At 47.4% G+C, this 144,179-nt stretch overlaps 1 protein-coding gene across 2 annotated transcripts; it reads right to left on the minus strand.

Moving 5' to 3' along the window:
• Positions 1-15,556: 15,556 nt before the first annotated feature.
• Positions 15,557-97,091, minus strand: RELL1 (RELT like 1). Of its 2 annotated transcripts, XR_010177690.1 has the most exons (9): positions 96,843-97,091; positions 55,672-55,887; positions 51,847-51,921; positions 49,957-50,032; positions 46,444-46,689; positions 21,672-21,810; positions 19,312-19,344; positions 18,384-18,437; positions 15,557-17,462 (listed from the first exon to the last, which is right to left on the minus strand). XR_010177690.1 is itself a non-coding variant. In XM_063922389.1 (8 exons), exons 1-7 carry the CDS (start codon positions 96,904-96,906, stop codon positions 19,321-19,323), a joined length of 840 nt encoding a protein of 279 aa, XP_063778459.1. In that variant the 5' UTR covers positions 96,907-97,089; the 3' UTR covers positions 15,557-17,462; positions 19,312-19,320. The 2 variants fall into 2 exon arrangements, 1 of the variants encoding a protein (XP_063778459.1); XM_063922389.1 differs by lacking the exon at positions 18,384-18,437 and having other exon boundaries at positions 96,843-97,089.
• Positions 97,092-144,179: the final 47,088 nt, after the last annotated feature.

The following is a 144,179-nucleotide window of genomic DNA, read 5'->3' on the forward strand; positions in this document are numbered from 1 at the left end:
TTACCTGAAGGATCCAGGGGTCTACTTGCGAGTGAGCCCACTGCGCACTGAAATTCATTGAGAACGGGCCCCCACCGTGCCTGAGCTTGTAAAGCCCTAGCATCATACTGAGGGCTTGGCAGAGGCGGGAAAGGGTTTCTGTTCCTGGGAACTGGCTCATCTCTGTAGCCTTTTTCCTCTCCCTCTGTCACGAGCAGAAAAGAGGAACCTTTTGTCCGCTTGCCAACAAAGGACTGCGCCTGATAATACTGCGTCTTATTTTGAGAGGCGACCTGGGGTACAAACGTGGATATCCCAGCTGTTGCCGTGGCCACCAGGTCTGAAAGACCGACCCCAAATGTCCCCTTTTTTAAGACAATACTTCCAAATGCCGTTTGGAATCCGCCTCACCTGACCACTTTACTGGTAGAATTGGACAACGCACTTATACTTGATGCCAGTCGGCAATATTCCGCTGTGCATCTCGCATATATTTTAAATGCTCTATAGGCAATAATATACTGTCCTTATCTAGGATATCAATATTTCCAGTCAGGGAATCCGACCACGCCAACCCAGCACTGCACATCCAGGCTGAGGCGATTGCTGGTCGCAGTATAACACCAGTATGTGTGTAAATACATTTTAGGATACCCTCCTGCTTTCTATCAGCAGGATCCTTAAGGGCGGCCATCTCAGGAGAGGGTAGAGCCCTTGTTCTTACAAGCGTGTGAGCGCCTTATCCCCCCTAGGGGGTGTTTCCCAACGCACCCTAACCTCTGGCGGGAAAAGGTATACTGCCAATAACTTTTTAGAAATTATCGGGGGAAAACCCACGCATCATCACACACCTCATTTTATTTCTCAGATTCAGGAAAACTACAGGTAGTTTTTCCTCACCAAACATAATACCCCTTTTTGGTGGTACTCATATTATCAGAAATGTGTAAACATTTTCCCTTGCCTCAATCATGTAACGTGTGGCCCTATTGGAAATCACGGTTGTCTCTTCACCGTCGACACAGGAGTCAGTATCCGTGTCGGCGTCTGTATCTGCCATCTGAGGTAACGTAGAGCCCCTGACGGCCTATGAGACGTTTGGACAGGCACAAGCTGAGTAGCCGGCTGTCTCAGGTCAACCACTGTCTTTGACACGGTCACGTAATTTTCAACAGTACATCCACTCAGGTGTCGACCCCCTAGGGGGTGACATCACTATTACAGACAATCTGCTCCGTCTCCACATAATTTTTCTCCTCATACATGTCGACACAAACGTACCGACACACAGCACACACACAGGGAATGCTCTGATAGAGGACAGGACCCCACTAGCCCTTTGGGGAGACAGAGGGAGAGTTTGCCAGCACACACCAAAGCGCTATAAACTGTATAGGGACAACCTTATAATAAGTGTCTATCCCTTATAGCTGCTTATATATATTTTTAGCCAAATAAGTGCCCCCCCCCCTCTCTGTTGTACCCTGTTTCTGTAGTGCAGTGCAGGGGAGAGTCTGGGAGCCTTCCTACCAGCGGAGCTGTGTGGGAAAATGGCGCCGTGTGCTGAGGAGATAGGCCCCGCCTCCTTCTCGGCGGGCTCTTCTCCCGCTTTTATCTGGAAAACTGGCAGGGGTTAAATACATCCATATAGCCCAGGGGCTATATGTGATGTATTTTTTTGCCATAGGAGGTATTTACATTGCTGCCCAGGGCGCCCCCCCCCCAGCGCCCTGCACCCTCAGTGACCGCAGTGTGAAGTGTGCTGGGAGCAATGGCGCACAGCTGCAGTGCTGTGCGCTACCTTAATGAAGACAGGAACGTCTTCTGCCGCCGATTTCTGGACCTCTTCACTCTTCAGCATCTGTAAGGGGGCCGGCGGCGCGGCTCCGGGACCCATCCAGGCTGTACCTGTGATCGTCCCTCTGGAGCTAATGTCCAGTAGCCAAGAAGCCCAATCCACTCTGCACGCAGGTGAGTTCGCTTCTTCTCCCCTTAGTCCCTCGATGCAGTGAGCCTGTTGCCAGCAGGTCTCACTGAAAATAAAAAACCTATTTTCTCTATCGTCCTAAGTGGATGCTGGGGTTCCTGAAAGGACCATGGGGAATAGCGGCTCCGCAGGAGACAGGGCACAAAAGTAAAGCTTTTACAGGTCAGGTGGTGTGTACTGGCTCCTCCCCCTATGACCCTCCTCCAGACTCCAGTTAGATTTTTGTGCCCGGCCGAGAAGGGTGCAATTCTAGGTGGCTCTCATAAAGAGCTGCTTAGAGAGTTTAGCTTAGGTTTTTTATTTTACAGTGATTCCTGCTGGCAACAGGATCACTGCAACGAGGGACAGAGGGGAGAAGAAGTGAACTCACCTGCGTGCAGGATGGATTGGCTTCTTGGCTACTGGACATGAAGCTCCAGAGGGACGATCACAGGTACAGCCTGGATGGTCACCGGAGCCACGCCGCCGGCCCCCTCACAGATGCTGAAGCAAGAAGAGGTCCAGAATCGGCGGCTGAAGACTCCTGCAGTCTTCTTAAGGTAGCGCACAGCACTGCAGCTGTGCGCCATTTTCCTCTCAGCACACTTCACACGGCAGTCACTGAGGGTGCAGGGCGCTGGGGGGGGGCGCCCTGGGAGGCAAATGTAAACCTTTAAAAAGGCTAAAAATACCTCACATATAGCCCCAGAGGCTATATGGAGATATTTACCCCTGCCTAAATGTACTAAATAGCGGGAGACGAGCCCGCCGGAAAAGGGGCGGGGCCTATCTCCTCAGCACACGGCGCCATTTTCTGTCACAGCTCCGCTGGTCAGGAAGGCTCCCAGGTCTCTCCCCTGCACTGCACTACAGAAACAGGGTATAACAGAGAGGGGGGGCAAAATAAATGGCAATATATTACTATAAAAGCAGCTATAAGGGAGCACTTAATCATAAGGCTATCCCTGTCATATATAGCGCTTTTTGGTGTGTGCTGGCAGACTCTCCCTCTGTCTCCCCAAAGGGCTAGTGGGTCCTGTCTTCGTATAGAGCATTCCCTGTGTGTCTGCTGTGTGTCGGTACGTGTGTGTCGACATGTATGAGGACGTTATTGGTGTGGAGGCGGAGCAATTGCCAAATATGAGGATGTCACCTTCTAGGGGGTCGACACCAGAATGGATGCCTTTATTTGTGGAATTACGGGATAGCGTCAACTCGCTTAAGCAGTCGTTTGCCGACATGAGGCGGCCGGACACTCACTTAGTGCCTGTCCAGGCGCCTCAAACACCGTCAGGGGCTGTAAAACGCCCCTTGCCTCAGTCGGTCGACACAGACCCAGACACAGGCACTGATTCCGGTAGTGAAGGTGACGAATCAACCGTATTTTCCAAAAGGGCCACACGTTATATGATTTTGGCAATAAAGGAGATGTTACATTTAGCTGATACTACAGGTACCACTAAACAGGGTATTATGTGGGGTGTGAAAAAACTACCAGTAGTTTTTACCGAATCAGAAGAATTAAATGACGTGTGTGATGAAGCGTGGGGTGCCCCGATAAAAAACTGCTAATTTCAAAGAAGTTATTGGCTTTATACCCTTTCCCGCCAGAGGTTAGGGAGCGCTGGGAAACACCTCCTAGGGTGGACAAAGCGCTAACACGCTTATCAAAACAAGTGGCGTTACCCTCTCCTGAGACGGCCGCACTTAAAGATCCATCAGATAGGAGGATGGAAAATATCCAAAAAGGTATATACACACATGCAGGTGTTATACTACGACCAGCTATTGCGACTGCCTGGATGTGCAGTGCTGGGGTAGTTTGGTCAGAGTCCCTGATCGAAAATATTGATACCCTGGACAGGGACAATATTTTACTGTCGTTAGAACAAATAAAGGATGCATTTCTTTATATGCGTGATGCACAGAGAGATATCTGCACACTGGCATCACGGGTAAGTGCTATGTCCATTTCGGCCAGAAGAGCTTTATGGACACGACAGTGGACAGGCGATGCGTAGAGGAGTTATTTGGGGTCGGTCTATCGGATTTGGTGGCCACGGCTACGGCCGGGAAATCCACCTTTCTACCTCAAGTCACTCCCCAACAGAAAAAGGCACCGACCTTTCAACCGCAGCCTTTTCGTTCCTTTAAAAATAAGAGAGCAAAGGGCTATTCATATCTGCCACGAGGCAGAGGACGAGGGAAGAGACAGCAACAGGCAGCTCCTTCCCAGGAACAGAAGCCCTCCCCGGCTTCTACAAAAGCCTCAGCATGACGCTGGGGCTTCGCAAGCGGACTCGGGGGCGGTAGGCGGTCGTCTCAAGAATTACAGCGCGCAGTGGGCTCACTCGCAGGTAAATCCCTGGATCCTGCAGATAATATCTCAGGGGTACAGGTTGAAATTAGAGACAGAGCCACCTCGCCGTTTCCTGAAGTCTGCTTTACCAACGTCCCCCTCAGAAAGGGAGACGGTTTTGGAAGCCATTCACAAGCTGTATTCTCAGCAGGTGATAGTCAAGGTACCTCTTCAACAACAAGGGAAGGGGTATTATTCCACTCTTTTTGTGGTACCGAAGCCGGATGGCTCGGTAAGGCCTATTCTAAATCTGAAGTCCTTGAACCTGTACATAAAGAAGTTCAAGTTCAAGATGGAGTCACTCAGAGCAGTGATAGCGAACCTGGAAGAAGGGGACTTTATGGTATCCTTGGACATCAAGGATGCGTATCTCCACGTTCCAATTACCCCTCACACCAGGGGTACCTCAGGTTCGTTGTACAAAACTGTCACTATCAGTTTCAGACGCTGCCGTTTGGTTTGTCCACGGCACCTCGGGTCTTTACAAAGGTAATGGCCGAGATAATATTTCTTCTTCGAAGAAAAGGCGTATTAATTATCCCATACTTGGACGATCTCCTAATAAGGGCAAGGTCCAGAGAACAGCTAGAGATGGGTTTAGCACTATCTCGAGAGGTGCTAAAGCAGCACGGATGGATTCTGAATATTCCAAAATCCCAATTAATGCCGACAACTCGTCTGCTGTTCCTGGGGATGATTCTGGACACAGTTCAGAAAAGGTTTTTCTTCCCGAAGAAAAAGCCAAGGAGTTATCTGACCTGGTCAGGAACCTCCTAAAACCAGGAAAGGTGTCTGTACATCAATGCACAAGAGTCCTGGGAAAAAATGGTAGCTTCTTACGAAGCAATCCCTTTCGGCAGATTCCATGCAAAGGGATCTGTTGGACAAATGGTCAGGGTCGCATCTTCAGATGCACCTGCGGATAACCCTGTCGCCGAGGACAAGGGTATCCCTTCTGTGGTGGTTGCAGGAGGCTCATCTATTGGAGGGCCGCAGATTCGGCATGCAGGATTGGATCCTGGTGACCACGGGTGCCAGCCAGAGAGGCTGGGGAGCAGTCACACAGGGAAGAAATTTCCAGGGAGTGTGGTCGAGCCTGAAAAAGTCTCTTCACATAAGCATTCTGGAACTAAGAGCAATCTACAATGCTCTAAGCCAGGCGGAACCTCTGCTTCAAGGAAGACCGGTGTTGATCCAGTCGGACAACATCACGGCAGTCGCCCATGTAAACAGACAGGGCGGCACAAGAAGCAGGAGGGCAATGGCAGAAGCTGCCAGGATCCTTCGCTGGGCGGAGAATCACGTGATAGCACTGTCAGCAGTATTCATCCCGGGCGTGGACAACTGGGAAGCAGACTTCCTCAGCAGACACGACCTTCACCCGGGAGAGTGGAGACTTCATCCAGAAGTTTTCCACATGCTATTAAACCGTTGGGTAAAACCAATGGTGGACATGATGGCGTCTCGCCTCAACAAAACACTGGACAGGTATTGCGCCAGGTCAAGAGATCCGCAGGCAATAGCTGTGGACGCGCTGGTAACACCTTGGGTGTACCAGTCGGTATATGTGTTTCCTCCTCTGCCTCTCATACCAAAGGTATTGAGGATTATACGGCAAAGTGGAGTAAGACTAGTGGCTCCGGATTGGCCAAGAAGGACTTGGTACCCGGAACTTCAAGAGATGGTCACGGACGATCCGTGGCCTCTACTTCTGAGAAGGGACCTGCTTCAGCAGGGTACTTGTCTTTTTCAAGACTTACCGCGGCTGCGTTTGACGGCATGGCGTTTGAATGCCAGATCCTAAAAGGAAAAGGCATTCCAGAAGAAGTCATTCCTACCTTGATAAAGGCAAGGAAGGAAGTCACCGCGAAGCATTATCGCCATATTTGGCGAAAATGTTGCGTGGTGCGAGCAGCGGAGTGCTCCGATGGAGGAATTTCAACTGGGTCGTTTTCCTACATTTCCTGCAATCAGGATTGTCTATGGGTCTCAAATTGGGATCTATTAAGGTTCAAATTTCGGCCCTATCAATATTCTTCCAAAAAGAATTGGCCTCAGTCCCTGAGGTCCAGATTTTTATCAAAGGAGTACTGCATATACAGCCTCCTGTGGTGCCTAAGGTGGCACCGTGGGATCTAAATGTAGTTTTAGATTTCCTCAAATCAAATTGGTTTGAACCACTAAAGAAGGTGGATTTGAAATATCTCACATGGAAAGTGACTATGTTACTGGCCCTGGCTTCGGCCGGGAGAGTATCTGAACTGGCGGCTTTGTTTTATAAAAGCCCTTATTTAATTTTCCATTCGACATAGGGCAGAGCTGCGGACGCGTCCGCATTTTCTCCCTAAGGTGGTATCAGCGTTTCACCTGAACCAGCCTATTGTAGTGCCTGCGGCTACAGACGACTTGAAGGACTCCAAGTTGTTGGACGTTGTCAGAGCCTTAAAAATATACATTTAAAGGACGGCTGGAGTCAGAAAATCTGACTCGCTGTTTATACTGTATGCACCCAACAAGTTGGGTGCACCTGCTTCTAAGCAGTCGATTGCTCGTTGGATTTGTAACAAAATTCAACTTGTACATTCTGTGGCAGGCCTGCCACAGCCTAAATCTGTTAAGGCCCATTCCGCAAGGAAGGTGGGCTCATCTTGGGCGGCTGCCCGAGGGGTCTCGGCATTACTACTCTGCCGAGCAGCTACGTGGTCAGGGGAGAACACGTTTGTAAATTTTTACAAATTTGATACCCTGGCAAAGGAGGACCTGGAGTTCTCTCATTCGGTGCTGCAGAGTCATCCGCACTCTCCCGCCCGTTTGGGAGCTTTGGTATAATCCCCATGGTCCTTTCAGGAACCCCAGCATCCACTTAGGACGATAGAGAAAATAAGAATTTACTTACCGATAATTCTATTTCTCGGAGTCCGTAGTGGATGCTGGGCGCCCATCCCAAGTGCGGATTATCTGCAATACTTGTACATAGTTATTGTTAACTAATTCGGGTTATTGTTTAGGAAGCCATCTTTCAGAGGCTCCTCTGTTATCATACTGTTAACTGGGTTTAGATCACAAGTTGTACGGTGTGATTGGTGTGGCTGGTATGAGTCTTACCCGGGATTCAAAATCCTCCCTTATTGTGTACGCTCGTCCGGGCACAGTACCTAACTGGAGTCTGGAGGAGGGTCATAGGGGGAGGAGCCAGTACACACCACCTGACCTGTAAAAGCTTTACTTTTGTGCCCTGTCTCCTGCGGAGCCGCTATTCCCCATGGTCCTTTCAGGAACCCCAGCATCCACTACGGACTCCGAGAAATAGAATTATCGGTAAGTAAATTCTTATTTAAACTTTACTTCTAAGCAGCTCAGGAGAGCCACCTAGCCTGCACCCTTCTCGTTCGGGCACAAAAATCTAACTGAGGCTTGGAGGAGGGTCATAGGGGGAGGAGCCAGTGCACACCACCTGATCCTAAAGCTTTACTTTTGTGCCCTGTCTCCTGCGGAGCCGCTATTCCCCATGGTCCTTACGGAGTCCCAGCATCCACTTAGGACGTCAGAGAAATAATAAATGTATTTGCGCCTCTTGCATTGCAAAATGGTTTGTCCAAGTGCAAAGTTACTAGCTCTTTTTTGCTTTACTTCCATCTCAGTATCAGGATCTCTGTGTTATAAACAGTCCGCTGAAATGTGATAAAATAAGTGACCAAATAATGGCATCCAATTTGATAGAACACAGCAGAATACATGCTACACTTAAATCTGTGACTACCTATCCCCCCCCCCAGCCCCCTCAACGTTATAACCTTGCACGAACACTAAGGGTGTAATTCAATTAGGTGTCGATCCCATTCTGCGACTTGATTCCGCATTACACCTACATTGAGGATTATTGTTCATCCCCATAGAGGTGTGCACAAAGCTCTGCAAATATATATGGTTAAATACAAATGCAGCCCCACATTAGCGCCCTCTGATACCCATTTCACACAGAAACTGAAATTACTGGGTGAAGCAGTTCTACCCAGTAATTTCATGAAAAACACGGGTCCTTTTTCTGTGTGAAAGGGTCAATTCAGGTTGAAATCCTGACCCGGTAATTTGCTTGTCTGTGTGAAAGGGGGGGGGAGGTCAGACAGAGCCCAGCAACACGACCTGGCACTGAAATGCTGGGTAGTTGCTGGGTTTTCTGTCTGAAAGTGGTATAACTGAATTGACCCCTTAGCCTTGCAGATAATTGCTCATTATATTACAATGATGTGTTATAATTTTACTACTTCTGCACTAACGTTTCCTATAGCATAGTTGATTTTTTTAAATTCTAAATTGTGTCCTTTTTCCTTGATGGTGCAAAGTATAATTGCTGCACCAGTCTAAAGAGATTTGGGCATTTAGCAAACGCTGTATAATGATGTCACAGTTACACTTGAAGCACCAAATGTGCCGTTAGCTGAAATCTGGTGAGAATAAAAACTGAAACAAAAAATAAAGAGAAAACAATTCATCCATAAATACTGAGAGTGTTTGAAAAGGATTCCTCTTGTGCAAAATCCCCTAAAGTCATGTCACAAGGCTGTCTTTCTCCCCATGCATATGTTGGCAGTGATGTCTATTGCTGATCACACTGCACCTTGAAGTGAAATTTCTTGACGTGCAAATACCTAGTTATAAAATGTTTTCAATGGAAATTATGCTATCTAAATAAAATAAATTACAAACTTTGTATACAGATGTTTACAACCTTTGTATAAAACTACAATATGACCAAAAATAAATTCATTCACAAACATTAATGTAAAAAGTTCCCAAAGAAATGAAGATGTTTGGCATCATACCATTTGCCATGCGGCCGAGGGGAAGCTATTTGTCTCTGTTATCAGGCCGACTTCAGTGCACTTCAATAACCCTAAACCCAACACGTCTTTAGTGATCCTCTCAGTGTCACCTATTTATATCTCAGAACATCTTGGGGGAAATGTAATAGGATCAGAGTTTGCGGAAGTCCGGGATTTCGGACAAGATTGCCGGTATTTTTAAAGCGGCAATTATTTAGAAGGCAAAACCAACCTGGTATTGCCTTGTAAACGATTGCTGCTTTAAAAATACCAGCAATCTCGACCAAAAAACCCAGAGCTCCGCATACTCAGACCCTATTAAATTTTTCCCCCTTATGTTCAAACTCACTGCTAAAGCTATCACGCCTGTGATTGTTGTTCATAGATCTTAGATTTACTTGTAATTTAGGAGTGCTGGGTCACAGATTTCTTTTTCTTTAACAGACCTTAAGAATACAAGGACACAAGAACACAGGCCCAGATTTATCAAGCCTTGGAGAGTGATAAATTGCATGGTGATAAAGTACCAGCCAATCAGCTCCCAACTTCCATGTTACAGGCAGTGTTTGAAAAAATAAGAATTTACTCACCGGTAATTCTATTTCTCGTAGTCCGTAGTGGATGCTGGGAACTCCGTAAGGACCATGGGGGGAATAGCGGGCTCCGAAGGAGGCTGGGCACTCTAGAAAGATCTTAGACTACCTGGTGTGCACTGGCTCCTCCCACTATGACCCTCCTCCAAGCCTCAGTTAGGATACTGTGCCCGGACGAGCGTACACAATAAGGAAGGATTTTGAATCCCGGGTAAGACTCATACCAGCCACACCAATCACACCGTACAACTCGTGATATGAAACCCAGTTAACAGTATGAAACAACAGAGCCTCTCAACAGATGGCTCAACAATAACCCGATTTAGTTAACAGTAACTATGTACAAGTATTGCAGATAAACCGCACTTGGGATGGGCGCCCAGCATCCACTACGGACTACGAGAAATAGAATTGCCGGTGAATAAATTCTTATTTTCTCTGACGTCCTAGTGGATGCTGGGAACTCCGTAAGGACCATGGGGATTATACCAAAGCTCCCAAACGGGCGGGAGAGTGCGGATGACTCTGCAACACCGAATGAGAGAACTCCAGGTCCTCCTCAGCCAGGGTATCAAATTTATATAATTTTGCAAATGTGTTTGCCCCTGACCAAGTAGCAGCTCGGCAAAGTTGTAAAGCCGAGACCCCTCGGGCAGCCGCCCAAGATGAGCCCACCTTCCTTGTGGAATGGGCATTGACAGATTTTGGCTGTGGCAGGCCTGCCACAGAATGTGCAAGCTGATTTGTATTACAAATCCAACGAGCAATAGTCTGCTTAGAAGCAGGAGCACCCAGCTTGTTGGGTGCATATAGGATAAACAGCGAGTCAGATTTTCTGACTCTAGCCGTTCTGGAAACATATATTTTCAGTGCCCTGACAACGTCTAGCAACTTGGAGTCCTCCAAGTCCCTAGTAGCCGCAGGCACCACAATAGGCTGGTTCAGGTGAAACGCTGACACCACCTTTGGGAGAAACTGGGGACGAGTCCTCAATTCTGCCCTATCCATATGGAAAATCAGATAAGGGCTTTTACAGGACAAAGCCGCCAATTCTGATACTCGCCTGGCAGAAGCCAAGGCCAATAACATAACCACCTTCCACGTGAGATATTTCCGATCCACGGTTTTTAGTGGTTCAAACCAATGTGATTTTACGAAACTCAACACCACGTTGAGATCCCAAGGTGCCACAGGGGGCACAAACGAGGGCTGAATATGCAGCACTCCTTTAACAAATGTCTGAACTTCAGGTACTGAAGCTAGTTCTTTTTGAAAGAAAATCGACAGAGCCGAGATCTGTACCTTAATGGAGCCCAGTTTTAGGCCCATATTTACTCCTGCTTGCAGGAAATGCAGAAATCGACCTAGTATTCCTCCGTTGGGGCCTTTTCGGCCTCACACCATGCAACATACTTCCGCCAAATGCGGTGATAATGAGTTGCTGTGACCTCTTTCCCTGCTTTAATAAGCGTAGGAATGACTTCCTCCGGAATGCCCTTTTCCTTCAGGATCCGGCGTTCAACCGCCATGCCGTCAAACGCAGCCGCGGTAAGTCTTGGAACAGACAGGGCCCCTGCTGTAGCAGGTCTTGTCTGAGCGGCAGAGACCACGGGTCCTCTGAGATCATCTCTTGAAGTTCCGGGTACCACGCTCTTCTTGGCCAATCCGGAACCACGAGAATTGTGTTTACTCCTCGCTTTCTTATTATTCTCAATACCTTTGGTATGAGAGGTAGAGGAGGGAACACAAACTGACCGGTACACCCCCGGTGTCACTAGAGCGTCCACAGCTATCGCCTGAGGGTCTCTTGACCTGGCGCAATACCTCTCTAGTTTTTTGTTTAGGCGGGACGCCATCATGTCCACCTGTGGACGACCCCATTGATTTACAATCATTTGGAAGACTTCTGGATGAAGTCCCCACTCTCCCGGGTGGAGGTCGTGCCTGCTGAGAAAGTCTGCTTCCCAGTTGTCCACTCCCGGGATGAACACTGCTGACAGTGCTAGTACATGATTCTCCGCCCATCGGAGAATTCTTGTGGCTTCTGCCATTGCCATCCTGCTTCTTGTGCCGCCCTGTCGATTCACATGGGCGACTGCCGTGATGTTGTCTGACTGGATCAGCACCGGCTGGTGTAGGAGCAGGGATTTTGCTTGACTTAGGGCATTGTAAATGGCCCTTAGTTCCAGAATATTTATGTGAAGGGCAGTCTCCTGACTTGACCATAGTCCTTGGAAGTTTCTTCCTTTTGTGACTGCCCCCCAGCCTCGTAGGCTGGCATCCGTGGTCACCAGGACCCAGTCCTGTATGCCGAATCTGCGGCCCTCCAGAAGATGAGCACTCTGCAGCCACCACAGAAGAGACACCCTGGTTCTTGGGGACAGGGTTATCAAGCGATGCATCTGAAGATGCGATCCGGACCACTTGTCCAACAGGTCCCTCTGAAAAATTTTGGCATGGAACCTGCCGAATGGAATTGCTTCGTAAGAAGCTACCATCTTTCCCAGGACCCGCGTGCAGTGATGCACCGATACCTGTTTTGGTTTTAGGAGGTCTCTGACTAGAGAAGACAACTCCCTGGCTTTCTCCTCCGGGAGAAACACTTTTTTCTGGACTGTGTCCAGAATCATTCCCAGGAACATTAGACGTGTCGTGGGGACCAGCTATGACTTTGGGATATTCAGAATCCAGCCGTGCTGGCGCAGCACTTCCTGAGATAGTGCTACTCCCACTAACAACTGTTCCTTGGATCGTGCCTTTATTAGGAGATCGTCCAAGTATGGGATAATTAAAACTCCCTTTATTCGAAGGAGTATCATCATTTCCGCCATAACCTTGGTAAATACCCTCGGTGCCGTGGAGAGTCCAAACGGCAGCGTCTGGAATTGGTAATGGCAATCCTGTACCACAAATCTGAGGTACTCCTGGTGAGGATGGTAAATGGGGACATGCAGGTAAGCATCCTTGATGTCCAGGGATACCATGTAATCCCCCTCGTCCAGGCTTGCAATAACCGCCCTGAGCGATTCCATCTTGAACTTGAATTTTTTTATGTATGTGTTCAAGGATTTCAAATTTAAAATGGGTCTCACCGAACCGTCCGGTTTCGGCACCACAAATAGTGTGGAATAGTAACCCCGGCCTTGTTGAAGTAGGAGTACCCTGATTATCACCTGCTGGGAATACAGCTTGTGAATCGCTGCTAGCACCGCCTCCCTGTCTGAGGGAGCAATCGGCAAGGCAGATTTTAGGAACCGGTGGAGTGGAGCCGCCTCGAATTCCAGCTTGTATCCCTGAGATACTATTTGGAGGATCCAGGGATCCACCTGTGAGCGAGCCCACTGATCGCTGAAATTCATGAGGCGGGCCCCCACCGTACCTGGCTCCGCCTGTGGAGCCCCACCGTCATGCGGCGGACTTGGAAGAGGAAGCGGGGGAGGACTTTTGTTCCTGGGAACCTGCTGTTTGCTGCAGCCTTTTTCCCCTACCTCTGCCTCTAGACAGAAAAGACCCTCCTTTTCCCCGCTTGTTTTTCTGGGTCCGACAGGACTGAACCTGATAAAATGGCGCCTTCTTAGGCTGTGAGGGGACATGGGGTAAAAATGCTGACTTCCCAGACGTTGCTGTGGAAACTAGGTCGGAGAGACCATCCCCAAATAATTCCTCCCCTTTATAAGGCAAAACTTCCATGTGCCTTTTGGAATCTGCATCTCCAGTCCACTGGCGAGTCCATAAGCATCTCCTAGCAGAGATGGATAATGCACTTACTTTAGATGCCAGCCGGCAGATTTCCCTCTGTGCATCTCTCATGTATAAGACTGAGTCTTTGATATGGTCAATTGTTAGCAGAATCGTGTCTCTGTCTAATGTGTCAATATTTTCTGACAGTTTATCTGACCATATCCATGCTGACGCAATAGCTGGTCTAAGTATAATGCCTGAGTGTGTATATACAGACTTCAGGATCGCCTCCTGCTTTCTATCAGCAGGTTCCTTAAGGGCGGCCGTATCCTGGGACGGTAGTGCCACCTTTTTAGACAAACGTGTGAGCGCTTTATCCACCCTAGGGGTGAGCGCTTTATCCACCCTAGGGGGTGTTTCCCAACGTAACCTATCCTCTGGCGGGAAAGGGAACGCCATTAGTATCTTCTTAGGAATTACCAATTTCTTATCAGGGGAAGCCCACGCTTCTTCACACACTTCATTTAATTCATCTGACGGGGGAAAAACTACAGGTAGTTTTTTCTCCCCAAACATAATACCCTTTTTTGTGGTACCTGGATGTAAATCAGAAATATTTAACACCTCTTTCATTGCCTCAATCATGCAGTGAATGGCCTTAACGGGCATTAAATTTGACTCATCGTCGTCGACACTGGTGTCAGTATCCGTGTCGACATCTACTTGTGCCATCTGAGATAGCGGGCGTTTCAGAGCCCTGATGACTTTTGAGACACCTGGACAGGCACGAGCTGAAGACTCGGCTGTCCCACAGTCGTCATGTCGTCAAATTTTTTATGTAAGGAGTCTATACGTGCACTCATTTCCTGCCATAAACTCATCCACTCAGGTGTCTGCCCCCCAGGGGGTGACATCCCTGCTAAAGGCATCTGCTCCCCCTCCACATCATTATCCTCCTCAAACATGTCGACACAGCCGTACCGACACACTCCACACACACAGGAAATGCTCAAACAGAGGACAGGACCCACAAAAAGCCCTTTGGGGGGACAGAGTAAGAGTATGCCAGCACACACCAGAGCGCTATATATATATATATACAGGGACTAACTGGGTTATGTCCCTAATAGCTGCTTTTCAATAAAATATATATATACTGCCAAATTTAATGCCCCCCCTCTCTTTTCCCTCTTACTGGTACTGTAGATTGCAGGGAAGAGCCAGGGAGCTTCCTTCCAGCGAAGCTGTGAGGGAAAAATGGCGCCAGTGTGCTGAGGAGATAGGCTCCGCCCCTTTTTCGCGGCCTATTCTCCCGCTTTTTATGGAATTCTGGCAGGGGTATTTACCTCATATATAGCCCCTGGGGCTATATATTGAGGTATTTTAGCCAGCCAAGGTGTTTTTATTGCTGCCTCAGGGCGCCCCCCCCCCAGCGCCCTGCACCCTCAGTGATCGGAGTGTGAAGTGTGTGAGAGGAGCAATGGCGCACAGCTGCAGTGCTGTGCGCTACCTTGGTGAAGACAGAGTCTTCATGCCGCCGATTTTCCGGACCATCTTCTTGCTTCTGGCTCTGTAAGGGGGACGGCGGCGCGGCTCCGGGACCGAACATCAAGGCTGGGCCTGCGGTCGATCCCTCTGGAGCTAATGGTGTCCAGTAGCCTAAGAAGCCCAATCCGGCTGCAAGCAGGCGAGTTCGCTTCTTCTCCCCTTAGTCCCTCGCTGCAGTGAGCCTGTTGCCAGCAGGTCTCACTGAAAATAAAAAAAATCTAAGACTATTACTTTCTAAGAGCTCAGGAGAGCCCCTAGTGTGCATCCAACCTCGGCCGGGCACGAAATCTAACTGAGGCTTGGAGGAGGGTCATAGTGGGAGGAGCCAGTGCACACCAGGTAGTCTAAGATCTTTCTAGAGTGCCCAGCCTCCTTCGGAGCCCGCTATTCCCCACATGGTCCTTACGGAGTTCCCAGCATCCACTAGGACGTCAGAGAAATTACAGTTAGGAGCGGATTGGCTGGTGCAGTTTATTACTCTCAAAGGCTTGATAATTCTGGGCCTTAGTGAGATATTTGCAAGACGGACCAAGGGAGCTGATATTTTGAAGAAATGTTTGTCAGCTGCTGGGCAGAGGACGAGAACAGCATTGGCCATACAGGAGACTAATAAAAAAGTCCATTTAATGACACGGTGTACAAACAACCAAATATTCACTGATAAAAATAAAATCTTAACGGATGATATGAGTAAAAGGAGAAAAAATACTAGCGACATATTTACTAAAATGAGGGTTTACAAAAGTAGATATGTTGCCCATAGCAACCAATCAAATGCTACTTATTTATCTTGCACCTTCTAGAAGATAGTAGCTATAATCTGATTGGTTGCTATGGCCAACATATCCACTACTATAAACCAGCACTTTAGTAAATATACCCCTTAGATAACACAAATGCTATCAAACAAAAGGTATCGTGGGCCAGATGCAACTGCTATCGATTTGGCAAAAGTGCAGATTTTTCAGCAATTTTGCAGCAGAAAGTAAAGCTGCAATGACTAACCCAACCTGGGGTTATCTTTAAAGAAATTGCCGCTTCTGACCGCGCTGCAACACCACCAAAATATCTGCATCTTTGCCAAATCAGGACCGGTTAGATTTGGCTCATCATAACGCTGGACATGTATATGAAGCAAGCAAAAAAACAAACCTCCATGTGAATATATTTTAAAGGAACTCAATAAACTATTGCACATGAGTAATAAAACACAAACAAGTGTCAGACACATGTCACATCCTGTATTTGCCCATCACCTACCCTGAATTATAAATACTGGTCCCATGGATATTTGTCATATAATTTGACATTAAAAAAGGTTCCTATTTCACATCACATAACTAAAGACTACCGGCCAAGTAAGGCCAGCAATGTAGAACAATGCAGCCAGGTCACAATGAGAAGTCTGGAGGCCGAGACATCTACTTCTAAAAATAACATATTAGTCTAGAAACTTAACACACACTAAACAAGGTGACAACTGCCTTCCTGTACTCAAATAGTGTTCTAAATATGGGTTAAGTTCAAGATCCCGGCTGTCGTCATTCCTGCAGCCGAAATCCCGACGCCAGAATCCCGACACCAGTCAGAACACAGACGCCGAAACTCAGAAATTGTCAGGATCCCGACGCCGGAATCCAGACATCCCGGAAACCCAAAGACAAATATAGCTGGGAGGGTTAGTGTTAGGCCGCAGGGGAAGGGGGTGGGGGGAGTTTGCTTTAGCTGCCACCAGTGGGGATGGGGGGTTAGGGTTAAAGGGTCAGGCTGCAAGGAGGGGGGAGGGGGGGGAGCTTAAGCTTTAAGACTGCGGGGTGTGGGTTGTTAGGTTTAGGAACTACAGGCAGGTTAGGGTCAGCCACTAACGCAGATGGTTAGGGTTAAGGGGGTGGAGAGTTACAATGCTTTAGCTGCCACCCAGGGGGGGTTAGGGTAAGGCTACGGGGGTAGGGAGGTTAGGGTTAGGCTGCTGGGAGGAAGGGGGGGAGGAATAGAGTTAACCACCACCAGGGGGGGTTAGACTGCGGGGTGTGGGGGGTTAGGTTTAGGCACTGACTGGGGAGGTTATGCTTAGGCACTAATGCAGGAGGATAGGGTTATGGGGGTGAGTTACAATACTTAACTCACCCCTGTCGGGATCTTCAGCATTGGGATACCAGCGTCGGTATTTTGACCACCAGCATCTCATACCCAACCCCTAAATATACCATGACACTAATAGCATACATAAATCCATTTGTCACCTTGTATGTTATTAGTAACATCTCTATTTTGTGTAGTAAGTCACTCAGACTTTTCTCTATTTATTATAAAAATAGTTTCCTCTACAGATGCACACTGCTAAAAATGTAACAAAATGACTTTGTTTTATCTTATTTCTGTACTACTAAAATGAGAAGACCCATGCTTCCTGTATGCAGCTCATACACCCGGACATCTCCGCTTATATAGGCGTTCTAAAATCTTCTCAAGGCCCAAAGGAATGAGGCACCATCTCTGCTGGCACTGAGAGACTGCAAGGAGAGACAAGCACAGGGTTAGACTGCATTCAACCCGCATCATTCACATAAAGCCTCCCACTGTATTATGTGCATTTGTCCCCCAAGCACCATACACATCTGTAATATGCTACAACAGAGCATTTCTCTTATTATCGCAGAGAGTGTTCTACGAGACCACTGACATTATCTGCTGGATGTGAAACAGCTGCAAGAAGTGGCACAGAGCAGCACCATGTGCGGGGAATACACGGCTTTATTGGATTGTAGTCCTGGGCACTCTGCTGTCCCATTAAAATGCTGTAAACGGTTAGACTTGTTAGTAGGGATGTGCAAGCAGGGCCAACTACTGTGGGCCTGGGGAGCAGTTGGATTAAACAGAGCAGAGGAAAAGCATGTCTGTTCATTTCACAGATGAAGGGCTCAGGCGTTCTACTTACACCATACAAAAAAAAATAAACAAGGAAAAATACAAGGATAAAACACATTTAGGGAATAATAAGGACGGAGGGGATTCCAGAGAAAATAGCTTCTACAATTACCCACCCAGCTAAGAAATGTGCAGCGTAACAGAGTACGCTCAATGGCGCAGCGGTGTTGGTAGGATGAAGAAAAGGTTAGAATGGTGAATACTGACTGTAATTTGCACTTATAGTCCTCTCTAAACTGGGAGGATCATTATTGGGCAAAGAGGAAACCGCGGACAGGTGAGGAAAGGTGTCGGCCTTTGTGCAGACATACCCCAATACCATCAGGCTGCAATGACCCAAGAAGTGATTTGGGAGATTTACCCAGAGTGGCTACATTTCAGCCAACTGGGAACCCTCTGAAGTATTAGGAGCAGGAGAGTCCACTATATGCAATGAGAGAGCGACATATGGGCCAACAGATAACCTTTAAGTAGAAATGTCAGAACAGAATGGTAAATAGCCATACTTGGTGGATGAAGGGCTTTACTTGGTAAATGGCTGGCAAAGCATGAGAGCACACCTGGTCGGTGAAAAGAAGAGAGAGAAACATTAGAGCAGACTTAGAAAAGAAACGTGTGTCAGTACGCTACCAATGAGGCATGATAGATTAGGATCTCGTTAACTTCAGAAATGTTTAAGAAGTCAAGTTTGAGTGCCTAGGCCACAGGTTCACAAACTCAGCCCTCAAGGCACCGCAACAGTCCAGGTTTAAAAGTATATCCATGGCTCAACACAGATGGTTAAATCAAATTGACAAAGGTAATATTTAAGTCGCCTGTGGTCAAGCATGGATTTACTTAAAACCTGGACCGTTAGGGTTTCTTGAGGAGTGAGTTTGGGAATCTCTGGCCTAGGCAACAGCGGATTCAGTATGATATGCCGTGGCTGGGGATCCCGGCGGATAGAAGACCAATGCCGGGATTCCGAAGTTTGGAATGCAGACCGGGGTGAGTTGTGGCTGATTCTGGTGTCGGTATTCCGTCAGCCGGTAAATTAACCGCTTCCCGCAACAGCAGGCATAAAGTAAATAATGGATACATTCTTCAACCATCACCAGTCCAGTGACTGCTAAATGCTTTTACTTATTATCAATTATTCTTGTTATACTTTATTTATATAGCGTCACAAGGGTTCCGCATTGTCTTACAAAGTACATGATAAACAAGTGATCAAAACAAGAACCCCATCATTTGCAGTACAAGACAATGCAGGGCAAGGACATGGTTTATAACCATTGCTGAATCAGTGATTATACCCACTCATACAAGCAGCAATGCAGCAGCAGCAGCAGCCAAGGGTTAGGTGCTGATGTAGGAGTATTGGGTAGATGATAATAAAAGTTCTGTAATTGCACAGTAAGACAGCACAAAATGATGGCATAACACAACACATACCCTCACACTTCAGGTCTCCACCGTGCTATGATTCTGAAATTCAAGCAGAAACACAAAGTATTACACCATTTCAATCTTTTTACTTGTATGAACAGCAACAATATTACCATTAAACTGCAACATAGTGTAACCATGTCTCGTGGATGAAAAGGATTTAGTCCAGACAATATGCATGGGCATAGGAATCACAAATACAGATGGTGCCCTCCTCATCTTTGCCTTTAATAGGATTCACTGAGCCAGGGCAGTTGGACTTAATCCCCTGCTGTAATGATTTAGGGGGTCATTCCGACCTGATCGCACGTTAAGATTTTTCGCTGCGCTGCGTTCAGGTCACTACTGCGCATGCACCTCAATGCACAGGCGCGTCTTACGGGTACAAAGCGGATCGTTGCTGTGCAATGGATTTAACGAAGAATCCATCCGCACAGCCGATCGCAAGGAGACTGATAGGAAGAGGGCGTTCGTGGGTGTCAACTGACCGTTTTCTGGAAGTGTTTGGAAGAATGCAGGCGTGTCCAAGCGTTCGCAGGGCGGGTGTCTGACGTCAATTTCGGACAAGAACAGGCTGAAGTGATCGCAGCGGCTGAGTAAGCTCTGAGCTACTCAGAAACTGCACAAAACCTTTTCGTACTGCTCAGCTGCACATACATTCGCACACTTGCAAAGCGAAAATACACTCCCTAGAGACGGTGACTATCTGACCACCTGACCACCATGATCCACTGCTGTATTGTTCTCTCTGTATTGTATTGCAGCTGAGAACAATAGATAAAAAGCTTATGCTAATACACCTTGGTGCACCTAGGTGCAGCAGAGAAGCCAAGATGAGCGTGGCTCCCTCTGTATCTTGCGTCATTACTGGTGTCCTCTGGTGCACTGTATGCCTATTTTGAAAATAAGAATGCTCTGAATGTCACTCATAGGTTTTGACATTTTGCATTGTAGGCTGCCAAGGACAATAGTAAAGTATGCATGTATGTATGCATGTAGTTATGTGGCCAGCGGTCGGGAGACCGCCGGTCACATCACCGGCACCTACATACTGCACCCCCCTAATCCCGACAGTCGGCATGCCGATTAGCAGGGACTATTCCCAGTGCGGCAAGGGGACTCGTTGCGCTCTATTGTACGGCCGATATATAGCGGGGCCGCCGGCCAGTGTGTACGGCCGATATGTCTGTGAACTCAGTCGTTCACAGACATACCGCGTCGGCCCCGCAGAACAGCCGACAGGCAATATATCTACCGATATATTGGCGCATCGCTGTGTGTGTACGGGTGGTTGGCCAACCACCCGTACACATGCTGCGGCAGCCGGCAGTGATGGACAGCTGAACTGGGCGGGCGTGTGTACACGCCCGCCCTGTTCATGACGTCAGTCCCCGACGGATCGGGCAGTGTGTATGCTCAACACAATGCCCAATCCGTCCATAGATATATCTGCAGATCAATTGATCGGCAGATATATATCTATCAGTGTGTACCCACCTTAAGAAAACTTACATTTAAAAATATTTCATTTTCAGTAGTTTGTGAAAAAGTTTTGGATTATTTATTTATTTTTTCCAGTTTTTATTACTACAATACTGTAAGAAACTTTGAAAGTCTCAAAGTTGATGATCAGAATTATTTCAGATTTTCTGTATAATGCCATCAAAATGAGTCTGGCTGGGCGGTAAGATGCTTCACACTACATCTACCGCCATGGTAATGTAATCTGACATGGTACTCAGTACTTTGTTAATCAGTGGGGGCTGAATACTAGTTCAAGGCACAAACTTGCATATTAGAGGCTTAGTAGAAGACACTGGCAGCTCCAGCCGCTTAATGGCCACATCCACTATTAGTAACTGTGCTTAGGCCAAATAATACAAATTACTGCATTCAGATTATGACCACAATAAAATGGACAGATTCATTGTCTGACTACATTTACAGCCAGAGCCAATCAATATATGACTGTACACATTGCTGGTCGTATCTTAGACTTATAGCTGCAGATGTTACCTGTCAATACGGTCTATAATATCCAATTAGTTGTCGGAGTAACAAAGTGGGGTGTATTTTGATTAATATTTGCATCCAGAAGTGGGGGCAGCGACTACTAAAAGAGTGCAATTACTACAACCTACATCAATTGCACATAATAAAATAAACCTCAAGCCTGGCCTAAACACGTTCAGCAGTCCCCATTCTCAGCAACCTCTCTTATGTGCAAATCAAGGATCCAAATGTCAGTATGCTAACCGGATCCCCAGCAGACACACATACATTACATTCAGCTACTAGATGTTCTATTTACTTACTAAACATACCTCTATCCAATAGTATAACAGAGAACATCTAGGTTTACCTACCTCTGTTTCTGTGCCGCTTCTATGTCTGGTATTCACAGTGACCGGTGTAGTAGGTACTTCACCGTTTGTCGCTTCCGTCCCCTCAGACATTAGGCGTTTCCGCTCTTTGGACTTTGGCTCTACCTTGGTGACTCGGAACCTGCAGGTGACATGAAGAGAGCATGTAGTATGTATAGAGCAAAGCCACAGCACACGGAGACATGGACACATACACAGGGCAGATAACCGCAGCACCCATACACTGCTGTAATCAGCATTCAGAATTGGATTTGTGAGGATCTTTTCCCATGCAAAACTCTCATTTCAGCTCTGTGTGGCGAGTAACTGTAGGAACACATCATGGTCTCCCAGGATTCATAGCACTATGCCACTATGCTGGGGTTATTGGTACTGGTATTATATCTGCAATGTTTAGGACTTTGAAAACTTAGGCGCAAAATACCCAAACTGTACTAAGAATAATGTTCACGCTCCTGCCGAGAGGCGGCCAACTCTGATTGCAAACCAGCTAAAACATCTGCTAATATAGCCCATGGCGGGTCCGGGGTAGAAACTGGATTTGGAACCGGAGCAGGAGTTGTATTTGTTTCGGAATTTACCACACATACTTTACATGTGGTAAATCCGTCAGGTAATACACCCTTACAGACATTGCAGAAAAACTGCTTCTTAGACTTTGCTGGTGTCTTACTCATTATGTAAATAATAATAAAAAAACAAAGACAAGAGAGAGAAAACCTGTGCGACTCAGTAAATAGTACTAAGGTGTCTCTATATATCTGGCCAAGTGTGCCAGTAATATGCCTGATCCCAAAATCCCCCTAACACCCCTGCGCCTTCAATGGTGGAGAGATGTATTACAGGAAAATCTGGAGAGAAACAGGAAAAACAGGAAGCATGGTTTAATATGTCCCCATGCTCACAGAATATCACAAAGTGCAAACATTTAACTTATGCAGCAGATTATACTTAAATGTATATATGCCATCCCGTTACTTATCTATACAGCGCTGCTGGCTCTGTGTTAGACCATACACCCTGGATAAAGAAGTGTGTGCCTCCCTCTCTCCCCCGTGCTCCGTGTACCGCTACTCTGTATCCGGAGACCGCTGCTATGACTCCGGAAGTGCCATACGATATGCCGCATGGAGCCGTGGAGCGGCTATGCACCAGCGTGGCTGAGCGCGGCGGGAGAGGTGTTCACAGCGGCGCTGAAAGCGGCGGCTGCGGGCAGCGCACGGCATAATACACAGACACAGTAATCCCACACAGCGGGGCGGCAGCATGAGCTGACCGCCCCAAACACATACCTGGACCCTGTGGTGAGGGCAATGACGGGGCTTCTCTGCAAGCACTGTCAGCCTTTTACTGCAGGTGTCCTGCACGTGGAAATGAGGGAGCTCTTCTAGAGAGGTCCGACACCCACAGCTGCATGAGCAGCTTTCACTATCCCAAACCCTCGCCTTCTTGGAAGGGGGAAAGGGATGTTTTCAAAAATAATCAAAGAGAAAAATCAATAATTGTGGATCCACTTCCACAAGCCTAGTTGCTCTGTGAGCACCGAAAAAACACTGAGGTACTCTGGGATATGGAGGGGAGGTATAGTCAAAGTTTAACTGTTCAGTGCCTAGTTCCAGTGGAACCGTCCATATCCCAAGAGTACTCCAGTGACCCCTAGTGGATGAAAAAGAAATACCCAAACTGTACTAAGAATAATGTTCACGCTAGGCTGTTTTAGCAATTTTGAAAAGGCAAAACGCGCCCTGCCCCTTTTGCGGCGCCCTGATAAAACGAGATTTATGGTAAGAACTTACCGTTGTTAAATCACTTTCTGCGAGGTACACTGGGCTCCACAGGGAATGGCATTGGGGTGTAGAGTAGGATTTTGATACAAGGCACCAACAGGCTAAAAGCTTTGACTGTTCCCAGAATGCATAGCGCCGCCGCCTCCTCTATAACCCCGCCTCCGTGCACAGGAGCTCAGTTTAGTTAACAAGTCCAATGCAGTAGCAGGTAAAAGAGACAACAACCGTTAGTAGCCACATACACCACATTCTCACGACAGGAGAAAGTGTCAGCGGCTAATGCCATACCAAACCAAAGAAGCTAAGTGCGTCAGGGTGGGCACCTTGTGGAGCCCAGTGTACCTCGCAGAAAGATTTAACAACGGTAAGTTCTTACCATAAATCTCGTTTTCTGCTGCGGGGTACACTGGGCTCCACAGGGAATGACATTGGGGATGTCCTAAAGCAGTTCCTTATGGGAGGGGATGCACTGTAGCGGGCACAAGAACTCGGCGTCCAAAGGAAGCATCCTGAAAGGCGGAAGTACAGAAGGCATAGAACCTTATGAACGTGTTCACTGAGGACCACGTAGCCGCCTTGCACAATTGTTCAAGGGTCGCACCACGGCGGGCCGCCCAAGAAGGTCCAACAGACCGAGTAGAATGGGCCTTGATGGTAGCAGGAGCTGGAAGGCCAGCCTGTACATAACCATGTGCAATCACCATTCTAATCCATCTGGCCAGGGTCTGCTTGTGAGCAGGCCAGCCACGTTTGTAAAAACCAAACAGGACAAAGAGAGAATCAGACTTCCGAAGGGATGCAGTTCTCTTCACATAGATACGGAGAGCCCGTACCACATCCAAAAGACCGCTCTTTGGAAGACAAGCCAGGAGAGGCAAAGGCCGAAACCACGATCTCCTGATTAAGGTGGAAAGAAGACACCACCTTAGGTAAGTACCCGGGACGTGTTCTAAGAACCGCCCGGTCACGGTGAAAAATCAGATATGGGGACCTACAAGACAAGGCACCCAGATCCGACACCCGTCTAGCAGAGGCAATAGCCAGCAGAAACAATACCTTAAGAGAAAGCCACTTAAGGTCTGCAGATTAGAGAGGCTCAAATGGAGACTCTTGCAACGCCTCCAGAACCACCGACAAGTCCCAAGGAGCCACAGGCGGGACATAAGGAGGTTGAATCCGCAACACAACCTGAGTGAACATCAGGTAAAGCCGCAATTTTTCTCTGAAACCAAACGGACAAGGCAGAGATATGAACCTTAATGGAGGCCAGACGAAGGCCCAAGTCCAGGCCTTGTTGTAGAAAGGCCAAAAGTTTGGCCATACTAAACTTGTAAGCGTCATGATTATTAGTGGCGCACCAAGCAAAGTAAGAATTCCACACCCTATGATAAATCTAAGCAGAAGACGGTTTCCGGGCCTTTAACATGGTTTGAATGACCGCCTCAGAAAATCCCTTGGCCCTCAAGACGAAAGCTTCAAGAGCCACGCCGTCAAAGCCAACCGGGATAAATCCTGATATATGCAGTGGCTCTGAACGAGGAGATCTGGGCACTTCGGAAGTAGAAGGGGACGCTCTATCGAGAGACCCTGAAGGTCTGAGAACCAATGCCGTCTGGGCCACGCGGGAGCGATCAGAAGTAGGATTCCTCCTTCTTGCTTGAACTTCGTTATTACTCCGGGCAGGAGTGACACCGAAGGGAGCACATATGGCAGCCGAAAGTTCCATGGAATTGCCAGTGCGTCCACGAACGCTGCTTCAGGATCCCTTGTCCTTGCTCCGAAGACCGGAACCTTGTGATTGTGTCGAAACCCCATCAGGTCCACATCTGGAAGGCCCCACTTGTCCACAAGGAGTTGAAACACTTCTGGATGGAGGCTCCACTCTCCGGCGTGTACGTCCCGACGACTGAGAAAGTCCGCTTCCCAGTTTAGGACCCCCGGAATGAATACTGCCGATATGGCTGGCAGATGGCGTTCCGTCCACTGAAGAATCCTGGATACTTCCCTCATTGCCATGCGGCTTCGACTGCCGCCTTGATGATTGATGTACGCCACCGCGGTGGCGTTATCCGACTGTACTTCAACAGGTCTGTTCTGTATTAAATGCTGGGCCAAGTTCAGCGAGTTGAACACCGCCCGCAATTCCAGAATGTTTATTTGGAGGAGACACTCCTCCCCGCACCCCAACCGCTCAAACTGGCATTCGTCGTCAAAAGGACCCAGTTGGAGATCCAAAAGGGACGACCCCTGCTCACTCGATGGTCCTACAGCCACCAGTGTAGTGACAGACGGACCTCCGGAGACAAGGAGATCATTTGTGACCTGAGGCAGGCTGTCCCACTTGGCAAGAATCAGTTTCTGCAGAGGGCGATAATGGAATTGAGCGTACTCCACCATGTCGAAAGCCGACACCATGAGACCTAGCACTTGCATTGCCGAATGTATCGACACTTGCGGACGAGATAGGAAGCATTGAATCCTGTCCTGAAGCTTCAGGACTTTCTCCTGAGACAAGAACCACCACTGGCTGTGAGTGTCCAACAACGCCCCCATGTGCACCATGCTCTGAGCAGGGACCAGGGAAAATTTCTTCCAGTTGATGAGCCACCCGTGGGCATGGAGAAACCAGATAGTCAGATCCAGATGGCGTAGGAGAATTTGCCAGGATCAACAAGTCGTCCAGATACGGCAGGATCCTGACCCCTTGACGGCGGAGTACAGTCGTCATTACCGGCATGACTTTGGTGAAGACTCGCGGAGCCGTGGTCAAACTAAAAGGTAACGCCCGAAATTGAAAATGGAGGTTGCCAACCGAAAACCTCAGGTACTGCTGATACGACATTGCAATGGGAATATGCAGGTAAGCATCCTGTATATCCATGGAGACCATATAATCCCCAGGTTCCAAGGCCAGAACAATAGAGCAAAGAGTTTCCATACGAAACTTGGAGACCCTCACAAATTTGTTCAAGGACTTGAGGTTGAGAATGGGCCGAGAGGACCCATTCAGTTTCGGGACTAGGAACAGCGGTGAATCGTACCCCTTGCCCCTCTGAGCCAGAGGCACCTGTACTACTACGCCTGTGTCCAGGAGGGACTGTACCACAGAATAAAGAGTTTTTGCCTTCACCTGATCCGAAGGGACGTCTGTCAGGCAAAATCGATGAGGGGGGACGATTTTTGAAGGATACGGCATACCCTCGAGTGACGACTTCCCGTACCCAGGCATCGGAAGTGGTCTTCAACCATTCCTGGGTAAACCCTAGAAGTCGGCCCCCCACCCTGGGATCCCCCAGAGGGAAGCCTGCCCCGTCATGCAGCAGGCTTGTCAGTTTTGGAAGCAGGCTGACGGGCAGCCCAGGCCCGTTTAGGTTTGAGCTTATTGGGTTTGGAAGTGCGAGCCTGTTTCGGGTACGCCTGACCTTTTGCTTTCCCTGAAGGACGAAAGGAGCAAAAGGAAGTACTCTTAGCCTTCGGTACCGAAGGCGCAGTACTAGGTAGACATGCTGTTTTAGCAGAAGCCAAGTCAGCCACTATTGAGGTCTTCTCTGAAAAGAAGGTCTCCCTTAAAAGGGAGCACCTCCAGGGTTTTCTTAAGAGTCCAGATCCACAGACCAGGACCGTAACCAGAGAATCCGGCGAGCCAAAATGGACGTAGTAGAAGCATTGGCTGCCAAAATACTGGCATCAGAAGCCGCATCTTTAATGTAATGAGAAGCTGTGACAATATACGACAGACATTGTCTAGCATGATCAGAAACGTTGGAAGGCAGCTCAGCTTCCAACTCCTGAGCCCACGCTTCAATAGCCTCTGCAGCCCAAGTCGCTACAATGGTGGGCCTATGTGCAGCACCAGCTAAGGTGTAAATCGATTTTAAACAAACCTCCACACGCTTATCCGTCGGTTCTTTCAGAGACGTGACGATAGCTACAGGTAGAGCTGAGGAAACCACCAGCCGCACCACCTGCGAATCCACTGTCGGGGGTGTCTCTCAAGTTCTACTTCGCTCCGCTGCGAGGGGATAGCGAGCCAGCATCTTCTTGTGAGGCGTGCATTTCTTTCCTGGATTCTCCCAGGATTCCTGACGTATGTCAACCAAATGGTCAGAGTGAGGTAAAAATAAGATTTTACTCACCGGTAAATCTATTTCTCGTAGTCCGTAGTGGATGCTGGGGACTCCGTAAGGACCATAGGGAATAGACGGCTCCGCAGGAGACTGGGCACATCTAAAGAAAGATTTAGGACTATCTGGTGTGCACTGGCTCCTCCCCCTATGACCCTCCTCCAAGCCTCAGTTAGGAACTGTGCCCGGAAGAGCTGACACAATAAGGAAGGATTTTGAATCCCGGGTAAGACTCATACCAGCCACACCAATCACACCATATAACACGTGATAGGAACCCCGGTTAACAGTATGATAACAATTGGAGCCTCTGAAGAGATGGCTCACAACAAAACCCGATTTTTGTAACAATAACTATGTACAAGTATTGCAGACAATCCGCACTTGGGACGGGCGCCCAGCATCCACTACGGACTACGAGAAATAGATTTACCGGTGAGTAAAATCTTATTTTCTCTGACGTCCTAGTGGATGCTGGGGACTCCGTAAAAACCATGGGGATTATACCAAAGCTCCCAAACGGGCGGGAGAGTGCGGATGACTCTGCAGCACCGAATGAGAATTCCAGGTCCTCCTCAGCCAGGGTATCAAAATTTGTAGAATTTTGCAAACGTGTTTGCCCCCGACCAAGTAGCTGCTCGGCAAAGTTGTAAAGCCGAGACCCCTCGGGCAGCCGCCCAAGATGAGCCCACCTTCCGTGTGGAATGGGCTTTTACAGATTTAGGCTGCGGTAAGCCTACCGCAGAATGCGCCAACTGAATAGTGCTACAAATCCAGCGCGCAATAGACTGCTTAGAAGCAGGAGCACCCAGCTTGGTGGGTGCATACAGGATAAACAGCGAGTCAGTCTTTCTGACTCCAGCCGTCCTGGAAATATCAATTTTTAGGGCCCTGACTACGTCCAGCAACTTGGAATCCTCCAAGTCCCTAGTAGCCGCAGGCACCACAATAGGTTGGTTCAAGTGAAAAGCTGAGACCACCTTTGGGAGAAACTGAGGACGAGTCCTCAATTCTGCCCTATCCATATGGAAAATCAGATAAGGGCTTTTACAAGACAAAGCCGCCAATTCTGAAACCCGCCTGGCCGACGCCAAGGCCAACAGCATGACCACTTTCCACGTGAGATATTTTAAATCCACAGTCTTAAGTGGTTCGAACCAATGTGATTTCAGGAATGCCAAAACCACATTGAAATCCCAAGATGCCACTGGGGGCACAAAAGGAGGCTGAATATGCAAAACTCCTTTGACAAAAGTCTGAACTTCGGGCAGTGAAGCCAGTTCTTTTTGGAAGAAAATCGACAGAGCCGAAATCTGGACCTTTATGGACCCCAATTTGAGGCCCAACGTCACCCCTGCTTGCAGGAAGTGCAGGAATCGATCCAGTTAAAATTCCTCCGTCGGGGCCTTCATGGCCTCACACCAAGCAACATATTTTCGCCAAATGCGGTGATAATGTTTTGCGGTGACATCCTTCCTGGCTTTGATCAGGGTAGGGATGACTTCCTCCGGAATACCCTTTTCCTTCAGGATCCGGTGTTCAACCGCCATGCCGTCAAACGCAGCCGCGGTAAGTCTTGGAACAGACAGGGTCCCTGCTGCAGCAGGTCTTGTCTGAGCGGCAGAGGCCAAGGGTCCTCTGTAAGCATCTCTTGAAGTTCCGGGTACCAAGCTCTTCTTGGCCAATCCGGAAACACGAGTATGGTTTTCACTCCTCGCCTTCTTATTATTCTCAGTACCTTGGGTATGAGAGGTAGAGGAGGAAACACATAAACCGACTGGTACACCCATGGTGTCACTAAGGCGTCCACCGCTATCGCCTGAGTGTCTCTTGACCGGGCGCAATATCTTTTCAACTTCTTGTTGAGGCGGGATGCCATCATGTCTACCTGTGGTTTTTCCCACCGGTTGACCAGCATTTGGAAAACTTCTGGATGAAGTCCCCATTCTCCCGGGTGGAGGTCGTGTCTGCTGAGGAAGTCTGCTTCCCAGTTGTCCACTCCCGGAATGAACACTGCCGTCAGTGCTAACACATGATTCTCTGCCCATCTGAGAATCCTTGTGGCTTCTGCCATCGCCATCCTGCTTCTTGTGCCGCCCTGTCTGTTTACATGGGCGACCGCCGTGATGTTGTCTGACTGGATCAGTACCGGCTGGTTTTGAAGCAGGGGTCTTGCCTGGCTTAGGGCATTGTAAATGGCCCTTAACTCCAGGATATTTATGTGAAGAGAAATCTCCTGATTTGACCACAGTCCCTGGAAATTTCTTCCCTTTGTGACTGCCCCCCAGCCCCGAAGGCTGGCATCCGTGGACACCAGGACCCAGTCCTGTATTCCGAATCTGCGGCCCTCTAGTAGATGAGCCCTCTGCAGCCACCACAGCAGCGACACCCTGGTTCTGGCCGATAGGGTTATCCGCTGTTGCATCTGGAGATGGGACCCGGACCATTTGTCCAACAGGTCCCACTGGAACGTCCTTGCGTGGAACCTTCCGAATGGAATTGCTTCGTACGAAGCTACCATTTTTCCCAGGACTCGTGTGCATTGATGTACCGACACTTTTCCTGGTTTTAGGATGTCTCTGACCAGAGATGACAATTCCTCGGCTTTTTCCAGTGGAAGAAACACTCTTTTCTGGTCTGTGTCCAGAATCATTCCCAGGAACAGAAGACGTGTCGTCGGGACCAGCTGTGACTTTGGAATGTTTAGAATCCAGCCGTGCTGTTGTAGCACTTCCTGAGAAAGTGCCACCCCCCCTATCAACTGTTCTTTGGACCTCGCCTTTATCAGGAGATCGTCCAAGTACGGGATAATTAAAACTCCCTTCTTGCGAAGGAGTATCATCATTTCGGCCATTACCTTGGTAAAGACCCTCGGTGCCGTGGATAACCCAAACGGCAGCGTCTGGAACTGATAGTGACAGTCCTGTACCACAAATCTGAGGTACTCCTGGTGCGGAGGGTAAATGGGGACATGCAGGTATGCATCCTTGATGTCCAGGGATACCATGTAATCCCCCTCCTCCAGGCTCGCAATAACCGCCCTGAGCGATTCCATCTTGAACTTGAACCTTTTGATATAAGTGTTCAAGGCTTTTAAATTTAAGATGGGTCTCACCGAACCGTCCGGTTTCGGTACCACAAACATTGTGGAGTAGTAACCCTTTCCTTGTTGAAGGAGGGGTACCTTGACGATCACTTTCTGTGAATACAGTTTTTGAATAGCCACCAACACTCCCTCCCTGGCAGAGGGAGTTGCCGGCAAGGCAGATTTTAGGAAACGGCGGGGGGGAGACGTCTCGAATTCCAGCCTGTACCCCTGAGATACTACTTGAAGGACCCAGGGATCCACTTGTGAGAGAGCCCACTGTGTGCTGAAAAACCTGAGACGCGCCCCCACCGTTCCCGATTCCGCCTGAGCAGCCCCAGCGTCATGCTGTGGACTTACCGGACACAGGGGAGGACTTCTGCTCCTGGGAACTAGCTGTGCGCTGCAGCTTTTCCCCCCTTCCTCTGCCCCTCGGCAGAAAGGATGAGCCTCTAGCCCGCTTATTATTCTGGGGCCAAAAGGACTGTACCTGATAATACGGTGCTTTCTTTTGCTGTGGGGTAGCCTGTGGCAAAAAAGTCGATTTCCCAGCAGTAGCTGTGGAAACGAGGTCTGAAAGACCTTCCCCAAAAAGTTCCACCCCTTTATAGGGTAAAACTTCCATGTGCCGCTTGGAGTCGGCATCACCTGACCATTGCCTAGTCCATAACCCCCGTCTGGCGGCAATGGACATAGCGCTTATTTTTGATGCCAGCCGGCAAATATCCCTCTGTGCATCACGCATGTATAAGACCGCGTCTTTAATATGGTCAATCGTTAGCAAAATATTGTCCCTATCCATGGTATCAATGTTTTCCGACAGGGAGTCTGACCACGCAGCAGCAGCACTGCACATCCAAGCTGATGCAATAGCGGGTCTCAATATAATGCCCGTGTGTGTGTATATAGCTTTTAGGGTACTTTTCTGCTTTCTATCAGCAGGTTCTTTTAGGGCGGCCGTATCCGGAGACGGTAGTGCCACCTTCTTTGATAAGCGTGTCAGCGCTTTATCTACCCTAGGGGGAGTTTCCCAGCGTGACCTATCCTCTGGCGGGAAAGGGTACGCAGCCATTAACCGTTTAGAAATGATCAATTTCTTATCTGGGGAAGACCACGCTTCCTCACACACCTCATTTAATTCGTAAGATGCAGGAAAAACTACTGGTAGTTTTTTCTCACCAAACATAATACCCTTTTTTGTGGTACCTGGGGTATCAGAAATGTGTAATACATTTTTCATAGCCTCAATCATATAAGGGGTGGATCTATTGGAGGGTACACTCGTCTCATCATCGTCGACACTGGAGTCGGTATCCGTGTCGACATCTGTATCTGTCATCTGAGGTAGCGGGCGTTTTATAGCCCCTGATGACATTTGAGACGCTTGGACAGGCACAAGCTGAGTAGCCGGCTGTCCTATGTCGTCAAACCTTTTATGTAAGGAGCTGACACTGTCACGTAATTCCTTCCATAAGTCCATCCACACTGGTGTCGACCCCGCAGGGGGTGACATCACATTCACAGGCATTTGCTCCGCCTCCACATCATTATCCTCATCATACATGTCGACACAGCAGTACCGACACACAGCAGACACACAGGGAATGCTCTTACAGAGGACAGGACCCCACAAAGACCTTTGGGGAGACAGAGGGAGAGTATGCCAGCACACACCAGGGCGCTATATAACACAGGGATATCACTATACAGTGTTTTCCCCTATAGCTGCCTATATATTATATATATATATATATATATATATATATATATATATATATATATATATATATACACTGCGCCTAAATTGTGCCCCCCCTCTCTTTTTTACCCTTTCTGTAGTGCAGGACTGCAGGGGAGAGCCAGGGAGCTTCCTTCCAGCGAAGCTGTGAGGGAATAATGGCGCCAGTGTGCTGAGGGAGTTGGCTCCGCCCCTTTTTCGGCGGGCTTTCTCCCGCTATTTTATAGTTTCTGGCAGGGGTTAATATACACCTATATAGCCTCTGGGGCTATATATGGTGTTAGTTTTGCCAGCCAAGGTGTTATTATTGCTGCTCAGGGCGCCCCCCCCCCCCAGCGCCCTGCACCCATCAGTGACCGCAGTGTGTGGTGTGCATGAGGAGCAATGGCGCACAGCTGCAGTGCTGTGCGCTACCTTGGAGAAGACCGAAGTCTTCAGCCGCCGATTTTCCGGACCACCTTCTTGTTTCTGGCTCTGTAAGGGGGACGGCGGCGCGGCTCCGGGAACGGACGACGAGGTCGGGTCCTGTGTACGATCCCTCTGGAGCTAATGGTGTTCAGTAGCCTAAGAAGCCCAAGCTACCACCACTTAGGTAGGTTCGCTTCTTCTCCCCTTAGTCCCTCGTTGCAGTGAGCCTGTTGCCAGCAGGTCTCACTGAAAATAAAAAACCTAAACTATACTTTCTTCTTGGAGCTCAGGAGAGCCCCTAGTGTGCATCCAGCTCAGCCGGGCACAGAAATCTAACGGAGGCTTGGAGGAGGGTCATAGGGGGAGGAGCCAGTGCACACCAGATAGTCCTAAATCTTTCTTTAGATGTGCCCAGTCTCCTGCGGAGCCGTCTATTCCCCATGGTCCTTACGGAGTCCCCAGCATCCACTAGGACGTCAGAGAAACTTGTTTAACCACTTTCTGACGTTTAAATCTGTCCGGTTACTTAGGGGCAGTATCAGGCTCTGGGTCATCAGTAATTTGAAGAATTAACCTGATAGCCTCCAACAAGTCAGGAACATCCACCTGTGAAACAGTCTCCCCATCAGAATCAGTGTCTGCGGAGTCAGTATATACGCCATCCTCATCAGACGAGGTGTCTGTGACGTTAGTGGATTGTGAGGAAGTAATGGCCCCCTTGATCTTAGGCGGGCGAGGGTTGGACTTTTGCTTAGTCAGTGATTGGTTCAATTGCTGTAACTGAGTGGACAGTTGATCTGCCCACGGTGGATTAACCGCAGGGACCATAAGCGGTTATACCGGTACAGGAGGTCCCATAGGGGGCGTAAGTCTAGTTACCAGCGTATTCAATAACGTGGAGAAAGTAGCCCAAGGTGGGTCATTTTGAACCCCCTTTGCTACGGTTCCACTGGGGGGTAAGGAACCCTCAGAAACCTGAACCCTCAGCTGTTATATTCTCCTCAAACGTGTCTGCAGCGTCACCACTATGCACTATGGGATCAGCCCCAGCTCCGTCGCCCCTTGTAGCTGCCATATCTGAAAGCTCAATGCAACGCAACCCAGTACAATATCATCAGCACAACACCTGACAAGAACCCCCTGAGTAGTGTATCAGCACAAACAGAGTTCCAGAGGTATATGGTGACTAAAAATCACAGAGAAAAATACACAATAAGTATATCTTGTGAAACACCTATATTAATAATAACCCTGACGCACGAGATACACAAAATGGAGGTCACACAGCAGCTATATGCACACAGTGTCACATTGTACAATGCAGAAATTATGACATGCAATAAAACTGCACTGGACTAGCAATACATAGAAATACTAAGTATAGCTATACACTTAATAGATATATCAATGCACAGTAAAGACTGGATGTATATCACAGGGCACTTGTACTATATAACCCTGACTAAATGCACTGTTTCTTAACTAACACTGTCAGCAGACATGAAGAATACTTAAGTGTCCTGTAAAATGCACAGCGTAGACATGCAGGCGGCTTTACAGAGGAGGATTTGCCCAAACAGACCCAGGATCAGCTCAGCCTGTCCTAATGGCACCCAAACGCTGACAGGGAGTGAGGGAGAGAGAGATATGCAGCTCCAGGGCGGGAACATTTACTCTAAATGGCGCCCTGGGGCTGGGGGAGGGGCTACCGGTCAAAGCCTTATCCCTTGCTGGACTTCACCACCGGGTACTGCGGGCTTTATAGCAAACTGTTTTTAGTAAAACCGACCTGTGCCCTTGCCCTGGTGGTCTAGTGGGGTCCCTGTACTGCCATAGTGTCCACGTCAGCGCGCGCGGCCCGCCTCCCACCGGCAGCGCCGGATCGCGATTTCCAGCAGGTCCCGCCTGGGGGACCCACCTACCTCCTCCCTGAGTGCAGCCACGTGATCCTGGAGAGCTGTGGTGGGGTGTGTGACTGACAGATGAAAACCGGAGCCTCCGCTGTAAGTATCCGGCAGCAGGAGATGTCTGACTGACATCTAACAGCCATTGAAGTCTTCATTTTTCACTTTAAAAAGCTCTTCTCAGGGCTGCTGGAGCAGCTACCTTGTTGTATGCCTGCACTGCATGGAACCAACTACAAAACTGAGCTCCTGTGCATGGAGGCGGGGTTATAGAGGAGGCGGCGCTATGCATTCTGGGAACAGTGAAAGCTTTTAGCCTGTTGGTGCCTCGGATCAAGATCCTACTCTACACCCCAATGTCATTCCCTGAGGAGCCCAGTGTACCCCGCAGCAGAAAACAACCTGTCCGGTGCCGCCGTGTGAATAGATGCCGCATGCACGGCATCTATTCCCATTCAAGAGCTTGGGGGAGGTCCAGCGCCTCCGTAGGTAAAAGAGAAGGAGAGGAAAAAATACCCCAGAAAAATAAAATAAAAAAATATTTCATACATTTTCATCGACATATCAAGTATAGATATATTAAGTAAGCACTTGAGGACGGGACTCTCTGCTATGTTTATATGTCTGAGCGGCGGCTCCTCTCTGCAGCTGCTCGGATTACACTGGGACAATTTGATCCAGTATTTACCACTGGGCCTTCACTGCGGTATCCGGAGTAGGGTCAACAATGAAAAGGTTGACAGTCATTATGTCAACCACTGATGGTCGACATGCATTAGGTCAATGGTCAATATGTTGACATATAAAAGTCGACACATATGGCAGAGTTTTTTTTGGGGGGGGGGTTGCATCTTATTCAACTTTTTCATACTTTACCATCCAAGTGGACTACAATTGGTAATAGCAACCTTGCCAGAAGCATGGCAAGAAAAAAAGAGCCATGCAAGGGAACACGGTACACCAATTGGGGTTCTATGTACTTTGACGAGAAAACTACACCCAAAAAACGTAAAAATGTTGTGTAAACCTTTTTTGAGTCGACTTTTCCATGTCAACCTTTTCATGTGTTGACCTGTTCTACTGTCTACCTAATTCATGTTGACCTAATAATCCTGTCAACCTTTTCCATTTCGATCTATTGACTGTAGACCCTTTTTCTTGTAGATCTAATTATCCACACCCGATCACTGCGACTACCAGTGATTGGCAGACACTGGCGGAGGTTAGTACGGTGCAGAGGGGCCCAGGAGGTCCGTCTAAGACTGGCGGCTGCTGGAAGATAATCTTCCGGCAGCCACCCAGTTGGCATCTCTGACTGGTACCATCAGATGCAACCATATCAGGGAAAGCCCAGCCTGGTGTGGTTGCATCTCATGTGACCACGCCAGGTGTGGCTAAATATGTTAGGTTTAAGAAACACTAAATACATATGCACTTTATTATTTGATTAAGGTAAAATAACAAACTGACCATAACATTTTAAATGTAAGCTAAAGCCTATACTATTTACCAATTATTACATTTTAGTCGATATATACAGTGCATCCGGAAAGTATTCACATCGCTTCACTTTTTCCACATTTTGTTATTGTAGAATAGAATAAATTCATTTTCTCCCTCAAAATTCTACACACAATACCCCATAGTGACAACTTGAAAAAAGTTTTTTTGCGATTTTTGCAGATTTATTAAAAATAAGCAACTAAGAAATAACATGTACATTAGTATTCACAGCCGTTGCTCAATAATTTGTTGATGCACCTTTGGCAGCAATTACAAACTCAAGTCTTTTTGAATATGATGCCACAAGCTTGGCACACCTATCTTTGGGCAGTTTCGCCCATTCCTCTTTGCAGCACCTCTCAAGCTTCATCAGGTTTGATTGGAAGCATTGGTGCACAGCCATTTTCAGATCTCTCCAGAGATGTTCAAACGGATTCAAGTCTGGGCTCTGGCTGGGCCACTCAAGGACATTCACAGAGTTGTCCTAAAGCTGCTCCTTTGAGATCTTGGCTGTATGCTTAGGGTCGTTGTCCAGCTGAAAGATGAACTGTCGCCCCAGTCTGAGGTCAAGAGCACTATGGAGCAGGTTTTAATCTAGGATGTCTCAGTACATTGTTGCATTCATCTTTCCCTCTACCCTGGCTAGTCTCCCAGTTCCTGCTGCTGAAAAACATCCCCACAGCATGATGTTGCCACCACCATGATTCACTGTAGGCACGGTATTGGCCTGGTGATGAGCGGTGCCTGGTTTCCTCCAAACATGACGCCTGGCATTCACACCAAAGAGTTCAATCTTTGTCTCATCAGACCAGACAATTTTGTTTCTCATTGTCTGAGAGTCCTTCAGGTGCAGTTTGGGAAACTCCAGGCGGGCTGCCATGTGCTTTTTACTAAGGAGTTGCTTCCATCTGGCCACTCTACCATACACGCCTGATTGGTGGATCGCTGAAGAGATGGTTGTCCTGGAAGGTTCTCCTCTCTCCACAGAGGAATGTTGTAGCTCTGATAGAGTGACCATCGGGTTCTTGGTCACCTCCCTGACTAGGGCCCTTTCTCCCCCAAACGCTCAGTTTATACGGCCGGCCAGCTCTAGGAATAGTCCTGGTGGTTCCGAACTTCTTCCATTTACGGATGATGGAGGCCACTGTGCTCATTGGGACCTTCAAAGCAGCAGATATTTTTCTGTACCCTTCCCAAGATTTGTGCCTCGAGACAATCCTGTCTCAGAGGTCTACAGACAATTCCTTTGACTTCATGCTTGGTTTGTGGTCAGACATGCACTGTCAAGTGTGGGACCTTATATAGACAGGTGTGTGCCTTTCCAAATCATGTCCAATCAACTGAATTTACCACAGGTGGACTCCAATTAAGCGGTAGGAACATCTCAAGGATGATCAGTGGAAACAGGATGCACCGGAGCTCAATTTTGAGCTTCATTGCAAAGGCTGTGAATACTTATGTACATGCGACTTCTTAGTTTTGTTTTTGTTTTTTATAAATTTGCAAAAACCTCAAATAAAACTTTTTTCACGTGGTCATTATGGGATATTGTGTGTAGAATTTGGAGGGAAAATATGAATTTAATCCATTTTGGAATAAGGCTTTAACATTACAAAATATGGAAAAAGTGAAGCGCTGTGAATACTTTCTGGATGCACTGTACATATATATATATATATTTTTTTTTTACACAACCCAATAAATAAACTGACTTTCGCTAAGGGCGGTATTCAATTCTTCCCCCACACCCATGTGAGCCCGCCGGTATCTATTCAATTGTTTAGTTGGATTTAGATGCTTTACGCAGTTAAATCAGACCTCTATGGGAGCAATAGGCGCGATAAAAAAAACTAAACTGATTACCACCCCACGATCTCCCGTCACTTTAGACGGGAAATCGGGTGCCATATAACAACGGAATACCACCATAAGAATGCCACTGATACACAGACATGTCCTCATACACAATTGCCGAAAGTCGCGCCCTTCCTGGCATGCCAGGACCAGTTCGACTTGCCTCGGGCCATGTATTTTTTATGCCTTCTTTTCAGCTGAATTTGCACCTTAAGGGTCAGCAATCAATTGAGACAGTCTGAAGTTTTGCAGAGGATTGTGTCAATAAATCTGCAATGTATGTGGTTCACAGAGTGCAGATTTTGGCCACAAAATCGATTGGGAATTTTAGGGACTGTAGATTGCTAGTGTATGGGTAACAATCAGCAGACCTGCAGAGCGTTTCCAGTAAACTGATGAGTCTTTCAAGATTGGCAGATCTGTTTAACTGAAAATGATCTGCAAGTCATTGAAAAATATCTGTAATGTATGGGCAAAGTTGGATGGATTGGGAAAGAAAATATCTGGCAAAAAAAAAATAAAAAAATCACTGGATCTGTGAAACCATAAATTGTAATTGCTGAGATATGAGCCCCTTTAGTTGCAGTGTGGGCAAACAAAACCGCGTTACAAGTCTGCACAGATTACATTGATCTGCGATACTGGTATAACAGTGTGCAACACAGCCTGAATCTGTATAAGAAGTGCTACGATGCAGCAGCATTTTGTCACACTAATGTCTATTGTGCTTTGTATAGAGTCAGACTTTGAAACTGATACACAAATGTCACATGTCAAATGAATCAGTACAGTCTCGTGAAGTGATTCTGTGGCATCGCATTGCAAATAAGAGGAAAATTCAGGCAAAATGGCGAGGAAAGGCATTCTGTGCAAGTTGAATCACATGACCTGGTGGCTCACTCTCGCCAGGCTTCTCGTGACGTATGGCGTATTGAGGCTAGGTGTAGGAGGACAACATCTATATTAAGTTAATATCAAGTCAGTAGTGAAGTTAGAAGGTGCCAGTAAAAACCATTTTGACCACATAAAAATATCAACATTGAAAAATAAGAATTTACTTACCGATAATTCTATTTCTCGGAGTCCGTAGTGGATGCTGGGGTTCCTGAAAGGACCATGGGGAATAGCGGCTCCGCAGGAGACAGGGCACAAAAAGTAAAGCTTTTCCAGATCAGGTGGTGTGCACTGGCTCCTCCCCCTATGACCCTCCTCCAGACTCCAGTTAGGTACTGTGCCCGGACGAGCGTACACAATAAGGGAGGATTTTGAATCCCGGGTAAGACTCATACCAGCCACACCAATCACACCGTACAACTTGTGATCTAAACCCAGTTAACAGTATGATAACAGAAGAGCCTCTGAAAGATGGCTCCCTAAACAATAACCCGAATTAGTTAACAATAACTATGTACAAGTATTGCAGATAATCCGCACTTGGGATGGGCGCCCAGCATCCACTACGGACTCCGAGAAATAGAATTATCGGTAAGTAAATTCTTATTTTCTCTATCATCCTAGTGGATGCTGGGGTTCCTGAAAGGACCATGGGGATTATACCAAAGCTCCCAAACGGGCGGGAGAGTGCGGATGACTCTGCAGCACCGAATGAGAGAACTCCAGGTCCTCCTTTGCCAGGGTATCAAATTTGTAGAATTTTACAAACGTGTTCTCCCCTGACCACGTAGCTGCTCGGCAGAGTTGTAATGCCGAGACCCCTCGGGCAGCCGCCCAAGATGAGCCCACCTTCCTTGTGGAATGGGCCTTAACAGATTTAGGCTGTGGCAGGCCTGCCACAGAATGTGCAAGTTGAATTGTGTTACAAATCCAACGAGCAATCGACTGCTTAGAAGCAGGCGCACCCAACTTGTTGGGTGCATACAGTATAAACAGCGAGTCAGATTTTCTGACTCCAGCCGTCCTTGAAATGTATATTTTTAAAGCTCTGACAACGTCCAACAACTTGGAGTCCTCCAAGTCGCTTGTAGCCGCAGGCACTACAATAGGCTGGTTCAGGTGAAACGCTGATACCACCTTAGGAAGAAAATGCGGACGCGTCCGCAGCTCTGCCCTATCCGAATGGAAAATTAAATAAGGGCTTTTATAAGATAAAGCCGCCAGTTCAGATACTCTCCTGGCGGACGCCAGGGCCAGTAACATAGTCACTTTCCATGTGAGATATTTCAAATCCACATTTTTTAGTGGTTCAAACCAATGGGATTTGAGGAAATCTAAAACTACATTTAGATCCCACGGTGCCACCGGAGGCACCACAGGAGGCTGTATATGCAGTACTCCTTTGACAAAAGTCTGGACCTCAGGAACTGAGGCCAATTCTTTTTGGAAGAATATTGACAGGGCCGAAATTTGAACCTTAATAGATCCCAATTTGAGACCCATAGACAATCCTGATTGCAGGAAATGTAGGAAACGACCCAGTTGAAATTCCTCCGTCGGAGCACTCCGATCCTCGCACCACGCAACATATTTCCGCCAAATGCGGTGATAATGCTTCGCGGTGACTTCCTTTCTTGCCTTAATCAAGGTAGGAATGACTTCTTCTGGAATGCCTTTTCCTTTTAGGATCTGGCGTTCAACCGCCATGCCGTCAAACGCAGCCGCGGTAAGTCTTGGAATAGACACGGTCCCTGCTGAAGCAGGTCCTGTCTTAGAGGTAGAGGCCACGGATCGTCCGTGACCATCTCTTGAAGTTCCGGGTACCAAGACCTTCTTGGCCAATCCGGAGCCACTAGTATCGTTCTTACTCCGCTTTGCCGTATGATTCTCAATACCTTTGGTATGAGAGGCAGAGGAGGAAACACATACACCGACTGGTACACCCAAGGTGTTACCAGCGCGTCCACAGCTATTGCCTGCGGATCTCTTGACCTGGCGCAATACCTGTCCAGTTTTTTGTTGAGGCGAGACGCCATCATGTCCACCATTGGTCTTTCCCAACGGTTTATTAGCATGTGGAAAACTTCTGGATGAAGTCCCCACTCTCCCGGGTGAAGATCGTGTCTGCTGAGGAAGTCTGCTTCCCAGTTGTCCACTCCCGGGATGAACACTGCTGACAGTGCTATCACGTGATTCTCCGCCCAGCGAAGGATCCTGGCAGCTTCTGCCATTGCACTCCTGCTTCTTGTGCCGCCCTGTCTGTTTACATGGGCGACTGCCGTGATGTTGTCCGACTGGATCAACACCGGTCTTCCTTGAAGCAGAGGTTCCGCCTGGCTTAGAGCATTGTAGATTGCTCTTAGTTCCAGAATGTTTATGTGAAGAGACTTTTCCAGGCTCGACCACACTCCCTGGAAGTTTCTTCCTTGTGTGACTGCTCCCCAGCCTCTCAGGCTGGCGTCCGTGGTCACCAGGATCCAATCCTGTATGCCGAATCTGCGGCCCTCCAATAGATGAGCCCTCTGCAACCACCACAGAAGAGATACCCTTGTCCTTGGAGACAGGGTTATCCGCAGGTGCATCTGAAGATGCGTGCATTGATGTACAGACACCTTTCCTGGTTTTAGGAGATTCCTGACCAGGTCGGATAACTCCTTGGCTTTTTCCTCGGGAAGAAAAACCTTTTTCTGAACCGTGTCCAGAATCATCCCTAGGAACAGCAGACGAGTTGTCGGCATTAATTTGGATTTTGGAATATTCAGAATCCATCCGTGCTGCTTTAGCACCTCTTGAGATATTGCTAATCCCATCTCTAGCTGTTCTCTGGACCTTGCCCTTATTAGGAGATCGTCCAAGTATGGGATAATTAATACGCCTTTTCTTCGAAGAAGAATCATCATCTCGGCCATTACCTTTGTAAAGACCCGAGGTGCCGTGGACAAACCAAACGGCAGCGTCTGAAACTGATAGTGACAGTTTTGTACAACGAACCTGAGGTACCCCTGGTGTGAGGGGTAAATTGGAACGTGGAGATACGCATCCTTGATGTCCAAGGATACCATAAAGTCCCCTTCTTCCAGGTTCGCTATCACTGCTCTGAGTGACTCCATCTTGAACTTGAACTTCTTTATGTACAGGTTCAAGGACTTCAGATTTAGAATAGGCCTTACCGAGCCATCCGGCTTCGGTACCACAAATAGAGTGGAATAATACCCCTTCCCTTGTTGTAGAAGAGGTACCTTGACTATCACCTGCTGAGAGTACAGCTTGTGAATGGCTTCCAAAACCGTCTCCCTTTCGGAAGGGGACGTTGGTAAAGCAGACTTCAGGAAACGGCGAGGTGGATCTGTCTCTAATTCCAACCTGTACCCCTGAGATATTATCTGCAGGATCCAGGGATCTACCTGCGAGTGAGCCCACTGCGCGCTGTAATTTTTGAGACGACCTCCCACCGTCCCCGAGTCCGCTTGAGAAGCCCCAGCGTCATGCTGAGGCTTTTGTAGAAGCCGGGGAGGGCTTCTGTTCCTGGGAAGGAGCTGCCTGTTGCTGTTTCTTCCCTCGACCTCTGCCTCGTGGCAGATATGAATAGCCCTTTGCTCTCTTATTTTTAAAGGAACGAAAGGGCTGCGGTTGAAAAGTCGGTGCCTTTTTCTGTTGGGGAGTGACTTGAGGTAGAAAGGTGGATTTCCCGGCTGTAGCCGTGGCCACCAAATCTGATAGACCGACTCCAAATAACTCCTCCCCTTTATACGGCAAAACTTCCATATGCCGTTTTGAATCCGCATCGCCTGTCCACTGTCGCGTCCATAAAGCTCTTCTGGCCGAAATGGACATAGCACTTACCCGTGATGCCAGTGTGCAGATATCCCTCTGTGCATCACGCATATAAAGAAATGCATCCTTTATTTGTTCTAACGACAGTAAAATATTGTCCCTGTCCAGGGTATCAATATTTTCAATCAGGGACTCTGACCAAACTACCCCAGCACTGCACATCCAGGCAGACGCTATAGCTGGTCGTAGTATAACACCTGCATGTGTGTATATACTTTTTTGGATATTTTCCATCCTCCTATCTGATGGATCTTTAAGTGCGGCCGTCTCAGGAGAAGGTAACGCCACTTGTTTTGATAAGCGTGTTAGCGCCTTGTCCACCCTAGGAGGTGTTTCCCAGCGCTCCCTAACCTCTGGCGGGAAAGGGTATAATGCCAATAATTTCTTTGAAATTATCAGCTTTTTATCAGGGGCAACCCACGCTTCATCACACACGTCATTTAATTCTTCTGATTCAGGAAAAACTATAGGTAGTTTTTTCACACCCCACATAATACCCTGTTTAGTGGTACCTGTAGTATCAGCTAAATGTAACGCCTCCTTCATTGCCAAAATCATATAACGTGTGGCCCTACTGGAAAATACGGTTGATTCGTCACCACTGGAATCAGTGCCTGTGTCTGGGTCTGTGTCGACCGACTGAGGCAAAGGGCGTTTTACAGCCCCTGACGGTGTTTGAGGCGCCTGGACAGGCACTAATTGATTGTCCGGCCGCCTCATGTCGTCAAACGACTGCTTTAGCGTGTTGACACTATCCCGTAATTCCATAAATAAAGGCATCCATTCTGGTGTCGACCCCCTAGGAGGTGACATCCCCATATTTGGCAATTGCTCCGCCTCCACACCAATATCGTCCTCATACATGTCGACACACACGTACCGACACACAGCAGACACACAGGGAATGCTCTAAACGAAGACAGGACCCACTAGCCCTTTGGGGAGACAGAGGGAGAGTCTGCCAGCACACACCAAAAAGCGCTATATATGACAGGGATAGCCTTATAATAAGTGCTCCCTTATAGCTGCTTTATATATATCAAGATATTGCCATTAAATTTGCCCCCCCTCTCTGTTTTACCCTGTTTCTGTAGTGCAGTGCAGGGGAGAGACCTGGGAGCCGTCCTGACCAGCGGAGCTGTGAGAGGAAATGGCGCCGTGTGCTGAGGAGATAGGCCCCGCCCCTTTTTCGGCGGGCTCGTCTCCCGCTATTTTGTGAATACAGGCAGGGGTTAAATATCTCCATATAGCCTCTGGGGGCTATATGTGAGGTATTTTTAGCCTTTATATAGGTTTACATTTGCCTCCCAGGGCGCCCCCCCCCCCCCCAGCGCCCTGCACCCTCAGTGACTGCGTGTGAAGTGTGCTGAGAGGAAAATGGCGCACAGCTGCAGTGCTGTGCGCTACCTTTAGAAGACTGCAGGAGTCTTCAGCCGCCGATTCTGGACCTCTTCTTACTTCAGCATCTGCAAGGGGGCCGGCGGCGCGGCTCCGGTGACCATCCAGGCTGTACCTGTGATCGTCCCTCTGGAGCTGATGTCCAGTAGCCAAGAAGCCAATCCATCCTGCACGCAGGTGAGTTCACTTCTTCTCCCCTCTGTCCCTCGTTGCAGTGATCCTGTTGCCAGCAGGAATCACTGTAAAATAAAAAACCTAAGCTAAACTTTCTCTAAGCAGCTCTTTATGAGAGCCACCTAGAATTGCACCCTTCTCGGCCGGGCACAAAAATCTAACTGGAGTCTGGAGGAGGGTCATAGGGGGAGGAGCCAGTGCACACCACCTGATCTGGAAAAGCTTTACTTTTTGTGCCCTGTCTCCTGCGGAGCCGCTATTCCCCATGGTCCTTTCAGGAACCCCAGCATCCACTAGGACGATAGAGAAATATAGGTAACTGCACACAGATTAACCTGCAGTAAAAACGGTTTCGGTATGAATGGTCGACCATGTTATGGTCGACAGTCATTAGGTCGACCACTATTGGTCGACATTGACATGGTCGACATGGACACATTGTCGACACATGAACATGGTCGACACGTGAACATGGTCGACACGTGAACATGGTCGACACATGAAAAGGTCGACACATGAAAAGGTCGACACATGAAAAGGTCGACATGAGTTTTTTAACTTGTGAACGGATACCATGTGAACGGATACCAGTAAAAACATAGGCAGGTCTACATGCTCTGCGTGTTATTTATTTATTGCAACTATGAAGGTAATTAGTGTTGCCACATTGGGGTTTAGCTCAATAGTCGTGGTAATTAATATATTGTGCGGCACATAATGGGTGAGCAGTTAGCCTATGCACAGTTCTCTAGCATGGGGGTGATTACTGGCGTGCAGTCTGCACAGTTCTCTAGTAAGGGGCAATAACGGGTGTGCACTTACTCTATGCACAGTTCTTCAGATGGGGTGAGTTCTCTAGCACGGGAGTGATAACGGGCATGCAGTTAGTCTGTGCAGAGTTCTCTAGATGGGGTGACAACTGGCGTGCAGTTAGTCTCTGACAGTTTGTCTAGCTGGAGATTATTTATAATGGGCGTGCAGTTAGTCTGTGCAGAGTTCTCTAGCACGGGGGTGATAACGGGTGTGCAGATAGTCTGTGTACAGTTTCTCTAGCACGGAGGTGATAACGGGTGTGCAGATAGTCTGTGCACAGTTTCTCTAGTAGGGGATGATAACGGGCGTGCACTTACTCTATGCACAGTTCTTCAGATGGGGTGGTAACCATCATGCAGTAAGTCTATGCACAGTTCTCTAGCACGGGGGTGATAACGGGTGTGCAGATAGTCTATGCACAGTTCTCTAGCACGGGGGTGATAACGGGTGTACAGATAATCTGTGCACATTATCTCTAGTAGGGGATGATAACGGGCGTGCAGATAGTCTGTGCACAGTATTTTTACAATTGCTCTATAACTTCTACTCTAAAAATACTTCATTTAATAGTTGAATCCAAAACAACAACAACAACAACAACAACAACAAACCACCACCATGTATTTATGAAAAACGCAGGAGCAGCATATTGCTAGGATTAAGACTGTTTACAATGCACTGGGGAAATAACCATTTCTTTCCAGTACAGCAACAGCTGTAAAGTCCCCCACACATCTCCTCCTCAGTTCCCTAATGCCGATCAGTCAGCACCTCCCACTGCTCAGGAAAGAACCTACTTGTAATAAGGACAGGGTCAGTATACCAAAATACCCAAATTCTTCTCTATACAGCAGAGAGAGGTGCACAGACACAGTGCAGTGATAACATGTAGGAGACCAGGAAATGCTGCTATAAGACTTTTCGCAGAGAATCGGATGCTGGCTTTGCATGATGTGCTTACACAGAAAGGCCTTTATTTGTGAGAGTGAGGAGAGAGGGGGTCTGGGCTATTCGAAACCGGAGATTCTAAAAGGTGAAGGGATTTTATTCCCCCCTTTTAAAAAAACACGTCAGGTACGGGAGTAAATGATCATTTCCCGCACTCCTAGATGCAGACACATTTTAATACAAGAAAAAAAAAAAAAAGCCAACCCATTATTTGCGTTCAGAAAGCCCGTCACTTTTCCCTACATAAAGCCTGGCGGTTAGCAGATGGATACCAATGAGGGTACTATTACCTTCCCACAGCCAGGACTGTGACAGCGCCTTGACGGTTCTTCTTCGGCTCTTTGTGTTTCTGTGGCGACTTGAAGTTCCACCGCTTGTTGTTGCAGCGGCTGCAGACATTTTTCTCAGCCACGCCCCCAACAGTGTGAAAGTGGTTTCCGTGGCACGAGTGTTTGAGGGGTGTTCCGCCAGGCGAGGTTGGACTTCCTGGACTTGTAGGACTCACTGGAGTATTAGGAGTGTTTGGTGTGTTAGGGCTACAGGAAAACAAGAAACACAAGGTTTAGTAAAAAGGTATACACCACATTACATAAAGCGACAGCCTTCTATTTCCAGGGTAAAAGCCAAGCAATGATATATTATCTTTAGTTGTGTATCCCGGCATTCACTGGCATGGAATCAGATACAAGGCAGATGCCCTGAGAACGCTGAGTGACAATGATATCAGTACGCTCTGTAAGCGGAGCGCCCCATGAAGACCGGGACACAGTGTAATGCCTGGCAGCTGGTGTCACTTATTTGTCACTGCGGATGAAACCTAAACACACACCTGCAGCATTTCCATGCAGCAGTACACGTGTAGCATGCATGTCTGCTTACTGCAGGAAGTCTAGGTCTCATTACCTAGTACAGGCACGTCCAAACTGCGGCCCTCCAGCTGTTGAGAAACTACACATCCCAGCATGCCCTGACACAGCTTTAGCATTCTCTGACAGCAAAACTGTGTCAGGGCATGCTGGGATATGTAGTTTCACAACAGCTGGAGGGCCGCAGTTTGGACATGCCTGACCTAGTAGATCAGGGATTTGTGATTATGGTGTTCATTTTAAATCTCACACACAAAGATGTGGATCGAGTACAAACAATTCATAACCCATCTGATACAATCCAAGCAGACAACATAAGCTACTGCTGCAGCATAGGTTAGCCATGCAAACTCTAGGGGAGGATGCTGAACCTCACACTTCCTCATCAGGCTTGGATTGGTTAATTAAACTCCAATAAGTTTTGCACCACTTTGCGAGACGCATGCTTTGTGCTCCTGCCTAGGGTCACACAGTAGTGTTTTCCACAATGGCTATTTGTTTACTACCAGTCACATACTACTATAAAGCTAGGGTTAATTTACAAAGAGTTAAAGCAAAAATATTCCAAAAAGAGGAGCAGAGCAGATTTTACCCAGACATGGCCTCTGCATCTGCAAGGAAGCTGGGTCTTCTCAGAGAGTATAAGCTGCATTGTGCTAAATATATGTAATTGCCTACACCAAAATTAGGCAGCCTCTGGAAATCAAGGTATAATCAGAGTTCTGTTTTCAGGGTTCACTACGATATGCCGGCGGTCGGGCTCCCGGCGACCAGCATACCGGTGCCTGGAGCCCGACCGCCGGCTTACCGACAGTGTGGCGAGCGCAAATGAGCCCCTTGCGGGCTCGCTACGCGCGCCACACTATTTTTTTCTCCCTCCAGGGGTGTCGTGGACCCCCATGAGGGAGAATAAGTGTCGGTATGCCGGGATCCCGGCGCCGGTATACTGTGCGCCGGGATCCCGTCAGTCGGCATACAGAAGACCACCCCTGTTTTCACATCAGCTATAGACACACTTATTACACAGGGAGCAGAGGGGGGTGCCGGGGAGATGTGACCACACAATCAGGAAATAATTTCCAGGACTCGCCCCCTTCAGCGACACTCCAAGTAGTTACAACAGGGCATGCCAATACTCCCTAGTCCCATGAAACCAGAGACCTCTTAGCGGTCCTGCGCAAGCCTGGCCCTTACTACTGCTTACAGGGTGTTTGGTTATTTCACTAAATCCCATACTTCCTTTTTGCACCTATATAATGTAGTATAGTGTTCATTCTAGTACCCTGCACCCCAGTCAGGTTAAATACATACAGGCTGTATTCCCAGAGATGGCTCCCATGTTCCTAGTAATTTATCACTACAGACCCAATAAAAGGCTGCAGGCACCAGATGTAGTTGGCCGCTGCACTGCTAGTTGTCACATGAGAAATCAGACGTATCTAAAAACACAAAGCATTGTCTTCCTCCTGATCAATGGAATAAGAATTTGCAATAGGTTGATCTTAATGGGCCAATGTCTTTTCAGCCTATCCAAGACAGTCATTCTCTGATGATTTCCCAGTTTAATTCTTAAGTGTGTATTGTCAGCAGCGTTAAATGATGAATGCACATATCCACATGGGGAACAAAGACGATTGCGGGAAGCAATAACATCTACAGAGGCCGAGGGACACAACTGGTCGTATGCAAAAACACAAGGATCCAGAATTCCCCCACCCTCATAGAAGTGAGCAAATGCTGCATTTGGCCAGGCGGCTCTATGCCCCTCCTTCAAGCATCACAATTCCCCGCACCCCCCTCCCCACACCAGAAAGGAAAGACACTCACCAAATCTTCCAGAGGCACAGCAAACAAAGAACAATCCAAGATTAAAAAGAGTTATAAAATAAATTTGTCAATTCAACATCCGCATTCAGATACACCATATTGCTTCCCTTCTACTTATATGGAAGATGTCCGTATTGCCAAAATCAAAAATAGTTTTAAACACTCACTACCAAAGTATCAGTATTAGAACTATGAAGCCCATAAAAGCTATGTCACAGACTAGGGCCTGATTCAAATGTGGTTGGAGAGAGCATCATTGCTGCTTACCTGGAAGCATAAGCAGCAGCAGAGCTACGGTAATGAAGCAGCAGGAGACGCCCAGTAGAAGCCTCCTCCTGCGTGCTTGTGTGATCCAGTGCTGCCTCCTAGTATGCAGCACTGGATCATTGGTGACACCATCGGCCCATGGGGGTCACACAAACTGGCTGCAGCTGCTCCTTCCAAAAGGCCAGGAAAATTCTGCTGGCCTCGGCATGCCTCCATTTTGTAAAAAGGGTCCTGCGTATGCACAAAGTACCGAACATTGGTACTTTGAAACTATTGCAGCAGGAGTGTCTGCACCGGAATCAGGCCCAAGAAAAGTAAATTAAAGTCCCCCTTTTTAGGAGACTAAGCCCAACGTACCAGCTCCCTCGGGCACACTTAAAAAAAAAATTTAAGTGCTGGGTCCCATCTACCACCATCTATACCCCACTCTTATGAATACTCCAGTGTCCCCTATGTCATAAAGGAGAAAAGATGTTAAAATTACAATGTACCGGTATGTGTACTCCATCTACCATTAGGTGAAAATGTGAAAAAGCTTAACCAATAACACACATAGCGGACCTCGGGGACGTCTGACTTGCTTAGATGTTACACTAAATAAATAGGTGGACTATAGGGGTCAGTGATGAAAATAATGTTATTGGATGGTGTCAAACAAGAAGATTTCTGGTAAGTCTTCTGGAACAAGCAGAGGGTTTTACACCATGATTTCCTTACAACGGGGTATGCCAAACTGGTGTAAAGCAGATGTCCTGCCCTAACAACTAAAATAGCTGAGGAAACTTATTCAGACAATCGTAAAGAAACACTGAATGAAGAGTTATCATTTAAGACCACACTTACGTCTCTGGATCATACAGGCTGTTATCTGCCACCATGGAACTGTCAGCGACCATAGCTTTCAAAATATCAGCATTTGCTGCAGAGACAAGCAGAGTGTTAGGGGTGAGGTCACATGATCAAACACTTGTGCACTGACTGGGGAATCCCACAACATTCAAAACCATTTAATTATATATATCTCCTATATAATAGCCCATATCTGTGACTCTGTGCCTGGCCGTAACGCTGGGCGGAGTCACAAACCTGAGTGGAGTCCCCTGCATCTGGACGGAGATACAAAGCCAGCAGCACATTCAGGTACACTGACCTAGATCATGCCCAGTGGTAGCACCATACACTGTTCCAGCCACGATCATCAGGGAGAGGAACAGAGGCGTGGGTACTTTGAAGCAGCAGCCGCACCTTCTCCACGGTAGCACACCCCACGCCAGGCAACGCACCCGCATGTATCACAAGGGGGGTTCGTGCTGGCAGCCAGGCGGCCTATAAGATGTTCAGTGTGGCGGCACACGGAACATCCACTCACCGATCCCCCTTGCTGTTCGGACGGAGCCCACTCAGTCTGTCGCACCATCCTCCTTTACAGTACACCACACCGCTGGGAACACGAGCGCCGGACCCTCAGCAGCCAAATCATTACAACAGGTAGGCAGCTAGCGCACAAGTGCCCGCACATGCTACAGTCCCACCAACACACCTGACCCCCTCACCAACCAACCCACCCTCTTCTCCACAGGCAGAAACACTCCACCAAGCCCACCACGCACACTCTACTACAGCACTGCTGCTGCAGCTCCAGCAGATTGTGTGTGTGTAGTGTCGTGTGTCCAGTGTGTGCATGGGGTATGTGTACAGTCTATCCTGTGTGAATGGTATGATGTAAATACAGTGCCCCACCCCCGAGACCCCCGCACCTGCACCACACGCAGCACCCTTGGACCCCCTCACCCATCCGCCGCAACCCTGCACCTGCTCCTTCCCAAACCGCGGCCGCTTCGTACTCCCTACCCTGCCCACGGAACACCCACCCCACCACCGTGGCACCCCCCGCCCCTACCCCACCGACGGTTCCCCTGCCCCTCTCCCACCCGCAACACCCCCTACCCCACCTGCCACTCCCCCAAACACAGCACCTACTAGGTGACTAATCATGCCCTGCGTGCGATGTTCACGCCATCGCAACGGCCTAAGGCCCCTTAACCATCACGCGCCCTTTGTCCGTGCAATTTTTAAGCAATCACAAAATAATTGCTGGTAATACTCCATATAATAAAAATGTTGCACACCCAAAGGGCGTGCAAGGGTTAAGGGGGCGTAGCCCCTTCCGACGATGTGAAGAGTGCCCGTAGGGCGCGATGAGCCACCTAGTTATACTATATATGGTTTATATTTCTATATACACCATATATAGTGCACAGGTGCCAGATATGGCTCAATTTATGATGTCTTCTAACTGTTGCTGCAGTCACCCAGAATTTGGACATACAGTATCTGACCAGATCTGCTCATTGCGCGAGTGTGAACACAGCCTGCAATGGTTATCTATCAATGAGGCATGAGAAATGATTCTGGTCCACGGATCCAGAACTTGTAACATAAGGGGGTGGGGGGCACACCATGATTTTTACCTGTGTTGTCCGTTAATACACAGATCATTAAATGACGGGGACTAGATTTAGCAACTGTTTCGGTCCTAGCACAGCACTCTGTGACACAGATATAATGCCACAACCTGCTCTAAATGTAGGCCTCCATTCTGCAATGGCAACTGTCTTAAGAGCACCGTGACAGCCTCATCATTTACTGTAGCTGCTGGCATTGGGGAGAAATGTGGTCAGCAAATGACCAGATACTCTAAAACCTTGTAAATGCTCAGAAAGGGACACCTACCTTCATTTTTCATTATGTAGCTTACAATTTGTCCGACCGTATCATTGTTTGTGTCTGCCAAAGAATCTTGCATCTCTAGAAATAAAAAAAATACACAACAAGCAGGGTTATGGGAAATGTAACTATGACACACTATACGTATATGCGTTTACGTTATCCAGCGCCTCACACTTAAAACTTATTTTACACGTGGAGATGTTGGCTGAGCGGCCACTTGGTGTACTGCAGTTAGCATGCCCCCTTTTTGAGGAGTGAACCCAATAGGTGCTGTGATCCTATTTAAATCTCTCTCAAAATAAAGTCTATAAAAATATATACACAGACATTTGTACAGATGCGTCCTCATACACCCACCCACAATACGCCATGCAGCGTGAGCTGACAGATCCTGTGCAACCCTATCACCAGGCGTCTTCTTTTGCCGAAAATGCATCTTCGTCGCAACGCAATGTGACAAGGACGCACGAGGAAACTGTGCTGATTAATTTGACATACGACACATATAGTGTGTGTGACTAAGGGGGTAATTCCAAGTTGATCGCAGCAGGAAATCTTTTAGCAGTTGGGCAAAACCATGTGCACTGCAGGGGGGGCAGATATAACATTTGCAGAGAGAGTTAAGGCCCGTACACACTGGTCGATGTATCGGCCGTTCTCTTGAACGGCCGATACATCGCGGGACCGTCGGCCAGTGTGTACGGGCGATACGTCTGTGAACTCCGTCGTTCACAGACGTATCGCGTCGGCCGCGCAGCACAGCCGACGGCCAATATATCTACAGATATATTGGCCCGTCGCTGTGTGTGTACGGGGCGGTCGTCCGACCGCCCGTACACATGCTGCGGCGGCCGGCGGTGATTGACAGGTGAACTGGGCGGGCGCGAGCGCCCGCCCAGTTCATGACGTCAGTCCCCCGACGGATCGGGCTGTGTGTATGCACAGCACACTGCCCGATCCGTACATAGATATATCTGCAGATCAATTGATCTGCAGATATATCTAATAGTGTGTACCCACCTTTAGATTTGGGTGGGTTATTTTGTTTCTGTTCAGGGTAAATACTGGCTGCTTTATTTTTACACTGCACATTAGATTGCAGATTGAACACACCCCACCCAAATCTATCTCTCTCTGCACATGTTGTATCTGCCTCCCCTGCAGTGCACATGGTTTTGCCCAACTGCTATCAAAAATCCTGCTGCGATCAACTTGGAATTACCCCCTAAGTTTGTATACTGAGCAGAACAGAACTGCTATTTGAAAAAAGCTGCGGCTGCTACATAGTAGCACTTCGTGTACAGATTCAGAGACTCGGGGGATAATTCAGATCTGATCGCTGCTGTGCTGTTTTTGCACAGCGGGTGATCAGGTCCTAACTGCGCATGCATCGCAATGCGCACGCGCATCGGACAACAATAACAGGCATTGCCGGTCAGCAACGGGATGGTGCGAAAAATCCGATCGCATGGGCGTTCACAAGGTGATTGACAGGAAGAGGCTGTTTGTGGGTGGCAACTGAGCATTTACAGACAGTGTCCGGAAAAACGCAGGCGTTACCAAGCATTTTCAGGGAGGGTGTCTGACGTCAGCTCTGGCCTAGAGCAGCCTGTTCTCATCGCACTGGAGGAGTAAGTCCTGGGTTGCGCACACACTCCACAAAGTGAGTTTTCGCAGCTCGGTATACACATGCGATTGCACAGCGAATTTACACTCCCCCTGGAGGCGGCGACTATCTGATCGCAGGACAGCAAAATTAGCAGCCCAGCGATCAGATCAGAATTTTCCTCCCAGTCGCAATCAGATCTACAAGTATCATATATCAAATTAATCAATCAGCACAATCTGAAATATATGTATCAAATCATGCCCTGATGCCAGAAGATTCTCATGCGACCTGGCGTGCCAAGAAGGGCTGTTTGGTGTCACTGCAGCAAAGATATATGAGGACATATCTGTATCTATAGTACATATATACCATAAAAGCAGTTTACTGGTCCTGCTGCTATACAACCTGTAAGTGTTTGCCAAGAGAAAGCAAGCAGCTTAACATATTCAATTAGTTATGTGCTTAAATCTATAATGTGCTCTATTCGTGTTCTTCAACCATGTGAATTTCCACATAAGGCATTTGTCATGCCCACATAAAACCAGTTTACTGTGTGAGCAACAAACAGGAATACACTTTAGTAATGGCATTCTCAGTCCTCTCTCTGATGCTGCATCTTTCTATTTATGCTACTAGTAAGCTTTGTACCACAACTGGGTAATGTAGAGGCCTTGACAATATACCCAACTAAAGGTTTATGCATGAAGAAACCATTAATGCACCCACTTGTGCATTTTCTATCACCTTTCTTATTCCCTTTTACATTGTAAACTCAGCAACAACTTCCATTCAAAATTACTACCAATGTAAAATATTCTATTCCCCCAATGAGCAGTGCACCAGAATATATTTGTGTTTTCTAAATTAACACAGGAAGAAAAAAAACTAAAATTTTTTTGCAAACATCAATTCGGGTTTAAGCAATTACTGAACTGTTCAGGAATGTAAATAGCGACGCTAAACAACAAAAATCTCAGAGAGTAGGCAGACAGATTCGGAACTCTGCCTGCAGGGGGAAGCGTTCAGCATTCTGTCACTTAAAACCGTCGTAATAGGCAGCTTAGATACTGCCTTCAGTTGACATAGTAAACATAAAATATTTTCTATGACGCCTGTTTTTACAGCCAGAATTGAATCATGTGATCTGATCATTGCTGGTGGCCTGATCATGAGAAAACAGCTTCCAGTTAAACATGCAGATTCCTGTATTTCACACAGAATACCATTACAGTGGAATAACAGCACTTAACTGCCACATACTGTAACCGCACTTCCCATGGTCAGCTGAGCCTCGGCATGTGACGTGGTGTTTTATCACACGCAACATACAATGTCTGAGAGGTTTGCAGTAGTTTTCACTTTATTGCTCCAGTTTATAATAACGAGGGCGTTTTCACATTTCAATATAAAAGATCAGACATTAAAGTCAGCATTTAGAGCCCACACAGATGACTGGGAGGCGAATAATGAAGGACACTGCAGACGTTCTGCATTTGGTAACAATCCCATGAACATTAAGTGCACATACATAAAAGAAACAATCTGCAACCGTGTGACCATGCAGTAATGTGGACGGAATATTACCAACACTCAATCTTCCACGGAGAGGTTTCTCTCTCATGAAGGGTGTCTACTAGGCAGGAACATCAGACAGGAAGCGGAGGCTCAATTTCAAACCATAACATTACATAATAACAACATTCAACAGTAGCGTGAGCAGGGCCAGATAACCTGCGAGGCACAGAGACACTTTCAATGATTTCAGCCAGATCAGGACTCACAATAAGGGCTTTAACAAACCGTGGAATGAAAACAAAGCCTATGAAACACATTGGAAATTTCTTGTACCTTGTTCTATTAAATGTTAGTGCAGGTAATACTGTCCACATTCATAACACAGACAGAACGCATCTTCTGGGTCCTCAAATGCTTCGGGTTGTAGGTGATTATTTCACCGTTACCCCTAACACATGGCCTCCCGCTAACGCCTAACTCTCCCTAATGTCGGCATTTTGACAATGTTGTATGTTGACATTTTAACAATGGCAACATAACCGCTGACACTGTGGTGAGGACATTGTGATTCAACATTGTTACTGGTGACCGTTTGACTACATCTCCACTTATCAAACATATTTGTGAGTCCATTTCCACCCTTGTGTGTAGCCCGGCACCAGAGAGAGATAACTGGGCTACAGATAGCAGTCTGACCTGCTTACCGATCTTCTCCCCGGTGATTTTCTCCTCCGTCTCAGGCTCAGCTGTAGTGCAGCGATAGCCTTTTTTCTTCAGAATGTGGCAGATCAGTACTCCCGCTAGGCCCATGATGAAGAAGATTGGAACCAAGTAGAAGGCAATGTATTCTGGGTGCCCTCCCTCACCGGTAGCCACCTTGCTACCAGAACTTGCCAAAGGCACCTCAGATGTTAGAATGTCTATAAGAAAAAACAACAAAAAAAAACACAACAAGATCATGGAGGGAGGTTTTATTTCAATAAGAATTTAAGAAACATGGGCCCCATACATCTGCAAACATGCGCTCCAGATCCAAAAGTGATTTGGATCGGCAAACCAGGGATTTTTAATATGCAGAATTTCCATGACTCCCAGACGGATCGCTGATCATCGATGGTCGCCAATGCATGGCCCACATTAGAGGAAACGGAAATGGGGGGGGGGGGGGGGGGGGGGGGGGGGGGGGATTACAAAATAAAACAAAAAATAAATAAAAAAAAGCACACAAAACACATAAAATTAATAGTTAACAATACTCAAATTACAGGCCTGTTTTAATTTCACAATACATACTGCAAATACAATTATTATCTTTATTCGGTGCCACAAAGTGTATGCAGTGTTGTACACAGGGGCTAATTCAGACATGTAGGTAAATCTCCCAGGGGCAAACACAGGATTTCTGCTAGATTTGAGAGCAACAGCCCATAAAGGGTGCATAATTAGCATATAACAAGCTGTAGTCCTGCCCCAAACAAAGTGCAGTTTATGTAATATAGTACTTCAGACATATGTAGCCATTTACCGGATTCTCTCCCTGACATGATGACTGTGCCCTCAGATCCATAGACGTACACACACACACAGCAGACTTAGGAAAATCTGGTGCCACTGAGCATTCCGCCCTTTAAAGCCCATACACACTGGGCAATTTTGAGCTCAAACCAGTCAAGCGTGTATGGTCTAGCGGTGAGCGCCGATGCACGCTTCCGCATCATCGCGCCGCCGCCGCCGTCTGTCAGGCTGTTTGTACAGCCGAGTGAAGCACTTTCCACAGTCTCCTACTGTGGAAAGTGCTTCACCACCCCCCCTGCCCCCACCCCCCCGTGAACATCGCTGCCACAGGGAAAATAGCACAGTGTGTATGCACTGAGCTATTTTCCTGCCAGCGATGTTCACGATCATCGCTGTGCATACACGCTGGGCAAAACCGCCCAGTGTGTGCAGCTTTATACTGCATACAGTGGCCAGGCTGTGGGGAAGGGGAGTTTACGGGCAACTGGAAACCCACTCTGCCTTTGCCTATGTCTCCAATGTTTTTGGATCTGAAGATGCACTGTGCAGATAGGGTTGCCACCTCATCCCTTTAACCCTGGAGACCTATGAATAATACAAGTTCTGTGGCTGATTAAAACCAGGTGGAATGCAGGCTTGAATTTAAATCAGCCACAAAACCTGTGTAAATCAGAGGTCTCCAGGATTAAAGGGATGAGGTGGCAACCCTATGTGCAGATCCGGGACTGCGTTCTAGTTTACTGCAGTCCCAGTTGACATGCTGCTGGCGTTTGGGGCAGCGACAGGCAGGGTTATGGAAAACGGGGGCATGCTAGACCCCATTTTGGGGGCATGCTGAGCCAATGGCTGCTTCACCTGCTTCAGCAGCATGAATTTCCCGACCACCCTTGGTCCCTTGGGGCAGTTACTCAGATGTCTGATGCACACGCAGAAGATCCAATGCTCTGCCCTTTGGTTGCTGCAGCGGATCACAGAAGCCTGCTGGAGGTGTCTAATTACCTGGCATTAGTATATTATCATACAATGGGCGTAATTCAGAGTTGTACATTATTGCATTCGCGGTTTCTACGCTAGCAACTGCTAATGTTAGAAAGTGAAGCTGCCGCCCAGAACGAAAATGAGAGACGCCCACTAGAGTGAACGCAACTCATTCGCAATCTGCGTGCACACACGCAGCCTATACGCAAGAATGTTAATTAACTGCTCAAGTAGGTCTATGGCTACGCAGACTAGATACGGCAGTAGTTATGCAGGCGCCATGTTTTTGTCCGCAGGTCATGACACGCCTGCATTTTCACAACCATTCCCCGCTACCACCACCATGTTACCACCCCCAAATGACACTTCCTGTCACACTGCGACTGAATCCTCATAGTGAACGCAATTGCGAAGGTACCAGTGCATATGTACAGTGCAATTGCAGCACGTTCAGTCTGCCGATAATTGCTTAATAACGAGAACATTGGCATAACGTACAACGCTGCATTAGGGCCAAAGACGCATCAGCTGTGTAATATCTGTCCACGTCTGAATCAGGCGCGTGGTGTAGACATAAAAAATAGGTAAAACAAAAACCATAAAATACAGAACACCGCATTTTAAAGGACAAAAAAAATGCTTTTAAAATGTGTAGTACATAATCTAGAAGTGCATGAAATACGGGATATTTTCAATTGGCTTTGAATACGATATCATTTGGCGTATAGAAGCCTTCAGTTCGTGAATAGTTCTTGGTGGATGTATGTAGACCTCAGCTATCAGATGGCACCATTGGCTGTGTAGAGGCCTTTCATGAAGCTGATGATTGCTTTCCGCCCAGTAACGAAAAGTCTGCTTGTGAACATAGCCAAACTGCTGCGATAACGCTGAGTGACGCAACACTTCAGAAATAGACTACAAATGTGTATCACCAATGAAGGCCACCATCTGGACATTATCATATTCAAACCCATTTGAAAATAAACTGTATTCCATGCACTTTTACATTATGTACTAACATTTTGAATAGCATTTAGCATTTTACTTTATTACCTTTAAAATCTGGGAGTTTTTTTTGGCCTCACCCTGTACAGTTGCAGACCTGGAATAGGTAGAACATCAGATAAAGTGATGTTAAAGTCTTCTTACAATACTTATTGTCTTGTCAAGGCTCAGTGAGGCCCCACCTGACATTGCAATGCTCATCGTTTACCTACCTGCACCTGACATTTCTAAGCACATGAAACTTTTCCATTTACCTGAGCACCACCGCCTTTAAGTGACGTGCAAATGCATGAACCCCCTGTATAATCAGTCTTTTCAAATGCAGTACTAAGGCCCTTCTCATTCCTTATACTAACTACCATAAACATTCATACATAAACCATATACTCTACAAAGATAAGTGCTGCATATTAAATATATTACAATACAGTATTTTATCATTTTCTACTTTTCACTGCCAAACCAAAGTCCCTGCTGTCTTCATTTTGCCCATGACAGGAAACCCCCTACCCGCCAAGTACTGTATGGAGGCTCATTTTATCAGCAGCTGTGTACCGTATAGCCAGTGTGCCGATGTACAATAGTAGGCTATAGGTCATACAGGAGGAGATGTACTAAGCCGTGGAGACAAAAAATGTTGAGAAATAAACTACAAACCAATCAGTTCCTGTCACTGTTTTAAGCGCAGCCTGTGGCATGGCAGTTAGGAGCCGACTGGTTGGTACTTTAGCTCTCTCCAAGGCTTAGTACAGTATATCTGCCCGAAATTCTCTTGTATTGTGGATATATGCAGCCAGGTCTGCAAATCCATCATATACAATTAACAATGGCTGAATGTTATAATGGGAAAATCCTGTACAGTAACAGCAACATATTAGATCTCGCAGATGAGTTTGATGTTTAGTGACCACAAAAAAACCCACCACTAAAAAGTACAGCTCACCAAAACTCACTTGTAATAATTATTTTTCCAGCAGGGAGTATATTACCCAATATAATGCACGTGTTCTATAGATTTCTCTCTGAAATGCTGTGAACGGTGGACAGATTAACGTTGATAAACTTAAAGGGGATACGCAACTAGCTCCATTTTTTTCGTCTAGGTGAAAAAACAGAGCTTTTGGCTATTTTTAGGGTGAATGGGGATTCGCCCTATGCAATAGCAGAGCCACTTTTTCGCCTAATATGTATATTATAAAAATAGGACTTTAATACCTACTGGTAATTCTTGTTCTTGTAGTCCATAGTGGATACTGGGGAATAGTATATTACCATGGGGTATAGATTGGGTCCACTGGAGCCTGGCACTTTAAGAAATTAATAGCGTGTGCTGGCTCCTTCCCTCTATGCCCCTCTTAGCAGACTCAGTCTAGGAAACTGTGCCCGAGACAGACAGACATACTTTGAGAGAAGGATATAACACAAAGCGGTGGGGTAACGAACCAACACACAACAATAAGGTAGCAGAGCTAACCGGAACAGAGGAAACCAAACGCCAACAATAGAAGGATAGCAACGCTAACCAAACATGGAACAGGGAAGCAACAGCAAACCCATCCAACACCACTTACAACCAGGTAAGCAGGCAACAAAGCACTGAGGAGGGCGCCCAGTAACCACTACGGACTACGAGAAAAGCAATTACCGGTAGGTATTAAATTCCTATTTTCTCTAACGTTCTAGTGGATATTGGGGAATACTATATTACTATGGGGATGTCCCAAAGCCCCCAGAATGGGTGGGAGAGTGCCGTGACCCCTGCAAAACCGCCTGACCAAACTGATGGTCATTTTTGACCAAGGTGTCGAACTTAACAAAAGGTGTTCACACCAGACCAAGTTGCTGCATAGCAAACTGTAAGGCCAAGACACCCCAAGCAGCCGCCCAAGAAGAACCCACCGACCCTGTGGAATGGGCCTGAATCAAACTTGGCAGCAGCAGAGCAGCCGAAGTATAGGCTTGTTGGATAGTTAATTTGAGCCAACGAGCAATGGACTGCTTGGAGGCAGGACGACCAATTTTTGTAGCATCATAGAGGACGAAAAGCGAGTCAGACCCCCTGTGATGAGCAGTCCTTTTGATGTTAATCCTCAAAGCCCTCACAACATCCAGGGACTTTGGAGCAACCGAAGTGTCCGATAACACCGGAACCACAATTGGTTGTTTTATATGAAAGGCAGACACTACTTTCTGTAAAAACTGTGGGCGAGTTCTGAGCTCCACCCTATTCTCATGAAATACCAAATATGGGCTCTTGCAAGACAAGGACCCCAACTCTGACACTCGCCTAGCCAAAGCCAAGGCCAGTAACATAACAGTCTTCCACGTCAAGTATTTGAAGTCCACTTTATGTAAGGGTTCGAACCAATCCGACTGGAGAAAAGTCAACAACACATTGTTTTTCCCACTGCTCCGTGGGACCTCAAAGAGTGGCTGAATGTGCAACACCCTTTAAGAAAGGTCTGTACTTCAGGAAGCACCACCAGTTGTTTCTGGAAGAAGATAGAGAGTGCCGAAATCTGAACCATGAGGGAGCCTAAACGCAGGCCCTTATCCACCCCTGCTTGCAGGAACAGTAGAAACCAGCCCAGATGAAATTCCACAGGAGAACATTTTCGACCCTCACACCAAGAAACATATTGCTTCCAAATACGGTGGTAATGTTTGGAGATAACCACTTAACGGGCCTGAACCATCGTGGAAACCATCTTGGAGGGAAGACCCTTCCTGGTTAAAATTTCCCTCTCAGCCTCCAGGCCGTCAAACGTAGCTGCTGCAAGTCTGGATAGACGAACGGTCTTTGATGAAGAAGAAGGTCCTTGAGAAGCGGCAGAGGCCAGGGTTCCTCCAACAACAGGGTCAGGAGGACAGCATACCAGGCCCGACGAGGCCAATCCGGGGCAATGAGAATTGCCTGAACCCTTTCCTTTTTGAGTCTTCTGAGAACTCTTGGGATTAGCAGGATTGGAGGAAACAGGTGAACTAACTGGTAAGGCCATGGCGTCGTCAGAGCGTATACCGCAACCACTTGCAGGTCCCTCGTTCTGGAGCAGTAGCACGGAGCATCTTGTTGAGATGAGAAGCCATCAGGTCTATCTGTGGACAACCCCAGCGGTGAACAAGTTGTTGAAACACCCGAGAGTGCAGGCCCCATTCCCCCGGATGGAGGTCATTCCTGCTTAGGAATTCCGCTTCCCAGTTGGCCACTCCTGGAATGTGAATAGCCGAGATGGCCCTTGCGTTGGCTTCCACCCAAAGTAGTATTCTTGACACCTCTCGCATTGCGTCCCTGCTTCTTGTTCCTCCCTGCCGGCTGATGTACGCCACTGCCGTGGCATTGTCCGACTGCACCTGGATGGCCTGATTCCGAAATAGGGATGAGGCCTGTATTAGAGCATTGTAAATTGCCCTGAGTTCCAGGATGTTGATTTGAAGAGCAGATTCCTGAAAGGACCACGTCCCCTGGAACTGCGCACCTTGAGTCACAGCCCCCCAACCCCCGGAGGCTGGCATCTGTAGTCAACAGCGTCCATGACTGGGTGTTGAAACTCCGACCCTCCACCAGATGGGGGACTTGTAGCCACCATAGCAAGTATATCCGTACTTTCGGTGACAGGGTTATATGCTGATGAATGTGCAGGTGAGATCCCGACCATTTGTCTAACAAATCCAGTTAAAACGGTCGCGCATGGAACCTGCCGTACTTTATCGCCTCGTAAGAGGCCACCCTCTTGCCCAGCAGGCGGATGCACAAATGAATCAAGACCAAGAGAGGTTTCAGTACCGACCGGACCATAGACTGAATAGTCAAGGCCTTGTCCATAAGAAGGTAGACCTTCTGAGACACCGTATCCAGGATCATCCCCAGTAACTAAATTCTCTGAGACGGTTCCAAGTGAGATTTCTGGAAATTGAGAATCCAACCCTGAGCCTTGGCACCGCCTTTATCAGGAGATCATCCAGGTACGGAATTATTTGGACACTCTTCATGCGTAGTTGTAGCATCATTCCGCCATGACCTTTGTGAATACCCTTGGGGCTGTGGCTAGACCGAAGGGTAAGGCCTGAAACTGGAAATGTTGGTCCAGAATCACGAACCTGAGAAACGCCTGGTGAGGGGGTCAAATTGGGATATATAAGTATGCATCCTTTATATCCAGGGACACCAGAAACTCCCCCTCCTACAGATTTGCTATCACTGCTCTTAGAGATTCCATCTTGAATATGAACACCTGAAGATACGGGATCAGGGATTTAAGGTTCAAGATAGGTCGTACCGAGCCATCCGGCTTCGGAACCACAAAGAGACTTAAGTAAAAACCCTTTGTGTGCAGCTGAGGAGGCACTGGAACAGCAACTCCTGTAGAAAGCAGCTTTTGCACTGCCTGCTTTAAGGAAGCCCTTGCTTCCTGTGAAGCTGGTAAGTCTGACCTGAAGAATCTGAGAGGAGGGAGTTCCTGGAATTCCAGACGGTATCCCTGGGATATGAGGTCCCTCACCCAAGAATCCCGGCAGGACTCTGTCCATATGTGGGCGAAGTGTTGAAGGCGAGCACCTACCCGAAAGTCGCCTTGCTGCTGGGGCCGTCACGCGGAGAGCTTCGTGGAAGGGGATCCTGAGGCCTGGTCCGCAGGTCTAGCAGCACTGGATACACCTCTGGCCTTGCCTCTGAATCTGGTCACCGAAAGGACTGCAGGGAGAGTCCAGGATAGGGACGCCTGGCAGGTGGCGGAGCAGACGGTAAATATGTAGATTTAACTGCAGTCACCTGAGATATCCACTTGTTCAGTTCTTCTCCAAACAAGGCATCACCTGTAAAAAGAAGTTTTTCAACCCCTTTTTTAGAATCAGCATCGGCTGACCATCAACGTAGCCACAGGGCTCTACGAGCAGATATTAACAGCCTCAAAGTTCGCAGCATCTTGGATGTGTTGTGGTAATGTAACCATCACATCTTCAGGTACTGTAAGTAACCCTTTCAGAATATCACACCATTTCACCATGGCTCTAGCCGCATACTATGGTAGGGCGTTGGGCTACACCTGCTGCAGTATAAATTGATTTAAGAGTGGTTTCAATTTTGCGATCAGCTGGGTCTTTATGGGAACCAGCCGCCGGTACAGGTAAAACTATCTTAAGTGACAGCCTGGACACAGAGGTGTCCACTGTCGGCGGGGTTTCCCAGACTTTCCTATCCTCTGTAGGGAAAGGGAATGAATTTAACACCCATTTAGGGGTAATAAATTTCTTGTCAGGATTAGGAATCGAATTCTTTAGAAACGGGGAAGGCTGCAGAGGACTTTGGTTTCACATTAAAATACAATTCCTCTGCCTGCTCTTCCTCCATACTGGGGATATTGAGCACCTCTCTAATGGCATAAATGAGGGCCTCAACACCTGGGGACAGGGAATCATCCTCGTCCACCTCAGCCTCTCCTTCATCAAGCTCTGGTAGTTCAGAATCAGAGTCAGATTGTAATAACTGAGGGAGAGTGCGTTTGTGAGAGACCATCAGGGGGGGCTGAAAAGACTGTCTGTGGTTGGCAGTAGTTATCATAAACGTGTCCATAGTATTTGTTTCAGGGTTTGCCTTTCTTGCAGGGTTTGCCTATCTTGCTTAGCCGTAGCCAACTCTGAATTAATATTGGAAATTATAGTTTTAAATGCTTCCATCCACTCTGGTGCCTGCACATCACTTCCTTGTGAAGGAACTGAGCATTGGGTACACATAAGGGACCCCTGTGAGGAAGGTGTAAACCTAGCCTTGCATAAAGTACACACAGACTTATTTGCAGACATGCTTGAGTAGAAACACACAGATTAGTATGAAAACACAGTGCAGTATTAGCGAGATATGCACACTAACCCAGACTCCACTGAATGGAGTGACACAGAGGGATATGGGAACCAGCACACTACACCACAGACTGAGCAGCACCCCGCTTGGTGTCCTATGAGTGCAATTTTCCACACAACGGTTGAACAGCTGATTATGAGCTCCACCCTTCACTATAACCCCCTGGTACCAGTTACAATAGTGATTCAGTGGGTCCTGGAGGAGCAGTCTCCACGTGCAGCCTGTGCATTAGCTGTAGCAAATGGCTTCTGGTCCCGCTCTCTGGGAAACCCCACCTACATAATAGCACGCGGTCCCTGCATTACTTTTATACTGGCTTTCGCCATAGTAAGAAAACGAGAGTACACCCATCCCCCCCTCCCCGTTCACTGCTGCCATTCTGGGTACTCCGTGTGCACTGCAGCCCGAAGCCAGGTGAACACTGTCCATCATGCTGTCAATATGCACCGGGGACCCGCTAACCGGGAACCCTGTGTAACACTCACCGCGTAGACTTTAGCATCTGTTAAGGGGTGGCGGCATGCTGTTGGTGTGGGCTCACAACCTGGGGATGTGAGAAACAGCACCTCAGGAGCTCAGTGTCCTGTCAGCTGGGATTACGAAACATTAACTCATAGGAAGTTGTTCGGTCCCCCCCTTAAGTCCCACGACGCAGGCAGACTGGTTGACAACCAGTGTGCCTGAAAAGAAACTAAAATAAATTTCTGAAGAAAACACTCTGGAGAGAAACAGAATGCACCCAGCTCCTTGGGCACATTTTCTAAACAGAGTCTGCTAGGAGGGGCATAGACGGGAGGAGCCAGCACACACCATTAATTTCTTAAAGTGCCAGGTTCCAGTGGACCCGATCTATACCCCATGGTAATACACTATTCCCCAGTATCCACTAGGACGTTAGAGAAAAGGTATTGGCAAAAATGCCTTCAAAACGGACAAAAACAGCCCTAATTGAATACTGAGTGAGGCGATTTCATTAGCTCCGAAATGATCGGTGCTAATAGCATACCGCCCTATGACACCAAACTATTTGCGCAAAAAAAAAAGCAAGCTTTACATTACTGTGCAAAGGTGTGGAAAAAATGCTGAAAAGTAAGAATGCTTCCAAAAACAGAAGCATTAATAGATTATTTTGCTCAATTAACAAAATCATAATCAAATCAATATTTGGTATGACCACCCTTTACCCACAAAACAGCATGACAGCATTAATTCATCAATGATGATGAGATCAGGGCTCTGTGGGATCATATCATCACTTCCAGGACTCCTTGTTCTTCTTTATGCTGAAGATAGTTCTTAATGACACTGACTATATGTTTCTTACTTTGCAGCATTTTTGCCACACCTGCCTAAAACTTTTGCACAGTACTGTATAAAGAACGCACAGAAGGCATCTTAAATGATTATCTTTAGGGCAAACGTCATAAGAAAAACAAGTTATGACAAGGTGATCTCTAGTTGCCAGACTCCGGGGAGCACATGTCAGCTACATGCTGGAAGGTAGCACTTCTCTACATGTATAGGCAAAAAGGAGCGAGGACTCATACAGGAGACGGTTTGAGATTAGGAGACCGTGCACTACAAATGCTTTGGGAAGTAACACGTACTTGGACAGAAATATTTTTATTTTAATGTACAGTATTGCATTTTACTTGCACAATTCTGATAACTAAGTTTGTTATATATTATGGATTCTACCAACTGGATAACTACAGTGCCTTTCTAAAGTATTCATCCCCCTTGGCATTTTATATATTTTGTTGCCTCACAACCTGGAATTAAAATGGATTGTTTGAAGGTTTGCATCATTTCATTCACAGAACATGCTTACAACTTGGAAGAGGTTTCTTTTTTTTTCAGTGTGAAGCAAGCAACAAATAGGACAAAATATCAGAAAACGTCAGCGTGCATAACTATTCATTCCCCTAAAGTCAGTACTTTGTAGAGCCACCTTTTGTGGCACTTACAGCTGCAAATCGCTTGCCACATCTTGCCACTGGGATTTTTGCCCATTCCTCAAGGCAAAACTACTCCAGCTCCTTCATGTTGGATGGTTTCCGCTTGTGAACAGCAATCTTCAAGTCTGACCAAAGATTCCCAATTGGATTGAGATCTGGGCTTTGACTAGGCCATTCTAACACATTTAAATGTTTCCCCTTAAACCACTCGAGTGTTGCTTTAGCAGTATGCTTCAGGTCATTGTCCTGCTGGAAGGTGAACCTCCGTCCCAGTCTCAAATTACAGGCAGACTGAAACAGGTTTTGCTCAAGAATATTTCTGTATTTAGCACCATCCATCTTTCCCTCGACTCAAAACTGTTTCCCAGTCCCTGCTGCTGAAAAACATCCCCATAGCATGATGCTGCCACCACCATGTTTCACTGTGGGGATGGTGTTCTTGGGGTGATGGGATACGCTGGGTTTGCGACAGACATAGCGTTTTCCTTGGTGGCCGAAAAGTTAAATTTTAGTCTCATCTGACCAGAGGACCATCCTCCATACATTTGGGGAGTCGTCCACATGCCTTTTGGTAATCTCAAAACGTGGCTTTTTATTTTTAACACTAAGTAATGGCTTTTTTCTGGCCACTCTTCCATAAAGCCCAGCTCTATGGAGTGTACGGCTTATTGTGGTCACATGTGCAGATACACCAGCCTCTGCTGTGGAACTCTGCAGTTCCTTCAGGGTTACCTTTGGTCTCTGTGCTGCCTCTGATTAGTGCCCTCCTTGCCCGGTCTGAGTTTTGTTGACCGGCCCCTCTATTGGCAGGTTTGTTGTGGTACCATGTTCTTTCCATCTGAAGTTGATGGATTTGATGGTGCTCCAGGGGCTCATCAAAGACTTGGATACATTTTTTTTATTATTATTTTTTTTTTTTTTATGACCCAACCCTGACTTGTACTTCTTAACAACTTTGTCCCTGACTTGTTTGGAGAGCTCCTTGGTCTTCATGGTGTGATGCCTCTTGCACAGTGGTGTTGCAGCCTCTGGGGCCTTTCAGAAAAAGTGTAATCATGTGACACTTAGATTGCACACAGGTGGACTTCATTTCACTACTTATGTGACTTCTGAAGGTAATTGATTGCACCGGAACTTGAGGGGCTTCATAGAAAGGGGGTGAATACATATTCACATGACAATTTTCAAATTTTTATTTATAAAAAAAAATTCTATAAATTTTTCTCATTTCACTTCACCAATTTAGACTATTTTGTGCATATCCATCACATAAAATCCAGATTAAAAAATAAATGACAGTTTGTAATGTAACAAAATAGGTAAAAAGCCAGAGGGGTGAATACTTTAGCAAGGCACTGTATATACTGCAACCAATGCAATGGGATAAAAATGTCCCAAGAGTTACATCTCGTTCAGGGAATGTGTCCCGCATATTGGTCGTCACTGAGATATTGGAGATACTATCGCTGCTACTTACATAGAAGCAGCAGTGATAGCTCTGATATGGTAATGCAGCAGGAGGTGTCACATGTCCTGCATGCATTACTGATCCGGACTGCGTCCTAGCACGCAGTATCGGATCATCTCCAACACCATTGGCCGGCATCTGCTACACAGGTCTCCGACTGAGTTCCTGGCCTCTTCTCTCCCCACAATGCCGACAACATGCCTCCGTTTTAAGAAATGGAGGCCGTTACCGCCCCCTTCCCCAAACTACATCTCATATTGCGCCGTTTCCGCTGTCGCAGACCCGTAATGCACGTGTGGCGCAAGCGCAAAGTGCTGAATATCGTTTTTGCGGCATTCACTGCAGATCCTTCAGGACTTCAGGACTCAGATTTGGAAGTGAAGCAAATAAAAGCAAGTTACAGCGCCACTGCGAAACCATGTTGCACTGCAGGTGGGGCAGATGTAACATGTGCAAAGAGAGTTAGATTTGGGAGGGGGGTGTACAAACTGAAATCAAAATTCCAGTGTAAAAAAAAAAAAAACTGTAACATTTGTGGAGCACATGCAAAAGCAGCCAGTATTTAAACTGCACAGAAATAATATATTGTAAATGTATTTGCTCCTCTTGCATTGCAACACGGCTTGTACCAGATACAAAGTAAAGTTTTCTGAATCATGTCCTTGGATTGATTTGTGCCTAGGAAGTGGGCAGTTACATACTAATTGCTCTGCCCTGTTGGAGAAAAGAGGGCGGTAACCTGACACCAGCTTAATGCATGTTCCATGTCCAAGTTATTACGGATGGTATTCATGTGACCAGCGGTTGGGAGACCGACAGTCACATGACCTCCACCGACGTCCCGCCCCCTCACTATCCCGATGGTCGGCATGCCGACCAACAGGGACTATTTCCACTCGTGGGTGTCCATGACACCCATAAAGTGGGAATAGAACCCGCGGCGACCGCAGGTCGCCACCGAGCCCCTGCCCGCCGGGATCCCGGCGTCTGTATGCTGACGGGCGGTCTCCTGAGCGCCGGTCAGACATACTATACCCGTTATTACTATGTTGGTCTAAACATGATGTAAAACAAAGTGGGTGCTGGGAAAAATAGGATTTTGGTTACCTACTGGTAAATCCTTTTCTCGTAGTTCGTAGAGGATGCTGGGGTCCACATTAGTACCACTAAGAGTTTGAGAGTGTGGGCTGGCTCCTCCCTCTTTGCCCCTCCTACCAGACTCAGTCTAGAAACTGTGACCGAGGAGACGGACATCTTCGAGAGAAGGATTTAACACAGATAGTGGCGCGATTCACACCAGCTCACACACAAGGCACATCAAGCTAACTTAGCTTGAAATCTCAGCAACAGCTGAAACATTACTTACCAAGTAACAATGCAGTACTCAACTAAAACGAAGTTGTACTGAAATAAATAATGAAAGCAGAAAAACAAAGCGCTGGGCGGAGGCCTAGCATCCTCTACGGACTACGAGAAAAGGATTTACCGGTAGGTAACCAAAATCCTATTTTCTCTTACGTCCTAGAGGATGCGGAGGTCCACATTATTACCATGGGGATGTACCAAAGCTCCCAGAACAGGAGGGAGAGCGCGGAGGCTCCTGCAGAACTGATTGACTGAACTTGAGATCATCAGAGGCCAAAGTATCGAACTTGTAGAACTATGCAAACGTGCTTGACCCAGACCAAGTTGCAGCTCGGCAAAGTTGTAATGCCAAGACACCCCGGGCAGCCGCCCAGGAAGACCCCACCTTACGAGTAGAGTGAGCCTTGACAGACGTAGGACACGGCAAGCCTGCCGTAGAATATGCATGCTGGATAGTGAACCTGATAGATCGTCTGCTTAGAAGCAGGACACACAATTTTCTTGGGATCATACAGGACAAACAGAGTCCGATTTTCTGTGACGAGCAGTCCTCACATAGATTTTCAGAGCCCTTACAACATCCAAGGACTTTGATGAAATTGAGGAGTCAGTAGCCACTGGCACCACAATAGGTTGGTTGATATGAAATGCCGACACAACCTTCGGAAGAAACTGCTGAAGTGTCCGGAGTTCAGCCCTATCTTCGTGGAAGATCAAGTATGGGCTTTTACAAGACAAAGCCCCCAATTCCGTCACACGTCTAGCAGAATCTAAGGCCAACAACGTGACCGCCTTCCACGTAAGAAATTTGACCTCAACCTCCTGTAGAGGCTCGAACCAGTCAGATTGGAGGAACTGCAACACCACGTTAAGGTCCCAAGGCGCCGTAGGCGGTACAAAGGGAGGCTGGATGTGCAGAACTCCCTTCAAAAAGGTCTGAAACTCAGGGAGGGCAGCCAATTGTTTCTGAAAGAAAATGGATAGGGCTGAAATCAGGACTTTCACAGATCCCAACCTCAGGCCCATATCTACACCGGCTTGTAGGAAGAGGAGAAACTGTTCCAGTCAAAACTCCACCACAGGAAATTTCTTGGACTCACGCCAAGATACATATTTTTTCCAAATTCGTTGGTAATGTTTAGACGTTAATACTTTCCTAGCCTGTATCAGGGTAAGAATAACCTTTTTCGGAATGCCCTTTCGAGCTAGTATCAGGCGTTCAACCTCCATGCCGTCAAACGGTAGCCGCGGTAAGTCTTGATAGGTGAACTGCCCCTGCTTCAGTAGGTCCTCCCGAAGAGGAAGAGGCCTCGGCTCTTCTTGCAGTAGATCCGCGTACCAAGCCCTTCTTGGCCAGTCCGGAGCAATGAGGATCACTTGAACCCTTGTTCTCCTTATGAGTTTTAGAACGCTTGGGATGAGTGGAAGTGGAGGAAACACGTACACGACTGGAACACCCACGGAGTCACTAGGGTGTCCACCGCCACTGCTAGCAGGTCCCTCGACCTGAATCAATACCGCCAAAGCTTCTTGTTGAGACGAGAGGCCATCATGTCGATCTGGGGTACACCCTAAAGATCTGTTACCTCCTTCAACAGCTCTGGATGGAGACCCCACTCCCCTGAATGGAGATAGTGTCTGCTGAGAAATTCCGCTTCCCAGTTGTCTACTCCCGGAATGAAGATTGCTGACAGCGCCAACGCGTGCTTTTCTGCCCAGAGGATGATTCTTGTTACCTCTGCCATTGCAGCTCTGCTCTTCGTTCCGCCCTGTCTGTTTATGTAAGCCACTGTGGTCACATTGTCCGACTGCACTTGAATGTCCAGATTTCTCAGAAGATGGGCCGCTTGGAGTAAACCGTTGTAGACAGCTCTTAGTTCCAGAATGTTTATCGGCAGGCCGGCTTCCAGACTTGACCACCTTCCTTGGAAGGTTCCCCTTGAGTGACTGCGCCCCAGCCCCGGAGACTTGCATCCGTGGTTAGAAGGATCCAGTCCTGAATCCCGAACCTGCAGCACTCCAGAAGATGAGGTAATTGCAGCCACCAGAGGAGTGAAATCCTGGCCTTTGGCGACAGACGTATTCTCTGGTGCATGTGTAGATGGAATCCCGACCACTTGTCCAGGAGATCCAGTTGGAAGGACCGAGCGTGAAACCTCTAGTACTGCAGAGCCTCGTAAGAGGCCACCATCTTCCCCAGAAAGCGAATGCACTGATGAACTGACACCTGGGCTGGCTTCAGGACATCCAGGACCATCGTTTGTATCACCAACGCTTTTTCCTCTGGAAGAAACACCCTGTTGCTGTTGCCAGGAGCCTCCCTGTAAAATAATAAACTCTAAAATAAACTTTACTAGAGAAACTCTGGAGAGCTCCCCTAGCTGTGACCGGCTCCTCCGGGCACATTTTCTAAACGGAGTCTGGTAGGAGGGGCACAGAGGGAGGAGCCAGCCGACCCTCTCAAATTCTTAAAGTGCCAATGGCTCCTGGTAGACCCGTCTGTACCCCATGGCACTAATGTGGACCCCAGCATCCTCTAGGACGTAAGAGAAATGTTCAAAAACATCAATACACTTATGTATCCGTTACATTCTCTGGAAACTTTTCTGCTGTATACGAATAATGGTAAGTGTATGGGAATAGGGTGACTGAGGCTGTTGGTACTAACTGTTGTGGTTTCTAGATATTTGTCATATATAAAAATGTTTGTACTTGATCTATGAGGCTTATGTGGTTTTGCCACAGCATTTGTAAGTGTGGTGGCTTGTGGATATATTTGTTATGTACATATATTAATGAGAATTGCCATATAGCGAGTGTTTCATTGCCGATACGCAGCGAGAACAATTAGCATCATATATGTTGTTCTGTAATAAGGCATGTTGTGGTTGTGCAAATTAAAAACTTATTTTAAAATTACCACAAAATATATCATACTGACCACTCACAGGTCATGTGTCTTGTCTGCACTAAGCAGTGGGTTCAGTGGTGGTTAACGGACGTCCATAAAATATCCTATTAAAAAAAAAAAAAAAAAAAAAAATGCAGGTGGGGTCTAGCTGTGAGTATATTAAAGGTGCACCAATTACGTATGACATGTAAAGCGATATAAAAGCAGTTAGGAAGTCAGTGGAGGAGAGATTTGGACTCAAACTCAATATTCAAAAAAGTGTGGGGTACAATGGTCTTCAGTTTGTTAATAGCCACCTCTCCAGTTTTCCTTTACTCCAAGCTATAGCCATAGACCCCAGCCCCAAAGCTTCGCTATTGCAGTGGTTATGTGATCCGAGCCCATTGTGTCTCAGGCATTTACTTGGTAGCTATTAGTGACACTTTAAACATTGAGGCAAAAACTGCTCATATATAGAACCTTATGCCCTTTTTAGCAACCTCTCAAAGAAAAAGAAATAGAAAATAAGATTTTACTTACCGGTAAATCTATTTCTCGTAGTCCGTAGTGGATGCTGTGGACTCCGTAAGGACCATGGGGAATAGACGGGCTCTGCAGGAGACAGGGCACTTTAAGAAAGAATTTGGATACTGGTGTGCTCTGGCTCCTCCCTCTATGTCCCTCCTCCAGACCTCAGTTAGAGAAACTGTGCCCGTAAGAGCTGACAGTACAAGGAAAGGATTTTGGAATCCAGGGCAAGACTCATAGCAGTCACACCAATCACACCGTATAACTTGTGATAAACTTACCCAGTTAACAGTATGAACAACAACGGAGCATCAGATCAACCCTGATGCAACCACAACATAACCCTTATTTAAGCAATAACTATATACAAGTATTGCAGAAGAAGTCCGCACTTGGGACGGGCGCCCAGCATCCACTACGGACTACGAGAAATAGATTTACAGGAAAGTAAAATCTTATTTTCTCTAACATCCTAGTGGATGCTGGGAACTCCGTAAGGACCATGGGGATTATACCAAAGCTCCCAAACGGGCGGGAGAGTGCGGATGACTCTGCAGCACCGAATGAGCAACACAAGGTCCTCCTCAGCCAGGGTATCAACTTGTAAAACTTTGCAAGTGTGTTTGAACCTGACCAAGTAGCTGCTCGGCAAAGCTGTAATGCCGAGACCCCTCGGGCAGCCGCCCAAGAAGAGCCCCCCTTCCCTGTGGAGTGGGCTTTTACTGATTTTGGAAGCGGCAAACCAGCCGCAGAATGAGCCTGCTGAATCGTGTTACAGATCCAGCGAGCAATAGTTTGCTTTGAAGCAGGAGCACCCAGCTTGTTGGATGCATACAGGATAAACAGCGACTCAGTTTTCCTGACTCTAGCCGTTCTGGCTACATAAACCTTCAAAGCCCTGACCACATCCAGCAACTCGGAATCCTCTAAGTCACGAATAGCCACAGGCACCACAATAGGTTGGTTCATATGAAAAGATGACACCACTTTTGGAAGAAATTGTGGACGGGTCCGCAATTCTGCCCTGTCCATATGGAAAACCAGATAGGGGCTTTTATGTGACAAAGCCGCTAATTCTGACACACGCCTAGCTGAAGCCAAGGCTAATAGCATGACCACCTTCCACGTGAGAAATTTTAACTCCACGGTTTTGAGTGGCTCAAACCAGTGTGACTTCAGGAAACTCAACACCACGTTTAGATCCCAAGGTGCCACTGCAGGCACAAAAGGGGGCTGAATATGCAGCACTCCCTTTACAACGTCTGAACTTCAGGAAGAGAAGCCAGTTCTTCTTGAAAGTAAATGGATAGGACCGAAATCTGGACCTTAATGGAACCCAATTTCAGGCCCAAAGTCACTCCCGACTGTAGGAAGTGAAGGAAAACGGCCCAGCTGGAATTCCTCCGTAGGGGCATTCCTGGCCTCACACCAAGCAACATATTTTCGCCATATACGGTGATAATGTTGAGCCGTCACATCCTTCCTAGCCTCTATCAGCGTAGGAATGACCTCATCCGGAATGCCTTTTTCTGCTAGGATCCGGCGTTCAACCGCCATGCCGTCAAACGCAGCCGCGGTAAGTTTAGGAACAGACAGGGCCCCTGTTGCACAAGTCCTGTCTTAGAGGCAGAGGCAACGGGTCCTTTGTGAGCATTTCTTGCAGATCTGGATACCAAGTCCTTCTTGGCCAATCCGGAACAAAGAGTATTGTTCTCACTCCTCTTTTCCTTATGATTCTCAGCACCTTGGGTATTAGAGGAAGAGGAGTAAATACATAGACCGACGGGAACACCCACGGTGTCACCAGTGCGTCCACAGCTACCGCCTGAGGGTCTCTTGACCTGGCGCAATATCTCTGCAGCTTTTTGTTGAGGCGGGATGCCATCATGTCCACCTGTGGCAGTTCCCACCGACTTGCAATCTACATGAAGACTTCTTGATGAAGTCCCCACTCTCCCGGGTGGAGGTCGTGCCTGCTGAGGAAGTCTGCTTCCCAGTTGTCCACTCCCGGAATGAACACTGCTGACAGTGCGCTTACGTGATTCTCAGCGCAGCAAAGAATTCTGGTGGCTTCTACCATCGCCACCCTGCTCCTTGTGCCGCCTTGGCGGTTTACATGAGCCACTGCGGTGATATTGTCTGACTGAATCAGAACCGGTTGGTCGCGAAGCAGGGTCTCCGCTTGACTTAGGGCGTTGTATATGGCCCTTAGTTCCAGGATATTGATGTGAAGGCAAGTCTCCTGCCTTGACCACAGCCCTTGGAAATTTCTTCCCTGTGTGACTGCCCCCCACCCTCGGAGGCTTGCATCCGTGGTCACCAGGACCCAGTCCTGAATGCCGAATCTGCGACCTTCGAGAAGGTGAGCACTCTGCAGCCACCACAGGAGAGACACCCTGGCCCTGGGGGATAGGGTGATTAATCTGAAGATGTGATCCGGACCACTTGTCCAGTAAGTCCCATTGGAAGGTCCTCGCATGGAACCTGCCGAAGGGAATGGCCTCGTATGATGCCACCCTCCTTCCCAGGACTCGAGTGCAGTGATGCACTGACACCTGTTTTGGTTTTAATAGATTCCTGACCAGTGTCACGAGCTCCTGAGCTCTCTCTATCGGGAGATAAACCCTTTTCTGGTCTGTGTCTATGATCATGCCTAGGAGAGGCAGATGAGCTGTAGGAACCAACTGCGACTTTGGAATATATAGAATCCAGCCGTGTTGCCGTTACACTTCCAGAGAAAGTGATACGCTGTTCAGCAACTGCTCTCTTGATCTCGCTTTTATAAGGAGATCGTCCAAGTACGTGATAATAGTGACACCTTGCTTCCGCAGGAGCACCATCATTTCCGCCATTACCTTGGTGAATATTCTCAAGGCCGTGGAGAGACCAAACGGCAACGTCTGAAATTTGGTAATGACAATCCCGTACCGCAATTCTGAGGTACGCCTGATGAGGTGGATAAATGGGGACATGAAGGTATGCATCCTTTATGTCCCGAGTCACCATAAAATCTCCCCCTTTCAGGCTTGCAATGACCGCTCTTAGCGATTCCATCTTGAACTTGAACCTTTTCAGGTATATGTTCAGGGATTTTAAATTCAATATGGGTCTGACCAAACCGTCTGGTTTCGGGACTACAACATGGTCGAATAATAACCCCGTCCTTGTTGAAGGAGGGGAACCTTGACCAACACCTGTTGAAGATACAATTTGTGAATTGCAGTTAACACTGTTTCCCTCTCGTGGGGGGTAGCCGGCAGGGCCGTCGTGAGAGGGTATCTTCTCAAAGTCTAGCTTGTATCCCGGAGACACAATATCTATTGCCCAGGGATCTAACAGGGAGTGAACCCACTTGTGGCTGAACTTACGAAGGCGTGCCCCCACCGGGCCTAGCTCCGCCTGTGGAGCCCCAGCGACATGCTGTGGATTTTTGTAGAGGCCGGGGAGGACTTCTGTTCCTGGGAACTAGCTGTGTTGTGCAGCTTTTTTCCTCTGCCCCCGCCTCTGGCAAGAAAGGACGCACCTCTGACTTTCTTGTTTCTTTATTCGAAAGGCTGCATTTGATAATGTCGTGCTTTCCTAGGCTGTGCAGGAATATAATGCAAAATATCAGAATTACCAGCTATAGCTGTGGAGACCAGGTCCGAGAACCCTTCTCCACACAATCCTCAGCCTTCCATATGCCCCTTAAGTCGGCATCATCTGTCCACTGCATATTCTACAGGACACGTCAAGCAGAAATCGACATAGCTTTGACTCTAGGACCCAGTATACTCATGTCACTTTGGGCATGTTTTATATATACATATCTCTTAAGACAGCATCTTTAATTAGATAGATAGATAGATAGATATATCTATCTATATATACATACTAGGGTCTCAATCTCTGCTGATAAGGTACCTGTCCACGCTGCCACAGCGCTATAAACCCATGCCGACACAATCGCCGGTCTGAGTAGTGTACCAGAATGTGCACGCTATCTGCAGGATCCCTGAGAATAGCTGTTACGTCAGGGCTACCTTTTGGGCAAACCTGACACCCTAGGGGAAGATTCCCATCATATCCTGGCCCTAGTGGGGAAAGGATACTGCCTGAGAATCCTTTGTGGGAAACTGCAGTCTCTTGTCTGGAGATTCCCGCTCTTTTCCTTCATGAGAGGAGGGAAATTTACCTCAGCTTTCTTCCCCTTAAACATGTGTACCCTTGTGTCAGGGACAGATGAGTCATCAGTGATATGCAAATCATCTTTTATTACAATAATCATATATTGAATACTTTTGGCTGTAAAATTGCATTATCGTAGTCGAAACTGGAGTCAAACTCCGTGTCGATATCAGTGTCTATTATTTTGGATAGTGAGCATTGAGAGACTCTAAGGGGTATATGCAATTGCGGTCGAATTCCCGAAATTGTCGAAAAACTGGACTTTTTCGCCAAAAAAAAAAAAACATTCGACAATGCAATTCAGTACTTTCCGTCAAAAAAACGGACTTTCAAAATTCGACTTTTTGAAATTAGACATTTGTCAAATTCGACATTTCTGCAATGGTACAAATGCGGCAATTCGCCAAAAGTATATTCAATTGAAGTTTGGAAATTCGACAACAGTGCTTTTAGACACTTTGGTGGCGGAATCTAATAAAAAAAAAATTAAAACATGTTTTTTTTGGTGTTTTTTTTATTGGTAATAGCATATCTATTTATATTAGAAGGGATTAGGTACTTGGTTTGTCTATTTTGGAGGCACAAGTATTATTTATATAATTTTAAAAATATATATATTTTTTTTAAATGGAATGGTAAAAACCCGAAAAAAAATGGCGTAGGGTCCCCCCTCCAAAGCATAACCAGCCTCGGGCTCTTCGAGCCGGTCCTGGTTCTAAAAATCCAGGGGGGGAAATGACAGGGAATCCCCCGTATTTTTAAAACCAGCACCGGGCTCTGCGCCTGGTGCAAAAAATACGGGGGACAAAAAGAGTAGGGGTCCCCCGTATTTTTTACACCAGCATCGGGCTCCACTAGCTGGACAGATAATGCCACAGCCGGGGGTCACTTTTATACAGCGCCCTGCGGCCGTGGCATTAAATATCCAACTAGTCACCCCTGGCCGGGGTACCCTGGGGGAGTGGGGACCCCTTCAATCAAGGGGTCCCCCCCCCAGCCACCCAAGGGCCAGGGGTGAAGCCCGAGGCTGTCCCCCCCATCCAAGGGCTGCGGATGGGGGGCTGATAGCCTTGAGAAAATTGAAAGAATATTGTTTTTTCCAGTAGTACTACTACAAGTCCCAGCAAGCCTCCCCGCAAGCTGGTACTTGGAGAACCACAAGTACCAGCATGCGGGAGAAAAACGGGCCCGCTGGTACCTGTAGTTCTACTGAAAAAAAAATACCCAAATAAAACAGGACACGCACACAGTGATAGTAAAACTTTATTACACACGTCGACAAACACATACTTACCTATGTTCACACGCCGACCTCTGTCCACTTGTCCAAGTAGAATCCACGTGTACCTGTGAATAAAATTATACTCACCTCAATCCAGTGTCCAGATTATAATCCACGTACTTGGCAAAAAAAAAAAAAAAAACGAACACCCGGACCAAACGGACTGAAAGGGGTCCCATGTTTACACATGGGACCCCTTTCCCCGAATGCAGAGACCCCACGTGACTGCTGTCACAGAAAGGTCTCTTCAGCCAATCAGCGAGCGCAACGTCCTGGCACTCTGCTGATTGGCTATGCGCGTCTGAGCTGTCAGACAGCGCATCGTAAAGCCTCTCCATTATATTCAATGGTGGGAACTTTGCGTCAGCGGTGAGGTCACCTGCGGTCAGCGGCTGACCGCGGGTAACCCCACCGCTGATGGCAAAGTTCCCACCATTGAAACTAATGGAGGGAGCTGTGCGATGCGCTGTCTGCCAGCAGACGCGCATACAGCCAATCAGGTGAGTGCCACGAAGTAGCGCTTCCTGATTGGCTTAAGGGACCTTCTGTGACAGCAGTCACGTGGGGTCCCGGCATTCGTGGAAAGGGGTCCCATGTGTAAACATGGGACCCCTTTCAGTCCGTTTGGTCCGGGTGTTCGTTTTTTGTTTTTTTTGCCAAGTACGTGGATTATAATCTGGACACTGGATTGAGGCGAGTATAATTTTATTCACAGGTACACGTGGATTCTACTTGGACAAGTGGACAGAGGTCGGCGTGTGAACATAGGTAAGTATGTGTGTGTAGACATGTGTGTAATAAAGTTTTACTATCACGGTGTGCGTGTCCTGTTTTTATTTGGGTATTTTTTTTTCAGTAGAACTACAGGTACCAGCGGGCCCGTTTTTCTCCCGCATGCTGGTACTTGTGGTTCTCCAAGTACAAGCTTGCAGGGGAGGCTTGCTGGGACTTGTAGTACTACTGGAAAAAACAATATTCTTTCAATTTTCTCAAGGCTATCAGTCCCCCATCCGCAGCCCTTGGATGGGGGGACAGCCTCGGGCTTCACCCCTGCCCTTGGGTGGCTGGGGGGTGGGACCCCTTGATTGAAGGGCTCCCCACTCCCCCAGGGTACCCCGGCCAGGGGTGACTAGTTGGATATTTAATGCCACGGCTGCATGGCGCTGTATAAAAGTGACCCCCGGCTGTGGCATTATCTGTCCAGCTAGTGGAGCCCGATGCTGGTGTAAAAAATATGGGGGACCCCTACTCTTTTTGTCCCCCGTATTTTTTGCACCAGGCGCAGAGCCCGGTGCTGGTTTTAAAAATACGGGGGATCCCCTGTCAGTTTTCCCCCCAGATTTTTAGAACCAGGACCGGCTCGAAGAGCCCGAGGCTGGTTATGCTTTGGAGGGGGGACCCCACGCAATTTTTTTCAGGTTTTTTACCGTTTTTTAAAAATCGGATCAAAATCCGTCAAATCGGCCGTTTTTCGACAGCGGGACTGTCGAATCCGTTTTTTATTGAATATGTTGAATTTCGGCACCCACTTGCCGGAATTCGACGGTCGAATTGTGTCGAATTAAAAAACTGGCGAAAAATTGCCGCGATTCGCCGCTAATTGCATATACCCCTAAAGGTCTCTGCGACATAGGGACAGACATGGGTAGATTTCCTGTCTGTTCTCTAATCTTTTGTGCAATAAATTCACCTTAGCACTTAATTACACATATCCAAACAGGTGTCGGCGTTGTCGGCGGAGGCACCCTCTCACACACACATTTGCTCCATCTCCTCCTTAGGGGAGCCTTTTACCTCAGACATGTCGACACACACGTACCGACACACCACACACTCAGGGAATGCTCATCTGAAGACAATTCCCCCATAAGGCCCTTTGGAGAGACAGAGAGAGAGAGTATGCCAGCACACACCCCAGCGCTATTAACCCAGGAATAACACAGTAACTTAATGTTAACCCAGTAGCTGCTGTTTATATTGATTTTTGCGCCTAATTATGTGCCCCCCCCTCTCTTTTTTTTACCCTCTTCTACCGTGTAACTGCAGGGGAGAGACTGGGGAGCTTCCTCTCAGCGGTGCTGTGGAGAAAAAACATGGCGCTGGTGAGTGCTGAGGAAGAAGCCCCGCCCCCTCGACGGCGGGCTTCTGTCCCGCTTTCATGTACAATTTTGGCGGGGGCTCATACATATATACAGTGCCCAACTGTATATTATGCAAACTTTTGCCAAAGAGGTCTCTAATTGCGGCCCAGGGCGCCCCGCCCTGCGCCCTACAGTGACCGGAGTATGTGGGTTTAGTGTGGGAGCAATGGCGCACAGCTGCAGTGCTGTGCGCTACCTCATATGAAGACTGGAGTCTTCTGCCGCCGATTTCGAAGTCTTCTTGCTTCTGTCACCGGCTTCTGTTTTATGGCTCTGCGAGGGGGACGGCGGCGCGGCTCCGGGATCGGACGACCAAGGGTGCGATCCTGTGTACGATCCCTCTGGAGCTAATGGTGTCCAGTAGCCTAAGAAGCAGGACCTATCTTCAGTGAGTAGGGCTGCTTCTCTCCCCTCAGTCCCACGTAGCAGAGAGCCTGTTGCCAGCAGATCTCTCTGAAAATAAAAAAACCTAACAAAATACTTTCTTTTTAGCAAGCTCAGGAGAGCTCACTAAGTAGCACCCAGCTCGTCCGGGCACAGATTCAAACTGAGGTCTGGAGGAGGGACATAGAGGGAGGAGCCAGAGCACACCAGTATCCAAATTCTTTCTTAAAGTGTCCTTGATCCTGCGGAGCCCGTCTATTCCCCATGGTCCTTACGGAGTCCCCAGCATCCACTAGGACGTTAGAGAGAAAAAAAAATCTAAAAAGGCATATAAAATTTTGAGGAAACGGATAGGTCAGCATTGGCAATCCCATTACATGTCTTTTAGAACCTCAACAAAAAAAAAGGGTACAATTCAATTAGAAGACAGTTGAATAGCACCGCATACAGAGCCCTGTGACACCCGACGACAAGCTTTCTTCTCGCACCCCTGGAGGGGTACGAGCAGAAATCCGACAAGTGTGCCGGTACGATACTGATTTTTGCCCTTAGAGCGGCAGAAACAGCATCGCGGAGGGCACTTAAGTCAGAGGATGGCGTTTCTCCTGACAAAATACCTTGTTTAGCCCGCGAGTATGGGCTTTCCATGACTTACCACTGCGCTGTATTGAATAGCCCCATAGCTAATTCCTGGCACTATTCAACTGTTTTCGAACTGAATTGTGCCCAATGAATTTCGTGGGTGAAAAAGAATTTGTAATAAAATGATTGGATATATTGGCACTATTTAATTAAATGATAAATAAAACTTTGATTTAGATCCTGTGCAGGCTTCTACATGCATTAAACTATATCACATATTCATCAATAGTAATATGTAGAAAGCTTGCATAGAACTAAATCCTCCTATACACAGGAGGTCAGATGGCCATAACACAAAATAAGGAGGCGCCTGATGTCGCAATGGAAAAGGATCTCACAAGAACAAAGGGTGATTCATATACCATGTGCAGATTAGCATCATTGAGGAGAAAGTATGTGAACTTCAGGGGCTGGTAAATGTGATGTATACCACCATCCTATTGTCTACTTCCTTTATCAGGATTATCAGGTTACACCAGACATCCGGTTGATTGAAATATTCAAACCCAGAATATATCTGTGTTGGAATCTATACATTGTTCTATGCAATCTATGCATTGTTGGTCTGTTCCCGATGCTTCTTGCAAGACTCTGCATGCACCACAAAAAGCAAATGCAGCCTGCAGATGCAGTGCACCAAGTATAAGCACTTTGGTTTGGGATACATTAGCAGCCATCATTGAAAAGGGTATTTCTGGGAAGCAAACTTGTGACCATACAGAAAAGATCCATCTCATCGGTGTTGTGGGAGTGTAGCCAGGCTTCCGATGTAGTTTGAGGCTTGCGCACAGTCACCTGGATGCTTATTGACCGACACTGCAGAAAGCCCCTGTCATAAAGATAATAATAGCTTGCACTCAGCTGTATGGCATATGTAATAAAAGGTCAGTTATCTCAAGAATTATCAGAGTTTGTCAGCTATTATATTCAGGACACCAGATACAGCTTTGTACCAAGTCTGTTACTCTGCCCGATTCCATGCCAATCTTCCTAATACACCTATGCACAGGGAAATGTGATTTCTTCTCAACACAAAACCAGTTCCAAGCTTTTTCTTGCCACCCAAGCTATTTAATACAGACTCCCAAAACACAAACATGTACAATTTTATGCCCCCAGCTAATGCAGGATACATACAGTACACGGTCTAGTCAAATTACTATGACCACCAGCTAAGAGCCAGAGTAACCGCCGTGTGCAGCACGGACAGCAGCTGGACGGCCTGGGAGCGACTCAGTAAGGTGCAGGTAGGTTGGCACAAGAACATTTTGATGGTGAGCTGTTCCACTGTAGCGTGTCAGTCAGCTCTCACGCACCTTCGTAGCTGATGTTAACCTCTGACATCAATGGCACATGGTGCTCTGCAGTTTCCACGTGGGTTACTCGCAATGGTGCCATTTGTCCAGTCACGATACACCTTCACCACAGCAGCACGAGAACAGTTCACAAACTGAGCTTTCAGAAATACTGCCACTCTTGGCCCAAAAGCTGATAATCATTCCTTTCTGCAACTAGGTGAAATTTCCTCTTTTTACCCATGACCGCAACGAGCGATGTGTGTTCAGACGGCTTATCGCACACCTTATATACCCACCAAGCCAGCGCACGACACGTGACGTACTTCATTGGCTATGTGATGGCGACGTCAAATGTATGAGGTGGTCATAATAACGTGACTCAACCGTGTATATGTGATGGGAAGCTCAGAGCGAAAACTGTAGGACTTCATACTGAAACCAGCATGACTTTGTATTATAGTAAGTCTTCATGGTAGCCAGCCTTTGCTGGATCTCAGCATGAAGAAATCCACTCACATTAATCAGCAAGGGCTTGGTAACTGTAATAAAGGTAGATCAACAAAAGTACAGTCCCTCTGTCAAGCACCACCAGACTCTGCAGTGAAAAGTACCATGGTGCTGCAGTGGAAACTCAGTATCTCAGTGTTTGGAAAGGGCCCATCATGCCCTGTCCTATATACAGTGGTGCCAAAGTCTTACAAAAACAAATGCTATTTTCTGTTTGACTATTTCTGCCTAATGCAATGAAAGAGTCTGGCACCATCTGCGTTGTATCATAGCCAGAGGCGTATCTAGCATGGGGCGAGCAGCGCCGTGGAAGCCCCAGCAGAGGGGGGCGCCACCGGCACCTGCACGGCCCACTCGCCCCATGCGACAGGGATTCCGCCGGCGCTACCCGCGGCGCTCTCCCTGTCTCCCCGGCTGCTGTGCCTGTCACACTGTGCAGGCAGCGGCAGCCAGGAGCCTCCCCCTACTAAACCCCCCACCCCCCCTCCTGCAAAGACTTCAGTGCGCGCTTGCGCGACCTCGGAGGGAGGTGCAGGAGGTGAGCAGGGCAGGCTAAACTGTGTGGGTGTGTGTGTGTAATTTACTGTGTGTGTCTGGGGCTAGTGTGGTGTGTGTGTGTCTGGGGCAATGTAACTGGCACTGTAAGGCATGTATCCGGCACTGTGGGGCAATGTAACCGGCACTGTGGGGCAATGTAACCGGCACTGTGGGGCAATGTATCCGGCACTGTGGGGCATTGTATCCGGCACTGTGGGGCAATGTAACCGACACTGTGGGGCATTGTAACCGACACTGTGGGGCATTGTAACCGACACTGTGGGGCATTTTCAGTGGCCACGCCCATTTTTGCCCCACACACATGCTACTTTTGCTGTTTTTGTTTTGTTTTGGTTTTTTTTTTGGGGGGGGGGGGCGCCATTTTACATCTTGCCCTGGGCTCCGAAAACCCTAGCTACGCCTCTGATCATAGCTAGGACTACATAAGAGGGACTCTGCAAGACAGTAGTTAGGGACTGGATGAGTGTTAGGGGCTCTCCGGTTTTATTATATATAAAGGATGTTTGCGGGCATAGAGAAGCCTGTGACAGGTATAAATTCATGCAGCAGCACAGAGGATAGGTGGCAAAGAAACAAAGCATTCTACCCTTTGTGGGCAATGCTTCATGGATATATTTTTTACTTCTTTAACTGTGTGAGTCCCCAGAACAACGGTTATTCCCAGGATCTATCACTTCCCCTTGTTCCTGTTCAGTCTTCCTCTATTTCCAAATGTGTCATTCTGCTCTAGAAAACCTCTTATCGGAACAAATATTGCACTTGACAGATCTCTATTAATGCTTTTGTAGTAATGTTTTATCGTATTACCCCTATACCTTTCCTCCTGTGAGCCGTACATGTTCAGCGGTTGAAGTCCTGCCAGATATGCTTTGTTATGCAGCATTTTAGTAGCAGTTCTGTAAATGGTGTCTCCTTTATTTTTTCACTGCCTTTTGGGGATACGGACGCCAATAGATAATAGGATTTTAATACCTACCGGTAAATCCTTCTCTCTTAGTCCGTAGAGGATGCTGGGGTCACATCAAGAACCATGGGGGTATAGACGGAATCCACAGGAGACATGGGCACTTTAAGACTTTCAAAGGGGTGTGAACTGGCTCCTCCCTCTATGCCCCTCCTCCAGACTCTAGTTATAGGAACTGTGCCCAGGGAGACGGGTATTTCGAGGAAAGGATTTATTGTTAAACTATGGTGAGATACATACCAGCTCACACCTCAAGCACGCCGTACAACATGGCATTTAACACAACGCAAGTCAACGGCATGAACATCATCAGCAACAGGCTGACTATAAACGTAACACGTTACGTTTTGAAACACATGTGTAACCACAAGTAATAACTGCAGATACAGTACGCACTGGGACGGGCGCCCAGCATCCTCTACAGACTAAGAGAAAAGGATTTACCGGTAGGTATTAAAATCCAATTTTCTCATACGTCCTAGAGGATGCTGGGGTCACATCAAGAACCATGGGGTTATACCAAAGCTCTAGAATGGGCGGGAGAGTGCGGATGACACTGCAGCACCGATTGACCAAACATGAGGTCCTCATTAGCCAGGGTATCAAACTTGTAGAACTTCGCAAAAGGTGTTTGAACCCGACCAAGTAGCTGCTCGGTAAAGTTGTAATGCCGAGACCCCCCGGGCAGCCACCCAGGACGAGCCCACCTTTCTGGTAGAATGGGCCTTCACCGATTTCGGTAACGGCAATCCAGCCGAAGAATGAGCCTGCTGAATCGTATGACAAATCCAGCGCGCAATAGTCTGCTTGGAAGCAGGAGCCCCAATTTTATTGTGAGCATACAGGACAAACAGAGCCTGTTTTCCTAAACTGAGCCATTCTGGCGACATAAATTTTCAAAGCTCTTACTACTTCGAGAAACTTCGATTCCTGCAAGGCGTCAGTAGCCACTGGCACCACAATAGGTTGGTTCAAGTGGAACGACGAAACCACTTTCGGCAAAAACTGCTGACGAGTCTTCAATTTTGCTTTATCTTCATGGAAGATCAAATAAGGGGTCTTGTGAGACAAGGCCGCCAATTCAGACACCTGCCTTGCGGATGCCAAGGCCAACAGCATGACCACTTTCCAAGTAGGAAATTTTAACTCTACCTTCTGCAAAGGTTCAAACCAATGAGATTGAAGGAATTGCAACACCACGTTAAGATCCCATGGTGCCACAGGGGGCACAAAGGGAGGCTGGATGTGCAACACACCTTTCACGAAGGTCTGAACTTCTGGAAGGGAGGCCAATTGTTTTTGGAAGAAAACCGATAAGGCTGAAATTTGAACTTTAATTAAGCCCAACTTTAGGCCCGCATCCACACCGGCTTGTAGAAAATGGAGAAAACGTCCTAACTGAAATTCTTCCGTAGGAGCCTTCCTGGATTCACACCAATACACGTATTTTCTCCAGATACGGTGGTAATGTTTAGAAGTTACTCCCTTCCTGGCCTGAATAAGAGTGGGGATAACTTCCTCGGGAATACCCTTCCGGGCTAGGATCCGGCGTTCAACCTCCAAGCCGTCAAACGGAGTCGCGGTAAGTCTTGGAACACGCACGGCCCCTGATATAACAAATCCTCCCTCAGAGGAAGAGGCCAGGGATCTCCTACGAGTAATTCCAGAAGATCCGGATACCAAGTCCTTCTTGGCCAGTCTGGAACAATGAGGATCGCTCGAACCTTTGTTCTTCTTATGATCTTTATCACTTTTGGAATAAGTGGAAGCGGAGGAAACACGTACACCGACTGAAACACCCACGGTGTCACTAGGGCATCCACTGCTATTGCTTGAGGGTTGACCTGGAACAATATCTCTGAAGTTTCTTGTTGAGGCGAGACGCCATCATGTCTATTTGAGGAATTCCCCAAAGACTTGTCACTTCTGCAAAGACCTCTTGATGAAGACCCCACTCTCCTGGATGGTGATCGTGTCTGCTGAGGAAGTCCGCTTCCCAGTTGTCCACTCCTGGAATGAAGATCGCTGACAGAGCACTTGTATGCTTTTCCGCCCAACGGAGCACCTTTGTGGTCTCTGCCATTGCCGCTCTGCTCTTTGTTCCGCCCTGGCGGTTTATGTACGCTACTGCTGTTATGTTGTCCGACTGAATCAAGATGGGCCGTTTGCATACCACCTCCCTGTCTGGAAGAGGAGCTGGTAAGGCTGATTTAAAAAAACGGTGAGGGGGGGGATGTCTTGAAACTCCAGTTTGTACCCTTGGGACACTATTTCTAAAACCCATGGGTCCAGGGCCGAACGAGCCCAGAACTGACTGAAGAGCCTGAGACATGCCCCCACTGGTGCGGACTCCCGCAGAGGAGTCCCAGCGTCATGCGGTGGACTTGGCAGAAGCCGGGGAGGACTTCTGCTCCTGGGAACCGGCCACGGCCGGTGATCGTTTACCTTTTCCTCTCGTAGCAAAGAAGGAAGACCCTCGGCCCCTTCTGTATTTATTGGGCCGAAAGGACTGCATCCGATAGTGGTGTGCTTTCTTTTGTGGTGCAGGCACATAAGGTAAAAATGATGACTTACCCGCGGTAGCCGTAGATACCAAATCAGCAAGGCCGTCACCAAACACAGCACCCTTATACGGTAGAGACTCCATAGCTTTCTTAGAGTCAGCATCAGCATTCCATTGAAGAATCCACAATGCTCTCCTAGCGGAGATTGCCATGGCATTGGCTCGTGATCCCAAGAGGCCAATATCTCTCGCAGCTTCCTTCCCTGATATGACCTAGTGTCAAAAGAATGATATCCATATCTAGGGTATCCATTTCAGATGACAAGTTATCTGCCCATTTTTCGATAGCACTACTCACCCACGCAGATGCAATGGCTGGTCTGAGTAGCGTACCCGTGGTGACATAAATGGATTTCAATGTATTTTCCTGCCTACAATCCTTTAGGGCTGCCGTGTCAGGGGACGGGAGAGCTACCTTTTTGGACAGCCGTGACAGAGCTTTGTCCACAATGGGGGGTGACTCCCATTTTTCCCTATCCCCAGAGGGAAACGGATACGCCATTACAATCCTTTTGGGAATCTGAAACTTTTTGTCAGGACTTTCCCAAACCTTTTCACAAAGCGTGTTCAGTTCATGAGAGGGAGGAAACGTTACCTCAGGTTTCTTTCCTTTATACATACAGACCCTAGTATTAGGAACAGTATGGTCCTCAGTGATATGTAATACATCTTTTATAGCCACAATCATGTACTGAATGCTCTTTGCCAGTTTTGGATCTAATCTGGCATCACTATAGTCGACACTTGAGTCAGTGTCCGTGTCGGTATCAGTGTCTGTCATCTGGGCAAATTAACGTTTTTGTGACCCCGAGGGGGTCTGTACTTGAAACAACACATCCTCTACGGATTTCTTCCAAGCCTGGTTCCGAGACTTAAATTTATCCAATCTTTTATTTATCAGAGCCACATTTGCATTCAAAGCACTCAAAACATTCACCCAATCAGGTGTCGGCGGTGCCGACAGGGTCACTCCCTCAGCCGTTTGTGTCCCTAACAGTCTCCTCCTGGGAAGAGCACTCCGCCTCAGACATGCCGACACACGTGCACCCACCACACGCAGATACACTGGGCCTATAGGGGACAGACCCACAGTAAAGCCTGTCAGAGAGACACAGAGGGAGATATTGCCAGCCCACACCCCAGCGCCCAAACCCGGTCTGAACACTACAGAAAATGTCCCAGACCTGCAGCGCTTTTATAATTTACATACAATGCACCAAAATCACTGTCCCCCCCCCCCCCCCCCCCCCGTTTTGCACAGTTACTTGTACAGCAGTGTGAGGAAGGACCAGCATCTCTGCAGCCTGTGTAGAGAAAACGGCGCCGGGCTGTGAGGGCTAAGTCCCGCCCCCGTCATGGCGCGCTTCAGACCCGCTCTTTTTAAAAAAAAAATTATACTGGCGAGGGTCCAGTCTGTGCCCTGGCACTATGTCCTCTCTTGCCAGTCAGTTATTTTGAGGTTAAAATGCTGCCCAGGGCGCCCCCCCTCCCCCGCGCCCTGCACCCTGTAGTGCCTCCGAGTGTGGGAGCATGGCGCGCAGTGCGCCCGCTGTGCGGTACCTCAAAGCCGTCACTGAAGTCTTCTGATCTTCTACTCACCTGTCTTCTGACTTCCGGCTCTGCAAGGGGGGTGACGGCGGGCTCTGGGAACGAGCATCTAGGCGTACCTAGCGATCAGACCCTCAGGAGCTAATGGTGTCCTGTGGTCAAAGAAGCAGAGCCTTTAAACTCACAGGAGTAGGTCTGACTTCTCTCCTCAGTCCCACGAAGCAGGGAGACTGTTGCCAGCAGTGCTCCCTGAAAATAAAAAACCTAACAAAGTCTTTTCAGAGAAACCCAGTAGAGCTCCTCCATGTGCATCCAGTCTGCCTGGGCACAGATTCTAAACAGGAGTCTGGAGGAGGGGCATAGAGGGAGGAGCCAGTTCACACCCCTTTGAAAGTCTTAAAGTGCCCATGTCTCCTGTGGATCCCGTCTATACCCCATGGTTCTTGATGTGACCCCAGCATCTGCTAGGACGTATGAGAAAACATCTTACAGTGACTTGTAGAGTGGCAGTGCAGCCATTATTTTCCTGCTACAACAGGATCAATCCAATTGTTTTGTGCGGCTGAAGATCCTGTCTAAATAGGACTTTTTAGATGCCTAAACAAACGTCACAATTCAATTGTGTTTCACATTGCGCATGTCGTGCCCAAACAGACCAAGTTTAGACGACTAAAACGGTTAAACCAGTTTAAACTAGGAATGGACATTGAATCACGATGGTTAGCAACCAATGTTTTTCATGTGGGGTTAGTGTTTTTACCATTCAATGGCATCATTCGGATGTTTGACACCATCGAATGGTAACAATTTGATGGCATTCCGATGGAAGCAGATTGCTTGCTAGGATTGGCTCTATGAGACTGTGAGAACCAATTAGTGCACAACCCTTGCGCCTACAGCAGCAGCTATGCAAATTGCGAAAAGCCTGACTGTCACTCTCCTCCATGTCGGTGTTGTCACTCAGCTAACTGGCCTCGGCATCACTCAGGTTAATGGCATGGTTGCCGTGTCCAGTGCTGCAGCTGCTCCGCCTCCTCTTCTATAAGCCAGACTCTGTTCTGGACAATGCCCTCAGTTCCACCTCTAGCCCGCCCTCAATCCCACCCCCATTAAGCAACATTGTGGCGTATTGAGCATGTGCGAACATCACAATGGATTTACCATTGAACGCTTTTAATGTGATTGTTAACTACCATCACATCAGAACAGTCGATGACGAAAGACCATCCACCATTCAAAGTGCCCAGTTTACACACATTTTTTTCTCGTAACTCTGGAGGTGGCCCAGATTAGTCTCCCATATCAAAAACACAGAAACTTTTAAGCGTGACTGGGATAGAGACACCTTTGCTTTCTGATGGTTCAGTGTACACAAACTTTGTTTTATTCACAAAATTATTACAAATATTGTATCAAATTACCTTCAGGCGTTTATTCACAAAATTATTACAAATATTGTATCAAATTACCTTCAGGCTATGGGTATAATGTATATATAAATGTATTTTTTTTTTTCTAGACTTGGATCCCACCCCTAAGATATCTCATTATGGTACATTTTCAAACATGGAAAAACCAGATATCCAAAAAACTTCTTGTCCCAAGCACTCATGCCTCTTCCTACACACACTGGCCCTATGCTGGCTTTTCCCGCTGCTTGCTTACCATAACGTCATCTGAACCTATAACCCCATGCTTTCTCTCCTCTGTTGACATTACATAATCATTTACTCTTATCTTATTTCAGATATCCTGAACTTACATGCTTTATTTTACTTTGAGTCATTAAATTCAATACTCCTGACTTCAGTCTATTCCTCTCTTTTATCTAAATCACTAATACCCCTTTTCCACCTCTGTAGCACGGGTCGCAGCTGGGAGCCTGACACGGCTATGACCCGTGCTATAGCCCCTTTTACCACAGCGCTCACCAACCTGGCATAGTGCCAGGTTGGTGACACTGCTACTGACGCGGCAGGGGCGGCGCTGGGAGATCACATGATCTCCCAGCGCCGCCCTTCCATTCACTGTCGCCTCGACACGGCTTCCGTTCACACTACACAGCTTACCGGGTTGAACACGTGTTCAACCCGGCAAGCTACCCGGGTAGGATTCCCGGATCACGTGATCCGGGTATTTGCAGGGGGACCCTTTTCCACTAGAAAAAACACGGGTAAATGCGCGCCCCCGCACAATTACCCGTGTTCTAAAAGGCTAGTGGGAAAGGGGTATAAGAATAAGAATGTGTACCTACTGGGGTATCATCTGCAAAAATAAATACCTGTACAACATCACTAAGGAATATATTCTACAAAATTGGACCCAGGACTGATCCTCTCAGAACTCCTCTGCTTACCAGACTTTATACGAGCTTAGACTGTTCACTTCTGTCCTTTGGCCAACTTTTACACATTCCACTAACTTTAAGTCTTATGTATTAATTTATTGTGGGTTACTGTATCGTATGCCCTACAGAAATCTAAACAACCCTATCTAAATACGCAGGTCTATATTACCTTTCCACTAGAATGGTTTCACATGTCCACCTCCCTTCCAGCAGCAAATCCATGTGACCTTGGAACTTTGCGATTCTACTACTCTTGATTCTTGATGCAAGCCTTGCAGGTCTGTAATTATCATATTCTTTATTAGCATCCTTTCCGTATAGAGCAGTGGTTCTCAAACTCGGCCCTCAGGACCCCACACAGTTCATGTTTTCCAGGTGACCTCACAGAATCACAAGTGAAATAATTAGCTCCGCATGTGGATCTTTTAAAATGTGTCAGTGAGTAATGAATAGACCTGTGCACCTGCTGGAAAACATGAACTGAGTGTTGGTAATGAGGACTGAGCTTCAGTACCACTGGTGTACAGGAACGTCATATGCCATCCAGTCACTTGAAACGAACACAGCAACAATTGGTTGAAAACATTTGGCGACTGGTGCTGCTTCATGAATGCCTACCATCCGGACACATACATTAGTCAACTTTTAACTGAGAGTTCATGTAACAACTATTCTGTTGTAAAAACACTATCGTATACAGTACAGTAAGGGGTATATTTACTAAAGCGCGGGGTATACAAAAGTGGAGTTGTTGCCCATAGCAACCAGATTCTAGCTATTATCTTCTAGAACACAGGTTCTCAAACTCGGTCCTCAGGACCCCACACAGTGCATGTTTTGTAGGTCTCCTCACAGAATTGCAAGTGACATAATTAGCTCCACCTGTGGACCTTTTAAAATGTGTCAGTGAGTAATTAATACACCTGTGCACCTGCTGGGTTACCTGCAAAACATGCACTGTGTGGGGTCCTGAGGACCGAGTTTGAGAACCTCTGTTCTAGATAATTGAGGAGTAGAATCCGATTGGTTGCTATGGGTAACATCCCACTTTGGTAAATATACCCCCAGGGTTTATCTTTCCCCTCTAGTGCAGGTGAATTTTCAAAACTTAGGAACACGGAGATATCATTCATAGTCCCCAGCAGCGTAGCTGGAATACTTGTGCTGCTATCAGCACCAAGCACTAGACTCACCTCTCTCGTCAATACAGAAGACACAAGCTTTGCTTTCATAAGCAGATGAGCTAGCATGCGTTCCTAAAGGGTGACATCAAGATGCTCAGGTACGATTGACGCTGACACCAGTGAAGAGGAGGATTACTATCACGTCAGATAAATTGCTACTGAATCATTAAGAAAAATTATCTCAAGTACTCCTGAGCGGGGGAACTTGATACATATGAAAGTTGAAACTTGTTTCACAGGTTGGTCCAATAAACACACACCTCCCACTGTCAAATCACAGAATGGAAAAACCCAATATAGACGTAGGTTCATAATTTCTTCAACACAGTTTGGAGAATCATGTGTAAAATACATTTAAATATGATTCTTTGTTTCCACTCCTCACTTTATCGTTTACAAAGATGCTCAGAGGAGTCACAAAAACATTTGGTGATCATAACAGCACTACAGACTTGTTGTAGCACCACATAAATAGAAGAAAAACAAGAATAATGGCTGTATATAGGATTGGTATCTGGCCGGTTGCACAGCCCGATTCATCAGTGCTCATCGCATACTATAGGTGTCAGTCTGTGTCGCTCTAATAAAGCTCCAAACTGATATGATACATCTCTCACAGATACAGCAGAGCTCAACCCTGTCAGACAATAGGCTTCTCCTTGATTACACCCTCTGTAAAGTGGGCTGGGGATAGAGGGGCAGATTTATTAAGCTCAGTGAAGTGATAAATTGGAAGGTGATAAAGGACCAGCCAGTCAGCTCCTAACTGTCATTTTTCAAATCCAGCCTGTGACATGGTAGCTAGGATCTGATTGGCTGGTACTTTATCACCTTCCACTTTATCACTTCACCGAGCTTAATAAATCTGCCCCATAGTGAGCAATGTGCCATAATATGAGCTGATGGCAACTGTAACATAATGTGTATTGACAGCAACACTTTGAAATGGTGGCACTCCAATGTGGCATAATATGAATTGGGGGCACTGTGAGGCCAGTTCAATTGTTTTACCACAAGGCTACCACTAAAGGACGCAAAGCAGAGCAATTCAATTGTTGCTCCATTTAAATGCCCAATAGCAGCAGCCTGCTGAGGTACGAGAAGAAATGTGCGCAAAGTTGGCATTCAAACGGGAGTTTGGACGCCCAAAGCAGCACTTTAGGCGGGTTCAGTCGTTTCACACAGCTTAACCGTGTCTGCTTGGGCGCGATATGAATGATTGCCCAAACATTAACTGAACTGTGACAAATGTTTAGGCGTCCAAACAGTCCCGTTCAGATGGGAAAATTAGACGGACAAAACTATTGAATCTGCCCCTGTGGGTGTAATATGAACTTGGGCACTACTGTGGGGCAAACAGATGAAACATTGTACTAAAAGCAACAGCTGCAGCTCCCTGTGCTCAAATACTTTAAAGTCCTGTCTGCTTGCCTCGACATCTATGGGATTTACAGACAAAAAGCATATATTCCAATGAATTCTGTAACCAGAACTGATTTACAACTCTGGGTAATAATACTAATAACTTGTATGCTAATTTAAAGCAAAACAACAAACAAGACTAGTTTAGTGTAAAGTTAACTAAAAGCCTAATAATGAGTATTTAGAGGACTACTATGAGTAACGAAGGTAAATGTTACAGTAACTATCAACTCATTGCTCTCTTGAGAAAGGAATTCTTTATGTACACCTACGCTTTCAAAGTAAATATTTATTTCTGTGCAGCTGTCATAAGCAGACATTCTTCTACAGGTAAAAAACGTTTTTTGTTTTTTAATGACTAGCTGGATTTACTACATGTTGGCACTATACACAGGATAATAATAATAAAAAATAATAATAATAATTTGCATTATAATAGTACTGTTTTAAGATAAAATATACCAACAATAATAACACAATATCATCAATGAAAGAGGCACATTTCTGTCATGGCATATCAGCAGGCCTTTGAAATGAGTGCTACAATCTATAATAAGCAGATATGACAACAAAGCATGAAAAAGCTAAAGAAGGGTACACACGGAGAGATCCGTGTTTAAACTCTAAGCAAATCTGACTAGATTGCTTAGATTTTAAGCATGGATCTGCCGTGTGTATGCCCCCCAGCGATAGCGATGCACAACCCCGCGCATCGCTATCGCCGGAGCTAGATTGAGCCTGCATGCAGGCTCAATCTAGCAGGTCGCTCACTTCACCACTGTGTGAAGTAAGCGGCCCCCCGTCGTCACCCCCCCCCCCTCCCTCGCTCAGCACATCGCGCGGTGCTGAGATGTGTGCCGAGCGGTCTGTGTTAAGATCGTTCAGCACACATCTCCCCTGTCAGTACCCCCCTTAAGACAGCAAGTAAAGGCTTGGAATCTTTGGAGGCCGCCTGTTGCCCACCACTGACATACCCTGATGCCTGCTGTATAACAGATCATTGGAGTAGATGTATTAAGCCAGGAGGAGGGATAAAGAAGGGATAACGCAGTGATAAGCGCAAGGTGATAACGCACCAGCCAGTCAGCTGCTAATGTCTTTTTTCAAAGCTGTACTGATTGGCTGGTGCGTGATCACCTTGCACTTATCACTGCTTTATCCTTTTCTCCAGGTTAATACATCTGCCCCATTGTATGCCCAGTCACAGGTGCGGCAGCTCTGCCAACATTTATTAACATTGGGATTACATTACAATATAGCTTTTACACAACAGACATGCGTATGGATTACGGTGACTGATTACAGTGCCACATGTATATGTGCAACCCTTATATACAGTATGTATTATGCTGCCTGTAGGCTTTCCTGCTACAGAGAGATGTAGGCAGGATATAGAGCTGTAGTATGCAGGGACAGGAGGATGCCAAACCCACTCCATAAATGTAAACACATACACAGGCAGAAGAGTAAATGGGAGAAAGAGAGTCAATACAGGAACTCAACAGAACAAAGACACCATTACTGTACATACAATTAAATGAGCCTCACCATGAACTCCAATTAACATATTCATAAAATAGGCCTACTGAATTATCCACTCGGCAGAAAACATGCTATACAAGTGGCACAGACCGATATCAGTTGTGCTTATTGGTATAAAAAGGAGTCAGGAGACAGCAACAGTAACATCAGGTACAATGTACAGTAAGCAGGTAAAGGGCCCCATATACTAGAAAGATAACGCTCAATTTCATCCGATTTCGGGCCGATAAATCAGGGTATTTTGGAGGTGTTTCCGATCCGATGCGCATTCCCGTGAGCATCGGATCAGATACCCTAGATTGAATGTGCTGCACTAACGATCATCTCCGACCCCGCAGGCATGGCTGGGATGGCATACGATAAATCGTATGCAAAAGGACCGCATATGATGTATCATATGCGTTCCTGCCGCCCGGGAAGCTGCTGGGAGTTCAAGGGAAATCACCTCCGGCTTCAAAATCAGACATATCGTTGTAGTGTATGGGGCCCTTGTGAATTCTGCTTGCACTTGCAGCTCTCCTGTCACGGTGGAACTACAAGTCACAGCATGAAAAGCTTGGCTAGTTCAAGGGCACACAACTTGACTATAGGATGAAAGCACTTATTCTATAAAACAAGATCTCTCAACCACTCTTTGAGCTACAAAAAACTTTATGCATGAAATTAAAATGGTAAAGGTTTGTAATACTGTCACTACTTGGGGTAAAACCACAATGCTAATAACTATGACTAATGATACTCATTTCTAATGCTGTCTTTCAGAACAAGCGATGGTGGAGCATATTATTGGGCTTTCCATGTTCTCTTGGTTATCCACCATCTACAATCAGCATACATCAGCAATCAATTGCGGCATTCCTGCATTTTGCAGATGATTGAGTAAATAAATAAAAATCTGTAATGTATGGGGGTCACTGATTGCCGATTCCGAGTTGGTATAGCAGGTTGTCCAACATGTTCGACTTCACCAAGCAATAAATAATAGGTGCTATTGTCTTCTTCTGTATGGTGACGGTCAGCTGATTTATAGAATGTTACTAGTATATTACTAGTAAAACGGGCACTTCAATATTTGCAGATCTGATCTTTGGATGAAGTGATCCACCAATCAGCAAAAAATATCTGCAATGTATGGTCGAATATTGGTGGATTGGAGAATTGTTAAATTAGTTTTACAGCTGATGCTTGGGCCTCTTTGTGTCAGAGACGTCTCCTGTTACAGATGTTTATGTGTCAGATGCAACACATGTTATAGAATTCTGCCCAGTCAGCCTCATACAGTCATCTAGAACACTAGTGTAAATTATCTAGAGCATGTACAGTATAGCAGTGAGTGTGTGCCTTCATCCTCCCTGATCATGCAGTGAGTGTTGTAGTAAAAAAGTGTGGCTGCAAAGTTCTTAGACAGTTGGGAAACACTGTGCAAGGTCCACAGAGACTTCTCCAGGAGAAGACCCAGAGGACACACAGCGTAAGAGGCCACAGGAGGGTGTGTGTGTGTGTGTGTGTGTGTGTGTGTGTGTGTGTGTATAATATATATATATATATATATATATATATATATATATATATATATATATATATATATATATAAAATTATATTTGTGCGTGTCTGCTCCTCTGTAATGTCGTTGGCAGCTGCCACATGCATTGCCCGCAGAGCAGGTAGCAGGGCGCCAGGAGAGATGCTGAGCTGCTGCACCCGGGACACCGCAGTGTAACGCGGACAGGGAGCTGCAGGTTACCCCCGGTTGCCTCTTACCGGCGCTGCGAGCTATCCTCCATGGAGCCGCCTGCCGAGCCTGGGACCCTGGTACGGGAGACATCGCTGCTACTACACCCGATGCCTCTTCTGCAGTCTGTGGGTGGGTGAGCGCAGCCCGCCGGGCGGATCCCGGGACAGGGCGGTGACGTAGGTGCGGCTACGCCGGGTGAGGGCTGTGACTCCTCTGGAGCCCGCACCCCCCGCCATCTTGTCGGTGATAAAACTACATTCATACATACATACTACAGAGCTACTGTGTAGCTTATCACTATGCTGTATGTAGACATGCGCTGACTTGTAGTTCCACCACCCCAGCCGGAGAACCGCCACACGCTTCGTATAGCAGAATGTACTAAATTAAATCTGTGTAAACTGAAGAAATCGTGCAGGAGTCACTGAGGGCAGAGCATTACTTGTTATTAGTCCTTATACAGAGTGCATTTTATATAGGGTTTTACAGAGGCAATATAAACATTCACCTCAGTCCCTGCTCCAGTGCTGGTTACCAGCTACATAAACTACACTAGCATGAACAATGGTTTTGTGATAGGAAGCCATACACCCCATAAAGGCCGCGTTCATAATGCTGAGCGGGCCCATTACATAAGTGGAAACACTAGTTTCTGCACGTTTAATGGGCCCGTTCATCAGGGATTCGGTGAAAGCCGGACTGGACCAAATTTTGGAACACCGGACCAGCACTGCTCCCTGTAGCGACCCCTGCCGCTGTGGAGCAGTGAAAGCGCATGTGTGGTCAACACATTCATTTAGCGCCGAAAAGTTTCAGAGCTTGATTGTAGGAACTGACGCCATTTTGAGACTGGTGGTATTTGTTGGAGTTCAAAAATGGGAAGTTGAGGAGCATAATATACCTGGTGGAAGGGGTTATGTTGGAGGGTCTGTAACTGGAGTTCCAAATGCAAAGATGGACACATGCGGATCGCTCCCTATTCCGCCGGCACTCTCATGCGGCAACTCATGCGCACTTACATTGCCAGTCAGTGTACACTTTCAACGCTACTTGCTTGTTGCAAATGTGTCAGTGTTAGGGATCGCACAAAACAACTGTTTTTGCAGCAGCAATTCTGCAACCGGATCAATATTGAATTGATCCGATATGTTGACGTCTTCTGTCACAATTTACAGCAAGTTGGATACCTAATTAACGGGAGGCCATCAGGGTATGATCATAAATATACGCTGTAAACTGGACACAGATCACGCCCTAGTCAGAATGGAACAAGTGGAGGATTGACGCCAGGGACGTGCGGTAAGCTAAATATCTCAGGAGGCACTGGCTAGCCCCAGAGACAGATTTACATGTAATTTATGAGCCAAATCGTACATCTGGGCATTATACACAGGTGCAGCAGTGTAAACTCCTGGAAATTTGGTGAGTTTTGAACAGAGATGAGCGGAAAAGATAGGCAGGAGAGGCACTGCCTCACCTGCCATAGACTTTTTACTCCAGAGTTTTGGCTATAAAATTATTAGAATAATGCAAAGAAGATATTTCTAACATATTCTTTGTAATTTTTATTAGAGATGAGCGGATTCGGTTTTACTTGGATTTACTCGGTTCTCAAAACGGCATCTTATTGGCTCATGGATGTCACGTGTTTTGGATAGCCAATCAGATGCCGTTTTGAGAACCGAGTAAATCCGAGTAAAACCGAATCCGCTCATCTTTATTTTTTATATACTTTATACAGTCAAAACTCTGGTGCAAACGTTAGTATGACAGTAAAGGCTCTGCCTCACCCCACCGCACGTCAGTGATTGACGCATTTGTTAGCTTAAAAACTAGGCCTTTGTGTCTCACTGTAGGACGTGATGGGAATAATACAATTCTTTGTAAAGTGTTGAATAATATATTGGGCTATATGAATAAAGTTTAAGACATAATATCATGTATAAGTTACACGGTAGAGTTACATTATTATGACCACCAGCTAATAGCCAGAGTAACCGCCGTGTGCAGCACAGACAGCAGCTAGATGGACTGGGGGTGACTCAATAAGGTGCTGGTAGGTTGGCACAGGAATATTTTGACAGCTGTTCCATAGTGTCGGTTGGTCCTCACGCACTGTTATAGCCAGGGGCGGAACTCCCAGAGGCAACGGAGTCTGTTGCCGCCGGGCTCCAGCCCTCAAGAGGGCACCAGGGTCCGAGTCCTTCATTGCCCCCGGTCCATGCAGTGCCGGATTGACCTTAAAGCATCAAAGGCACCCGTTGCCAGGTCGTTGGGAGGGCATTTCCGGTGGAGCGCCGTGATGACCGAAGTCAGACTCCGGCAGCTCTGTAATCTCTGTGCTGTGATGACAGCCTGCCGGCTCTGTGTGCGCGCACGGCCGCACACCACTGTAGTTCCTGCTGTGGTGAGTGTGCGTGCACACAAAGAGAGGAGCCGAGACACGCGCCCAGAAGATGAAAAGAGGTACTGTAAAAGTATAAGATGTTGGTAGGCCCAGTGCTACAGCAGACGTGCAGATGAAAGCAGGGTGCAGTGGAGGGAGTTCAGATGAAAGTGTAAACAAAGAGACTCCCAGGTAAAGAAAGTACAGAGTGAAACCAGGCGCTATTTAGGGTAAGCTCCGCAAAAAGCAGCTGCCAAATAGGGATTAGTCAGACCCACATGAAATGCATATCAAATTAAGAAGTAGCAGCACTGATATATTAACTAACAAATTATAACAATGCATATATTTTAATAAAACATTAAAATTACAATATAAAATATTCAACAATAATTTATAAGTTACAACACCCGGGATGGCTTTAGCAGCATGAATTTATGGGAGAATTTGGTTAAAGTGTCCATTCTTTAATGCCCCTAGTAGAGTTAATGGCTTCAGGGTTTTGTAAGACAGTTGTCTTTTACAAACAGCATGTTAGGGTCTCCTGCCCTGTGCTGCCACGTCGTCATGGCAACCGGGAGACAAGTGCTAGTGGAGTAACCTGAGTGCAGCTGATACTCCGGTTCGGGTCTTTTGCTGTGCAGTGGTTATAGGCTCTGTGCACGGCAGGGGATCCGGTGCTGGTTTTTGTGCTCACAGTCTGTGAGGTCTGAGTGGGGCGTGGACAGCACCTGCTTTATAAGGCCTCTTTTCAGGGTAAGCAGATGCTGCTGAATCTTTGTTGGTTAGTCAGTTCATGAAAGTTAGCCAGTACTGTGTAGCTTTGTATTTGTTTGTTGCTTACTGCAAATAGGCCTGGGGATTTGGTATTACACTCTGCCAATCCAGACCTAGCAGTAAGACTGGAGTCAGTCGTTTAGCTTGCTGGGGTTCTGTTACTACTCTGTGAACTTAGCAAGTTTGCGGCTGTATTCTAAGACTTGCCTGTCTAATCCTGTCTCACTGTGCTAGGTGTCAGGGGTCAGTTTAGTGGCAGTAAGCTAAAACCTGTGCACTGCAAGTGAGAAATAGGATTGTGGAGACTCTCCTTGTGTCTATCATTCCATCTCTGACCAAGGAGTTTACTGCCACACCCGTTGGTAACCCTTTAGGGTTTTGCTGTTGCCCTTAGCAACAGCATTTCGGGTTCTCTATGTATTAAAACACAACAACTTGCTTTTTCCATCTGTGCAGTTCTAATACAAGGGAGATACCCAGTTCCTTAGCCTCTGGGCTTCTCTGTTCACTTTGTGTGTATTTTGTTACCCTATTACCTTCTGTGTACGTTATGTCATATTCCCCAGTTTGTCTGTGAGTCCATTTGTTTTGCATAACAGTTCAAACACCAGTACATTCCTGCAGACACTGGAGTGCATAACAGTTCTGACACCAGTACTTTCCTGCAGGCACTGGTGTGCATAACATATTCAGCAGCCTAATACTCCTGTTGAAATTTTGTGGGAATATGGAGCATACCCCTCAAAATACGTTGCAACAGGTGGTCGATCAGGTGCAGGTCCTGACTCGACAATTTAATGATTTGTCCATTAAAATGCACACCTCCCAGGCTGCTGGTGGAGCTCCCGCAGCAGCAGCACCTGCAGGGGTTAAGGAGCCGAAAGTAAATCTCCCGGATCGTTTTTCTGGAGATCGCTCGCAGTTCTTTTGTTTCAAGGAGAGCTGCAAGCTATACTTCCGGCTTAGGCCTCAGTCTTCTGGGTCGGAGATTCAGCGGGTGGGCATAGTGATTTCCTTGCTACAAGGAGACCCACAGGTCTGGGCATATGGGTTGCAGCCTGACTGTCCGTCGCTTAAAAGTGTTGATGCTTTTTTTACGGCACTGGGCATGTTGTATGATGACCCTGACAAGACGGCCTCAGCCGAGGCTCAGATTTCGATCCTTAAGCAAGGGCGAAGGCCAGTTGAGGTTTACTGTACGGAGTTTCGGAGGTTGGCCCATGATACCCAGTGGAATGACCCAGCCCTGAGACACCAGTACCGAAGAGGTCTTTCTAACCAGATAAAGGACCAACTGGTACAATATCCCTTGCCTGATAGCTTGGATCAGCTCATGCAGTTATCCATCCGGGTGGATAGACGGCTGAGAGAGCGTAGGCTTGAAAGGGAGACTGAGATTTCCTTCCTTCCCAAGGGAACCTCAGACTCTGAGGAATTTTCTGAGGAGCCTATGCAGATTGGGGCTACCCGCCTCTCCTCGCGTGAGAAGACGCGGAGGAGACAGCAGGGGTTGTGTTTGTACTGTGGGAATAAAGGTCATGTGGTAGTATCATGCCCAGAAAAGCCGGAAAACTTCAGGGCCTGAGGGTGATGGGAAATATCCTGTCAGGCCAGAAGTCAGAATTTCCCAAGAAGACTTTTATCATTCCGGTGACCTTGAAGATCCTCGGTCAAACTGTCAAGACTGAGGCCTTTGTGGACAGTGGGGCGGACGGGGTTTTTATGGACCGCCAATTCGCCCTGAAACACTCTGTTCCCTTAGTACCCTTGGCATCGGAAATTGAGATTTGTGGGTTAAACGGGGAACCATTATCCCAAGGTAAAATTACCTCTTGCACTAGCCAGATTTCTTTGTTTATTGGAGCCACACACTCTGAAAAATTGTCCTTTTATGTGACTGTCTGTACTTTTGCCCCATTGGTGTTGGGGTTACCCTGGTTAAGGGCCCACAATCCTCAATTTGACTGGGTCTCTGGGGAGATTCTTAGTTGGGGTACTGATTGTTTCAGGAGTTGCTTGAGCCTTCCAGTCAGGCTCTCGCAGCTAAGTTTGCCAGGATTGCCAGGGTGTTATGCAGATTTTGCGGACGTGTTCTCCAAAAAAGTTGCAGAGGTACTACCTCCCCATCGCCCCTATGACTGTGCCATTGATTTGTTGCCAAATGCTAAGCTTCCCAAGAGCAGGTTGTACTCCCTGTCACGTCCTGAGACTCAGGCTATGGCAGAGTACATTCAGGAGAACTTGGCTAAGGGATTTATCAGACCTTCACAGTCTCCAGTTGGGTCGGGGTTCTTCTTCGTGGGTAAAAAGGACGGTTCGTTGCGACCCTGCATCGACTTCAGGGAATTGAACCGTATCACGATTAAAAACTCATACCCACTGCCTCTCATTTCGGTCTTGTTTGACCAGCTTCGTACTGCCACCATTTTTTCTAAGATTGACCTACGCGGTGCGTACAATCTAATCCGAATAAGAGAGGGGGATGAATGGAAGACTGCCTTTAATACCCACTCAGGGCATTATGAATATTTGGTGATGCCTTTTGGGCTCTGTAATGCCCCGGCAGTCTTCCAGGATTTCATGAATGATGTGCTCAGGGAATATTTGGATAGATTCTTAGTTGTATACTTAGATGACATCCTAATCTTCTCCCATTCCCTGGAGGAACATCGGAAGCATGTACGCTTAGTCCTCCAGAAACTCAGAGACCACCGGCTTGGGGCGAAGCTGGAGAAGTGCGAATTTGAAGTTCAGCAAATCGCATTTCTAGGATATATTATCTCCCCAGAAGGTTTCCAAATGGAGGGTTCCAAGGTACAGGCAGTCCTGGATTGGGTGCAGCCCACTAGTTTGAAGGCGCTTCAGCGTTTCCTGGGCTTTGCAAATTTTTATAGACGATTTATCGCTGGATTTTCGTCTATAGTGGCGCCCTTGGTGGCACTCACTAAGAAAGGGGCGGATGTTGCTCACTGGTCTTGTGAGGCTAAAGCGGCTTTTGCCCGTCTCAAAAGGGCATTTGTTTCGGCCAAGGTGCTGCGACACCCAGATCCAGAGCGTCCTTTTGTGGTGGAGGTGGATGCCTCTGAGATGGGTATTGGGGCAGTGCTTTCTCAGATGGGAGTGTCTGATAATCGCCTTCATCCCTGTGCTTACTTTTCCCGTAAATTTTCGCCTGCCGAGATGAATTATGACGTGGGTAACCGGGAATTGTTGGCTATTAAGGATGCACTCGAGGAGTGGAGACACTGGCTTGAGGGGGCTAAGTTTGTGGTCTCAATTCTCACTGACCATAAGAATCTGGCATATTTAGAGTCAGCGAAGCGTCTCAATGCCAGGCAGGCACGATGGGCTTTGTTTTTTGCTCGCTTTAATTTTTTGATAACATATCGCCCTGGGTCAAAAAACATCAAGGCTGATGCGCTCTCGCGGAGTTTTGCTCCAATCCAGGAGACCACCGAGGAGCCGTTGCCCATTGTTTCCCCATCATGTATTAAAGTGGGCATTACCCAGGACCTCTTATCATTAGTCCTTAGAGCACAGGAGCAGGCTCCTCCAGACCTTCCGGTAGGTCTTTTGTTTGTGCCTCCTAGGTTAAGACAGCGAGTGTTCCTGGAATTCCATGCCAAGAAGTCGGCAGGTCACCCGGGTATTGCCAGAACTCGGGAGTTGCTATCTAGGGCGGTGTGGTGGCCCTCGGTGGCTAAGGATGTGGATCAGTGGGTTCGGGCATGTGACATCTGTGCCCGAAATAAGACTCCTAGAGGGGTTCCTGTTGGCCCATTACATCCACTCTCTATCCCATCTAAGCCATGGACCCACATTTCAATGGATTTTGTGGTGGACTTGCCCAAATCCTCGGGGATGACAGCCATCTGGGTTGTCGTTGACAGGTTTTCGAAGATGGCGCACTTCGTTCCACTGGTTGGGCTGCCATCAGCCAGACGCCTGTCTGAATTATTTATGCTGCATGTTGTGCGTCTCCACGGGTTGCCACTTGATGTGGTCTCTGACCGCGGATCCCAGTTTGTGGCCAAATTCTGGAGGGCATTTTGTTCCGATCTCCAGATTTCTGTCAGCTTGTCGTCAGGCTACCATCCGCAGTCTAATGGGCAGACTGAAAGGGTGAACCAGTCCTTGGAGCAGTTCCTCAGGTGTTATGTCTCCAAGTGTCAGACTGACTGGGTTGCTCATCTGTCCATGGCGGAGTTTGCCTATAACAACGCGGCTCACTCTGCTACAGGGATCTCTCCCTTCCTTTGTGTGTATGGGCATCATCCTAAGGCCAATTCTTTTGACCCCCTGGACCCCACGCCTGGTGGTTCCTCTGTGGTTTCGGTCCTTAGAGGTATTTGGCGGAAAGTGAAGAAAGCCCTTGTGTCTGTGTCATTAGTGACCAAAAGGGTTTTTGATAAGCGGAAAAGACCCTGCAGCTTCAAATTAGGAGACTTCGTCTGGTTGTCTACCAAGAATTTGAAGTTGAGACAGCCATCTCATAAGTTAGGGCCCCGGTTCATCGGCCCTTATAAGATCACCAGGGTTATCAATCCGGTGGCATTTCAGTTAGATCTGCCCCGTTCTTTGGGTATCAATAAAACATTTCATTGTTCCCTTTTAAAACGGGCGATTAGTAATCCTTCTTCCAGTGGAAGACCTTCCCCTCTTCTGATACGTGGCCAGAGGGAGTTTGTTGTTGAAAGGATTCTTGACTCCAAGGTGGTTCGGGGTCGGCTGTCATTTTTGGTGCACTGGAAGGGGTATGGCCCGGAGGAGCGGTCGTGGGTGCGCAGTTGTGATCTTCATGCCCCCAGACTGATACGCTCTTTCTTCTCGCAGTTCCCCGATAAACCCGGTGGTAGGGGTTCTTTGACCCCTCGTCAGAGGGGGGGGTACTGTTAGGGTCTCCTGCCCTGTGCTGCCACGTCGTCATGGCAACCGGGAGACAAGTGCTAGTGGAGTAACCTGAGTGCAGCTGATACTCCGGTTCGGGTCTTTTGCTGTGCAGTGGTTATAGGCTCTGTGCACGGTGTCACAACTGAGGGCCTGAGCTGACGGGAGGCAGCCTCAGTTGTAGGGGCTGAGATGTACCGGAACCTGGGAGGTTGTATCAGACCCCTGGACATGTAAGTAACATGAATAATAACTGCCCGAAGGCGTGACCACGACAACTTAGATAAAAGTCAATGATGTTTATTATGACAACTCCGCATCACAGCAGCAATAAAAGAAAACGTAAAAGTCAGCAAAGAATAAATACAGTTCCTGAGTACTACAGCATGGCAGGAGCCACAGGGCACTGGTAGTGTGAGATAGTTCTTATGATCTTCTAGATGGAAAGTCCTTACCAGGCCCGGCTGTAGCAATGGAGATAACCCAGGATTATACCAGCTGGTGTTCCAGGAAGAGCTGGGTTGCTGAAGGTAAAACAGCTGCTGTGGATACTGGCTGGAACCAGACTGTTGTTAGCATGGAGTGGATACTGGCTGGAACCAGTTAAATAATAAATGAACTTTGGGAGCGATGAAATGTGAACTGAAATGTAGAACTTGAGAGCGGAGAAATAATATTTCCGGTGGAGAGTGGTAAAGTGTAGAAAGGACACCGGCCCTTTAAGGGAAGCTGTACTCTGCTGGAAGCTGAGGCTGGAAGCAGGTAGTGTTGTAGCTGGAAACAGATGAATCCACAATGGATTGGAGAGTCAGGCTACACCGCAGGTGGAATGCTGGTGCGGGTCTCTATGGTGGAAGTCTTGAGACAGGAGCTGGAACCTGGAAGACAATCATAGAAGAGAGACAAACAGGAACTAGGTTTGACAACCAAAGCACTGACGTCTTCCTTGCTCAGGTACAGCTTACTTATACCTGCAGCAAGGAAGGGGTTGGCTAGGCAATTATGCAAATCAACAACACAGACAGCAGATTGGTGGAAATGATCAGATGACAGAATCCAAGATGGCTGCGCCCATGCAGACACTTGGAGGGAAGTTTGGTTTGTAATCCATGTGGTCTGGGAAACAGTAATGGCGGCGCCGGCCACCGGAGACAGGAGACGCCAGGCTGATAGATGCACATTTAACCACGCGGGCACAGCGGAGGCCGCGGCTGATGAAAAGACCACTCTGTATGTGGAAACTCAGGAACAGCGGAATCCGGTCCTGGAACGCTGAGCCCGCCTTAGGAGGCATCTGAAGGGTAAGTAATGGCGTCCAGATACCCGGATCGTGACAGCACCCCCCCCTTTAGGAGTGGCCCCAGGACACTTCTTAGGCTTTAAAGGAAACTTTGCATGGAAATTTCGGACCAAGGCAGGAGCATGGACGTCAGAGGCATTGGTCCAAGAGCGTTCTTCAGGACCATAACCCTTCCAGTCAATGAGATACTGAAGTTGACCGTAACGGTGACGTGAGTCCAGGATCTTGGCCACTTCATACTCAACGCCTCGTTGAGTTTGGACTTTCGGAGTTGGTGGAAGTGAGGAATGAAACCGATTCAAGATTAGCGGTTTCAACAGGGAAACATGGAATGTCCTGGGTATTTTTAAGAAGGGAGGTAACTGGAGTCTGTAAGCAACAGGATTGATGACTTGATCAATTTTGAAAGGACCGATGTAGCGAGGTGCAAACTTCATACTGGGAACTCTTAACCTCAAATTCTTCGTGGATAACCATACCCGATCACCCACCTTGAGAGCAGGAACTGCTCGACGCTTCTTATCCGCAAACTTCTTGTACCTGAACGATGCCTTGAGCAGAGCTGATCGTACGCTCTTCCAGATATTGGCAAACTGATGCAAGGTGATATCCACTGCGGGAACAGAAGTTGCTGGAAGCGGTTGGAACTCAGGGACTTTAGGGTGGAATCCAAAGTTGGTGAAGAATGGTGTTGAAGAAGATGAAGAATGATACTGGTTGTTATGACAGAACTCGGCCCAGGGAAGTAATTGAACCCAGTCATCTTGAGAGGAGGACACATAGATGCGGAGGAAGGCCTCCAAGTCCTGATTCACCCTCTCAGTTTGACCATTGGTCTGAGGATGGTAAGCCGTGGAAAACTTTAACTTGACTTGGAGGACTTGACATAAACTTCGCCAGAATTTGGCTGTGAATTGAACTCCTCGATCTGAGATAATTTCTTCTGGAAGACCGTGGAGTCGGAAGATCTCTTGTATGAATACTTGAGCCAACTTGGAAGCTGACGGAAGACCGGTGAGAGGAATGAAGTGTGCCATCTTGGTGAACCGGTCAACTACCACCCAGATGGTATTGAACTTGTTGCACATGGGCAAATCTGTAATAAAATCCATCGACAAATGGGTCCATGGTCGACGGGGAACAGATAGTGGAACCAGTTGCCCCGCAGGCGACTGGCGGGATACTTTATGTTGAGCACACTTTGGGCAAGATGCAATAAACTCCAAAACGTCCTTTTTCAGAGTTGGCCACCAATAGGACCTAGAGATAAACTCCAGGGTTTTTTGGATACCTGTATGTCCGGCAAAACGGGAAGCATGGGCCCAATGCATGAGCTTCTTCCTTAGTGTCGGCTTCACAAAACTTTTCCCTGATGGGGGCGTAGAGTCCATCCCTACCGTGGAGAATGCCAACGGATTTATAATAGGATGCTTGTCTGAAGACTCTGACTCATTTTCTTGCTCCCATGAGCGGGAAAGGGCATCGGCCTTGCGATTCTGAGAGCCCGGACAGAACTGGAGTTTAAAGTCGAACCTGGAAAAGAAAAGTGCCCATCTGGCCTGACGAGGGTTGAGACATTGTGCGCCTTTTAGATATAGAAGGTTCTTGTGGTCTGTAAGGATGGTGATTGAATGAGAAGCTCCCTCCAACAGATATCTCCACTCCTCTAGAGCGAGCTTGATGGCTAGCAACTCCTGGTCGCCAATGGCATAGTTGCGCTCCGCTGGGGAGAACTTCCGTGAGAAGAAACTGCAAGGATGTAAATGACCATCTTTAGCCCTCTGAGATAACACCGCTCCTACTCCAACGGAGGAGGCATCCACCTCTAAGATGAAAGGAGAGTCGATGTCAGGCTGTTTCAGGACAGGTGCAGAGATGAACCTCTGTTTTAAAAGATGAAAAGCTTGCATGGCTTCTTCAGACCACTTGGACGGGTTAGCACCCTTCTTGGTGAAAGCAGTAATAGGCGCCACAATGGTGGAAAAGTCTCGTATAAACTTTCGGTAATAATTGGCGAACCCTAAGAACCTCTGGACCCCTTTGAGGGTTAAGGGTACCGGCCAATTCTGGATTGCTTGTAGTTTCTCAGGATCCATCTCTAGTCCGGAACCGGACACAATGTACCCTAGAAACGGAATGGACTTGACTTCAAAGACGCATTTCTCTAATTTGCAGTAGAGATGATTGACACGGAGACGGGACAGAACCTCCTTTACCCAGAAACGATGTTCCTCTAAATCGTTGGCAAAAATGAGGATATCATCTAGATAGACCACGACATGACGGTATAGAATGTCTCTGAAGATCTCATTGACGAAATGCTGGAAGACAGCTGGAGCATTGCTCAATCCGAAGGGCATGACGAGGTACTCATAATGTCCGTCACGGGTGTTAAATGCGGTCTTCCACTCGTCACCCTCACGGATCCGGATGAGATTGTATGCACCTCTCAGGTCCAGCTTTGTAAAGATGGTAGCTCCGCTAACTCTGTCAAAGAGCTCAGTAATCAGGGGTAAAGGATAGCGGTTCTTGATGGTAATGTCGTTCAAACCTCTGTAGTCGATGCACGGCCGCAGACCACCATCTTTCTTCTTTACAAAAAAGAAGCCTGCGCCGGCTGGAGAAGAAGAAGGTCGAATGAACCCCTTTGCTAGGTTCTCTTTAATGTATTCCTCCATAGAATGTGTCTCGGGGAGAGACAACGGATAAGTTCGGCCTCGAGGTGGAACCTTCCCTGGAACGAGATCAATCGGGCAGTCCCATTCTCTATGAGGAGGAAGGATATCAGCAGAAGCTTTACTGAACACATCCGTGAAATCTTGATATGGAGGAGGTGGAACATCAGACGACCTGGGGGAGGAAGAACAGACAGGCAACACTTTAAACAAACATGTCTTAGTACAGGAGGAACCCCATGCCAGGATTTGCGTAGTCGTCCAATCAATTGTAGGATTGTGAAGACGGAGCCATGGAAGGCCCAGGACCACAGGATGTGTGGCTCTTGGAATCACTAAAAATGAAATAAGTTCGGAATGAAGAACTCCCACTCTCAGACGAACTGGTAGAGTCCTTAGAGAAATAACTGTATCAAAAATTTTACTGCCATCCACAGCAGTTAAGGAAAAGGACGAAGGAAGTCTCTCGGTGGGTAGGGACCACCGTTTAACATAGGCTTCAGTAATAAAGTTCCCAGCTGCTCCGGAATCCAGGAGGGCAATGACGTTCTGATAACGTTGAGCAACTTGAAGCGAGACTGGGAAGTTACAATCTTGAGGAGATGGAGAGGAGATCATTACTCCTAGCCGGCCCTCTCCTTGGCGAGCTAGGATTTGGAGTTTCCCGGACGTTTGGGACAGGCATTAATGGTGTGAGACGGAGCTGCACAATACAGACAGAGAAACTCGGAGAGACGTCTTCGGCGCTCAGCAGGAGTTAAACGGGAACGACCAATTTGCATGGGTTCATCTGTAGTTGGTGACAGTTGGCGAGGAGGAGGAGTAGAAGATTTTGGAGCAGATGATCTTCCACGCTCAGTTGCTCTCTCTCTGAAACGCAAGTCAACTTTCGTACAAAGTGAGATTAGCTCATCTAACTTGGAGGGTAAGTCTCTGGTAGCTAACTCATCTTTAATACGCTCGGATAAACCATGCCAGAATGCAGCATACAGGGCCTCGTCGTTCCATGCCAGTTCGGATGCCAGGATCTGGAACTGTATAAGATATTGTCCTACAGTACGTGATTCCTGGCGTAAACGGAGAATCTCAGACGAAGCTGAAGTTACCCGGCCTGGCTCGTCGAAGATGCGCCTGAATGTTGACACAAATGCAGTGTAAGAAGATAGCAGGGTGTCGGACCTCTCCCATAACGGTGATGCCCAATCAAGGGCTGAGCCACTGAGAAGAGAAATAATGTAGGCAATTTTTGTACGGTCACTGGGAAAATTGCCAGGTTGTAGCTCAAACTGAATCTCACACTGGTTGAGAAATCCCCTGCAGAATCTTGGAGATCCGTCAAATTTTGCTGGCGTTGGAAGATGAAGACGTGGAGCAGAAATGGGTAAGGTGGGTGGGGTTATAGCTGGAGTCACTGTGGTTGACGCACCAGACGCGCCTGATCCACGGAGAGTTGTCTGAATCCCATCCAGCCGAGTAGAGAGATCCTGGAGACAGCGGATGATGTGGCCCTGTGCAGCCTCCTGATGTTCTAGTCGGGCTGCCAGTTCTTGCATCGGCCTGGCCGCTTGATCCTGGTCTCCGGCTGGATTCATTAGGTCAGTGCTTACTGTCACAACTGAGGGCCTGAGCTGACGGGAGGCAGCCTCAGTTGTAGGGGCTGAGATGTACCGGAACCTGGGAGGTTGTATCAGACCCCTGGACATGTAAGTAACATGAATAATAACTGCCCGAAGGCGTGACCACGACAACTTAGATAAAAGTCAATGATGTTTATTATGACAACTCCGCATCACAGCAGCAATAAAAGAAAATGTAAAAGTCAGCAAAGAATAAATACAGTTCCTGAGTACTACAGCATGGCAGGAGCCACAGGGCACTGGTAGTGTGAGATAGTTCTTATGATCTTCTAGATGGAAAGTCCTTACCAGGCCCGGCTGTAGCAATGGAGATAACCCAGGATTATACCAGCTGGTGTTCCAGGAAGAGCTGGGTTGCTGAAGGTAAAACAGCTGCTGTGGATACTGGCTGGAACCAGACTGTTGTTAGCACGGAGTGGATACTGGCTGGAACCAGTTAAATAATAAATGAACTTTGGGAGCGATGAAATGTGAACTGAAATGTAGAACTTGAGAGCGGAGAAATAATATTTCCGGTGGAGAGTGGTAAAGTGTAGAAAGGACACCGGCCCTTTAAGGGAAGCTGTACTCTGCTGGAAGCTGAGGCTGGAAGCAGGTAGTGTTGTAGCTGGAAACAGATGAATCCACAATGGATTGGAGAGTCAGGCTACACCGCAGGTGGAATGCTGGTGCGGGTCTCTATGGTGGAAGTCTTGAGACAGGAGCTGGAACCTGGAAGACAATCATAGAAGAGAGACAAACAGGAACTAGGTTTGACAACCAAAGCACTGACGTCTTCCTTGCTCAGGTACAGCTTACTTATACCTGCAGCAAGGAAGGGGTTGGCTAGGCAATTATGCAAATCAACAACACAGACAGCAGATTGGTGGAAATGATCAGATGACAGAATCCAAGATGGCTGCGCCCATGCAGACACTTGGAGGGAAGTTTGGTTTGTAATCCATGTGGTCTGGGAAACAGTAATGGCGGCGCCGGCCACCGGAGACAGGAGACGCCAGGCTGATAGATGCACATTTAACCACGCGGGCACAGCGGAGGCCGCGGCTGATGAAAAGACCACTCTGTATGTGGAAACTCAGGAACAGCGGAATCCGGTCCTGGAACGCTGAGCCCGCCTTAGGAGGCATCTGAAGGGTAAGTAATGGCGTCCAGATACCCGGATCGTGACACACGGCAGGGGATCCGGTGCTGGTTTTTGTGCTCACAGTCTGTGAGGTCTGAGTGGGGCGTGGACAGCACCTGCTTTATAAGGCCTCTTTTCAGGGTAAGCAGATGCTGCTGAATCTTTGTTGGTTAGTCAGTTCATGAAAGTTAGCCAGTACTGTGTAGCTTTGTATTTGTTTGTTGCTTACTGCAAATAGGCCTGGGGATTTGGTATTACACTCTGCCAATCCAGACCTAGCAGTAAGACTGGAGTCAGTCGTTTAGCTTGCTGGGGTTCTGTTACTACTCTGTGAACTTAGCAAGTTTGCGGCTGTATTCTAAGACTTGCCTGTCTAATCCTGTCTCACTGTGCTAGGTGTCAGGGGTCAGTTTAGTGGCAGTAAGCTAAAACCTGTGCACTGCAAGTGAGAAATAGGATTGTGGAGACTCTCCTTGTGTCTATCATTCCATCTCTGACCAAGGAGTTTACTGCCACACCCGTTGGTAACCCTTTAGGGTTTTGCTGTTGCCCTTAGCAACAGCATTTCGGGTTCTCTATGTATTAAAACACAACATCTTGCTTTTTCCATCTGTGCAGTTCTAATACAAGGGAGATACCCAGTTCCTTAGCCTCTGGGCTTCTCTGTTCACTTTGTGTGTATTTTGTTACCCTATTACCTTCTGTGTACGTTATGTCATATTCCCCAGTTTGTCTGTGAGTCCATTTGTTTTGCATAACAGTTCAAACACCAGTACATTCCTGCAGACACTGGAGTGCATAACAGTTCTGACACCAGTACTTTCCTGCAGGCACTGGTGTGCATAACACAGCACACTGTCCAGCAGGTTTATAGTTACCAGTGTCCACCAATAGAGGATAGTTACTTCTGGGAATGGTAATCCCTTTTGTATTGTGGAGTCTTCCAAAGCACTCGTGATAGAGTGTAGTACTGGTCCAGGTCGCTGGATGTGTCTCAAAATGACAAACACCCACCTGTGGTCAAGTTTGAGAAAGATCTTTTTTTGCAATGAATAAACACAAGTCTTAAAAGCATCCAACACAGGTGTAATGAGGTATGGCTGATGCGTTTCGCTGGCCTTTCCGCCACAGCTTTGTCAAAGGTGCCAATGCAGATGAAAGCCATGGTAAACACATGCTCTCTTTATTATATGATTTATATTGTGGTCCGTGCTCTTTATTATATGGAGGTCAGTGTTCCTTGTGTTACAGTAGATGGTGGTCAGTGCTCTCTGTATTATATGGCAGTCATTTATATGCTCTCAATATTAAAAGGAAGTCACAAAAATGGTCTCTGGAGGCTCGACTGTTACAAACTGCTCTATGTAGTATATGGTGGTCACAAAAATGCTCTCAGGACTGTGTGGCATTCACAGAAAAGGGAAGGGGGTGGTGTGTACCGTCAGAATCATATGTATCTTGGTCCTAACTGCCTAACTGAACTTGCAACTGGGTGGGTGTAACTGGGCGGCAACAGGATATATTTACTATGGCGTGCTGATGGAATTGTGTTTTATTTCTTTATGGCAGTCATTCCCAACCTCGGTCCTCAAAGCACACTAACAGTCCAGCTTTTAGTGATATCCATGCTTGAGCACAGGTGACTTAACTAGTACTTCAATTATTTTGATTTAACCATCTGTGCTGAAGCATGGATATCAGTAAAACCTGCACTGTTAGTATGCCTTGAGGACCGAGGTTGGGAGTGACTGCTTTATGGAGTAGTTTGGTTTGTAAATATATATATTTTTTGTTCAGCTCAAGCATGTCAAGAAAAGGTATTCATTCTATCAGGATGGGGGCCCCAAACTAGTATCTTGCCTAGGGCCCCGTGAGGTCTAAATCCGGCTCTGCGTCCATGCCCTTCCTGCTTTCACAAATGAGCCACCGAGCAGAGCACCGGTCAGCATTAGCGCGGCACTCCCCCTGTGACCTACACTCGATACTCTGCTCAGTCAGCTGTGCTGTGGGCGCGGACATCATGTGACATCCGATCACGACCCTGGCTGTACTTGACTGTGGAGCATGCTGGGTGATAGTGTGCAGAGAGGAGAGTGACGTGCTGTCACCATCTGTGGTGGACTGGAATTGGGAGAGCAGCAGGCACAGCAATGGGCACTAGCAGGCTGATATAAATGATATGAGCTAAGAAAAGAGGGGGGTCATGGCTCACAAAAGGGGAAGGGGTGAGATCACTCACACCGGGCAGAAGGGGCATGGCTCACACAGGTGCCTGGGGAAGGGGGGTACATGGCTCTCGGAGGGGAAGGAATGGGACATGGTTCACACAGGGGACAAGGGAAGCTGGGTGGATTGGTGCCTCTAGTTATAATAAAATGGAGGGACATCAAACCGCCATATGGCGAATGCCACAGCCTGAGACTTAGACACAATGTGATAATTGAGATTGTAAGTTTTGACTTTCCTATCCGTGCCGATGTGTGTGTGTTTTTTCATATCGGCGCTAATGTGTTTGTTATTTTTCATGTGAAGCCAATGTGTTTTTATTACTTTCATTTGTGGTGGCCTGTGTAATTTGTTATCCTGTCTTGGCCTATGTGCTGCATTATTTTTCTATCAGTGCCAATGTGTTATTTTCCTGTGGGGGCCTATGTGCTTTTTGTGGTAGCCTGTGTGCTTTATTATTTTTCTATCAATGTGTGTGTTTTTTTTCCTAGTTTATCTCTGCCATTGTGTGTGTGTTTTTACCTACAATGGAGTCAGTAAATTAGAGTATAGAGCGGTCTGTAATACAGTGTAGGATACAATGGGATCAGTAATGTAGTGTAGGGTATAGATGGCCCAGTAATTTAGTGTAAGGTACAAACGGGTCAATAGTTTAATGTAGGGTATAGAGGTGTCAGTGATTTAGTGTAGGGTATAGAGGAGTTAGTGATGTTGTGGCAGGTATAGAGTGGTCAGAATACTAATTATTTTTAATGGTGAAGGAGGGGGGGCGCCCAACATTTATCTTGCCTCCGGGCAACTGGGATGAACAGTTCACAAACTGCACTGAGAAATACGGCCACTCTTTGCCCGAAAGCAGATAATCATCCCATTTTGCAACTTTTACCCATGACAGCAACGAGTGATATGTGTGGAGACGGCCTATCGCACACCTTATATACCCACCAAGCTAGCGCACGAAACGTGATGTACCTCATGGGCTATGTGCTGCCGAGTTCAAATGTAGGAGGAGGTGGTCATAATAATGTGACTCAACCATGTATATTATATATTGCATTTTATGTGATTGGTTTTTGAACATGATTAGTTGCATCATACTGTATGTCACGACTGTGGTGTCATTGTTCTGGCGTTTATTTTAAGATATTTTATCATTTTAATTATTTATTTTTTCAGCAAAAGTATATATTGAAGCACAATAAAATTGTATGAAAAAATTGGACCTAACCAATAACTTCATAATTTGTACTGCATGGTTGTATTTCTGATTGGGTTTTTAATGATTTATTTGTGTTTTTTACAATTTAGGCTTAAATTAGACAGGCTCCTCTATGGGACGCAATGTTTTTGAACACTAGTATCCTGGTTGATATTGCATGGCTAATGGAATCTGACCTAAAGTGTGTTGTTTACTAGGGGTGGTCTTCAGTATGCCGACTGACGGGATCCCGGCGCACAGTATACCGGCGCCGGAATCCCGACAGCCAGCATACCGACACTTATTCTCCTTCGTGGGGGTCCAAGACCCCCCTGGAGGGAGTCTAATATAGCATAGCGTGGCGAGCGCAGCGAGCCCGCAAGGGGCTCATTTGCGCTCGCCACACTGTCGGTAAGCCGGCGGTCGGGCTCCCGGCGCCGGTATGCTGGTCGCCGGGAGCCCGACCGCCGGCATACCGTACTGAACCCGTTTACTAGACATCATGCAGATGGGGTTTGCAGGACACAAGCCAGGATACAAGGGTGGTCATTCCGAGTTAATCGCACGTAGCAACTTTTTGCTATTCGTGCGATCAACTTGACGCTGCCTATGGGGGTGTGTATTTTAGCGTAGCAGGGCTGCGATCGCTTGTGCAGCCCTGCTATGCTAAAAAAGTTTCCTGCAAAACAAGACCAGTGTCAGACCTACTTAACCTGTGCGTCGGTTCTAGCGATGAAGGTCCCAGGATTGACGTCAGACTTCCGCCCTCCAAACGCCTGAACACGCCTGCATTCGGATTTCCACGCCCGGAAAACGGTGAGTAGACGCCCCGGAACGCCTCCCTGCTGTCAGTCTTCTTGCGATCGCGCTAGCGATCACTTTCTTCTTTGTTCTAGCCGCTGCCCGGTGACAGCCGTTGCCGGGCAATGACGCATGTGCGCATTGCGCCTGCCGCACATGCGCAGTTCCGACTCATTCGCACCGCAGCGAAGAACCGCTGCTTGCGAACGGGTCGGAATAACCCCCTAGGTCAGGTACACATCAGAACTATGTGTATTCCAGATGGCTCGACCCTATATCACTGCACGGTCCGGTGTATGACCATGCGATATATCCTTCCATCCCGCATTCACCTTCGGCGATTTTGGGTATCATTACATCTGGCCCATTGTGTTTCTTTGTTTTCATGGAAGTTATCTCATATATGGAGGGAACTCAACAGATTTTTTCCAGAGGAATTTATATTCACACATAAAATCACTATCATGTCAATGGTTTGCTCACTTGAGAGCTTTGTCAGGAAAACCTCCTAAAAAACAAAGCAAGCAGAAAAGTATACAACCACCAAGTACGTATACCTGTATTGATGGCAGTCCTGCATTAGCACACACCAGAAGTGACGTCATCCATCTACCAATAGTGACACAATCAATTCAAGACCTGCAAGCCAAGCAGCACCCAGGCTGCAGTTAGCACTGATTTCTGCTCGAACCTCCGGGAGAAGAGGAGGCCACTGTGGGAAGTAAATTGCATCATTTCACCATGTCCTATGACACACACCGTGAATTGTGGAATCATGTAAATGAGTGGGACTATGATGACGTGAATTGCAGAGAATCACACTATCATGACCAATCACACCCATTTCACTAAGAAGTGGGCTGGATGTGGTATTCTGATGTTTCCAGAGAGTTAGCAAGTACTGCAGCATACCTCCCAACATGACCCTCTCCAGGAGGGACAGAATGCTCTGCTCCTGGACTTCCCTCTTCATGTATGATTACCATCACCTGTGCTGAAACACCTCTCATCTATTGACCTGTTCAACACAGGTGCCGGCAATCATAAATTAGGAGAAAAGTGCAGAAGCAGAGCATTGTGTCCCTCCTGGAGAGGGTCATGTTGGGAGGTATGCTGCAGTGAGTGTAGGGCTGCTTTGTGCAAAGTTACTGACAGAGTTTGTCTCACTTGCCGGCAGGAGATTAAAAAGGCCACCTAAAATTAATTTCACACAACCAAAATCCCTAGAGCTTCCGGGGGCCATTCACTTCTACTCTTCATAACAGCACTTCAAATATTTCACTAGTAACATGTATGGAGCTATGGGGGTAATTCAGATCTGAACGCAGCGGGCGATCAGTTCCTAACTGCACATACGCATACCTCCCAACAGGACACTCTCCAGGAGGGACACAATGCTCTGCTTCTGGACTTTTCTCTTACTGTATGATTGCAGGCACCTGTGTTGAACAGGTAATGGATAAGAAAGGTGTTTCAGCACAGGTGATGGCAATCATATAGTAAGAGGGAAGTCCAGGAGCAGAGCATTGTGTCCCTCCTGGAGAGGGTCATGTTGTGAGGTATGCATACGTATGCACCGCAATGCGCATGCGCGTCGGACAACAACAACGGGCATCGTCTGTCAGCGAGGGGATCGTGTGAAAAATCCGATCGCAAGGTGATTGACAGGAAGAAGCCGTTTGTGGGTGGCAACTGAGCAACAGGGAGTGTCTGGAAAAACGCAGACGTGCCGAAGCGTTTTCAGGGAGGATGTCTGACGTCAGCTCCCGCCCTGATCAGCCTGTTCTCATCGCACTGGAGGAGTAAGTCCTGGGCTGCGCAGAGACTGCACCAAGTGGATTTTTGCAGCTCGGCATACGCATAGGATCGCACACTTGCACAGTGAATTTACACTCCCCCTGAAGGCGGCGACTATCTGATCGCAGGACAGCAAAATTAGCAGCCCAGCGATCAGATCTGAATTACCCCCTATGTACCCTTTAATTAGGCTTGCCACAATTTCCCTTTAATCCGGAACACCTTTGATTTACACAGGTTCTGCGGGTGACTAGATTCAAGGCTGTGTTTCACATGGTTTTAATCAGTCAAACAACCTGTGTGAGTCATAGGTGTCCCGGATTAAAGGGATATTATGGCAAGCCTTCCTTTAACCATAATCGTCACATCAGTGCTATAATTAATATCAGGAGTATGCAAACATATCATTTGTGTTGGTTGTGAGTAATAACATATACTGTAGATGTGCTATAGTGCACACAGCAATATGTACAGCCATTTCACATGTTTAATTACATTGTATTTCTGACTTATATTAAACATTCGAGCATTTACATTATTCATAGGTCTAAAATTATGATGAGGACTGAGCAGCATAATACCTGCATAAACTATAGCAATTTCTCTTACGTCCTAGAGGATACTGGGGTCCACATTAGTACCATGGGGTATAGACGGGTCCACTAGGAGCCTTGGGCACTTTAAGAAATCAATAGTGTGCACTGGCTCCTCCCTCTATGCCCCTCCTAAAGACTCAGTTTAGAACATAGGTCTGCAAACTCGGTCCTCATTACCCCACACAGTGCATGTTTTGCAGGTCTCCTCACGGAATCGCAAGTGAAATAATTAACTCCACCTGCGGACCTTTTTAAAAGTGTCTGTGAGTAATTAATACACCTGTGCACCTGCTGGGTTACCTGCAAAACATGCACTGTGTGGGGTAATGAGGACCGAGTTTGCAGACCTATGGTTTAGAAAATGTGCCTGGAGGAGTCGGTCACGCTTAGGGAAGCTCCTGAAGAGTTTTCTGCATTTATTTTCTATTTTGTTGTTTTCAGGCAGGGCTGATTGGCATCAGCCTGCCTGCTTCGTGGGACTTAGGGGGGAGAACGGCCCAACTTCTTGGAGAGTTAATGGTCCCGTTTTTCCGCTGACAGGACGTCAGCGGAAAAACGGGACCATTAACTCTCCAAGAAGCTCCTGAGGGAAAAACGGGGCCATTAACTCTCCAAGAAGCTCCTGAGGGAAAAACGGGACCATTAACTCTCCAAGAAGCTCCTGAGGGAGTTATTCGCAAGCCACACCACGGCGCAGTGTACTCTCCCGCAGCACACTGCCACCCCTAACAGAGCCAGAAGAGAGAAGAGTGGTGAGTACAGCACCGGCGTCCCGGTTAGTGGGAATGGCAGCACAAGGGTAGGAGCGCAGCAGAGTACAGGCTGCGCTCCAGGGGGCTCAGAAGGGCATGCGGCTGCGTGTGTCCCGCTGTGAAGGGCGCGCTGAGCCACCAATGATACCCACACTGGCACCCATGGCTGACAAGGGCTTTAACCCTCTGTTAGTCTGGAAATTACCTCAGGCCAGTCTAAATAAAAGCGAGAAGCCGAGCGCCATTACGGGGGCGGGGCTTCACTGAGAGCGGATCCAGCAGCTCACCAGCGCCATTTTCCCTCTGCAGCATGCTCTCACAGGAATCACAGGGAAGCACAGCTCCTCCACAAAGACTCCAGGTCTCCTCAGCAGTACCAGGGGATCTTAGAGGGGGGGGGGGGGGAGCAGTGTTAAATACTAAGCCCTCTTAAGGAACTTAGGCCTAAATTTATCAAGCCTTGGAGAGTGATAAATTGCACGGTGAAAAAGTACCAACCAATCAGTTCCTGTCATTTTTCAAACACAGCCTGTAACATGGCAGTTAGGCACTGGTTGGTTAGTACTTTATCACTGTGCAATTTATCACTCTCTAAGGCTTGATAAATCTGGGCCTTAGTGTGGCGACCCAGCTGATAATTTCTTGGCAACAGGGGCGCTGTGTGTGACTGGCTCTGATTTCTGTGTCTCCCTGGGGGCTCTGTGTGGGTTCAACTGTGTTTTTTCCCTTCTGTGTGTGTGTGTGTGTGTGTGTGTGTGTGTGTGTGTCCCTTCAAATTACCATGTCCAGGGACTGTGTTTCGTGTACTGCTGAGTGCCTTTCTTCCCCTGGAGACTTACTACGCTGGACCCAGTATAGTGCTCATTCTCAGGCTAGTGGGGCAGAACTTCCATGGTTAGCTTCCATTAAAGGGATGATATTGAATATTTCAACTAAATTTTTCCAATAATGAGAAAGAGACACAAATTTTAAGACAGTCTATGGATGACCTGATAAGTAGAGATTCAGTTCCCATACCAGTGTCTCATATCCCCCCCCCCCCCCCCCCCCCCCCCATTTGCCCACAAAAGCATTCTCTGGCCCAGCTCATGCAGGATGACACTGATGACGATACATCAGATCCAGAGGAGGGTGAGGTGGAACTCAGAGGGGGGGGATGCTGTCTTATCACAGGGCATACAGGCCGTGATAGAGGCTATCAGAAATGTCCTGCACATTCCTGACAAGACGGCAGAGGTGGAGGAGGAATCCTTTTTTAATGTAAAAATGAAATCCTCGGCTACTTTTCCTGCATCAAAGGAATTGAATACCCTGTTTGAAGAAACTTGGGCTAACCCTGACAAGAAATTTCAGATCCCTAAAAGGTTGATTACATCCTTTCCCTTTCCCCTGGATAATAGAAGAAATGGGAAAACCCACCGATTGTCGATGCATCGGTGTCAGGAATCGACTTACCACAGCTGCATCTGTCCGTCGGTGCGGACTCCGTCCGGGGTCCCTACGTCTCGCTGTCGCTGGTCTCCCTGTTGCCGGATGCCATCCTGGGCCTAGGAACGCTCCTGTTTTCAGCGGGCGTGCATGCGTTCCCGCTGGGCCGCGGCATGGGGCGCCGCCATGACAGCTTTCCTCAGACTGCCGCATCAGCCAATTCGGAGCTTGGCCGCACCTCCTCGTTTCCCTTCCAGCCAATGCCTGCAGACCGGGGGGGTATATCAGGAGCAGCAGGGTGAGTCAGTCCTTGTCCTGGACTTCGTGTCACTCCTATGACCTGTGTGTCCGGCTCCGTTCTCCAGTTCCCCTGTGTACCTGTTCTGCCTTCCAGTTTGAACATGATCCACCGTGGAACCACAAGCACCAGCAACCCCGGTATCTCTGGTCAGGCTTCACACCTTTACCATCCACAGTGTGCTCCAGCCTCTGCAGTAGAGACTTCCCTCCAGGTGCATCTCGTTACCTCCACCTGTTCATCAGCCTGCAAGCTGCCAGTGTTATCTCCAACTACACTGTGAACCTTAACGCTAGTTTCCTGCAACTGCTACCAGCCTTGCTATTCTCACCATCATCTCTGCTGGCTCCACAACTCAAGAACTATCGGTTCCCATACCGACACATCGATCCCCTGATCGATTGAATCCATTATACAAACTTTGCCATAGACTCTCAGCTTCCACGCTGCTCTTTCCCATCTGCATCGTTACTGTTATTATTTCTACTGCCATATTGTTTCAACTTATTGTTTAATAAAACCACTTTGCGCACATGCGCAGGAATCCAATCCGGCCTCCCCACTTCCTCCACATTACTACCACTGACCCACTAGCGCCCCCTCCGGGAACACAAACTAAACAGAACCTGACAATCGGTATCTAGGTTGTCACGTAAGATTGTCTTACCGGTGTCTGGGGCAGCATCCTTAAAGGACACAGCTGACCGCAAAATTGAGAACACTCTCAAATCACTGTACATGTCGGCTGGGGTGGCCCAGAGACCCACTATTGCTTGCGCATGGATCACTAGTGTCATCGCAAAATGGTCAGGTAACCTAATTGACAATTTGGATACCTTACCCAGGGGGGACATTGTTTTACTCCTGCAGCATATCCAAGAGTCTGCTAATTTTATGGTTGAGACCTTAAAGGAAATTTTTGCTCAACGCACGCACCACGGACATGGCAGTGTCAGCACCCAGTGGACTGCGGATACGGACTCCAGGAAAGGAGTGGAAAATCTGCCCTTCACAGGAGAGGTCCTGTTCGGGGATGAACTGGATAAGCTAATATCCAAGACTACGGCGGGCAAGTCTACGTACCTTCCTTCCGCTACACCCCCAGCTAGGAAAACCTACACTGCTCCAACTCTGCAGTCCTTTCGGACAGCAAAGTTCAAAGGCAAGTCCAAGGGTTCCTCTTATACCTTCAAAGGTAATAGAGGTAAAACAAGGAAATCAGCAGCTGCAGGTTCTCAGGAACAGACCTCTGGTGCTGCTTCCCCAAAGCTTTCAGCGGTGGACGGTGGACCACACTGCCTGGAAGACAGGCAGGTGGAAGCACGGTTATGTTATTTCAGTCACGTTTGGCCAATGTCTTGCCAGGATCCCTGGGTCACAGACCTTATTGCCCAGGGATACAGACTGGAGTTTCAGGAACTCCCACCTCACAGATTCTACAAATCAGGCTTACCAGCTTCTTCGGAAGCAAGTGTGACTTTACAGGCGGCAATTCAAAAACTGGTGCTGACTCAGTTCATTGTCCAAGTTCCACTTCAACTACAAAACATGGGTTATTACTCCAACCTTTTTGTGGTACCGAAACCGAACGGTTCGGTGAGACCCATTCTCAACCTCAAATCTCTGAACCCGTATTTAAGGGTGTTCAAATTCAAGATGGAGTCTCTTGGAGCGGTGATCTCAGGTCTGGAGGAGGGGGAATTCTTGGTGTCTCTAGATGCGTACCTTCACATTCTGATTTGGCCGCCTCATCAGGCGTATCTAAGGTTTGCACTGCAGAACTGTCACTATCAGTTTCAGGCCCTGCCATTTGGCCTCTCCACGGCACCGAGGGTATTCACCAATGTAATGGTGGAGATGATGTTTCTCCTCCGCAAACAGGGAGTGAACATAATACCATACCTGGATGATCTGCTGATGAAAGCGCCTTCCAGGCTGAGGTTGTTGGACAGCATTGGCCTCTCAACCCAACTTCTCCAGGATCACAGGTGGATTCTGAACCTGCCAAAATCCCACCTGGAACCAACACGGAGGCTTCCGTTCCTAGGAATGATCCTGGATACGGAGGAACAAAAGGTGTTCCTTCCGTTGGAAAAGGCATTGGTAATCCAGTCCATGGTGTGGGATGTCCTAAAACCAACCCAGATATCGGTGTATCTGTGTATTCGCCTTCTGGGGAAGATGGTAGTCTCTTACGAGGCTCTGCAGTATGGAAGGTCTCATGCCAGGCCATTCCAGCTGGATCTGTTGGACAAATGGTCCGGATTGCATCTTCACATGCACCAGAGGATACGTCTGTCGCCAAAAGCCAGGATTTCTCTTTTGTGGTGGCTCCAGACTTCTGACCTGACCGAGGGTCGACAGTTCGGGATTCAAAATTGGATTCTGCTAACCACGGACGCAAGCCTCAGGGGTTGGGGGGCAGTCACCAAAGGGGAACAGTTCAAAGGAAAATGGTCAAGTCAGGAAGCCATTCTTCCGATCAACATTCTGGAACTACGGGCCATATACAACGCCCTTCTACAGGCATTGCATCTTCAGGATCAAGTCATTCAGGTTCAATCGGACAATGTAACAGCAGTAACGTACATAAACCGACAGGGCGGAACGAAGAGCAGAGCTGCAATGTCAGAGGTGACAAAAATTCTCCTCTGGGCAGAAAGACACGCGGTGGCGCTGTCGGCAATCTTCATTCTGGGAGTAGACAAATGGGAAGCGGACTTCCTCAGCAGACACGACCTCCACCCAGGAGAGTGGGGCCTTCACCCATAGGTGTTTGAGTCCTTAACAAGTCGGTGGGGAATTCCACAGATAGACATGATGGCCTCTTGTATCAACAAGAAGCTAAAGCGCTATTGTTCCAGGTCAAGGGACCCACAGGCAGTGGCGGTGGATGCTCTGGGGACTCCATGGGTCTACCAGATGGTTTACGTGTTCCCACCTCTTCCACTGATCCCAAGAATTCTCAAAAGAATAAAAAGGGAAAAGGTTCAAGCAATTCTCATTGCTCCAGATTGGCTGAGAAGGGCCTGGTACGCGGATCTACTGGAGTTGCTCCTGGAGGACCCATGGCCTCTGCGAGAGGATCTTCTGCAAAAGGGCCGTTCGTCTATCAAGACTTACCGCAGCTACGTTTGACGGCATGGAAGTTGAGCGTCAGATTTTAGCCCGGAAAGGCATTCTGAACAAAGTTATTCCGACCCTGATCCAAGCTAGGAAGGGGGTAACGTCTAAACATTACCACCGTATTTGGGAAAAAAATACGTTGTCAAAGTCGAAAAATATAGCGACCTATGATGCCTTGTACTAACCCCAATGCACGTGCCCGCTGCTCGCGCACCGACTCCCCCGTGCATACGCATCCCCTCAGGTTGCGTAGGGGACGCTCTGACGTCGCCTGCGCATGGAGATGGGTATTTACGGCGGTGTTTGTGTGCGACTAGTGAGCGACTCGATTGCTACATATTTAACCAATATAATGCGTTTTATAGTTAATATCCCCCTTCATAATGTCAGCAAGTATGGTAAGTTTAAAACCTCTTAGACAGAGAGATTCCTCTTTGCATGCTGGGAGGGCTCAGACAAAGGTTGGAGGGTAGTGTATGGTGTCCAGCTGTGGGGTATTGAAGAAGTGTTGTGTCTATGACAGTTGGGAGGGATTTGCATAGTTCCTGCTCATGGTTATGCACAGAAGTAGAACATAAGATTAATTGCATTCAGAATAAATTACACATAAATGCAGGGTGGGGGACTGGAATTCAGTCACCTCTTTCACACAGACCGAAAACAAATAGCCTTACTTACACTAAGCTTTGAGATTCTATGAAGAGGGCTTATACCTTTGTTTATGAATAGGTCCAGGTTTCTCTCCAGAATAATGAGTGCTGAGATGTCATTGTCTCAACTGAAAAAGGTGACCAGAGGGTAAACAAAGCACAGAGACAGAGTTTGTTTGGAAGATCCAAACAATAGGTTTCCCCAATACAACCAAGAGAGGAATTTAGAATACTGACAAGTCCTAGCCATCGCCCATTTCTTGAACTAACCAATGATCCCAGGTGCAATACATGTCCCACCCCCTAACCAATGAAAAGAGGACACATAGTATCTATTGAAGTATGTCTTGAGCTAGTACATAAATATAGTTTGAAATAGGCTTGGGGACACAAGACTCTTCTCTCCACAACGGTTTTCATCACTGATTAACTGGGAGCTGGATATCCAGATAGCGCAGGCGATTCATTCCCATGTGTGTAAGTACTCTCTGTGACCAACTTATTCTCTGTATTTGCCATACTCTCTCTCTCTCTCTGTTATTGTTAAACTGTTGTATATTGTATATGTGTAGTTATTATGTTTAGATATTGATGTTAGCCTGTAGTGTATCAACTGTTAACTGTTTTAACTTTTTCATAGCTAGATATTGTTAGTAAAGGTGTTGGAACCTTAGCAAGGTATTGTGTGTTTATTACATTGCTGAGAGTATTCAGAGTGTCTCAATCGCTCAAGAGGCTTTCATACAATAGAGGTTAATTAGCATTGCATTGTGCTCACATTACAAAACCAAGGGTTACAGTACAAACTCAATCTTTCACTGTGTTGCATACAAGATTTACTGAGTGTCATCTCGTGAGCGTCTGCGCCGCTCGTGTTCTCCTCGTGGTCACGAGCGTACGCTACGCTAGTAGCGCAGTATTACGGTAGTCGGCCGCCTATAGCGTGCTCGACACCACGCGTTAAGTTGTGAGCGAGCGTGTCGCATGTGCGTCTCGACCACGGCTAAGCGTCTGCTACGCTAAGTGCGTACCCTTACGGTACCCCATACGCCAATTGCGTACTGAGTCTCTTACCCATTTTATAGTGAATGTAATAAGATAAATAGTTAGCTTTATCAATTGGGGCCTCGTCCTCCCTCCACATATCCACACTAGTGCAAACAGACTTTATCTGTCAGCAAAGGGCGGGAAAGCAGTGTCCTTTCGTATCCGTATTGGTGGTGAGGGATACAGTGGTGCTGACTAGATAAGCGTCTGTTACGCTACGCTGTAGGAGTGCTGGGGTGGAATCCGGAACCGGAAGGTAGGAAGGTAAGAACAATACGCTATTATCTTTTAAAACTGTTTATTTCTGTTTTGCGTACGCACACACGCACGCACGCACACACCTGTATTTCTTTTCAATTGTGTAGTTTCACGTCTCACTCTCCTGTTTGCCATTTATAATTGATAACATGCTGAGAAAGAGTGGTTGCTATTGGTAAGTTAAAAGTAAAAATAATACGTTAAGGAGTAATTTGTAAAACACGCACACGGGTTGCCTAAGATACAAGGAAGTTCTGTGTGGTGTTCAGTAGATGATTACAGTTAAAGATCATTTACATTGATATAAACGTGTTAATTGTATTTCTGTGTACATATCTGGCCTGCGTACACGTGTCTCTAACAAGGGACAGGGCGAACGTACGCGACGCAAGGGTCGACGCACGGAGCGTATATTACGCAACGGAAGCGTACGGATACGCCCACGTAATACAAATCACACAATAGTATTGTTTTAGTAGGCAATAAGGAGGTGTCTCAGTGTCCAAAATTTTAAGCTAATAGATCCTTCTCTAGTTGCAACTCCTCTGGACTAGACTGCGATACTGAATGAAAGGGATTTCTGCGCAGAAACGAAAGTAAAGAGTACATGAGGTGAAAGAGTGTATATATATATATATATATAAGTTTCTAATTTTTGGGGTTGAACCACAGGAAATCATCGAGTTCTCATGAGGTACATACGTGTAAGTGACTGCACGGTGGCTTGGGAGGCATCCCTTGTTAAACATATTAATAAGAGCATTAGAGTATAGCAGACCAGGAGGTCTACTGTAGCACAGACCAGGAGGTCCAGACAGACCAGGAGGTCTAGGTACAGCAGACTAAGAAGTCCGCTATAGATAAAGAGTAAAGGAGCACAACACCAGGAAGGGTTGGTGCGGTACCCATATAGGCCATTAAGCTCTGGCTGAAGGAATTCGCAGCCACAATTTTCGATTCCACTGGTCGCTCCGCACATAAGATTAGTTGCTTATGTGCAGAACGATTGTACCGCACGTAATTGTGTGCATTAGTTAGTAACTTGACCCAGTACCATTTGCGTACGCTAGAGGGGTCATAAACGCTATTTGTACATTCTAACGTGATTTGTGTAATTTTTTTTTATTTTAAGGGAGGTTCGCTGGTCACTCGGGAATTCTCTAACAACCAATAGTTACTGGGAAGGGTTAAGTGCTCTTCGGATCACACCCACATGTTCCAGTAAATAGAGGTTCAGGTCGCAGGGGCCCTAGGTCGAGTACGCCAGCGCTAGGGCAGCGTGTGGGCGTATTGGTCGACGTGGGCGAGTGAGTGGAGGTACTCGGTAAACTTCCGCCGCCGGCCTACCCCGGACATCTTGGTTTTTGTAAGGGTTCGCTGAAGACCCCGATTTGAAGGTCAGAGGTAGTGAAAGCAACACCTGCAAAAATGGGGGCCAGTTGTTCAGGTAGGGGGCGATCAACCTCGGTTCGGGTTGACTTAGTAAACCGGCCAATAGAGTCGGCAAGGATAACGTGTGATACAGACAGGGAAGTCCGAAATGGATCACACGCAAAGGTCAATGAATGGGAAAGAATGACTGTGCATGATGGGGAAAAGTTCCCACAAGTAGGCAGTTTTGGTCCCGAGGTGTTACAAAATCTAAGGAGAAGGATATGTCTCATTAAATCTGCAAAGAGACGGATCAAACATTATGATTATTTACAGTTATGGCAACAGGAAGGTGAAATACAAGGAGAATTAGCTTACACAGCTGACTCTCACTGTGGTAAGAAAAATATGGCAACGTGAGAGAAGGTGGTTACAGAGAGTGGCACACTGGTGTATGATAAAAATGCACTTAGCAACTGTATTATAGATGATAAGGATAAGTGTAACAAATGTAACAATTATAAAAGTAAAACCGTTAAATGTACAACTGTTAACCTGTGCAAGTCGCACCCCATGTTAAACTTCCCTCAGGATTACCAGCAAGAAAGTGAGCCCAGCACGATGTCGGCACCTTTTCCAGCAGCCATCATACAAGACATCCAGGTAGACGCGACCAAATCGGTAAAGGCAGTAATCAAACCCCCTAACGGAGGGTCAGGTGAGGTCGTGTCCACAGGTACGTACGGTGTTATATATCACACACAAACAAATGTACCTCATATTGTAGAACCAACACAAGATGATGTAATTGAGTTTAATCCTGTCAGGGTGATCACAGTCCCCAATGGGAAGACTGACGCTCAGGGAGCCATTCCCGTCAGGGACAGTGCAATGCGCCGTCCCTGGTCCCGGATGGAATTGAGGTCAATTATGTCTGAATTTCCTGATCCTAGGAAAGATATAGTTGCATGTCAAAGGTTCATTAAAGAACTAGGAAACTCCACAGAACCCACCAACAAAGATTGGCGGACAGTGCTGAGGGCATGTTTGCCCTCCAGTGTTGACCCTGCGAAATTTATTACTGATTGTAAATTAGACACAGAAGTACCTCAAACGGAGGAACACAATCGGGAATGTATTAGGCATCAGTGACTGCATTAAGAAAGTCCACTGTTGGGCATGAGCAAAACATCAGCAAGCACAGGGAAGCACAGGGAGGTAAGAAGCCTCAGATCCCTGTGGGTAAGTCAAAGGTGATAAGGTGTTATAATTGCCAGAAGGAAGGTCATTTTGCACAAAGTTGTAGGTTTAAAGATCTACAGAAGATATATCAACCCCCTAGACAAGAACACGAGCAAAGTTATAACACACAAAATTGTAACCAGGAATCACCTAGGAAGAAGTTTGGGCCGCACCTGTAATATGCAATCAGGAAAGGTGATCATTAGGACTGATAGTAAACCTGAGGTTACAGTTAATGATATTGGGAGGTCAGTTCCTTGTAGACACAGGAATGGCCGGGTAAACGTTGTAAAATTTATTTGTAAATGTTTCTTTTTCCCCATCTCTGACGTTCATCGGCAGAACTCAAACATCACATAGCTACTTGGTCTTTGCAGAAGTCTACCTTACCCCAGTGTGACCTACCGACATCGGTGTGTCCTGGCCAGGCACAAAAGGGTGGACTGTGGGAATACTGGTGGGGAGAGGACTGCGCAAGGATATCGGTGGATGTGTTGGTGTGACAGCCTGATGGTGAACGGAAGATCTGACAATGGTTTTTTTGTTTGCTGTTTAATGTAAAATGTGATGAATTGTTCTCTCTCTCTTGTTTGTTTTTTTTTTTTTTTCTCTCTTCTCTCTCATGTTCTTATGTTTTAAAGATGGTATGTCACACATCAGTTAGACAAATGGTAATGCAAGATTTTTGCTCCTTACAGAAAGATCGCAGATTTGGAAGGAATATTGTATCACCGGAATGTTCGTTTGGAAGACTGAGGACAGCACCTTTGAGATGACAGCAGAGCAAGAAGAACAACAAGACTAGAGGACATAAGACATCGTAACATTTTTCTTTCCCCTCAAAGTATTTTTTGTACCCCCATTACAAATTTCTCTTTCTCCTCCTGTAAGATGGACTCGCCCCAAGAGACTGCAGTCCGTGTTTTCCTGTTGACCATGATGTTGACCAGAGCAGTCTGTTTCGGTGAGAGTACCAGTGAGGTCGAGAAAGGATCCGGAATGGGTTTCTGATGACTGAGACGGAGGCGTAAATTTCCAAGAGCAACATAATCACCGAGCAAAGGCGAGTATCAGAAAACGATCTGGTAGCATTGACAATAGAAGAAATTGTGAAGGATTGTTAGCTGAAGAGAACTGCATCTGTAGGCATTGTGACAATATAGTTGAGGATGGGTGCATAAAGAAATGTCAGTCAAGTTTTAATGTTCACATGGACCGGCATCCATTGAGTGACTATCACTCCTTAGTGGGTAAAGTGTTAAATCAGACAGACTGTTGGGTATGCTCTCAAGTACCTCAAGGTCATAGCAAATCAGGACTAGTACCATTCCCTTTAACTGTAGGAGAGGTACTTGAGCTAAGTGGTGGGAGGCCAGTGGACAAGAGGTTTAATATCTCTAGTCCTCCTAGTTTGAAGCTCCACCAATATCATGTGGATAGGTCCTTAGTATGCTTTAACATTTCCAATCCTCGAAAGCCGGGAAATTGGGAAGTGTCATGGAGTAATCAAACCATGACATTTTCACATAGAGCCGACCGAATGCCCATAGACACAGAGCTTATACGCCAGATAGTTGAGAATGGAAAAATTTCCGGTATAGGTACACTTTAGGAAGTAGGACCATGCGAGTTGGAGAAGTATCACCAGGATACTGTGCATATATCATACAATTTGATACATGTACTAGACAGATGGGAGAATTAGGGTTAGGCGATTTCACATGGAAAGTTTGTAACATGGTTATGACATACTCCGTCCCATATGTTCTCCCCGATGAGGCATATTTCTTATGCGGGAGGAAGGCGTATAGGTTCCTCGCCCCAAACTCAGAGGGATTATGTTATATTGGAAAAGTACTGCCTGAAGTAATGACTGTATCCCATAACAAAATGAAAGATATTCACCGCAGTGCCCAAGCTCCTTATACTCACACTCATTACGAGCACGTCGTTAAACGGCACCTGATAGAGAGGACAGAGCATTCAGCCTCTGATCTGATCCATGAATCCACCGGGATTCAATTCCTACTCGCGTTAGAGGAGTGATAAATTATAAATATATATCTGCGCTTGCAAATTTATTAGACAATATCACTGAAATGTATGACGACACGTTCAGGTATACTGGGAGAGAGTTACAAGCCTACAAAACAGAACTGGTTCAGCATAGGATGATTCTCAATTATCTCACAGCTGTGACAGGCGGGTATTGTGTCACCCTAGCAACTCAGTATGGAATAAAGTGCTGCACGTACATTCCAAACAGCACTGAGGACCCGGTCGAGGTCATAGACCAAAAGATGGATGACATTTTGCAATTGAAGTGAGAGTTCCGAAGGAAACATAATCTCACTCTCACTGCTGTGGGTAATGAGCTGACCAGTTGGGTGTCATGGTTGAACCCACAAAATTGGTTCTCTGGTTTAGGAGAATGGGCCCAAGGTATTATTATTATGGATGTAGGGAAATTTCTTTTGTGTATTCTGGGAGTCGTCATATTGGTTGGCCTGATATTTAGATGCGTTCAGGTTTTAACGAAGAGTAAAAGTAATACCAGGGTGATGAGTCTAGGGAGCGAGGACACTGTACTAACAACAACTAATCTGATTTATGACCCAACGATAGAGACAATGTTGTGATGAAAATGTGATTCCACGGTCCGTTTCTTTCACCCGTTTCTCCTTTGTTTTCCTCCAAGGTACAAAGACATCCGCTTGGAAGAAGAATTTGACAACCTCTTTTATACAGACCATTGATGAACTATGCTACAAGCCCCAATTTCCCTAGTGACTTTAACTTTTACGATAGCCCAATACTTTAGAGACTGTAACTTTATGGACAATGGAACAACTTTTGCTCGTTATTTATAGCAAAAGCACCGAGAGACATCAGACAACATGTACATCAAGACAAGACTTCAGACAAGACCTCAATCGGCGAATGCATATTAAACTCACATAGTTTACGACTGCATTTATAATAATTGCTTCTTATCTTCACCTCTACAACCTTCAGGTAATGACACACATAGTCGATAGGGAATATAGATACAGATATCAGCACTCACATATCCCCCCTTTCATGTATCTGTTAGGGTCTCCTGCCCTGTGCTGCCACGTCGTCATGGCAACCGGGAGACAAGTGCTAGCGGAGTGACCTGAGCGCAGCTGATACTCCGGTTCGGGTCTTTTGCTGTGCAGTGGTTATAGGCTCTGTGCATGGCAGGGGATCCGGTGCTGGTTTTTGTGCTCACAGTCTGTGAGGTCTGAGTGGGGCGTGGACAGCACCTGCTTTATAAGGCCTCTTCTCAGGGTAAGCAGATGCTGCTGAATCTTTGTTGGTTAGTTAGTTTCTGAAAGTTAGCCAGTACTGTGTAGCTTTGTATTTGTTTGTTGCTTACTGCAAATAGGCCTGGGGATTTGGTATTACACTCTGCCAATCCAGACCTAGCAGTAAGACTGGAGTCAGTCGTTTAGCTTGCTGGGGTTCTGTTACTACTCTGTGAACTTAGCAAGTTTGCGGCTGTATTCTAAGACTTGCCTGTCTAATCCTGTCTCACTTTGCTAGGTGTCAGGGGTCAGTTTAGTGGCAGTAAGCTGAACCTGTGCACTGCAAGTGAGAATTAGGATTGTGGAGACTCTCCTTGTGTCTATCATTCCATCTCTGACCAAGGAGTTTACTGCCACACCCGTTGGTAACCCTTTAGGGTTTTGCTGTTGCCCTTAGCAACAGCATTTCGGGTTCTCTACGTATTAAAACACAACATCTTGCTTTTCTCATCTGAGCAGTTCTAATACAAGGGAGATACCCAGTTCCTTAGCCTCTGGGCTTCTCTGTTCACTTTGTGTGTATTTTGTTACCCTATCACCTTCTGTGTACGTTATGTCATATTCCCCAGTCTGTCTGTAAGTCCATTTGTTTTGCATAACAGTTCAAACACCAGTACATTCCTGCAGGCACTGGAGTGCATAACAGTCCTGACACCAGTACTTTCCTGCAGGCACTGGTGTGCATAACATATTCAGCAGCCCAATCAATACTCCTGTTGAAATTTTGTGGGAATATGGAGCATACCCCTCAAAATACGTTGCAACAGGTGGTCGATCAGGTGCAGGTCCTGACTCGACAATTTAATGATTTGTCCATTAAAATGCACACCTCCCAGGCTGCTGGCAGAGCTCCTGCAGCAGCAGCACCTGCAGGGGTTAAGGAGCCGAAAGTAAATCTCCCGGATCGTTTTTCTGGAGATCGCTCGCAGTTCTTTTGTTTCAAGGAGAGCTGCAAGCTATACTTCCGGCTTAGGCCTCAGTCTTCTGGGTCGGAGATTCAGCGGGTGGGCATAGTGATTTCCTTGCTACAAGGAGACCCACAGGTCTGGGCATATGGGTTGCAGCCTGACTGTCCGTCGCTTAAAAGTGTTGATGCTTTTTTTACGGCACTGGGCATGTTGTATGATGACCCTGACAAGACGGCCTCAGCCGAGGCTCAGATTTCGATCCTTAAGCAAGGGCGAAGGCCAGTTGAGGTTTACTGTACGGAGTTTCGGAGGTTGGCCCATGATACCCAGTGGAATGACCCAGCCCTGAGACACCAGTACCGAAGAGGTCTTTCTAACCAGATAAAGGACCAACTGGTACAATATCCCTTGCCTGATAGCTTGGATCAGCTCATGCAGTTATCCATCCGGGTGGATAGACGGCTGAGAGAGCGTAGGCTTGAAAGGGAGACTGAGATTTCCTTCCTTCCCAAGGGATCCTCAGACTCTGAGGAATTTTCCGAGGAGCCTATGCAGATTGGGGCTACCCGCCTCTCCTCGCGTGAGAAGACGCGGAGGAGACAGCAGGGGTTGTGTTTGTACTGTGGGAATAAAGGTCATGTGGTAGTATCATGCCCAGAAAAGCCGGAAAACTTCAGGGCCTGAGGGTGATGGGAAATATCCTGTCAGGCCAGAAGTCAGAATTTCCCAAGAAGACTTTTATCATTCCGGTGACCTTGAAGATCCTCGGTCAAACTGTCAAGACTGAGGCCTTTGTGGACAGTGGGGCCGACTGGGTTTTTATGGACCGCCAATTCGCCCTGAAACACTCTGTTCCCTTAGTACCCTTGGCATCGGAAATTGAGATTTGTGGGTTAAACGGGGAACCATTATCCCAAGGTAAAATTACCTCTTGCACTAGCCAGATTTCTTTGTTTATTGGAGCCACACACTCTGAAAAATTGTCCTTTTATGTGACTGTCTGTACTTTTGCCCCATTGGTGTTGGGGTTACCCTGGTTAAGGGCCCACAATCCTCAATTTGACTGGGTCTCTGGGGAGATTCTTAGTTGGGGTACTGATTGTTTCAGGAGTTGCTTGAGCCTTCCAGTCAGGCTCTCGCAGCTAAGTTTGCCAGGATTGCCAGGGTGTTATGCAGATTTTGCGGACGTGTTCTCCAAAAAAGTTGCAGAGGTACTACCTCCCCATCGCCCCTATGACTGTGCCATTGATTTATTGCCAAATGCTAAGCTTCCCAAGAGCAGGTTGTACTCCCTGTCACGTCCTGAGACTCAGGCTATGGCAGAGTACATTCAGGAGAACTTGGCTAAGGGATTTATCAGACCTTCACAGTCTCCAGTTGGGTCGGGGTTCTTCTTCGTGGGTAAAAAGGACGGTTCGTTGCGACCCTGCATCGACTTCAGGGAATTGAACCGTATCACGATTAAAAACTCATACCCACTGCCTCTCATTTCGGTCTTGTTTGACCAGCTTCGTACTGCCACCATTTTTTCTAAGATTGACCTACGCGGTGCGTACAATCTAATCCGAATAAGAGAGGGGGATGAATGGAAGACTGCCTTTAATACCCACTCAGGGCATTATGAATATTTGGTGATGCCTTTTGGGCTCTGTAATGCCCCGGCAGTCTTCCAAGATTTCATGAATGATGTGCTCAGGGAATATTTGGATAGATTCTTAGTTGTATACTTAGATGACATCCTAATCTTCTCCCATTCCCTGGAGGAACATCGGAAGCATGTACGCTTAGTCCTCCAGAAACTCAGAGACCACCGGCTTGGGGCGAAGCTGGAGAAGTGCGAATTTGAAGTTCAGCAAATCGCATTTCTAGGCTATATTATCTCCCCAGAAGGTTTCCAAATGGAGGGTTCCAAGGTACAGGCAGTCCTGGATTGGGTGCAGCCCACTAGTTTGAAGGCGCTTCAGCGTTTCCTGGGCTTTGCGAATTTTTATAGACGATTTATCGCTGGATTTTCGTCTATAGTGGCGCCCTTGGTGGCACTCACTAAGAAAGGGGCGGATGTTGCTCACTGGTCTTGTGAGGCTAAAGCGGCTTTTGCCCGTCTCAAAAGGGCATTTGTTTCGGCCAAGGTGCTGCGACACCCAGATCCAGAGCGTCCTTTTGTGGTGGAGGTGGATGCCTCTGAGATGGGTATTGGGGCAGTGCTTTCTCAGATGGGAGTGTCTGATAATCGCCTTCATCCCTGTGCTTACTTTTCCCGTAAATTTTCGCCTGCCGAGATGAATTATGACGTGGGTAACCGGGAATTGTTGGCTATTAAGGATGCACTCGAGGAGTGGAGACACTGGCTTGAGGGGGCTAAGTTTGTGGTCTCAATTCTCACTGACCATAAGCATCTGGCATATTTAGAGTCAGCGAAGCGTCTCAATGCCAGGCAGGCACGATGGGCTTTGTTTTTTGCTCGCTTTAATTTTTTGATAACATATCGCCCTGGGTCAAAAAACATCAAGGCTGATGCGCTCTCGCAGAGTTTTGCTCCAATCCAGGAGACCACCGAGGAGCCGTTGCCCATTGTTTCCCCATCATGTATTAAAGTGGGCATTACCCAGGACCTCTTATCATTAGTCCTTAGAGCACAGGAGCAGGCTCCTCCAGACCTTCCGGTAGGTCTTTTGTTTGTGCCTCCTAGCTTAAGACAGCGAGTGTTCCTGGAATTCCATGCCAAGAAGTCTGCAGGTCACCCGGGTATTGCCAGAACTCGGGAGTTGCTATCTAGGGCGGTGTGGTGGCCCTCGGTGGCTAAGGATGTGGATCAGTGGGTTCGGGCATGTGACATCTGTGCCCGAAATAAGACTCCTAGAGGGGTTCCTGTTGGCCCATTACATCCACTCTCTATCCCATCTAAGCCATGGACCCACATTTCAATGGATTTTGTGGTGGACTTGCCCAAATCCTCGGGGATGACAGCCATCTGGGTTGTCGTTGACAGGTTTTCAAAGATGGCGCACTTCGTTCCACTGGTTGGGCTGCCATCGGCCAGACGCCTGTCTGAATTATTTATGCTGCATGTTGTGCGTCTCCACGGGTTGCCACTTGATGTGGTCTCTGACCGCGGATCCCAATTTGTGGCCAAATTCTGGAGGGCATTTTGTTCCGATCTCCAGATTTCTGTCAGCTTGTCGTCGGGCTACCATCCGCAGTCTAATGGGCAGACTGAAAGGGTGAACCAGTCCTTGGAGCAGTTCCTCAGGTGTTATGTCTCCAAGTGTCAGACTGACTGGGTTGCTCATCTGTCCATGGCGGAGTTTGCCTATAACAACGCGGCTCACTCTGCTACAGGGATCTCTCCCTTCCTTTGTGTGTATGGGCATCATCCTAAGGCCAATTCTTTTGACCCCCTGGACTCCACGCCTGGTGGTTCCTCTGTGTCAGGAATCGACTTACCAGGCTGACATCCGTCCGCCGCTGCGGACTCCGTCCTGGCTCCCTGCGGTCACCTGTCACCTATGCCCCTGCCATGGGACATCATCAAGGGCCTGGGAACACTCCTGAGGCAGCGGGCATGTAGCGCGCCGCGTCCCTGCTAGGCCGCAGCGTGGGCGCCGCCATGACAGTCTGTAAACAGCCAGTATACTGCGGCCAATCCGGTGCTTGGCCGCACCCACTTTCCTTCACTCATCCAATCCCTGTGCACCATGGGGTACATAAGAGACTGCAGGATCAGTCTGCAGGCATCCTGGACTTTGTGTCTCTCCAGCGACCCATGTGAAAGGATCTGTTCCTGTTCCTCCTGTGTTCCTGGTTCTCTGCTTAAGAACTTGTACTCCTGGTTACTCTGCACAGCTCCGTGGAACGTCAAGGCCCAGCAATACCTGCAACCTGCAAATAAGGCTTCACACTCATCACCACCTTGTGTGCTTCAGCCTGCAGTTGAAGACTGACTCCAGGTGTGTTTCATTCCTCCACCTGTGATACAGCTTGCTGCTGCCAGTGCCTCATCACCTGCACTGTGAAGTCAGACTCCTGCCTCTGCTCAGGTTTGCCATTCTACACCTTGCTGCCTAAGTTTCCTGTTTTAAAACCTGCACTGGTTTCCAAACCAGAACCATTTCACAAACACTTGTTCTTCTGTTTATATATTACCGGATATTATTTTCTCAAGTCATCTGTCATCCATTGCCATAGACTTTCAGTTATCATACTGAGTGATTGACTTTATTCATCTGTTATTATTGTTTCTGCTACCATTCTGTGTTATATCATCTGCTAAATAAAATACCATTGCGCTCATGCGCAGGAACGTTATCCAGCCTCCTCGTTTTCTCCCATCTACCTCCACTGACCCACTAGCGCCCCCTCCGGGGACACAGCCCAAACACAATCTGACAGTAAGTCCAGGATCGATGGACTCGGATGGTGGACGGAGTGTGGGGTCAGAGGCCTTGCAAAATCTGGTCTCCCGTCTGGATGGTCAAGAGGTTGCGCAGCAGCAGATGCTTCAATTCCTGCAAGGGATGTCCTCCCGATTAGATACACTACAGCAATCCCTGCCTAGTGTACTCTCTCCTACTGTTCCTGTTACTCCAGCACCTGCCAGTGCTGTGAGTTCTTCTATGCCGGCTGCATCAGCTCCAGTGTCACGTCTGCATCTGCCCGTGCCGAGCAAGTATGATGGCAGTCCTAAGTTATGTCGCGGGTTTCTCAATCAATGTGAAATACAGTTTGAGTTATTGCCACATAATTTCCCCACGCCAAGATCCAAGGTTGCCTATATCATCTCCTTACTCTCTGGATCTGCTCTGAGTTGGGTGTCTCCTCTGTGGGAACGTGCTGACCCTCTGATTAACAACTACACAGACTTCGTGTCAACCTTCAGACGGATCTTTGACGAGCCTGGTCGTGCGACATCAGCTTCGGCAGACCTGATCCAACTTCGTCAAGGTACCCGAAGCATGGGACAATATGTCATCCAGTTCCAGACGTTGGCTGCAGAGGTTCAGTGGAACAACCAAGCTCTGGTAGCAGCTTTCTGGCACGGACTCTCGGATCGGATCAAGGATGAACTGGCGACCCGTGACATTCCTGTTCAACTGTCTGATTTGATCTCCCTGTGCATTAAGTTGGACTCTCGCATCCGCGAACGTAATAATGAACGCGCTCGGAGTGAGCCACGCAGATCAAGGTTCATACCTTCTGTACAGTTCCAGTCTCCTTCTTCTGACGAGCCTATGCAGATAAATAGGTCCCGCCTAACTCCTGAAGAGCGGGCAAGAAGAATACGTGAGAGACTCTGCCTGTACTGTGCTGCTGCGGGCCATCAGATTAACTCCTGCACGGTGCGTTCGGGAAACGCCAGATCCTGACTTGTAAGGGAGGAGTCAAGTTAGGATCTTTCAGTCAAGCTCCTTCTCAACAAGACCTCATCCTTCCAGTGATGCTAGAGACTCCAGTTGGGCTCCAGTCTGCGTCAGCATTAGTGGACTGCGGTGCTGCAGGAAACTTTATCACCCAAGCTGCGGTAAATAAATTTTGCCTATCTACCTGTGAACTTTCTTGTCCAGTTTACATTACTGCTGTGGATGGTAGTCGAATCTCCAAGGGGAACATTTCTCATCAAACTGTTCCAGTGGTTCTGGGAGTTGGATTTCTCCATTCTGAACTGATCAAGTTCCTGGTCATCCCTCAAGCCACCCAGGAGATTGTCTTGGGCATGCCCTGGCTCCAGCTACATAATCCACAGTTTGACTGGTCAACGTTGCAGCTTACCTCATGGGGTTCACATTGTCATCAATCCTGCTTAGCCCAAGTGTGTCCCATTAAGTCTACCGAAGTAAAGACACAGTCAAGTCTCCCAGCAGCTTATCAAGACTTCTCAGACGTCTTCTGTGAAAAGGCTGCTGATATCCTGCCGCCCCATAGGGAATGGGATTGTCCCATCGATCTCCTTCCTGGCAAGAAGCCACCTAGGGGGCGCACCTACCCGTTGTCTGTTCCTGAAACTGAGGCGATGAGTAATTACATCAGAGAGAATCTTCAGAAGGGATTCATCCGTCCGTCATCATCTCCCGCTGGTGCAGGTTTCTTCTTTGTTAAAAAGAAGGATGGAGGACTGCGTCCATGCATTGACTATCGGGGTCTCAATGACATTACTATCAAGAATAGTTATCCATTACCACTCATTACCGAATTATTTGACAGAGTTAAAGGAGCCCGCATCTTCACCAAGTTAGATCTCCGCGGTGCCTATAATCTCATCAGAATCCGGAGTGGTGACGAGTGGAAGACAGCTTTCAACACTCGAGATGGCCATTATGAATACCTGGTAATGCCATTTGGGTTGAGTAATGCTCCAGCAGTGTTCCAACACTTTGTGAACGAAATCTTTCGTGATGTCCTGTATAAGTACCTCGTTGTTTACTTAGATGATATCCTTATCTTCTCCCAAGACCTTCCATCTCATCGTCTGCAAGTTTGTGAAGTTCTCCGACGTCTTCGTGAGAACCGGCTCTACGGGAAACTATCTAAATGCACCTTTGAAGTTCCCTCTATACCCTTCCTGGGTTATATAATTTCCGGATCGGATCTTCAGATGGACCCGACAAAATTGGAAGCTATTGCCAATTGGTCCATTCCAAACTCTCTCAAGTCTATCCAGCGATTCCTGGGTTTCGCCAACTACTATAGAAAATTTATTCGAGGATTCTCCACTCTCATCGCTCCTATTACCAACCTGACTCGGAAAGGGGCAGACCATTCCAACTGGTCAGAAGAAGCCTTGGCAGCCTTCCAGAAGATCAAGCTAGCCTTTATGTCTGCTCCAGTGCTGTCTCAGCCAGATGTCGACAGACCATTCGAGTTGGAGGTAGATGCCTCTACAGTTGGGGTTGGAGCTGTTCTCTCCCAGAAGGGATCCGATGGGAAAGTCCACCCTTGTGGATTTTATTCTCGAAAGTTTCTTCCTGCAGAAGCTAACTACTCCGTGGGAGATCAAGAACTACTGGCGATCAAGCTGGCTCTCGAGGAATGGAGATATCTCCTAGAAGGGGCCAAACATCCGTTTAATATCTACACGGATCATAAAAACCTGCTATATTTAAAGGCAGCTCAGTGCCTTAACCCTCGCCAGTCCAGGTGGGCTATGTTTTTCTCACGTTTTAATTTCAAGCTTCATTTCCGCCCAGGTTCGCAGAATGTGAAAGCCGACGCGTTATCCCGATCCATGGAATCTGAAGAAGGAACATCTGACTCAGTGCCACATTCCATCCTGAGTCCCGTGGTTTTCGCTGCATCTCAAGTCTCCCCAGCTCCTCCTCCTGGTAAGACTTTTGTTTCCCCAGATCTCCGTCCCAAGTTGCTATCTTGGGCCCATCAATCCAAGTTCACTGGTCATCCTGGGGTCCTGAAGACCTTCAAGTTCCTTTCTGCTACATATTGGTGGCCAAAGATGAAAATGGACATCCAGGATTTCGTGGCATCCTGTCCTAAATGTGTGCAGCACAAGACTCCTCGTCAGTCTCCAGCAGGTCAGTTACAACCACTGTCTATCCCTAGTCGTCCCTGGTCACACCTGTCCATGGATTTTATCACCGACCTTCCTCCTTCTCAAGGACATAATACCATTTGGGTTGTAGTGGACAGATTCACCAAGATGGCTCATTTTGTTCCTCTCCAGGGTCTCCCTTCTGCCCCAAAACTTGCCCAAATCTTCCTACGGGAGATTTTCCGCTTACATGGTTTACCCTCTGAAATAATATCTGACCGGGGGGTACAGTTTGTAGCGAGGTTTTGGAGGGCCCTCTGTTCTGCCATGCAGGTCAAACTGAAGTTTTCATCTTCATACCATCCTCAGACGAATGGGCAGACAGAGAGGGTCAATCAAGAACTTGAGACTTTTTTAAGATTATATGTTTCATCTTCCCAGGATGACTGGTTCGATCTGCTCCCATGGGCCGAGTTTGCCCACAACTTTCGATACCATACTGCCACTGAAACGACACCATTCTTTGCAGTATATGGGCAACATCCCCGTGTACCTGATTTCCAAGAACTCCCTCATATGGATGTTCCTGCTGCCACTACTGCTCTGACTCAGTTTTCATCTATTTGGAGAAAAATTCACGTTTCCCTCAAAAAGGCCTCCAGTCGGTACAAGGTCTTTGCCGACCGCAAGAGACGTGCGGTTCCCCATTTGAAACCTGGGGACAAGGTTTGGCTATCAACCCGTAACCTCCGTCTCAGGGTCCCATCCATGAAGTTTGCACCACGCTTCATTGGTCCTTACCCTGTCGAAAGAGTCATCAACCCAGTGGCCTATAAATTAAAGTTACCATCTTCCCTTCGTATACCTAACGCTTTTCATATTTCTCTCCTCAGACCTCTAGTCCTAAACCGCTTTCAGAATACTCTTCCAGTAGGTCCCAAGGTTCGAACTCAGCGGGGCGTGGAATTCGAGATCAACAAAATTCTGGACTCCCGTTGTCGGTATGGACGTCTCCAGTACCTGGTCGATTGGTCCGGTTATGGCCCAGAGGAGAGAAGTTGGGTGAATTCGTCCGATGTCCATGCTCCTAGGTTGGTCCGTGTCTTCCACAGCACTCATCCCTCCAAACCACGTGGGTGTTCGGTGTCCACCCCTAAAGGAGGGGGTACTGTCAGGAATCGACTTACCAGGCTGACATCCGTCCGCCGCTGCGGACTCCGTCCTGGCTCCCTGCGGTCACCTGTCACCTATGCCCCTGCCATGGGACATCATCAAGGGCCTGGGAACACTCCTGAGACAGCGGGCATGTAGCGCGCCGCGTCCCTGCTAGGCCGCAGCGTGGGCGCCGCCATGACAGTCTGTAAACAGCCAGTATACTGCGGCCAATCCGGTGCTTGGCCGCACCCACTTTCCTTCACTCATCCAATCCCTGTGCACCATGGGGTACATAAGAGACTGCAGGATCAGTCTGCAGGCATCCTGGACTTTGTGTCTCTCCAGCGACCCATGTGAAAGGATCTGTTCCTGTTCCTCCTGTGTTCCTGGTTCTCTGCTTAAGAACTTGTACTCCTGGTTACTCTGCACAGCTCCGTGGAACTTCAAGGCCCAGCAATACCTGCAACCTGCAAATAAGGCTTCACACTCATCACCACCTTGTGTGCTTCAGCCTGCAGTTGAAGACTGACTCCAGGTGTGTTTCATTCCTCCACCTGTGATACAGCTTGCTGCTGCCAGTGCCTCATCACCTGCACTGTGAAGTCAGACTCCTGCCTCTGCTCAGGTTTGCCATTCTACACCTTGCTGCCTAAGTTTCCTGTTTTAAAACCTGCACTGGTTTCCAAACCAGAACCATTTCACAAACACTTGTTCTTCTGTTTATATATTACCGGATATTATTTTCTCAAGTCATCTGTCATCCATTGCCATAGACTTTCAGTTATCATACTGAGTGATTGACTTTATTCATCTGTTATTATTGTTTCTGCTACCATTCTGTGTTATATCATCTGCTAAATAAAATACCATTGCGCTCATGCGCAGGAACGTTATCCAGCCTCCTCGTTTTCTCCCATCTACCTCCACTGACCCACTAGCGCCCCCTCCGGGGACACAGCCCAAACACAATCTGACACTCTGTGGTTTCGGTCCTTAGAGGTATTTGGCGGAAAGTGAAGAAAGCCCTTGTGTCTGTGTCATTAGTGACCAAAAGGGTTTTTGATAAGCGGAAAAGACCCTGCAGCTTCAAATTAGGAGACTTCGTCTGGTTGTCTACCAAGAATTTGAAGTTGAGACAGCCATCTCATAAGTTAGGCCCCCGGTTCATCGGCCCTTATAAGATCACCAGGGTTATCAATCCGGTGGCATTTCAGTTAGATCTGCCCCGTTCTTTGGGTATCAATAAAACATTTCATTGTTCCCTTTTAAAACGGGCGATTAGTAATCCTTCTTCCAGTGGAAGACCTTCCCCTCTTCTGATACGTGGCCAGAGGGAGTTTGTTGTTGAAAGGATTCTTGACTCCAAGGTGGTTCGGGGTCGGCTGTCATTTTTGGTGCACTGGAAGGGGTATGGCCCGGAGGAGCGGTCGTGGGTGCGCAGTTGTGATCTTCATGCCCCCAGACTGATACGCTCTTTCTTCTCGCAGTTCCCCGATAAACCCGGTGGTAGGGGTTCTTTGACCCCTCGTCAGAGGGGGGGTACTGTTAGGGTCTCCTGCCCTGTGCTGCCACGTCGTCATGGCAACCGGGAGACAAGTGCTAGCGGAGTGACCTGAGCGCAGCTGATACTCCGGTTCGGGTCTTTTGCTGTGCAGTGGTTATAGGCTCTGTGCATGGCAGGGGATCCGGTGCTGGTTTTTGTGCTCACAGTCTGTGAGGTCTGAGTGGGGCGTGGACAGCACCTGCTTTATAAGGCCTCTTCTCAGGGTAAGCAGATGCTGCTGAATCTTTGTTGGTTAGTCAGTTTCTGAAAGTTAGCCAGTACTGTGTAGCTTTGTATTTGTTTGTTGCTTACTGCAAATAGGCCTGGGGATTTGGTATTACACTCTGCCAATCCAGACCTAGCAGTAAGACTGGAGTCAGTCGTTTAGCTTGCTGGGGTTCTGTTACTACTCTGTGAACTTAGCAAGTTTGCGGCTGTATTCTAAGACTTGCCTGTCTAATCCTGTCTCACTTTGCTAGGTGTCAGGGGTCAGTTTAGTGGCAGTAAGCTGAACCTGTGCACTGCAAGTGAGAATTAGGATTGTGGAGACTCTCCTTGTGTCTATCATTCCATCTCTGACCAAGGAGTTTACTGCCACACCCGTTGGTAACCCTTTAGGGTTTTGCTGTTGCCCTTAGCAACAGCATTTCGGGTTCTCTACGTATTAAAACACAACATCTTGCTTTTCTCATCTGAGCAGTTCTAATACAAGGGAGATACCCAGTTCCTTAGCCTCTGGGCTTCTCTGTTCACTTTGTGTGTATTTTGTTACCCTATCACCTTCTGTGTACGTTATGTCATATTCCCCAGTCTGTCTGTAAGTCCATTTGTTTTGCATAACAGTTCAAACACCAGTACATTCCTGCAGGCACTGGAGTGCATAACAGTCCTGACACCAGTACTTTCCTGCAGGCACTGGTGTGCATAACAGTATCATCAACTAAATGTGCTCCACCATTTGTTGCAACCAAAAGCCGAAAAGAGCTCGGTAAAGTTTGACAGCCCATCCACAGACCCGTAATACGGGATAAGAAGGAATTCAAATGTATACTTCGCAATACCTCGAAGCTTGATTTAAAACACGTACGGCACGATGATACATGACCCCTCAAACATGGATTCATACACACACGCTTCTACTATCTCACTAGGTCATACCTTTCCCACCTTCTCCTCTCCTCCCTCTACCCAATCATAAAAAGGTATTCCATGATGACATATGTTTTTCTGTTTGAATTGTTAAGTGGCAGTTATTGATGACTGCCAAAGGGTCGACTGTCAAAGTCGAAAAATATAGCGACCTATGATGCCTTGTACTAACCCCAATGCACGTGCCCGCTGCTCGCGCACCGACTCCCCCGTGCGTACGCATC

This window comes from Pseudophryne corroboree, chromosome 1 (assembly GCF_028390025.1).
Source record: "Pseudophryne corroboree isolate aPseCor3 chromosome 1, aPseCor3.hap2, whole genome shotgun sequence".
Taxonomy (NCBI): domain Eukaryota; kingdom Metazoa; phylum Chordata; class Amphibia; order Anura; family Myobatrachidae; genus Pseudophryne; species Pseudophryne corroboree.

Bases quoted from the DNA above. Each gene is read 5' to 3' on its own strand.
- RELL1 (XM_063922389.1), bottom strand. From the start codon at position 96,906: ATGTCTCCCGTACCAGGGTCCCAGGCTCGGCAGGCGGCTCCATGGAGG. The intron at 46,690-49,956 runs GTAAGTGTGGTC...GTTTTCCTGTAG, and splicing joins AGCCTGTATGATCCAGAGAC to CCCTAACACACCAAACACTC. The intron at 21,811-46,443 runs GTAATAGTACCC...TGTCACCTGCAG, and splicing joins ACAGTCCTGGCTGTGGGAAG to GTTCCGAGTCACCAAGGTAG.